Here is a 144179-nt window from a genome sequence, read left to right on the forward strand (position 1 = left end):
TATTATTTTTATTATTTTTTATTTTTTTTGTGAGGAAGATCAGCCCTGAGCTAGCATCTGCCAATCCTCCTCTTTTTGCTGAGGAAGACTGGCCCTGGCCACGCCCATCTTCCTCCACTTTATATGGGATGCCACCACAGCACGGCTTGACAAGTAGTACGTCGGTGCACGCCCAGGATCCGAACCGGTGAACCCCCGGCCGCCACAGCGGAGCGTGCGCACTTAACCACTTGCGCCACTGGGCCCGCCCCCTGTCGTGTGTTCATTTTTGAAAAATTCATCCTTCCTATTTCCTTATTAAAATTTGGCTTTTGTTTTAATTAATTTGTAAGATATCTTTTATTATTAAGATATATTATTGTTATTACTATTCTTAACCTTTTTTTTTGCATCTATGCCACATACATTTTTCTCAGTTCAATTTTTATGATATCTTTTTAGTATATTTTTGTCCTGTATGTTATGGTTTCAGTTTTTACAATTCAAAATTCTCTAAGAGGAATTTTCATTTTATAATTAATTTTAAATATTTATAGCATTCAAAATTAAAGGAGCTCCATGGTGATAAATCAGCATTTTTTAAAAATATAACAGCTTCAGTGAGATATAATTTACATACCATAATAGTCACCCTTTTAAAATGTATAATTCAGTGGGTTTTAGAGTTGTGCAAACATTACCACTATATAATTTGGGAAAATTTTCATCTCTCCACAAAGAAATCCCATCTCTATTAGCAGTCAATCTCCATTCCCCAGTTTTCTCCACCCACCCAGACCCTGGAGGTCACTAATCTACTTTCTGTTACTATGTATTTGTGTTCTAGACATTTCACATAAATGGTATCATACAACACATGTGCTTTGTGACTGGCTTCGTTCATTTAACACAATGTTTTCAGGATTCATCTATGTTGTAGCATATATCAATAATTTATTCCTTTTTATTGTCAAATAATATTCCATTATTTGAACGTGGATATACCACATTTTGTTTATCCATTCATCAATTGATGGATGTTACTACTTTTTGGCTACTAGGAATAATGCTGCTATGAACATCAGTGTACAATTTTTTGTGTGAACAATATGGTTTCAATTCCCTTGAGTAGATACTGAGTAGTGAATTCTTAGATACCTAGTAGGAAGTTCCATACTGTTCTCCAAAGTGGCTGCACCAATTACATTCCTACCAGAAATGTATGAGAATGTATGTATCGCATTTTCTCCAACACGTTATGTTTGTCTTTCTAGTAATAGCTATCTTACTTAACTTGAAATAGTATGTTATTGTGGTTTTAATTTACACTTCCCTAATGACTAATGATGGTGAGCATCTTTTCATATGCTCCTTGACCATTTGTGTATCTTCTTTGGAGAAATATCTATTCAAATCCTTTGCCCATTTTTTAATTGGATTATCTGTCTTTTTATGTAGTTCTTTATATTTTCTGGATAAAAGTTCCTTATTATACATGTGTTTTGCAATATTTTCTCCAAATGTGTGGGTTGCCTTTTCACTTTCTTGGTGGTTTACTTTGTGGTAAGAGTTTATTTCCAGGCTCTCAATTCTATTCCATTGATCTATGTATTTACCCTTATACCTGTACTTCATTTTCTGAATTACTGTAGAGCTTTGTAGTAAGTTTGAAAATGGGATACTTTTCATTCATTAAGGTCTTCTTTAAATTCAACAATGTTTTGTAGTTTTCAGGGTTCAATTCTTGCACTCCTTTCGTTAACTTTATTCTTAAGCATTTTATTCTTTTGATGCTATTAATGGGACTGTTAATTTCGTTTTGGATTGCTCACTGCTAGTGTATAGAAACACATTTTTTAAATATTGGTCTTGTATCCTGCAACCTTGCTGAACGTGTTTATTAGCTGTAATAGTTTTGATATGGATTCCTTAGGATTCTCTCTATACAAGATCATGTCCTTTGCAAATAGAAATAGTTTTACTACTTCCTTTCCAATCTGGATGCCTTTTATTTCATTTTCTTACCTAATTTCTCTGGTTAGAACCTCCAACACAATGTTGAATGGAAATGGCAAGAGTGGACATCTTGTCTTTTCCTGATCTTAGGAGGAAAATTCTCAGTCTTTCACCACTAAGTATGATGTTAGCTGAGGCTTTTCATAGATGCCCCCTATTGGGTTGAGGAAGTCCCCTCCTATTCCTAGTTTGTTGAATATTTTTATCATGAAAGGATTTTGGATCTACTTGCTTTTAAAGCCAAGATTTAGCAGCCAGTATAAAAGACCAATAAACAAAATATGTAATCAAATTACACTATTATTATTTAGATTTCAAAAAATGGTGTTATCTTGAAGTTCTCTGGTTTTCCCGGCAGCTTGTGAATTGATTTTGAAGTTGTCGGGGGAAGAGGGAGAATCCCCCTCTGCCCTTTTCCTTAAGGTTCTTATGGCTGGCCAAATAATTAACAAGACAGGTTAGCAGCAGAAAATAATGCCAAGTTTAATAACATGTATACATGGGAGAAACTCAGAAATGAGCAACTCGTCCCTCTGTCTAAGCTGCTTGCTTAAGTATTGCAGCTAAAGGCGAGGAGCGTGTTGGGGGTGGGTGTGGCCTGGGACTTCAGAGGGCAGGAGGACAATTCTTTTCAGGGTCATCTATAGATAATGTGGTCAGGGAGAGACAGAGTTTTTGATAAAAGAGGCTTGGTGCCTTTGCTATTGTAACCTCTATCCTACATTATCTTTATAGCCATCATGATAGAAGATCTGTTCCAGGAAGGAGCCACCATGTCAAATTCTTTAGGCAGTTAGTGGGGGAGGTCAAATGTCCCTCAGAGAAAACAATCAAGGTAAAGAGATATATTTCAGGGTGGCCAAATCTTGATCTCCCACAAAGTCAATTCCAAAAGAAGCAATCCCAAAAATATTTCAAGCAAATGTAGCATTGTGGAATTAGTGGTAATCCTATAAAAACAACTATTTGGAAAAACAATATACTCTTTATTTTATATGTACATTCTATGTTCTAGCACTTACTCTTTAATGTTTGGAGTTACATTAAAGAGTTACAAACATTATAAATGCTTCTAAAGAAAACTTCCTCAACAAATTAAAGTTGAAATATTAAAAGAATAGTAATCATCATCAGAAAGCTGTTTCTCATATTTAGTCCAAATTGCCTTCCTGGAATTTACACCATTTCCCTGGTTCTGCCTTCAAGAGTAGACACAACAACTTTACCATCTCTTCTGATTGGAAAAATGTACTTGATATTAAGAGAATTGGTTCTAGTTTGTCAAGTTAGAATTGCTCTTTTTTTAGGCTAGCTTTCTTCCAAGAACATGACTCAGAATAAAAAAGTTGCTGAAACTTACATACTGTTTATTGTATCATATATAAATTCCATGAATATTTGTTTGATAAATGAATAAGTTGTAACCATAATGATTTACAAAGAATTTGATCAATACATCCTCCCTATGGAACTTCTGAAAATAACCAGTAATGTTTAAATTTTCTGATGTTTAAAAATTGGCATAGCACATTCTAAGCTCCTATTTCAAACTTGTCAGTCCCAGATTAAACCTCTTTATAAGCTATTACATAGTTCCATGTAGTCACTAAAAAGCTGAACTGTTTCATTCCTACTCTGTGCCCATCATCGTTCTCAGTTCTGGGGATGCAAAAGGTGGAAAAGTCAGAGAGATCCAGCTCTCATGGAGTTTGTCCTCTAGTATGGGGAAGATAGATTATAAATCCATAAACAAGCAAGATAATTTCAGAGAGGGGCTAGTGCTATAGAGATAATAGAATATTCTAATATGATTTAGATGATTTAGAACGACTGGAATCTCCTCAATGAGTGGAAATTAGAGAACATTGTCTAAAGAGGAATTTTAGGGAGGTTAATGATATGCTATGTGAGGTAATTCATCACTTGTCTCTTGAGAAAGGTGGATTGATACTTTTTAAGGCTTTTATGGGTCTCTGTTGGTTTACCTGTGAATGAGATGTCAATTTGAGAAAAGCCTTGACATGAGGAGTAATAAAGCTAAATTGTAACTGGTTTACGTATCAAATAATCCTAACCCAAAGAACGGTGATGATCATTTGTATTTGTATAGTGTTTGATAGGATTTTTAGCCCTTTCATATTCATTGACTCTTTTGAACCTCAGGACAATCTTTTGATGAAAGTAAAACATAATATTATTCTAACGCTATAAAAGGAAAACTAGGTTCGAAGAGTTTGAATAAGTCATATATCACACAGCTGCCAAATGATGGAATTTAGACCAGAACTAAAGTTTCCTACCTAATTTAACGCCCTCAATCTTTTGTTATTTTAGATTGGTTACTTGAATTGACCAGGTATGAATGTTGGGGAATTTACTTTTGACGTCAATTTTTAGTAATAGTCCTTGATTTTAAAGAGGCGACATAGAACGGAAGCTCTAAAATATGGTCCCTGGACCAGCAGCATCGTCACCTGGGAACTTGCAAACTCTCAGACCTCACCTCAGACCTACTGAATCAGAAACTCTGATCCCTCTAGGTGATTCTGACACACACTAAAGTTTGAGATCACTAATTTAAAATATAAGTAATGGCTACCCCCATATTCTTTGCTTTTTTATTAAAAATAAATATGTTTAAACTTTCATTTTAACTTCATTTATACACGTACACATTATATAGGTAAAAATATACAAAAATGTATAAATATGATGATATCATTCACGGTTTTATAGTGCAGACTTTGAAAAAATGCACTCAATATAATGGTAAGAATTTAAAAGTAGTAACATCTATTTTTGTAAGCAGGGGATGAAAAGAAAATTATATTCTTATACATTTCTGGTAGAAATGTGAATTTAAATACGATTTCATATAGCAGAATTGTCTTCCTTGGGAATCTAGATCATATAAATAAAATTCTCAGTATGTTAGTAAATATTACAAGGAGGTTTACTGTAACACGCACTATTCACTATTACAACATGTTCTACTGCACTACAGAGGGATCTGCAGTGATGAATAACTAAAACTAAAGTGAATTCTCATCAATAGGGAAATAGTTGAATAAATTATGGTATATAATCACACTGAAAAATTTGTAGTCATTTAAAATAATTAGTTAAAGCTATCCAGTTGAACTGGAGAGATTTTCATTAATTACAGTTGGGTAAGAACTGCATCTTTCTGGACAATGACAGAACAACACCTTTTTATACACATGTTTATCCATATACTTATTTAATTATGTGAGAGAAGAATATGACAAGATGTATGCTAAGTTCTTAAATGGCATAACTATTGGAGGAAAGGATTGGTTGCTAATGTGAATGGAGAAGTAGATAAAGGCCAAACTTTTATCATTATATGCTTTTATCAATTATAGCTGCCTGGCTAAACAGCCTTTTAATCTCCTTCTGCCTACTCAATAAGCATCTCATAAGAAGAGATGAGAAGCAGCAGCTTGCTGCAATAGTTAAGAACCTAAATTCTACAACCTTAAGACCTTAGTCCAAATCCAGGCTCTACTACCAATGGCTGTATGGCCTAAAAAAGGCTACTTCACCTCTCTGTGGCTCCATTTTCTCACCTGTAAAATGGGAAAATAATAGTACCTGTCTCACAAGTTTGTTGTGCGAATTAAGTGAGTTAATATTTGTAAAAAGCTTAGAACTACGCCTATCACTGTTCTAAACGAGTTAATAAACGTGTTACTATAACAATTAGCTTACGAAGTAGTTAGTTTTGTATAGCAAATAGAATTTATCATTATTAAATTATATATATAAAATATATAACGGACCTGACACAAAGCAGGTGCTCAAAAGTTGGTGTCTGTTCCTAAGACACCAATGACCACCTTCTTCCTTCTCAAAGGACATTTTCCATTATTATCACTTCCTCTTCCTTCTAATCCCCCTTCTCTTAACTTCCCCGGAATAGAAGAGTTTATCAGTTTCTACTATGTGCTGGGGTTTCTAAAACAACTAAGTAAAGGCTTTTATTGCTGACAACTAGAGGGGAAAAGATAGGGTTAACAGATGACGTACATTAATTTATTTATTCAGCAAATATTTCCCGACTGACTGTTACTGCTGGCACAGTGCCAGGCATCTGGGGAAGAGCAGTGACAAAGGAAGAAAGGTTTTCTACCCACCGGAGTCTACATCAAATGAATTATTTGATTTAAATCATATGTGCTACAAAAGAGAAATAGAGACTGGAAAGAAAGCACCAAGTCGAAGAATTCAGAAAAGCACATAGAAAATAGGCAGAGCCCAGGGCAGGTAGGGCTTTACAGGCCACATTCACAGTATTCGATGTCTCTAAAGGGATTAACACAATCAGAACTGCCTTTTTAAACATTTAAACACGATGGATGGAAGACGTGCGTGTTCCTGCCTCTCCTGAAATGACACTGAAATGACAACAAAGCAAGAAAAAGCTATAAACCCAAAAGGACAAAAAGAATAGGAGAGGACACAGAAGATGACAAAGTACAAAGATGTCAACAGGTTTATAAGATGGAAGCAGGTAAAGGAGCAGTAACGGCCTTGCTGAGCACAGAGAACTTAAACCTGGCAGATAGCAATGAGAAGCGAGGGCTTCACCTCACAGAGCCTCATAAAAAAAAAGAGAAATGGAGGTACTTTGTACTGATTCTTTTGTACTGATTCTGCAGAAGATGGCGGTAGGGTGAGAGGCTAAAAAAGGCAAGGTGGGGAGTTAGTGTAATTCTTAAGGTTTCTTGGGGCTCAAGTCTCCACCCACACAACTCTTTGTGGTCAGATGATTACCCTTTCCCAAACTTGCAAATAAAAGAGTTTTTCCCTGGAAATATTAAACTAGAAGAGCTCCAGACCAAAACACCAGATCTACAAGAGGGCAGAAGGAGGCCCCAGATTGAAAAAAGAGGGTTAAGTAAAAGCAGGCAGACTTTAATTATTACCCCACATCCCTAATGAAAGATTAGATAGTCCTTCTCTGATATTTGGAGGTGCTCCAATTCAAAATACCCTGAATCACCCTTTAGGGAAGCCCACTGGTCATAAGCCTTACTTATGCACTTGGGGTTTCAGTTGCAAAGATAAATGGAGAGCATTTCTATTTAGTCGTTTATATCAGCAGACACCTGAGAAAATCCTACAGCATGAGGAACAACAACTAAACAAACAAAAAAAGAACATCATTAATATCATCAGAGAAATAAGCATGAACTATGTATCCATGAAATAAGAAACAAAATCAGTAAACAAAAAAATGTGCATATCTTAAAACTATAATAGCTAAAATTGTAGTAATTTAATGGAAGGCTCAGAAGAGAAAGTCAAAGAAATCTCCCAAAAATTAGAGTACAAGGAGTAAGGGGTGGTAGAGGTAGAAAATACAAGAGAAACAAAAATTGGAGATTCAATCCTGGTGGTGAAAAATCCAACATAATGTAGTCCCACGGAGGGACTACATGGGAAAATAGAAGGCAGAGGAATTATTGAAGGAATAAATCAATAGAATTTCTCAAAATTGAAGGACTCAAAACTGAGTCTCTGTTTGAAATGCTGAGTATCTGTCAGGAAGAATGAACAAAGTGAACAAAATGGAAAAAGAGAAGACACCAAACCTTCCAGAGTGATGAATCAAGTTGATTAAAAGGATCTGGAGTCAGACAGAACTGGACTTCTCAATAGCAATACCCACCCTTGGGAACCAGAAGTCTGGCCATCATCATCCCCATTGGGAGTGAGTGGTGATGCCATTCTCTGACTTAAGGAATGCAGGAGCAGGCCCAAGGCTGTACAAGAAGTTAGAACTGAGCTCTTATGAGTCTGAGCTACCTGTAGAACACAGAAAAGGAAGGTAGGAAAGCTTTAAGTAAGTTAAAATTTAATATTTGTCTCTGATCTTCATTCAAACTGACCTCAGCTACTCTGAGATTCCCTCGTTGACCCACTTTCTTAATTCCTGTCTTAGGGGTCAAGTAATATTTGAAATCCGAGTCTCAGGAATTATTCCCAAATTCCCCTTACCTTAGGGAGATCTATACCTAAAAAGATAACTCCCTCCCCCCTGGATTTTGAAAGGGGCATGGGAAAAGGAAAAGAAAGAATTGGAAGAGAGTTGAGCAAACAAGAAAATCACAGTGTTGAAGGTTCAAAATTACCACTCAAGAGGCTGGCTTAGCTCACACGGGAATTGTCAGGCTCTTCACCTCCAAACCAATTCCTCCTCTACTTAATGCAGAGGTCATCAGAAGGAAGCTGTGACACAGACCCTTACAGCCTCTATTCTACTATCAATGCCTCATATAGCACTTTGCATAGCAAATGGTGCTCAGTAAATATCAGTCTAACCTGCTCTCCCCTCCTTTACCATTTTAGCAACTCCTTCAGAATGTGGGTGGGGAAAGATATGCAAATCTGTACTGTGTGGTTTACTTGTTAGGCTCTTGTTAGTTGAAATAGTTGGAAAAAAATTTTAAACATTGTGCATTAAAAATCTTGTCATCTTATCCTTCAGCACTGAAAAAAAATGACCTTGAATGCATTTTCTACTTTTCCTAAGACTCTTACCAGAGCTGTTAATAAGTGACAAGAAAAACTGGTTTGATTCACCTGCTAATGAGCTGTGAGATGGTCTAAAGAACAAAGAAAAAAAAATCAAAACCTTATGGTATTAATTTTAGATGAAAGCAAAAATATTTCAGACAAATGGATTCAGAAAAAGGAATATCCAAGTGAAATTAACTCTGCTTGTTGTGGAAACACAGCAGTAAGAGGGCCAGCAAGGGGCCAGGAACAGCATAAATAAATACCAGGAAAGTTATTTTCAGAATTTGTTTACTTAATAATATTTAACACCGAAATCAAACCTGAGGGGGTCATTAGAGAGACCTTCTGCATTACTCCACTTAAGCAATTAGAGTTGGTAAGTAGTATAAGGATAAATTACTCATTTGGCCCTCCCACACAAGTTTATTCCTACAGCAAATATAAAAGCACAGTATTGCATTGCAGGTTGTTTTATATGGGTCTGTCTCTCTCGATTGTGGAGGACTGGAGGGCAAGGACAATTGAAAAGGGCTTTATTAAAGTGTGTTACTTCACTGCGAACATACAGTATTCAATATTTTTTAATTGATAGTGAAATTATTTCCTTAGTCAATCTGATCTAAAAACCACTCAAATCAATGTGCATAAAAACAAAAAGCAAATGAAGCCTGCAGATTTTAGTTTGTCTTAATTCATGATAAAAATAGTCCTAGTGATACCAATTATCCGATGAATCAGGTCAAAATGATTCAACTAATGAATGCTTACCTACTGAGATGCCATGCCTAATATTTATAGTAAGCTTTACCATAGTGTCCTTACAGAGGAAGTAATTTATCATAAACTGTCTGGCAGTTTAAAACAAGACTATCTATTCTAGTAGTACAAATATGCTAACAAGTTCAGGATATTCCACTCCAAAAATAAAGAATCCTTACCTAATAAATGTTAAATCAATCCTCAGGTTATAATATGGGATCAAACTCTGCCTGAAAACGATTTAAAAACAATGTAAACACATTTATTGTAACCTTGTGACACTTGTTTATTAGCATTATTTTGCAGCTTTAGTTCCATCAGAGATTTGCACCCAGAGAATTATAACAACAGGAGAGTTCAAGCCCCTCATTTTACAGACTGAAATAGAAGACCTGAAAGCCATTTCTTCAAGGTCAAGAAGAGGTGTGTGTGACAGATTTGAACTTAACCCTCCTGCTCTTTAATACTTATGCCTTCCTTGTCTTTTTCAGTATTTAAGTCACTTGCAAAAGTCAAGTTGCACATTCTCAATTGCCAATTACGGATTAATCGACAGAATACTAACTGAATATTAATACAATAACATATTTCGTTTTGTGATCTCCTAAGAAGGTTAAAAAAGAAAAAAAAGCAATACATTTAAATTTGCCTATTCGCAGTATTTATAAATAAATATAGAAAGAAAGAAAAACTGAACTGGATAAACAGTACCTTACGGTGAATTTCACTACTAGTAATAAAAAGATCTGGGGTTAAATATTCCGTCTCTAAACCATCATCGTTAGAAATTATTTTTAAAATGCTTTCCAGGGACGTCCTTCTTCTTCCTATAGATGTCTGGTTATATTATTCATCTATTCATTTTTTAAATTTAACTTTTTCGGTTTGTCTTCAGCTGGAATGACTTTTCTGAAAAGTGGAACCGGATAGAACACGGAGAGTAGCACATATCTGTAGTCAAGTTGGAGAGACAAGGGGGTTGGGTGGGGGAATTGAGGCTGGGAAAAGTACAGAGAAAAAGATTTCTCCGCTTCCCTGCGCGCCAAGATGAGCACCCCGGCCTCACCAGGGGTCCCCAGCAAAGGTGCCGGGCCGCCCCTCCTCCGATGCCGACCCCTTCCCCAGCCGACTGGGGAGCGGGGGCTGCGCGTTCGGCCGCGGGTCGTCCGGGCCCGCGCCGGGCTGCGATTGGACGCGCCGCCGCCAGGCACCCGCCAGAAACACAAACGCTCTGGGAAGAGGAGGGGGGCGTTCTTGCGAGTCGAGGGCTTCGGCTTTTTTACGTCTCCCCCCTCCCCTGCGCACTCCATGCCGGGTCTCTCTCGCCAGCTCGCCTCGGCTCGCTCGAGCGGCGGGAGAGTTGGCACAAACCTCGCCGCCACTGCCGCGCGCAGGTTCCCGCCCCAGCCTCTCCGCCTTTCCCTGCGCCCTCCGCTCCCACCATGGGGCCAATTTGGGGCTCCTAAGAGTTGCCGCGTCTTAGCAGCGCGCTCTCCGGCCAAAGTCCCCACGGGCGGGCTATGGCTTAGGGCGCAAGAAGGGCCAGCCTAGAGGTAAAGGGAAGGGGAAAGGACGGCTAACGGGAAAAAGAGGCCAAACGATGAGTTTCCAGGAGGACGGAGTGAGCAGCCTGTGCCAGAAGGCGCTGCACATTGTCACCGAGCTGTGCTTCGCGGGCCAGGTGGAGTGGGAGAAGTGCTCGGGCATCTTCCCCCCGGACAGGGGCAGCCAGGGCGGAGGCAGCACAGGTAACCGGGGGAGGGCTCCGCTCGCGTCCTCGCGCGCTCAGCTCCAAGCTCCCGGTTCTGCGCCTGCCGCGCGGCAGCAGGGGCATTTTTGGGACGCCGCGCCTTCCTACCTCGCTCCTTCCTTCCGTTCGGCTTCTGGTGACTTGGAGCGTGGGCTGTCCGCGTTTTGTCTCCTCGTTTGCAGCTGCCCGGTTTCTCCCACTTCTCTGGTCTGCTCCTCGCCCGCCGGCGCCGACTCTCGCTCCCTGGCGCCCGCACCCCCTCTCTCCGCGCTCTCCCACGCCTCCGGTCTCCCTCCCGGAGGGGAGAGGCGAGCGCGGGCGCCCGGTCCGCTTGCCGAGCGCTGCCCGTGAGCCGAGACGCTCGCCTGCGGGACTCGGGCTGCCCTCGCTCGTCCCGCGGGTGGCGGGTTGCGGGCTTGGGGAAGGGGCTGGGGCAGAGAATCCATGCTTGAACGCAAATGGGGCTGCCTTAGCCTCCGAGAGCAGAAAGGATCCCGATAGCGGCGACCCGCGATGCAACCTGTCGAGCATTTTACAGTGTAGAAAGCCCTTTAATAGGTATGGTTTTCTAGGGCTTCATGACAACGTTGGCAAAACAGCAGGGATTATAGATCCCATTTTTGGAGGCGACAACTAAGGCTCAGGGCACGTATAGAGTAAGTGGAAGAGAGGGAAAAGGTTATAGATCCCTTCCACACGCGCGCTCTCAGGCGCATCCCGTCACACAGGCATCCTCCCTACCTCTTCAGGAAACTTGGAAAGAAATGGGGTGGGATGGAGGAGGACATCGACCGTCAGAAATCTGGAGCTGGAAAAAAGTCTCAGGTGACAGATTTTTCTGGGGGGTTGGGGGGACGCGTATCAGAGCGGCTGTTTTGCCCACTCTTGGGGGAAAGGGTTTTAACACCTGCGCAATGGTTGTTTTGTGCAGCCTGTGGTGCTGTGCACACGAACCAGATGGACTCCGGGAGTTGCGGGCCGCGTGGTTTCAAGCGTGCCTTGTGAGGGTCACTTGTTGCTTTGGGAGAGAAACAAGCACTGGTTTCGGGATTTGGGGCATCGAGCTGGAAGGAAGGTTGCCATTTCTTCTCTAGGGTCTTGTTTCTTACCCTTTGCTTCCCGGTCATTTTAGTCTCTTGACCCGGCTTCCTGGGTTGAGGGTAGCCAGGGCAACAGAAGCTGGACCGCTAAGCTCGGAGCCGAGCACGACCACACAAAGCCCTGCGAGCTGGGAAGGAGCCAAGGAGGGCACACTTAGTGAACTCCCCCACCCCCACCAAAGACAAAGGGATGGGGGTGGGAATAGATGTGGTTTAGCTTTTCCATACCATTATGTAAATGGAATATCGGCAGGGTTTTGGAATTCTCTGATCATGGCAACAGGAGCCAAGAGAGGCTTCTGTCTGCACTTGCAGAACCTGAGGAGATGCTGCTCCTTGGACCCTGGAGCGGAATGATACATAATTGCTGCTGTCCACATGCTGGAAACTTAGACATTTTGTGACTGTATAAACACAACAGAGTCTTTTGCATTTGTTCAGGAGGTATTAAACTCCTAGGAATGTATGAAACGCAACTATTAGTGGATGGGACTGGATGAACGTCGTGTATATATGCCTGTCATGGGTATGGTTGCTAAGCATGCGATGAACACTCAAAATAGTGTGACCAAGTCCTCTGTGGTGATATTGGATAAGCTCTTCTGAAATGTCTTTAATGAGACACATGCTAAAGAAAAGACTCAGGGAAGGGGGTACAGTGGAAGAAATGAGAGTATTTAAGTTTAAAGACCTATATTTTGGTCATTTAACAGTTCATGCTGAGGATAAAACTAATTTCCCGACTCCCTCCCCCACCTTTGCGATCATATGCCAAGTAGTGGTTTTCCACGTCTCAGAATGGCTGGTAATGAGGAAAATTTAGGAAGATTGGAAACAACTGCTAGCTTCTAAATCTTTCTAAATACACAATTATATCAGCTTCAGGTAAAACAGTATATGAATTGTAGAACAGGTTCTGAGCTTGTCTTGAGCACTATGAGAAGTAGTGGTAGTCCTAATTCCTTTTGGACTTTCCCTTGGGAACAAAAAGTCAGGAAAAATTAATCTGAAAGATTTACATGGATATTTTTCGTCCCTTAAGAGAAAATATATACTATTCAAATAGGGTATTTGATTTAATATATGAATGTATATTGAATGGCTATCACTAAAGAAGACATTCTACTAGGTTGTGTATGAGATATAAAGAGGCATAGGATTCCTTTACATTTTCCATTTGTAGATCTATGTAACAGTTACAAGTAAAATGCTTTAATCTGCAAATAAACTCCTAATATGTATAGATATCTATGAAGTGGATTCAAAGATTATTTATCTAATCTTTATATTAATTAGCCACTCAGCTTCACATTGTTCTTTAAAGTAGATTCTCTTATAACTTAGGCACTTGTGCCCTTTATTATAGGTCCCTAAGTAAAAGCACTTCCAGTAGGTCATCCTTCTACTCACTGTTTGTCTAATGAGAAGCACATTATTGGTAGGAGGACATCCACATTGAATGGTACAATGGTTATTTACTTTGAATGTTAATCAGCACTGCCCAGATGGTGTCAGTTATTCTCAGGTTGCAGTGAAAATTACAAGCTTCCAGACTGTGTATATTTTTAGATTCTTTCACATAGGGGTGGAGGGAGAGAAATTCAGGTAATCCCCATTATAGTCATTCTGCATTGAAGTTATGAACCACATATGTAAATAAGATATTATCCTTTTGGTTTTTTTAAATGCCAATAAAGAGCAAGCTTTACTGTCCTCTTTACCATAACAGCAGTAGCAGAAGCAACAGCAGTGTTATTGACATTGAGAATCTACCAATCAAGTTGACTAATACCCCATTTGCATAAAATTTGTGGAAACTTAAACTGCAGCGGCCAATGCTAGTTAATTTACTTTTTTGGAATAGTTTATTAGAGACATTATTGATGTCAACAATACTAGTACTTTAGAAAGTTCATCATGTGCAATTTTTAGAAAATCAAATTTCTGGAGTCTTTTTACCACTGATTCTGCCCCTCCCCCTAAATAGATATGTCACCCACTAAATTCATCTGAATGCACACTATGATTTAATACTAGAATGCTAATACATAGAATCACACTATGATTTAATACTAGAATGCTAGTACATAGAATACTAGAATACAAAATACAAAACAGTATATTGGCCTCAAATGTTATTTTTCACATATACTGTGACTAAATATACATGATAGTTTTTGAACTGGATTTGGGGTCATTTCTGGTCAGTCTTTAATTGCTGCTCTATATCCAAATGCTGGTAAGGTTTTCGGAAACTATGTTGCTTGAAAGGCAGACCTCATAAATCATAGCTAATTAAACCCACATAAGCTCACAGTGAGATCACAATTGTATAGCCCCAACTTTGATTTAAATGTTTTAAATAAACATTTAACTCATCAATGTTTTAATTTTGAGCTTTTACACTTTTATTTTGGGACTGAAAATTCTAAAATAATTTTAAACCAATTCTTCTAAATTCATACACACGTTCTTCAATTTCTTAGATGTGGGGGCAAGTAGGTATATGGCAAAGAATTTCACTGAAGTTACTTGACTAATAAGAAAAGAGATGGCTAAGTAAAATTTTTAAAAATTACATCATGATTTTCCTCTAAGATTAAGGCACTTTAAGTCTATCATTAGGGCTTAAAATGAGTAGGGGGATTTCATAGATTTTCTCTACAAAGCAAATGATTACTCAGCTAATTTAGGTATAATTTTTGTATCACTATACTGCTGAGTTTTATGTTCTAATGATTATGTCAAGAATTACAATCTAGAAACATAGTTGAAATTTTTCTTGAGACTTTTAGGTCTGAAAAAGAGTTATTGAACCACAATGAATTCAGAACTATAGCTCACTTAAAGAAGGATGTATCAGAGGATTGTTTTTCTTTCTTCACATTGTTACTCCACTGAAGAATGGCCAGCTTCTACTATTTCTAGTCTCATTTTTACATGATCATCAATACATATTATGCTTAATCTCATTTGCTCCAAAGGGAAATGGACCTTCAAAGGCCAAGCAGATCTCAGCAAGCATCTATTTTTCTTAATTCTGAGACATCAATATTTTGGCAATATTGACAGTGTTTTTTTTTTTTTTTTTACTTTTTTTTTTCTTGAGACAAATTAAGATCTGTATTTCCTCTTTATACGAGCTGTGAATCTCTGAAATCTGATTCTTACAAGAGTGATTTTATACAAAAAGTATATAGCTACTTTATACTTTATAGTCTATACAAAATTTTTTTTGTGTGTGTGAGGAAGATCAGCCTTGTGCTAACATCTGCCAATCCTCCTCTTTTTTTTTGCTGAGGAAGACTGGCCCTGGGCCAACATCCGTGCCCATCCTCCTCCACTCTATTTGGGATGCCGCCACAGCATGGCTTGCCAAGCGGTGCAGCGCTGCGCACCTGGGATCCAAACCGGCAAACCCTGGGCCACCACAGCGGAGCATGCGCACTTAACTGCTTGCGCCACCGAGCTGGCCCTATACAAACTTTATATACAAAGCATGTAGTGATTTTCATTCAAATCACATTTTCTTTAAAACCTAATTGTCATTGTAATTTTGTTTTATGGGAAAAAAAATGGTCATTATTTGGGATGCATCTGCATTCATTTACAAGCTTTTTTTTTGTACAAAATTCTGGCAGAAGATAAACATTATCGTGAATGTTTAATGGAATTTCTAATGCCAATTAAAATGATCTGTTTTTTTTTCTTGGTGAGGAAGATTGGTCCTGAGCTAACATCTGTGCCAGTCTTCCTCTACTTTGTATGTGGAACGCCACCAGAGCATGACTTGATGAGCCATGTGTAGGTCGGCGCCCAGGATCCAAACCAGCGAACCCCGGGCCGCCAAAATGGAGTGCGTGAACTTAACCACTATGCCGCCGGGCTGGATCCAAAATGATCTACATTTTGAAAATGTAATTGTGTACTTCCTGGTCTATATTTTATTCTACTAATGACATACGTATTAAGTCAATAGAATATAAGGTCTTCAAGGGCAGTGGTTTGTTTACTGTTTTATCCTCAGTGTCTAGAAAAATCTGTGGCTCCTACTAGAGTCTTAATAAATATTTGTTGAATGAATGAAAGAATGAATAGTTGAATTAATGAATATATTCTCAAGAAACCTCAGTTTCCTTATGTGTAAAATGATGGGTGCTATTTAATAATCTCCAAATACCTTCTGAAACTAAATTGTATATATTTGTGTCTTTCTGTCTCCAATGCCCAATACAGTATCTTATGTAGATAGGCATACAAAATATTTAGTTTATGATAATGACAGACGTTAGAGCACTTGAAGCATTTAAAAGCTCGCATATAATGAGCCACATACATACTCATGAAAAAGCAACTGAACATCATATGGATGTCCATTGACTTTCCTCAGAGTATGTTCAGGTAGAGTTATGATCCAATGGCTAAATTCGTAAGTGTTGCATAATAAATGTATTGAGTTTATTGAAGTTCTAGAAAGTGGGAATGTCTGTTTAATATGTCCATTTACGATAGTAAAGGGAAAGCCTGTTTGCTTAAGTAGAAAGTAGCATGAGAAGAATAATCATATCAGTATTCAAATTGCTATTAGTAATTTCAGTTAGAACTAGAAATCATCATTTCGCAATTGTGAAAACTAAAGCAGGAAAAGTTAGCAGCTTGCCCTCAAATCGCTAGTTAGTGATGGAGCTAGGATAAGAACCCAGGGCTCCTTAGATCTGATCTTAGCTTCAACAAACAGTAGGAATAAGAAGAGATCTTGGGGCATCCTTGGTGTTAAAGGGCACTAAACCAATGTTTGTAAAGATAGGCTCTTAGCTATTATTATACTATTGGCTATAATTAGTGGCATGTTGGAAGGTATCAATAAGATTTCTCAGTGTGTGATTATGACTCAAATCTCAAACTTTCTTTTTATTAGATTTGCTGTCATCCAAATATGAGACACAATATTCTTCATTTTTCTTACTTGAGTATATGCATGCATGTGCAATTAAGTGTGCCAAGTGTTTACTCATATGCTTGCCCAAATATAATTGATTTGTTTCAACAGTAAAATCATGTAAAAGATTTTAGTGTTTGAAATGCACAACCGTGAACTCACACAATTATAAATATAATTCCTTTTATATGTTCATAAATAATTCTATAATGAAACAGATATTATATTACCAGTTAAATTGTTTTAAAAGTCAGTACCGTGGGGCACTGGAGACAAAATATTACAGTGGAAAAGAGCTGAGTGTCATCCATTCAAAGATCCTAAAGTATAATTACTATGAATGTGTTAAAGAAAACTAGACTTCCTAATAGGGAATGTTATTATTAAAGGTCAGTAAATTATTTTGCTTGTTTCTAATTTGTACAATACCAATTTCTTCTGTCGGTGGGATACCCAACACTAGCTAAGTTTGGAAACAGAGTCCCTTAACTGAAGAGATGGCTCCTTGTTATTAGCTAATAAGGTAGTTTTCTTTATCCTCCTGATGTTAAATATCCTAAATGTCTACTGTCTATGCTACATGTCCATACATGTATACATATATCTATACATACAAAATATGTATATGCTACTTGTATATGTATATGCTACGGGGGAGAAGAGAAAAAAGAACTGATATTAACTTTTTTTTCTTATTCAGGTAGATCCTGAAGTGTGTTATGATCTACTGTTTAATTTTACATTCCCTTATTGAATAGAGAATATGACAGTCAATTTAAAAAACCTTGTGAATGTCAATTTGTTCATATTGCAGAATTATTCTAATCAAACAGCAAGGACTGTTGTTTTCCCTTCCGTCTTCATTATTCCTTTAGTTCTGTTTCAGTAGTCACAGATTTACAGGAATAATGGACAAAACAATATTAAGAAGCTTATTATCATTTCTAATATGTTACAGCCTGAGTTGTTATTATATCTGAGGTGGTTTTAGCATTATGCTTTTATTCAACAAATATTTATTGAGCACTGTACTATATGAAAGCTATTGTGCCAGACATTAAAATGTACTGGTACCATTAATTAAATGCTGTGCATAATTCAAGTTAATGTAAATGTAGAATTAATATACAATCACGATAAATTACTTACTCAATTATGAACATATGTAAAGTTTTTTTTATAAATTTGGATATTTTAATAGCATGTTTAGTACCATATTTGGTTGAATCTAAGAGACTATCATAGGATGCACCATTATTTTATGTGGTACCAAAACAGGAAAAAGAATGTTGCTAATTAAATTATGACTATGCTTTCTTATCACATAGAATTTTTATTTCATACTTATGGAAATACTTCTTTTAAAACTTAGACATAGCTTTTTAAATAATATATCACTTTTGTACAAACATAAGGAAAATATAAAAGACATAAATGGGTTAAAATAATTTTAAAATTAAAATTCTGAGTCTGACTTTTCTGAATGGCTTTAATTCAGAATTGGTGATGCCTTTGTTTTTCCAGTCATTATTGGACTTGATGCCATCAAGAATGCTGTCAAGAGTGTTAATGATGCATTCTCTTTTCTTAACAGAATTGATAAAAGATGTAAAGGGCATTGGTGTTGTGCTCTAAAGCTATCTGTACAGTTATGTGGAGTGTTTGCAATGTTGCCAAACTCATCTGACTCACTGTCTTCCCCACCTATTCCCAACAAAAGTTTAGCTTTAAGGGTTAAGGGTGTGCTTCACTGTTTACTCCAGTATTTTCTTCCAAGCCACTTCGACTCATTCTAGGACTTCCAGTGTTGATGCTTTTGCTTTAGCACATACACAAACAGAGAAAACTATGACACAATTACATCTTAGCTACCAGTGATTGTAACAAGCCATCGATACTAATCTACATTCTGATTTCAGAAAACGAAAATGTTTAAAAATATGCATTTTATAATCAATTAAATATGGTGTTAGTATAAAGTTTTTTATCATTTACTGAAATTCAAGAGAAAGGCAAAAGTCAATACAATTAAAATGGAAATTATAAGAGGCATTGTTGCAAAGGTAAGTACATTGAATGATTATATATTGGATTTATAGATGAAGAAGAGACTGCTAGTTGTTTCCCAGTATTCATTTCCCCCTTCTGTTTCACAGTATTAGAATCCTTTATTTTTAGTTGGGTATGTGGTAGGATTAAAATTTTTTTAAAAGAAATTGGAAAAGGACAACTTTTCTCAGCCTCCCTTGTAGTTTGGTGCAGCCACATGACTAGTTCTGACCATTGCAATGTTGGCAGCAGTGATGCGCACTATGTCCAGGTTGTGCCCTTAAATTGAAAGGACATACCCTCACCTTCCCTTTTCCCTTGTTATTCTTCTTCCGTCAAGCTGTCTGGAATGTGGACATGGTAACTTGCCATCTTGGACTTTAAGGAGAAGGCAAAAACCTTTGAATAACAAAGCAAAAATACAGAAGAAGCCAGGCTTCCAGATACCTTGAAGTTGCTGTATCTGCCCTGGCCTGCTTATGCTGGGACAATCGATTACATGAGAGAGAAATAAACTTCTGTCTTATTTAAGCCACTATTAATTTGATTTCTTCTCACAGAAATCATAATTATGCCCTGTTATAATAGTTATACCACATCAATAGTATAAATACATTAACTTCAAAGATAATTCCCAATTTTCATCTCAGAAGTAGCTTTCCTGAGGAAGTTGCCTCAACTTTCTTTGAATAAGAGTTCCTGATTTGAGTTTTATTCCTCTTCTCTTTCTACAGAATGATGCCATAAACGTGGTCTGTGGTCAGGCAACAAAGGGAAGCAACCAAAGAAACAAAAGACTTATATCTGTGAACTGAATTATAATTAGTGATTATGAGAAATCACTTTTTTGTACATTTTGAAAATTAAAGAACTAGAATTTTAAAATTAAAAAAAATATATGATACAGAAAGACACAGATAAGAATATCAACTAAGATAATGGTAATTGGAGTTGAGAGCATGCCGGTTGGTCTATGCCTTTCTGCACGATCATAGCCATCTGCATGGGTAGTAGGTAATTAGACCTAACAGTATTCACAAGCCACAATGAATAGGACCATGCAAATGTTATGGTCTGGTTATATAGACTTTAGCAAAGTTCTGCTTTACTAAAAGTTTCTGAGGAATTAGCATTTTTTGGCTTACTCTATTTTCTCATGGTCGTTGTCTTTTCTCGGTTTTTTAGAACGATGTCACTTTTTTTGAGATATTAAGACATGATAAAAGAGTAAGATCTTTCTAGCAAAAATGAGTCAGAGATATACAGTCAGACAGACAGATAAGTAGTGGTGGAGCAATGGTCATGGATATGTATGTAATCAAACCAGAGTTTGAGCAGTGTTAAACCTGATGATCTCAGAACGTAATCTAACTTCTATAAATTTCATTAACTCTTAGTCTTATCAAGATATAATAGGATGAATGTCATATAATGGATTCTGTTCAGTTATCCAGAGACATTGAAGATTTAAGCTAGAGAGATCCTATCCTACTCATCAAGTTGGCCCATTGCAATGGGTTACATCAAAGTCTGTGTGGAGAAGACAAGCCATTCATATTCGTCACCTTGGCCTCCCAATGGTTGGCCCCTTTCCCTCAGTGATCTCCTCTTCTCCACCTTACCTCCCCAATCCCCAACCAAAAGCTCCTATGCTTTCATCTTTCTCATTTGGAAACTCCAATTCATTCACCTTTCTACTTCTCTGTGAATTTCCTGTCAATAAATATGGCATCATACTTATGATACATCATTTCATCATTGCAATTATTTTCTCCTTTGAGGTTTATCACATCCTTCTGGGTGGCAGGGGGCAGGTGAGGTGGGTGACCTCATTCATAGATAAATTCATCTGCTTCTCTGTCCCTACACCAAAGCTACTGAATATTTAGGAGATTTTAAAACCAGGCAGACTAGTATCACTCTATTAGTATCCAATTTCAAAAGAACCCTCAATTCTGACCAGACATGTTTTCCTATTCAATTTTCTCTTCTTTACAAATGTTTCCCACTCTATTTAAATATTCCAAACTGTGCCCAAATATCCCAAAATAACTGGCAGTTGACCTAACTCCTACTTTGGAGAGAAAATAGTATTTATAAACAAGAATTCAGTTGACTTCTTATGCAGAGACCTATGAACTTACCTGATTCCAGAACCATCCTCTTTTTCTTACAAAGGAAAGAGTGATCCAATCCTCTTTGCTTCAGACCCCATCCATTGTCATCTTTTATGGGACTTTGCTATTAATTATTTATTCTGCTTAACTTTCTATCTCTTCTGTCTACTGATTCCTTCCTACAAGTTTTAAAACATGCTTCCTACAAGTTTTAAAACATCCTAATAAAAACACCTTCATCAACTTTATGTGCTAGTCTAGTTATTGCTCTCTCTCTCCTCCTGGCCTAAATCCAGCTTCCTGATGGAATTATCTACTCTCATAGGATCTACTTCTTCACTTCCATTAATTTATTAAACCATATTAATCTAGTTGACATGCCTTTGCTTCACTAATCTCGTCGAATTCACTAAAGACTTACTTGTTAAAGTTAATGGTTATTTGTCAACCCTTGTTTTAACTGAACTTATTGTAACTTTTTACATTCTTAGCCACTTTTTAAAACATTCTTCTCCAAACTTCTATGAAAACACGTTGACCTGATTGTTTTTTTTCATACTTCTACTCTTTCTTAGTCTTCTATGCATGCAGGCTCTTTGTTCCTTAAAATTGTCTTTCTTTAAATATTAGTGTACTCAGGATTCTGTTGAAGAGCTTTTATCTTCTCTTTCATGGATTCAGATTCCACAATCTAAGTCCTTCAGGTTAATCTTGAGTTGCAGTCATGCATGACCAACAGCTTACTACTTGCATGACCACAAGTACTTCAAACTCAATATGGCCAAGGCTGAAGTCATGGTTTCCTTACTTCATCACCCTATTAGTCTCCCAATGTGTCGCATTTTTTTAAATTAATTTTTTATTGAGGTAACATTGGTTTATAATATTATATAAATTTCTCATGCACATCATTATATTTTGGCTTCTGTGTAGACTACATTGTGTTCACTACACCAAAATTCTAGTTGACGTTCTTGTCCTTGAATCTTCATACTCCACTAGAGTTTTAACTTCCCAAGTAACTCCTGAATCTGCTTTTTTCCCGCTTCAGCAACTGTCATTCAGAACCATTATAATCTCTCATGTGGATGACTATTGTAATCTGTTAACTAGCTTTTCCTCTTCTATTCTGGCCTCCACTTTTATCTTCTCCCTAGCCAGAATGTTATATCTGAAATGCATATCCAAGCTTATCAATACCTTGACTTAAAAATGTTTCTGGGGCTACTTATTTTTCTTTGAAGTAAATTCAGACTCGTATCCATCATATCATGGTTAAATGTTGAATTACAATCATAAAGAATCATTTAAAACATTTTGATGACTTTGTAAGTTCTCCCAGATCCTCCCTTAATCTTTTGATAGTCAGATTCTTTTTTGCTTTGTTAAATTTTATTGAAAAAAAAGTCATAAAGACCTAAGTATGAATCACTTGATTTTATTTTTTAATACTTTTAGTAATTAGTCATAATTCCAGTAGCAAACAATGTAAAAATATATAAAATACAATAAGCTTGTTTTTATAATTTTAGTTTCATTTTTCAGGATAAAATTCTAATTAATCCAACTTCTTTCACTTTTTGCTGTTCAGGGGAAATCCCTTTCGCCCTTGCTTTATGTCTCTTAATGGAAGGAGATACAAGGTAGGAATAATCATGGAATTGTGACTCACCCCCATCCCTGAGAAATGACTTACTTGTTTCCCCCTTCTTTGAGGTGTAAGCCTCATATCCTCAGGAAACAAATATTCTCTACTCCTCCATGTAGTAAAGTTTTTACAGGGTCAAGTCCCCATGGGGAACATCTGTGATTGTCCAGCCAGGCCTGTGACTGTATGGGCAAGTCTGATTAATTCAAGGTGATATATTAGCAAGTCCACTTTCTGATAGACCTAAGCTGATATTCCCTAGTATTTTAATTGCTACCTGCTTGAACACTGTGTCTGCCTCTTAGTTGTTCTGAGCATAAATGGGTAGTAAAATGGAATGTTATTTATTAGCTTCCTGAAATGTTAATATTTACTTAGAAATTTTGGTCTCCATTATAAACAAATTCACTCCTTTCAGTACCGAATATCATCAGAAGAGAAATTTCTCCTCTTCTTATTAATCTGTGAATCACCATTCAATCCACACCAAATCCATACCCATGCCTTTTCCCCTAGGTACTCTCGTTTAAAGAAAAATAAATAGTTGGTAATAATAGCAACCCATTGTTGCACTTATTATGCAAATTACAATGCTAAACACTTTACATTCATTTCCTTATTTAAACCTCACAGCGTTCCTATGAGATAAATATCAATACCTGTATTTCGCAGAGGTTCTTAAAGCCTAAACAACTTGTACAAAGTCACACAGTGGTGGAGTTGACATTTGAACCCAAGTCTAAATGGTTCCACAGTAAAACTATCTTATACTTTCTTCATCGTAGAAGGTTTTCTGCATATTCTCGCCAAATCTCTCAACATTTAGTCATCCAGCCACCTTGAAATTCACAGATATTTGAGTACCTTTTCAGATAACTTCCAAAATATGTATTCAGTAGCTCCATAAACCTTTTTTGACCATGTGATGTAGCCTAGACACTAAAAATAAAAAGGTGAATAAATTTGGTTTCTGCTTTGAAGGATCAGGGAGTGAGTATATTGGTCGGATAGGAACATTTGGAGAAGCAAAATAAGTACAGATCCACAATCCCTTATCCACCGTTAAGAAACCTCAGAACCTCTGAAAACTGAAAATTATTTCGTAAATTGTGGTAATTGGCATCAACACCTTACCTGATTTGGCATTAAGCTGCTTACGGTCTTCCATAATCCCACTCAGTGTGACTAATTCATACATTTCATTACAGATGTATTAATGTGTTTGGTTACTGGATGTTATCCTAGATAATATGTACCATTTTACCTTTCTAATATCCAAAAGAAAATAATAAAAATTTTTGGAACACATCATGTCCCAAGAGTTTGGGACAGAGGATTATAGGCCAATCAGTTATTACAATAGCAGTGTTACAGTGGTGGGTGTGCCTTAAAAGCCCTTAGGCAGAGAGAGCTTCCAGGAAGAGGTACTATTGAATCTGATTATTGAAGGATGAATACAAATTTGCTAGGCAGCCAAATGGGAGGAGAAAATGCATTGGAGCTACATGAAACAGCCTGAACAAAATCTTGAGAGAGTTATGTGTGGTCAGGGGAAGGAGTATAGGTTGGAGAGTGGCTGAAGAATGAAGTGGGATCAATAGCGAGAGGTCAAATCACAAAGATGCTATGGAACGCCTTGCAAATTTTGAATTTGCCCCAGATGGCCAAGAGGTGACCTGGAGGGATGTTAGGATGAGAGGGGGAGGGTGACCATACATCTCAGTTGCCAGGACATGACTTGGTTTCCTCCTGCTACCCTGGCATTATTGATAATACAACCTTTCACTTTCAAAAGTGACTTGGTCTGGGTGAAATGTTTTATGGTCCCCTAAATGATAGAACCAGATATTGATTTTAAAAAGAAAATTGTTAGCAGTAAGGAAAATGGAACTAGGGTCAAAGATTTCCACAGGGCTTTTTCCTAAGATGAGAACAACCTTACGAATGCCAAAGCTCATCACTTAGGAACAGTGGCATAAAAGAATTTCATAAAATCCTTGTGGGGAGAGTATAAAAAGTTCTCTAATGCCTAACCTACATTATTACAAAGGGAGGTGTTTTCAGCTATAAATTGAAAACTACTTCCATCCTTTCCCCACCTCACATTGTCTTGCAATTTCTTTGTATCTTGGCTTTGGGCTCCAGCTGGATAGAAATCAGCCTATTGAAGAAGTTAATTGAGTTAATATCAAGAAAAATATAATGTAAATAGAGCTGAAAATGCATGAAGATTATGAAGCCATAATTGTAGTATTTATTCTTCCAATTTAAAACCGTAGTTACCAATCAGGAAACACATTAATTTTATACTTTTTCTCTTTTCCTCAAGTTATGATGCTAATGAGCAATAAAAAAGTAAAAATAAACTACAAAATATAAAATATGATCACACTTCCTCACCAATGGAATATAAATGAGAAATATATTCAATGGTTGCTTTAGTAAGCAACTGGAATAGGAAGGAAAATATTAATGTCTACATATCACAGCATGTCAAAATTAATTTTTATTCTTATAATTAAGTAGCAATAAAAGTTTGGAATTATGTCAATTTCTGAATGGATTTCCATTAGTTACAAATTGAGAGTTTAAATAGAAGCATTTTGGCTTACTAATCAGGGAAATGTAAATTAAAACAAGGTATCATTTCCCCACCAGATCAGTGAAAATGCAAGTACAATATTTCTCTGAGATTGTAGGACCTGGTAAACTCATATGATGTTTTTGTTACAGCCACTTTGGGATTCATTTTGGAAATATCTGGTAAAACTAAATATGTGCATGACTCTGCATATCTATTTCTAGATATTTATCTTGGAGAAACATTCACAGATATGCACAAGGAGAAAGGTGCAAGGATACTCATTGTAGCTATGTTGTAATACCAAAACATTGGACATAATCTAAATATCCATCGTGATGAGGTGTTATGGAATGCTATGTGACATGAAGTTAGATCTCGAGTATTATTGAATTAAAAAATAAGGCAAATTGAAGAAAGAAATATACAGTAAGCCATTTATATAAACAAAGTGTATTATTTTGTATTATTAATTATATTACGAAAATTTATATAAACAAATTGTATTATTTGGTATTATTAATTGTATTATAAACAATTCGACATTTTTGTGGGTTTTTTAAGAGATATTTTTGTTTATTAGTGCATGGACTGGACAGATACACACCAAACTGGGATCAGTTGTTGCTTCTGGGGAAGGATGGGACCTCCAGGATTTACAGTGGTGGTTAAAGGAAATTAGATTTATTCTTATTATTTGCTAGGGCTGCCATAACAAAGTGTCACAGACTGGGTGGCTTAAACCACAGAAACTTATTTCCTCACTGTTGTGGAAGCTAGAAGTCTGAGATCAAGGTGTCAGGAGGGTTGATTTCTTCTGAGGCCTCTTCCCTTTGGCTTATAGATGGCCGCCTTCTCCCCATGTCTTTACATGGTTTTCCCTTTGTGAGTGTCTTCGCCTAATCTCCTCTTCTTATAAGGACACCAGTCATACTGGATTAGGGCCCATCCATATGCCTCACTTGCCTTAATTACTGACTTAAAGGGCTTGTCTCCAAATACAGTCACATTCTGAGGTACTGAGGGTTAGGACATCAACACATGGATTTGGAGAGGGTGGAGGGACAGGCACAAATCAGTCTATAAAATGTTTCTAACATTTTTATTTAAAACAAACAAAAGAAATTGGATGACATATTTGACATCAACAAACAAGTATTAAAAGAAAATTACAAGGTTATTTAAATCTAGAAAAATTTCCCTTCACAGGAAGTCTATTTGCTTTTCAAAACTTTAAGAGTGCTATAACACCAGATTGCTAACATTGGTTATCTTAGGAAGGTGAAAATAGAAGTGGATAAGGGATATTATTAACTTTTTTTAATAGACTTTCCTATTTAGAACAGTTTTAGATTTACATAAAAATTGGGAAGATAGTAGAGGTCCCAGATACCCCACACCTAGTTTCTGCTATTATTAACATTAATATGGGACATTTATTATAATTATTGTTACATTGTTAACTAAAGTCAATACTTTATTCAGATTTCCTTGGTTCTTACCTAATATCCTTGTTCTATTCCAGGATTCCATCTAGGCTACCACATTGCATTTAGTTGTCTGTCTCCTTAGGCTCCTCTTGGCTGTGACAGTTTCTCAGACTTTCTTTTTTTTGATCACCTTGACAGTTTTGAAGAGTACTGGTCAGGTACTTTGTAGAATGCCCTTCTCCTGGAATTTGTCTTATAGTTTTCTCATGTTTAGACTTGGGTTATGGGTTTGGGGGAGGAAGACCACAGGGGTAAAGTGACATTTTCTTCACATCATATCAAGGGTACATACTTTCAACACGATTCATCACTGTGAGTGAGGTGATGGGGTGAGCTTTCTCCACTGTCAAGTTACCCATTTTTTCCCCCTTTCTGTACTGTACTCTTTGGAGGGAAGTCACTATGTGTAGCCCACACTTAAGGAATGGGGAGCTGTGCTCCATCTCCTTGAGGGTGTAACATCTACATAAATTGTTTGGAATTCTTCTGTATGGGAGATTTGTCGCATCTCTCCCATTTATTTATTTATTCAATAATCTTAATTTTTTTTACTGTATTTTTTAATTATTCTACATAATGAGTATATATTAGTTTTGTAATTATTTTGAAATAGGAATATTTTAGAGATGCTTAGATAACTTATTAACTGATTTTGGACTTTAGACATTAGGAGCATGCAAGGTTATCAGAAAGGACCTACAGAGTTTGAAAATACAGTTAATAGTGTTCATTCTCTTAGTAATGAGTTATTCTCATTTAGACTATAGAAAGTGGTTTATAGAAGTATTTAACATTATTTCCTGTTCAGAGAGTTAGAAGGTTGCATTTTTAGATCAAAGATGAAGCAAGCAGGAGCCTTTCCTGTATGTGCAGTTTCTTAGTTTCTTAAGCTTCATGACGTCATGGCAGGTTGCAAGTTGCCAACCTTCCATTTGCAAAGTCTTGGACTCCTTGTAGTGTCCTTGGAAATGATATGCATATATCATGCTTTTCTTGTATACAGCTGGAAACTTTTCCTGGGGTGGAATTTTTCACATATCTCCTTTGGGAATTTCCAGTCATAATTATTAGTCTTTCCTCCCTACAAAGATAACTTAAAAATAAATTTTTAAAACCTTAAATCAGGAAGCTATTAATAATAATCAACGTAAAATTATCTCACCATTTCTGCTCTTTTATGTATTTTATGCACTTCGTATATTATGTATATTATGTATTACAAAATTTTATGAATTAATATTTCTTTACATTGTAATTTTTTCCAGATATTTCAGTCAGCTTGTTAGCAGTGGTTGTCAGCTTTTGTGGCCTGGCCTTGCTGGTTGTCTCACTTTTTGTCTTCTGGAAGTTGTGCTGGCCTTGCTGGAAGAGTAAACCCGTGACTTCCAACGTCAGTACCATTCCACAGAGCACTTCAAATGCTCCTACTGAAGTTTTTGAGACTGAAGAGAAAAAAGAGGTTAAAGAAAATGAAAAGCCAGCACTAAAAGCTCTTGAGCCTGCAATAAAAATCAGCCACACTTCTCCTGATATCCCAGCAGAAGTGCAGACTGCTTTAAAAGAACATTTAATTAAACATGCACGTGTGCAGAGACAAACTACTGAGCCTACGTCTTCATCTCGGTAAGGAAAGATCAAATAAATAAAACTCTGTCTGTGTGTGTGTATAGTGTGTGTTGTGCGTGATTTCGTAAGGGAAAAAAACTGACGTGGGAAAACAGAAAAGACAAACAGGAGAAATGAGAAAGACCTAGGAAACAGGTAACTGAATAAGGAGGAACTGAGGAGGGCAGAGTAAGTAGGAGCAAAGGAACAGAAATTGGGGACAAAAAAGCCAAATAGGAAGCAGTACCATGAAAGGGGCCGAGTGGGATTTGAGGTCTCAGTAAAATCATCTAACTACACATTGTTATGTATTGACTCTTTCCCTTGAAATATCACTGGTTGATAGCTACTACTTGCAGTGTTTCAATTTAGTTTAATTCTACCAATAAATATCAAGAAAACAGCCATTTGCAACGCATAGCATGAAATCATCTAGAAGTTCACAATCAAAACCAAGTAACAGAGACTAGTGTTTAGTCTGCAATTGTTTAGCACCTACACCATAAACATGGAACTGCTGGAGAATTTCATTGCCTATTTGAACTCTCATAGACTAAACTCTTATACTGGGCAGAGTATGGTAAGTTCCAGAAGAGCTTTGGTGAATATCATGAGCATATCAGGGAGTGTACATGAAAGGAAGGAAGAGGGAGACCTCCTTAAGGATATACGTTTTAACTCAGCCTGGAAAAACTGGCAAAAATTTGCATGAATGAAAATAATTTGCTATAGTGCATTTCAAATTGTGTTAACTGTCAAGGAAAAAGATTCTTGTGAAGAGTCATTTTTTCTACTAAGTATGGTCTTCAATCCTTAAAATGAGTGACAACCTGACAGTAGCAGTTTTCCTCTGGTTCCCAGAAGTAGCAACTAGTTTTACCCGAGGGCAGGGTAAAATCAATGGTACTAGGAGGTAAGTGTTGTTTCCTGCTAACTAACTGACTTCCTAATCTTACCTGCCCACTTCTCTGAATCAACGGTGCCTCTGTGCTTTCTGACATGATGAACTTTTGTGGCTTTAGAAATCTCTCAAATTGAAAAACTGTGTATGGGTCACGTTTGCTACTAGGACTGAAAGAATAGTCAGTATATGTTTTATGATATAAAAAAGGATTGTATCCATAAATAAATCCTCTTCTTTCTGAAATAAATTCCAGAGGGATAAGTAAAAATTGTTACTTTGGGCATAAGGAATGTAGGATAAGGAGGATGGATGGAGGTCTTTTTACATGTTGTACTTTTCTGTACTATTAAAATTTTATAACCAAGGTATGCCTCATATTTAGTTATTATTTTGATATGTTTTCCTGAGCAGTAGCATTTGGGGTCATTTTTAATTTTTTATGATTTTTAGATAATATGACCCCATATATGTTAATTTACATTTATTTATTATGGATATTTGACTATAAAATAATTATCCCATGTGCTACTTTCTTTTTATAGCTACAGGAAAAATTATCTCTATTTAAGTTATATCTATTTAAAATTATCTCATGTAGTTACTTGATTATCACCCCGATCATCACCGCAAACTGTGGCCTAATATGATACTTAATAAAGCCTTAAGACACTCAGAAATTTAAGGGTAAAAATGTTCCATTAATCTACAAAACATTTTTAAGATATTAACAACAGCTATGAAAATATATTAGTTTAGCATTCAGAATTTTTCAACTCTTTTATTTGATAAGTGTACCCTACATAAGGACACTCAATTAATGAAGGCAGGTTGAGGTAAGCTATGAAAATAGCTTGATTTTCTCTGCCCAAATGTTTTCTGGAAACATCAGCAAAACAAAATACTATCTCCAAAATATTATCTGTTGAATGCAAAGAGACAGCTTATCTGATTATCCCTAGCGAGAAGAGAATGAAAGAATGTACCCTGAGAACACATGTGTGAAGACTTGGTTTTAGATGCAGAATTGGTTTCTAGAAATAATAGGAATGAATACTGTATTTCTCGGTATTTATGTGAAATTGAATAAATCAGAAAAAATCTTTTTCTCTCAATCTTAAAAAACAAAAAAATTGGATTGTACGTATCTCATATTTTCTAAGAGAAAAAGTGGGATACAAATTCAAAGTTTTGCCAGAACTTTGATATCATTTCATCTCCCTCTTTGAATTTCCTTGTTTACATGAGTGGTTGGGGAAGGAGGAAAAAAGTATTTTTTGAGCACTTGAAATTTAGTCACTATGCCAGGCACCCTTCCTGCTAATCCTCTGCCAACCTGCATGAAGTAAGTATTATTAATTATCCCCATTATTTGTGGGTTAACTGAAGCCCAGAGAGATTAAAAAATTTGCCTGAAGTTGTGCAGCTGGCAAGTTAGAATTCGAATTTATCCAGATTGATGGAACACATTTTAAGCATTAAAGCCAAGGAGATATAGTTTTACATAATCAAAGATGTTAGTTACACGTCTGCCGAGGACAAGTAGTTTTGATGTTGGAGAATGGGAGCATCTTCCTGCTCATTCTGCTCAGTTAGAAATCTGGAATTGTGTGTGGTTCTTGTGAATTACTAGAGTCATGATTGTAATCTCTTTGGTCTTGGAATGAATTCCTTGCAGAAAACTTGATTGTTCCTAGTTCTCAAAAACCCTCATCTACGTTAATTACTTTATCATACTAGCAATTACCTTTATGCTAAGAGGAAGAGGAAATTGCTGAGTTTCTTATGCAGTCCACTTGGACACAGAGATCGAAGGTACATTATTATAAATCGTATTATTCTGCTCAAATGCTAACTTTTCACTGAGATGGAGCAAAATCGAACCACATACACACAATAATTTACCTTGAATGCTTGGTTTCCTCACCTTGTTAGGATATCCCAGCTCCAGTCTCCTGTTGGGACTCCCTTTTATTTGGCTCAGACAATAGATGGCAAACATCATACTCTTCTCAGTTTTATTTGTCTCTATCCTTAAATAACATCCTGATTGGTCTAGAAGTTAACAGCATTGCTGGAAACTGCCACATTTCCCAAGTTCTCACCTCCCTTTTTGAATACCTGGACATTTGGCCCCACCATCCTGCCTGGCAACCAAGCAAGCCAGCAGGCATCTGTATTTCTTCATTACTAACATGCTAGCATCTATCTTGATTGATTGTTCATTCGTCCAGCAGCCTTATTCAGTAGATATTTACTTATGCCTATAGTCAGTGTATTTTGCACACTCTATTTAATCTGCAAACTCTAGGGAGCTAGAAAAAAATTTACAACATAATGCAGAAATAGGACATGTACTACCAACTGCAATATAAGGAATTACAAGTACAAACTGTGTAGTGGAGAATGCAGAATTCAGAGAAGAGAAAAATTATTTCCAGCTGAGGCGTGGAGAAGGACCATTAAGCCGAGGGTAAAGGAAACTAGGAATTCACATAAATGGTAATTGGGAGAGGGTGTGCATCCCAGATGGAAACATTTTATGTGAAGAGACAGAGAACAGGAAATCTTGCTATGAATCCAGCAGGTAAGTTACCTTGATCAGAAAATAGAGTTCAGTGGAGGAATAATGGAAGACATAGTCAGCTGGAATTAAAGTATGAGAAGGGCTTGAAATCATGGCCAAGATGTTCTAGGTCTGTCCTGTCGAAAATATTTACAGCAGCAGAGTCCTTTGAATAAAGAGCTATGCTGTATGAACAACAAATTAATTTGCAACATTAATTTGGCAACAGTTTATAGGACAGACGGTAGCAAAAGACATCTATTTTGAAACTAATATAGTAGTTCAGGCATGATAAAAATCAGAAAGTAGCAAACAACAGCAAAAAGCCCGAAACCTGAGAAAAGTTGTAAAGGAAGAATCTAAGATCCCTTATAAAAAACATTAGGTGACACTTCAAGCATTCTAAGTCTAGTCCAAACTTGTTAAAAGCCTGAAATTCAAACTGTTACAATCTGATATACCAAGGTACCATTAAAGCGTTTTGGTTCCATACTCCCCCCCGCCCCCCCACATATAGCTCTACGCTGCTTTCTTAGGCAGAAAATCTGCCAAATTCACTTCTGTATTACTCTTGACACCTAGACAAAGCACTATAAGAACTCAGGGTATATTTGTTGAATAAAAAAAGTCAAAAACTGAATTCAGTGACCTCATCTTATCTATCCAAATGGATATTTCATGGATGCCCACTAGAAGGGTGCCTGGTCTTTTTATCACCCTCCTGTAGACCTCAACTCTCTGCCTCTGTGCTTTTGCTCATGCTGTTTCCCTTGTGTGGAAGGATGATCTCTTTTATATCTACTATAAGATCTTTAAGGAAAATGCATCTAAGGATCTACTTTCTCTGCCCAATTATAAACTATTATCCTTTATTATTTACAGCCATAGTTACAGTCTAGCAATTAGTTATTTATTATCTTAATATTGAGCTCGAGCTGTTTGCCAAGCTAGAAGCTACGTTCTCAGAGAACAAGGCTGTGTAACCTACTTTTGTGTGCTCCTAGTTTCCATCTGTGGAAATTTTATGCACTGTGTAGGTGCATAATAAGCATCAAGTGAATACTTTTGATTTATTTGTCATCTCTCCACTTCACTTTGCTGTTTTAAAGAAGCCTCAGGTGGTGAGATAAACTGTACTCATATTAGAAAGAGGTTAATGATGGTATCCTCCTAGGCATGAGTATGAGGACCAATTTTCTGTGCATTCATTAATGGTGTAAAAATGAAGTGAATCATAAGTGGCAAAATAATTTATTGAGGATGAGTAATTGTATAGGTTAGCCACTGTTAGAGAGGATTCTAAGTACTTACTGAAAAATAATTGGGAAATCTAATGGCAGATCCAATTGAACATGAAAAAAAGCAGGAAAATGTACATGAGAAGAAATCATTGACTCATGTGCTGATGGATTTACAATTAGCTATGGTTGCTTAGAAAAGTAACTCAAAATCATCACAGAAAATGTCAGAAAGAACACTCACTGTATATTGTTATAGGAGAAATGAAGAATTATGTAAAAATACCTAAAATTGGATTGCATAGTTTTTTTTAAGAGATTTTTTTATTTAATTAAGTTCTTCTCAAAAGATAGCAAAAATTGGGGGCCAGCCCGGTGGTGCAAGTGGTTAAGTGCGCACGTTCCGCTGCAGCGGCCCGGGGTTCGCCGGTTTGGATCCCGGGTGCGCACCGACGCACCGCTTGTTAAGCCATGCTGTGGCGGCGTCCCATATAAAGTGGAGGAAGATGGGCATGGATGTTAGCCCAGGGCCAGTCTTCCTCAGCAAAAAATAGGAGGATTGGCATTGGATGTTAGCTCAGGGCTGGTCCTCCTCACAAAAAAAAAAAAAAAAAGATAGCAAAAATTGCAATTATCCATTCCAAAACACTGTAAGGAATGGAAAGCAAGATGTTACACAAAGGGAGAGTTTAAAAAATATATAGCTAGCTAGTAAAAAGCAGTGCTTGCCCAGAACAATAGGAGGAACTGAGATCTATCTCCTTGAAATAAAAGTTCATAGAACATACTGTACAAGTGTTTGAGGTGGTTAAATAACCCCCTTCCTGAAACATGTATTTGGTATGTACACTAAGTTCTTTTCTGAAATGGGATGAATCTTTGAACTAAGGTCAGAGACAAAACCTTGCAAAATAGTTTCACACTTGCAGAGTTTGTTTTCTGGCACTGATAAATATCATCTCTTCTTTACAAGCACTAATTATAAATTGATTGAGCCTTCCTTCTTCATAATGCAAATAATGCTTGGGAAGTTTGATTCTACTAGTCACAGGAATCTTAGGATAAATTGTTTTCCTACAAACTCCAACAGACATTTCTTGAATCCCAGGATATGTTTATTATGAAATTCATGAAAAAATGAGTAATACTTAATCTCTGCCTTTGTAAAGACCACAATCTAGTAAAAGGGTTGAGGAATGGAGGACAGATGTAAAAACAGTTCATTTCAGTACACTCTTTGCAGTATGAACAAGGAGATGTGGAGATGCAGAAGGGTCACTCAGGGTAGTAGGTAAACTCAGTTGGAGGGCTATGACATTTTTCTCCAAAACTTAGCTGAGCTCACCAGGAGATGGGCTCATGATAGCCAGCAACATACTTCTAGGTAAAGAAAGGCCTAAATGACACACTGAGCTTAGAAATTTAGAGCTAGAATGCATAACTAAGGTCAAAAGGCCTTGTACGGATCTAGTAAAACTAAACAGAATGTTCTCGGATTTATTATTTTGACAAGTTGTTATTGAGAGATTTTTTTTAATGTTTACTTCATTCCGTGTTACTTCTTTTCTTGTAATATGACATATTATGTTCTCAGAACTTTATTTGTAGATCAAAAACACCAAGAAATATTTTCCAACCTAATTACTTCATATGCATTCCTTAAATATATGCTAGATCAAAAGCAATTGCTTATCATCCCTTGTCATGATTTTTTTTAAACGTGGAGAAAAGTCGGGAGCAAGTATTTTCAGAATAGCTGAATATTTACTTCATTATTATTAAAGAACAAGTTGCCTATAAATTCTTGAACAGATTAAAGATGTTACTTAAATGAATTTTAACCATTACATTATATAATTGAGAAAAGAACCAGTTTTTTCTCCAAACAGCTTTTTTTATTATTGGATTGTTAGTTAATCATATAGCTAAATTTTTCAGGGAAAAATTTTTAATTAATTTATTTATTCAACAGTATTTATTGAACACTTTGTATGTGCCAGTCATTCTTCTAGATATTTGATACACGTTAGGAAGCAAAACTGTCAAATCCCCACCTGCATTCTTGTGGAGAGGAGCCAGACAACATAACTAAGTGAATTACATGATGTATTAGAAGGTAATAAGTTCTATAGAAAATAATAGTGCAAAATAAAGGGATTGGTGGGTCTGAATGGGGGGCAGGGTTGGAATTTTAAATATGATACTTATGATAGAGCTTGCTGAGAGGGTAAAGTTTGAGCAAAAACTTAAAGAGGTGGAAAGGTGGGCCACGAGGGTGTCTAGAGAGAGCTTTCCGTGTAGAGGAGGCAGCCATTGCAAATGCCCTGAAGCTAGAACCTGTTTTTGTGTTCCAGCTGCAGCAAAGAGGCCAGTGTGACGGTAGCAGAGAGAGCAAAGTGGAGAATACTAGGAGAAAAATCTGAGAGGTAGCAGGGGCTAACCCATTTTTGGCTTTTTCTTTGAGTAAGATAGGAAGCCACTGGAGGGTTTTTTGGTTTGGTTTTGTTTTGTTTTGTTTTGTTTTTGTTGAGGAAGATTGGCCCTGAGCTAACATCTGTTGCCAAGCCTCCTCTTTTTGCTTGAGGAAGATTGTCGCTGAGCTAACATCTGTGCCAGTCTTCCTCTACTTTATATATGGGATGCCACCACAGCATAGCTGGATGAACTGTGTGTAGGTCCGTGCCTGGGATCCGAATCCGTGAACCCCAGGCCACCAAAGTGGATCATGCAAACTTAACCACTATGCCACCGGCTGGCCCCCACTGGAGGGTTTTTAATCCTAGGAGTGGCATGATCTGACTTGTTTTGAAAAGATTACTCTATCTGTTGTTTTGAGAATGAACATTGAGGGAGGCACAAGGATAGAAGCAGAAAGACCACTAAGGAGGTTATAATCCAGGCCAGAGGTGATGGTAGTTCAGACCCAGGAGATGGTGGTTAATGATGGGGAGAACTGGCTGGATTCGGGATATGTTTTGAAGGTAGAACTAACAGAATATCCTGATAGATTAGCTGGAGAATATGAGTAAAAAGAGAAGAATCAAGCATGACTCCAAAGTTTTGGCCTAAGCATCTGGAAAGATCAAGTTGAGATAGACGAGACTGTGAATGGAGTGAGTTTGAGAGGCAAAAACAGGAGATCTAGACCTGTCTTTTTTTTTTTTGGAGAGGAAGATCAGCCCTGAGCTAACATCCATTGCCAATCCTCCTCTTTTTGCTGAGGAAGGTTGGCCCTGAGCTAACATCTGTGCCCATCTTCCTCTGTTTTATGTGGGACACCTGCCATAGCATGGCTTGATAAGTGGTGTGCGGGTCCGCACCTGGGATCCGAACCTATGAACCCTGGGCCACCGAAGCAAAGCGTGCAAACTTAACTACTATGCCACCGGGCCAGCCCCTGGACCTGTTGTTTTTGAGGTTTCTACTAGAAATCTAATTGGAGAAGTCGAGTAGGCAACTGGATAATGACTCTGGATTTCTGGAGAGAATCTGTGATACATTTATAAACTTGGGTTCCACATGTAGGTGGTGTCCAAAGCCAGGAGATGATATCATCAAAGAGGTGAGTGTAGATAGGAAAGAAAAAACCAGAGATGAATCCCTGAGATACTCTAGTATTAAGACATCAGGAACAGCATAGTAGATGGAGAAGTGGAGACTAGTAAAATAGGAGGAAAGCCAGGAGGGTATAACCTGGAAGCCAAGCGAAGAGAGTATGTAAACAACCAGGAGTGATTAACTGTTAGGTGACTCTGATGGCGTCAGGTGGGATGAGGATCATGGATTGACCTGTGAGTTTAGCAATGTAGGGGAGACATTGTTGACATTTTCAAGAGAGGTTATGCTGGAGTTGGGTATGTGAAAAGCTAGTTAGAGTGGGCTTAAATAAAATGAGAGGAGATAAATTGGATAGTAAACATACCGTCCTCAACTCTTCCAAGGAGTTTTGCTGCAAATGTGTTAGAGAAACAGAGCAGTACAGAGACAGGAACTGGGATGAATAGAAGGTTCCTTTAAGATAGGAGAAATACCAGTATATTCTTACACTGATGGTAATGATCCAGCAAAGAAGGAGAATTAATAATGCAGGAATCAGAGAGAAGCGTACTTGAAGATGACATGAGAGAAAATGGGATTTAGTATATAAGTGGAAGGATTGGCTTTAGATAGGAGCTTGGGTAGTTAATCTAATATCAATCAGAAAGGCAAAATATATGGGTATAGATGCTGACAAGATGGTTGTTGAGGTGTCGGGAGCCTATGGAAGGTTTCTGCTCTTTGCTTCAATTTTCTTAGTGAGATGGGAAGTCAAGTCATTAACTGAGACTGGGAATGAGGAAGAAGGTGATAGACGTTTGAAGAAAGGTGAGAAGGTGTGAAATAGTCTTGTGAATCTAGGCGATTGAGAGGGAGAATGGATTGCTGTGCAGTATTGGGGAATGTGGTCATGAATTGGGTATGAGGAATGTGGTCATGAATTTAAAGTGGAACAGTGAGAGTTGTTTTATGTTTTTCTCCAGTTGTATTCACTTGCACATGTGCAGATGTAGAGATGGTGGAGAGTTGAATTCAACGAGGGCTGTAGTTGGAGTTGGGGATGTATGCATGAGAGTGGCTTTAATGACTAACCATGGAATTGAAACTGGGTAAAGAGGGAAAAATGATAGCAAGAAATTAGGCTTTATGAAATGGTGATAGAGTCTATGGATTGGAGGTTCTGGGGAGTTGGAAAGGTTGTCTGAGTTGCAATATAAGAGAGTCTGAGCTAGAAAGATAAGAGATGTTGATCAGAGAGAGGCATGCATGAAATTGAGGTTGTGGAGAGTTTGAAATTAATGATAATGACAAAATCTGGCTATGTGCACGGTAGTGTCTGAGGTAAGTAGAGAACATCATTGGAGGAGAAGAGTTCAAGGAATTTAGAGACCGATTGGTTGAAAGAAATATGTGCATTGCTAGAATTAGAACAAAAATGTCAAAGAGAATCTTAGTGAACCAAGAGACTAAAATAATGAAGACTTTAAAGGAAGTGATTTGGGTATCAGTAGATGCCTAACAATAGGTAGTAATGGGGATATGATACGTTGATTTGAGCTTCAGAGCTGGGAGTGTTGGATTAAGGGTGAATGTTGTCAAATTGGTCATGGGCGACAGAAGAAATGGACAACTACTCCACCGCCAGGCCCAGCAGAACAAGGACTATGGGGAAAATATCAGCCACCACATGAGAGGGGCCCAGAGGAAACAGTGTCCTTGGGGAAGAGCCGGGTTTTCACTGAGCCATAAGGTGAGAAGAACGTTCAAAAAAGAGATTCAGGATATAGAGGATTTTGCTGACATTAGACAATGAATTATTTTTAAAAATTCACTGTGATATATTATACAACTTAGTCTGCCTTCAGTTATATACTGCCTTGCATGGTATATGCTCAGATATTTGTGTACTGATAAATCACTCTTGTCCTTGTCTCAAACAAGAAATGGAAGAAAATAGGAAACAAATAAAGATGAAAACTTTGTTTACCAGAAAATTGATTTAGTCTTACTAATTGAACCTCCTTAACTATAAAACGGGGCTATAACTTTTAATATAGGGTGCTTATTTCTGATATAAATTTCAATATTAAAACAAGGAGAGATGAATTCCTTTTAAAAATATTGAATAAATCAATAAAACTCTGCTAAATATATTGTTGCTGTTCCTATCTGAGTTCTCAAGCAATATCTAAGGTAAACTTAATAGATGGTAAAGATGGTAGTAGGAGGATATAGTTTCCCACCAAAGCAACAGAGAACTGCTGGGTGCTGAGAAATGAGTTTCTTGGAGGGTCTCTGTTGTCCAGGGTGGTGGTCCAGGACATGCTCGCACAGGAATGACTTGGTGTCATCTGTGCATCCCCAAAACAGCAAACCCGGCTTTGAGACTGTCAGAATCAGAGAGCTCATTAGGCATTTGCACTTCAGCTCCTTGTGTCCGGAATTCTAACGATAATAACTAACATCAGGGTGAAAAATTGTAGGTTTCAAAGTCATCTTATCCGAAATGTCTCCTTTGATCTTCACAACTATGAAAGGACTGTTTTATAGATGAGGAAAACAAAGCAAAACTCAAACAACTTAAGTAACTTGCCCAAAGTTGCCCTCCATGTGCAGGGAAGCTGGGACCAAACTGCAGGCTGATTCCAGTCCAGCACTTTTTCCACCTCATCGCAATGTCATGATCTTCAAACACTTTCTTCTGAGTAGTGGGAAAAATTTGGCTCGGTTTCCAGTGAGATTCCAGGACTCTACCCACACATCAACCATAGCAGATTTCTCTTCACATGTTCAACTTCTAGCCTCTGATTTTGCTTGCAAGAAAGGATTTGTTGGTAATAAATATTTGAAAATCACCCTATGAATACATTTTATTCCTGTGGCATCAAGTAATATGGACTATATCTAGCTACCCTCAGATGTTCCAGGTAAGGTGGGGAAACTTTTTCCTTCTCCATCTGGAAGAGTACTTGGGTGGTGCCCTCCTAGGTTTGAAGGATAAGAATGGGATCAGTAATAGTCAAATGGCCTGTACTTTGACTAGTTGGATATTTGTGTGAGACTAAGTAGCCATTTATCACTGTCATTCCAAGAGAGAAAAAGAAGAAGGGGGAAAAAAGCAGAAGAAAAAGAAGATTGGTGTTGTCATGGCAATAGTTTAACATTGTAATAATTAAAGCTTCTCTTAACTGACGAGCTAAACTGTGACTTAGAATATGCACTATTTACCCTATAATTAGGGCATTGACTTACTCGAACAAAACGTTACTGCTCTTTGATTTCTCATAGAAGGGGCTTTACAGCTGCACAATTATATTCAGAAGCATAAGAAAGAAATAACTGATTTTCAGGAGGACGATAGAAGATTTAAAATTTTATTATATTGTAAAGCATAAGAGTGTGAAATTATGGAATCAATCTATAAAAAATAAGAAATTAACTTTTGGGGGGATTTTGCTCAAAAAACTAAAAAATCATTGCATAAGTGAAAGTAATTTTGGCAGAAATATTAGATGATTTAATAAAATATTCTAAATCTCTTAGAAACTTTGAATATATAAACTGGATTATACTAGACCCCTTTAATAATTCACAACAATGTATACTACTTGTATTCCCTTTTTTGTTCTTCTCATTTTCATAAATGTTCTCTGACAGTTCACTGACCCTAATTTAAGCACCTGATCCTGTATATCTGGGGTAAAGTCAGGGTCAAAATACCTTTCAGAGCATTCCCAATGCATTAAAATGGAATTGATCTAGGAAACAGATCACTTCAAGCTTTAAGTTAATATAGACTTTACATATATATATAATATAGGACATCCGTTTAGAAGTCTTCCTTGGAGATAGATATAAAAATATGGGACTAGAAGTTTATGTATCTGAGATATATCTAGGGGACCATCAGATTCAAGATAATAATTACAGTCCAAGAATTGATGATTAGTCTGATGGAGAGACTGAGGAGAGGAAAGAAAAAAAGAGCTGGTACTAAGCCTTGAGGGGACACATAAGTTGACACAGCTTACCCCAGAAATCACGGAGGAAGTGTAAGAGAAGCAGATCTTAATGCAAGTCACATTTATAAGACACTAGTAAGCTGACATATCTAATGTTCTGGAAATGCTGACTAAGTGAATAGTAACAGTGACTTCAGGAAATTCAGTTTGAATTTTAAAAACTATTATTTTGGCCCCAAATTCTAAAATTCTACATTTTTTTATCCTTTAGTTTTCTGAGCCCACTCCATGTTGAAAAAAGGAAAATGTACTCATTTTGGCTGTCACAACTATATGTTCTTTTTAAAAGTAAATATTCATTTAGTTATCTTAAGTATTGGAAATAATTAACACAGTATAAGAACATGTGGACTTACGTTTTTTATTTTAATGCTGTAGTCACTAAAACATGAAATTCATGAGACCTAAATATCCAGATGGAAAGAAACCAGCCATCTAAATGATTTGTCTACATAATGCTTACATCCAGATATATCCAGATGATTGATAACATTCATAATATGTTGTAGAATATTGAACTTTGTTGGTAATCGTACTTCTTTATAATTGTATTTAATTATGTGCTTAAAATTGAGCGTACAAAATTTCAAAAGCTCATAGAAATGTGCTTCTGTGTGTTTCAAGCGTTTTTGTAATTTTAGGAGACTTTTCCTTTGAATATTGCATTTCTGGTTTTTCAAACCTAGCTCTTTGATTGTGTATGTGTGTGTGTATGTCTGTGTGTGTGTTTTTCTACTGATATATTGCTTTCATTATCCTGGGGGGAGGGCCAGCCACTGTATGTATAACATTGTCATCAATATGATCTACCTAAATGATTTTGTGTGTGTATGTGTGTGTACAGCCACAATTCCTTCAGGAGACACCTACCAAGGCAAATGCAGATTTCCAGTGTTGATTTCAGCACGGGCACAGAACCCGTTTTACAAAGAGGAGAAACAACAACCAGCATTGGGAGGATAAAACCAGAGCTCTACAAACAGAAATCAGTTGACTCTGAGGGCAACATGAAAGAAGAGGTCAAAACCTGTGGGAAACTTAACTTTACCCTCCAGTATGATTATGAAAATGAACTTCTAGTTGTGAAAATTATCAAAGCCTTAGATCTCCCTGCTAAAGACTTCACAGGAACTTCAGACCCTTACGTGAAGATGTATCTCCTTCCAGATAGGAAAAAGAAATTTCAGACCCGCGTGCACAGAAAGACTTTAAATCCTCTATTCGATGAAACTTTTCAGTTTCCTGTAGCATATGATCAACTAAGCAACCGAAAACTACATTTCAGTGTGTATGATTTTGACAGATTTTCTAGACATGACATGATTGGAGAAGTGATTCTTGATAATTTGTTTGAAGTCTCCGATCTCTCCAGGGAAGCCACAGTATGGAAAGATATTCATTGTGCTACCACAGTAAGTAATAATTCCGCCAGTATATTGCTTTTTCTTTGACCTGCAGTGACATGTGAAACTAATTATTACCCAGCTTAATGGAGTAAGTTCTACAAAGTTAGGAAATTTATGTCCTAAGAGCCTGCAAATGTAGAATTTGATTACATACATAATAATAATTCAGACATGTAAGAATGTAGAGGTAGCACTAGTGATTGTGAAATAAAAAGCTAGCTCTTCAAGTTACCAAAAATAGACTTTTCTCTTGTAAAATATTTGTCTGTAACCTATTCTCAACACTCAATTTTCTCACAGTTAATTTTGACTTTCATTATTTAAAATGATTTCATTCCTCAGATCAAACCTAAAATGTATTTTGATGCTATTTGGTAAAGTCCTTGGTTTGGTTTAAAACAGCCCATTCCTTCAGACAGTTTCATGGAATGGACACAATTACAGTATTTGAAATGCTGAATGATCAAGAAGTGACTGTTGACATCAGAACTTTTCATTTTTATTACAAAATGCTTTTTCCGATTATAAAATAACTTTAATAGTGAAAATTTGGAAAACAGAGTAAAAAACAACACAAAATTAAAATAATGTGCAATATCTCAGCATAGTGCTTTCTAATTTTTTTCTATGCATATTTTAAAATAATTAACATCATACTAAGTTTAAAATTTTTTCGCATTGACTTTCTTTCATGCTATATTTGTTTTAGTGTATGATATAATATTTAAATATATGATCCATCTATCTAACCATTCCTTATTGTTGGACAATTTAGTTAGGCATAAATTTTGTTATACTAAAAATTATGTTATTTTTTATTATTCAAGATTATTTGTCCAGGATAGAATTACAGAAGTGGAATTAGAGAACTGGTCTCTTAGGTTAGATTGCTCAATTGTTTTGATTTATTAGTTTTTAAATGGAGGCATTTAATTTTTTATCACCAGGTTGTCTTTATGTATTTACCATCTCTTGTCTAAGTTTTATCAAAATTTATAAGCTTAAAATGTTGAAGTTTTGAATAGAGACAAGGGATTATTTAAAAAATAAGAAAATTATTTTTAAATTCAAAATAGCTTATTTTGTATTTTTCCCCATATCAGTGTTTCACTGATTACAATCAGTTTTGGGGAAATATAAATCAGTTTATATTTTCATTATAAATTGTGTCGGTAAGTTAACTCAAAAATTTATACCACCAGTTTATTGCATTGCATCATCACAGTATTTTTCAGTTGTTGCATTTTTATTTCATGGTCTCCATTGTGATATATCTATTAGGGAACAAAGAAGAAATTTTGCAACTGGATTGTGTTTCAAAGGCACATTGGGGCTCTTTTGATTTCACATTGTTTTTCAACTTATTACTTATATTCCTACAGGGAAAATAATGGTGAGGAATGAGTTCTACTGTTTTAAAAAATACAGCATCTTCTATCTTCCACCTTCTACCTTCCACCTTATAGAATTCTACAAATGCAGATAATAATTAATTGTTAGATCATTTCTCTTGATTTCTCAATCTTATATTATTCCTTCTTTTATTCATTCAACAAATATTAGCTGAGTGCCTACTGTGTGTTTTGCATGCTCTAAGTACTAGGGATGCACAAACATTACTGTAAAAAAATGGTTTCGAAGCATGTTCTGTTCATATATTTGGGTTCAGAGGTAAGAACCCCCGAATGAAGTCTAACAACTAGTATAATTTTCTAGGAGATTGACAATGTAGTTTTTTTATACTCATAAATTTTTGTGTTCCAAATTGATCCTTAAAAAAAATAGAAATTTCTTGTGGAAACTTCAATTTTTGACTGCTGAAAGTAGATACTTGATTTTTGGTAGATATTAATAAATTCTTCAGTTTTATTTTCAGTTCTTCCATGTGCCTGAAGTATTAATTTTCTATTTCTGCTGTAAAAATTACCACAAATTTAGTGTCTTAAAACCACACAAATGTGTCACCTTACAGTTCTATAGGTTAGAAGTCCAGCATCGTTCTTATTGGACTAAAATCAAGGTGTTGGCAGGTCTGTGTTCCTTCCTGGAGGCTCTAGGGGAGATCCATTTCCTTGTCTTTTCCATATTCTAGAGACCACAGCATTCCTTGGTTTACACTGGGCCTATGTGGGTAATCTAGGATAATCTCCCGATCTCAAGGTTCGTAATCTTAATCACATCTGCAAAGTCCCTTTTGCTATGTAAGTAACATATTCACAGATTCTGGAAATTAGGACGTGGCCATCTTTGAGGGTACCTTTATTCTGTCTACCACACCTGTAGACATTTTCATTTCAGTATTCTGAATATAAAAAGAAGTAGACAGATAATAAAATGTATTATTAAATTATCTAGTCAAATGACATTTCTCTTTAACTGGAACAATGAGCTACCACTGTTCAAGATACTGCTTATGGTTTTTTTGGAAGGAAGATGAAACCTAAATTTCTTGACTCTAGGACCAGAGTTCATAGTATACACTAGTATCATTTTTATGGTTAGTGTGGTATTTAATTAAAACTTCTCTCCAGCTTTTGAAAAATCATGAAGCAATTTTATATTTTCAGATTAATAAAAATGAAAAGAAATGATGTAGGTTGAAATTTTCTTAAGAAGCTTTCTTTTCCTACTCACCCGTCTTTAATTTTAAATAATTTCTTACAGAAATTATAGAGTTTTCTAGAAATAAGGAGGAAAAAAGGAAAGAAATGTAGTCATATGCCCTCACTCACCCAAATCCTGTAGAAGCCTGCAAAGGTGATCTAGCTATGCAGACATAGATGTAAAAGAGTTTATGTAACAGATAAAACATATATATTAGCCATCTTTATATTAGGAGATACTGGTGACAAGTACAGATAAATAACTACCTAGTTAGGCATAGACATTGAAAACCATTCTTATAAAGTTCTCATTTGAAATAATTATTTATGAGTTTTAAAGAGTGCCTTCCTATAACTGCAAGTCTCCAACTTAATTCAATCCAAAATTTAGTGGAAAAAAGAACATTATATCAGTTTGAAAAGCAGTAGTTGATATGTCTTTAATTTTTAATGAATCTCTTTAGCGTCATTAAGTTTACTTTACTATCATCTTGATATAAATTCCATGGAACTCTTTTTCCTTCTTCAGGCCAGTTATATCTTAAAATTGTTGATTTTTGTGGAAATCAGAGTTGCTGCTTTTTTGTGATTGTTGTCTTTAATTGTTTTAAGTGTCTCATTCCAACAAATTTTCATCATAGAGTCTCTGTCACATTTTTTTCCATATGTCCAAAGGCCTGTCGAAGGCCTTACTCAAAAAATCTTCCTAGGCCAGTTCATTCAATGAAATTGATTTTTTTCCTATTATTTATTTCTATCATTTGATTTCTATCATTTTTTTTCTAGCATCTGCTTCAAATAACTTCAGTTTGATTACATAAATATTTCCTGAGAACCTTCTAAGTACAAAGTTTATACTTCGTGCTAAAGTGGAAAGAAAGACTCGTAAGACACAAATTTTAGTCAAGAACTTTAGTCTAACGGAAGAAACAAGTAAACAAAGAAATAAAGAATATGCCAGCATATAAATAATACTATATAATATTTTCCTGATAACCTCTGCAAATGTGGTCTTGTCTTCACATACACATACTTCTTCACACTTTTTGGTACAAATTATATCTCATATAAATATAGTATTTAAGATCACCTTTGGTTGGTGATAGAATTCTGAAAAGAGGATTTGGATGTTTCTTAAAGAGAAAACAGCATGAGGAAAAAGATAAATCAAGACTAAAATGTTTTCAGGGGAAAAAAAGTAGACTTGTGAGTGGGAATATGACATGAAGAAAGGACTAAAGGGAACCCAAAGGAGAATGTTCTATTTAAACTACAATCAATAGGACCTTTAATGCTATGGGGGTTTGTATTTATTTTGTTTTTATCAGGAGAGTGAAACTACTGGCCTCTTATCTCACATGGCAACTTAGTGTGTGCAGCGGATAAGAGTGGGGGATCGGAAATTGTAGGAGGCCAGGTAGGAGTCTAACACAGCAGTCTAGATGAGTTGAAATAAAATCTGATTGAGGCTGGTAGCAATGGGAATGAAAAGGAGCTATCTATGCTAGTGGAAGCATTGTCTGTTGCACTTATTTAAACATTCCTCAAGTGTATGTCTTATGTCTGCCACTCACCTCTGAGCTTCTGGAAGAAAGAAATCATTTTGTACATCTCTTGTATCCCTCACAGTATATGAGTGGTTAATCAATAAATCTTTGTTGGATAGATAACTTAGCAAATTTTCATGTAAGGTCAAGTGTAAGCATGTCTGTAAGTACAAATCTACCACTACCAGAAAAGAAAGCAAATCGATGATGTACCCTATTGATTACAAATCAGTGTGTATGCTTGGTTATATTTGTTAATATTAACTACTTTCTGTAGACAAAAAATAAAATTGTTCAGTGTATAGAACAAGATAAAATGTAAAAGAAACTGGGAATATTTAAAATTTATTGTCAAAAATCTTATCAGGTTGAAACAAGAATCGCATATTTTGCATTCATAATTTTATTATTAATAAATTATATCTATGCAAGAAGGATTAATATTTTTATCAGGAATTAGCAGGGTTTTTTAAAAATTTGAGATTGAATGACAAAGGAAACAATAAAAGTGGGTCTTCATTCTGTGCAAAAAATTAGTTTTCCCTTGAGCAATCATCCCACTATATATCACAAATATTGCAAGCCAGTCACCTCTTGCACTAACGTAGAAATATCTCCAACGTAGGGAGAAATCACGCTGAAGAGCACTGTGTACTCTATGCTACTATTTCTGTAATAGGAAGGAGAAATATATGTTCATGTTCAGTTATACATACCAAAAAAGTCTATGTAAGGACACACAAGACTTTAATATTAGCAGTTACCTATTGGCAACAATGGTAGTAACTGGATGAATATGGAAGAGGAATGATTTGCAACATATTGCTTTATATACATTTTATTTATAAACTGTGCAAGTATAATATTATTCACATTTTTAATTAATTTTTTTAAAAAATCAATTATTATAAAGACTAATGTATTTTCAATATTTAAGTGTGGATTTCTCATGCACATTCAAGAAGCCATTGAAAGTCTAAGTAGATAAGGAAAGGCTTTCCTTTTTTTGAGCAGAGCCAACTTCATTTTGCATATTTACTTATTTACTCATCTGTTCAATGAACATTTTTTCAGTACCAACTATGTTCTAGACACTTAGGAATTCTCACACGAAAAGGTGGGGGCGTCTACATAACCACATTGACCTGGTTTATAACTCTAAAGTGCTTGAATCTATTATTTTCTAACTAAGGATCTGTCCAGTATTTGAAAGAGTAAGCCTTGACATGACAAATACAAAGAAACTGTTGTGTTCGTTGTAGCAACCATTCAGAATGGTTGTGTACTTGTACTAAATGTACTATCTGAGCTTTGGTTTGAAGTAATGTATTTTATGACACATTGTTAAAATTTCTTTGAATGTTTAAAAGAATTTTAAATTTGTTTTCTTATTTCTAGTAATATGTTTTTAATTCTACCCCCAACCATCCTGGATCTATCCCAAGATCAGAAAAATACTGTATTTATTTGCATTTAGCTATCAATGTATTCTCTTCTGAAGTTTGTTAACTATGGAATAACGTGTTAGACAATAACATATTAACAAGTGGCAAAATTCCAGTCTCAGTATAAGGAAAAAGATGTGGTGGAAGGCAGGGCAGTAGGGAATAAACCTTTTTGGACAAAGGCTGTCTCGCTAGATCTCCTGGGGTGCAGCAGGCAATACTGTAGCTGGGACAGTGAACCCACATCTGCTTTTCTTTGAGCCTTACTCATTTTCTGTTTCGTCTCTTCAGTAAACTTGACCCTGGAGCATCACAGACATCGCATCTGCTAATGGGCTGCCACTAATTGAGTAACTCAAATGATGCACATAAATTCCATGAACCTACCTATAAGATCTTCTAGTCACTTTGCAAGAATTGATAGGCAACATCTATGCTGCAATACAAAATTAAATTAAAATTAAGTTGAAAATAATAGTGTCTATCATAGAGTATCTCAAGACTATGAAAGTTGCCAAAGCATAATGCTCCATGTCCTTAACACCTGCTCAACTTTTAACAGCAGTCTGTTAAAAGGGACTTTTTCTCATAAATGTTTGTTATTCAATAAATCACCATGGTTTATTATATTATTTTTATAGTTAAATCACATCTAAGTACATTTAGAGGACAAAGCTTCAGTGTGAATCACCTGTGCATTTGATGTGAAAGATTGCAGGTAAATTGGCTTTAAAATAGCCCACAACAATGATTGTATTAGCCTTTTATTTGCAGTTCCTGTAGTAGATTCCTATAATATTGCATACAGCATTCTGTTTCACAAAACAAAAAATCAAGGTTAATACATATCTAAAATTTAAATGTATGCCACCAGTTTTAGACTTAATTCAACACAGATGCCACACTTTTTTAATAAACATAGAATTGCTGTATAAGCATAGTATGATGTTTTGATTCATTGAAAGAAGATCAATCAAAAATTGTTAGCCAAAGCAGCCACTTGAGGAATGTCTACCAACCATATTTTAATATTGGGGTTAACCAATATTAAACCAATAATATTAATAATATTTGGGGTTGTTTAAAACGCAAGATGATTTTTTTGCCTAAATTCATTGATTCATTGTATCTACATAATTTCCAATTTAAATTCCTACACTGTTCTACTTGTAAAGATTATAATTGGCATCTAGCTTCTCTATCGTCCATGGGTCTCTCTCTCTCTCTCTCTCTCTCTCTCTCTCTCACTCTCTCTCTCTCTCCCTCTCCCTCTTTCTCTCTCTCTGGCTATAGTTAGAGACAGTGTAGCCTACTCACCAAAGAACTTAGGCTCAGGAACAAACTGACATGTCTTTGCATTCTTCCTGTGTCACTTATCTGTATAGCTTTCAGCAAGTTACTAAATCTCTCTAAGCCTTAATTATCTTATCTATAAAATGTAAAATGGGGATTATGAGAAGGCAGACTATAGTTTGTTGAATAGACTAAGATAAGTGCATAGCACAGAAACAGGCTTTTGTAAATGCTCAATATATATTAGCTGCCAAGAAGTATTAGGGGAATGATATCCCCAGGAAATGGTTTTGGTTGTTGTTGATGTAGCTTACATATTAAATAGGAATAAAGATGTTGGTGTTAAAAATGGCTATGTCTTGTTATTATGGTAAGAGATAGTTTATGTGGTATGTTTTTCTATTTAGGTTGGAAAGTTTTGTGTGATAGATAATTTAGATTTTTTTAGTTACTGTATGCTATGATTCTGTGAGTAGATACTATTTTTTCTTTTTATGATGTATGTACTCATAACGTTACCTAGCATGCCTCTCATCTCCCACCTAACTTGACTCTTCCCTTTCCACTGGACATATCTTCCTCTTTGTTCCCTCACCAACCTGTGCATATACTTATGAAGTGCATCTCATAAAACCTCAGGAGCTAAAGGTGCTAGATATCTTTTGCGTGTCCCTTTAGGCTCACTCTCCACTATTCCCCACCCTGTTCGATGCCTCAAGAGGCTGGCCTATTTGTTCACAGACTGTTGCACTCTGAGTTCTGGCAAGAGATGTTAGGGCTGGAGGAGAATGATATTTGGATGTGTATTCTCTTTAGATCTTTCTGTGCAAGATTGCCTCAGGCTGACTGTGTCCTTCACCTGAGGGTTCAGGTCCTCTCAGAGCAGCATTTTCATCTTACCACTTTCCTTCTGAATCCAGGTAACTGTCCCCTCCCTTGCCTTTTCAGACCTAGAGGTCGTTACAGCCTCTGCTGTTACCCACGCCAGGCACTGCTCCATCTCTTGTGGTTTTCCTACTCCCTGCTCACATCTCTGTAGATAGTTCCTGCATTAAGCCCTCTGGAGTTACTGTAATTTGTGTGCACCATCTGTTTTCTCCTGGATCCCTGACTGCTATCCTAAAGAAAGAAATGATTTCTGATTATAAACAGGTTAATTTCCTGTAACCTTCTTGGACAATGCCATGTGTCTGAGATGTTCTGTGTGTTCATTAGCTTTGGAGGAGTCAAATTCGTCCTTTCAAAGCTGGATAACAAGACAAGGCCTTCAACCACAGAAAGTGAGAAAGAACCATGACCATTGCTAACATCTTCTAATCTTTATACACAGAGAATTTCAAAGGAACTCCTTAAATTGGAATTTCACGTTTCATCACAAGTGAAAAAAATCAGAATTTCTGCCTCTTAAAAATCAAGATTTCAAACAGGAATAATGCATCATTTATTTAGAATAACCTGGAAAAACAACTCTTTGTTTATGTTAATTTTATAGGTTTCAAAACACATATGTATGTGCCCAATTTCTTACGTGAGAAATTTAAAATAGAAACACTTATAAAGTACTATACATGTCCCTGCTTTTTAAGTAGACTCTATTGAATATAAGTTAACCTTTTTTAAATAGTGGAGATCTTTATGACCATTAATTATGATAACAAATTTAAAAAGCAAATTTTTATTTCTGTCTATTGCTCCTCTGTTACACCACTTCGTCTCCATTATAAGTAGACATGCTTTCTGCATTCGTTACCTCCAATTTGTTGCTTTTAGGTTGTATAATAAAATACCTAAGTTGGGAGAATTCTACATAAAAAAAAATGAGTCACTCTTGAATAATGAGCTGAGATCTTATTCTCAGAGTAAAGTGCATGAGACTTGTAGTAGGTCAGAGGTTTTCATATTGACTTAAAAGTTCATGAGTATGTTTTGAGTAGGATTTTGAGAGCTCTCATGTCTGGATCATATGATCATATTATTTTAGAAGCAGTAGAGAGTTCAAGTGTGATCCTTTCATTTTATAGTTTAGAAAATAGAGGCCTGGGGATGCCAGGAAAATCACTGAAGTTCACACAGCTGATTAATAGAAGATGCAGAACTAGATGTTAAATCTTGAATTAACTCTTAGTTGTGTTGTTTTCCTTGAATTATGTTAGGTGTTACCAAGCTTGGAATATACTAAAAAAAAAGGAAAAGAATTGAAATTTTTTTTTTTTTTTGTGAGGAAGATCAGCCCTGAGCTAACATCCATGCTAATCCTCCTCTTTTTGCTGAGGAAGACCGGCTCTGAGCTAACATCTATTGCCAGTCCTCCTCCTTTTTTCCCCCAAAGCCCCAGTGGATAGTTGTACGTCATAGTTGCACATCCTGCTAGTTGCTGTATGCAGGACGTGGCCTCAGCATGGCTGGACAAGCGGTGCATCAGTGCGCGCCCGGGATCCGAACCTGGGCCGCCAGTAGCAGAGCACACGCACTTAACCGCTAAGCCACGGGGCCGGCCCCAAGAATTGAATTTTTTTAACGAGTGTTCAATTTTTGGCCTACGGAATTGAAATCTCAAAATACTTATATAGTTTGAATTAAAGAAATGTTTAATATGATACTTATGACAAAAATATATGTATAAATCCTTTAAAACTTACAATCCTGTCAAATTTATCTTGTTAACAACTTTTGTAAAAATGTATGAAGAACTAATCAATGACTCTTTTGGCCTAATTCAAAAGGGTAGTCAAAATCAATGTTATTTCAGAAAATTTTTAGGCAATTTTTCTCTCTTAGATGTAATTGGTGAAAAATCCATATTTGAGGTATAGTTTAATTGTATCCTTGTATTTTAATTGTCTCTGTATTTAATTTGGAGGTTGTAGGAGATAAGGAGAAGCTTTTTAACCCCATGATGTTCTAGCAGCACAGCTGGGTTTGTTGCAAGTTTTAGGAATTTAGTATAGTTCTAAAGGTACTGTTGAGTTAAAGTTGTTCCTTTCTTTCTTGCATTTAACTAGTTAAATTATTAATTATTAACATGCTCTTATATAGTGAAAAGAATATGAGGTTGATTTTTAAATGGGAGTGTTCAAAATATTCTCCTCCTCCTCTATAATGGACTGTGTTCAACAGTTTCCTATAAATCAGGTAACTGATGTTTTAATTTCTAAAATATTTTTTCAAAGTATATGGTACTCCATCTGCTAGCTTTGAAATTTAAGACCATGAAAACAATTTTAAGTTTCTTTTTCTGGCTAGTAAAATGTGAAGCACTATTTCTACTGGGGAAAGTCATAGAAGAAATCAGAAAACTATAGGAACTGAAGTGATTGTCCTGCAATTAGAATCCTGGCTTTACTACCTTGCAGGTCTATCACTTTGAGTAAGTTGGTTAACATTACTGAACTTGTTTCCTCATTCATAAAAGGAGTTTTATGATAACATCGACCCCATAGGAATATTTTCAAAATAAAATGAGAGGGACTGGCCCCGTGGCATGGTGGTTAAGTTTGCGTGCTCTGCTTTGGCACCCTGGAGTTCACAGGTTTGGATCCTGGGTGCAGACCTAGGCATCGCTTAGCAGGCCATGCTGTGGCAGGCGTCCCACATATAAAGTAAAGGAAGATGGGCACAGATGTTAGCCCAGGGCCAATGTTTCTCAGCAAAAAGAGGAGGATTAGCAACAGACGTTAGCTCAGGGCTAGTCTTCCTCACCAAAAAAAAAGAAAAGAGAGAGATAATAAATATGATGTTCTTATAAAATTTAAAGTTGCCAAGTGTCAATTATCCCTACCAAACCATAATCTTGCACACAAAGAAAACAGCTGTTATTCACTTGATTACAAATATCCTATTTTCTTTCATGTCTTAAACTTCTTACCCTATTATTTAAATTCCTTGAATTTATTACCCTCATATTTTTAAAACAATGAATGAGAAGTACTTATTCTTTATCCTTTTCCTTTGTCTTGAAATTGAATAAAATATGACAATGCTATAAAATACTATGCCATGGCATATATTGCATTGTCTTTCCATAAATTTACTCCCTAAACCAGAGATCTTACTGACTGAATATCAATTTTATTCATGTTTTTGGAGTGCTTCTAAATTTTTAAATACTCTGCACAATCTCACACTCCATGGAAGTAAAGGGATGCTTTACAAGTGCAGGCAGCTATCAAATACCAGTCTACAGAAGAGCTAAGAGAACCAGAAGCAGAAAATTATGCCCAAACAGGCTGTTATCATCCCAAAGAGACTACACGTGTTTTTTAATTTATAATCTGTTATTTATAGAAAAGCAAGTGTGATATATTGCCCATCCAGAGAAAAATAATAGCTAGGAGAAAATTTTGTAATAAAGGCTGGTTACCTGCTGTGCCTACTTGTAGACCAAGGATCTTAAATCTATCAATTCAACCAACTTCTATTTAGTTCTTCTATTTGCCAGACACTCTTCTAGATGTTTTAGGACATAAAATGTCCCCATTCTATAAGGCCCACTGTGTAGAAAAGGGAGACAGGTAACAACAAGGGAAATATGTAGTATATCCAATAAAGGGAAGTGCTATGTGAAACATGAGGCAGCGTAAGGGATAGAAGTGGCAGTGAGGTGGGGCCACTCTAGATGGGGTGGTCAGATAAAGCCTCTCTGATGAGAGTGATAGGAGATAAGATCAGAGAGACGGCTGAGGGTCAGATCATCTAGAACCTTTAGGCCATGGAAAGAGCTTTGAGTTTTATTCTGAGTGACATGTGAGACCATTGATGGCTTTTGATCAGAAGTGAGCCGTGGTCTCACATATTATCAATAAGATCTCTGGGTACTATGTGGAGAATAGACTTTGGGGGGCAGGGGTGAAACCATGTAAACCAATTTCAAGTAGACTCTAAAATAGTGAAGCCAAGTTCATCCCATCCACGTGTCTACCTACAGCAATACTGAGAGAGATTCTTTTTTTTTTTTTTTCCCTTTTTCTTCCCAAAGCCCCAGCAGATAGTTGTATGTCATAGTTGCACATCCTTCTAGCTGCTGTATGTGGGATGCGCCTCAGCATGGCCAGATAAGCAGTGCATCGGTGCGCACCGGGGATCCGAACCCGGGCCGCCAGTAGTGGAGCGCGCACACTTAACCACTAAGCCATGGGGCCGGCCCCTGAGAGGGATTCTTTTAGTTAGGAAATTTTTAAAGGTATTTAAAAGCATCAAACACTCTAAGGAGAGCGGTATACAGCTTATTACACAAGTTTCTAGACCCTAGCTATAAATAACGATTAAGGTTTGAGGATAAGTCTCCAGTTCCTCTCACCAAGAACCTTAAGATATCTCTTAACCACTATGATAAAGGGAAGAGTTCTAATCAAATTTGTACCCATTCTTATGTCCCAAGTTACTCCTGTCCCGGTGTCTATAAGGGGCTATCCCCTCTTTGCATCAGGGTCCTTACTACACAGGTAGTTATGAGATCTGATTTGTTAAATCCAGGAAGGGTTGTTTTAAGGCCTCAGCTCTGCCTCTATAAAGTGAGCACTTCATGGCTCCTGGTCGCTAAGTCTACGGCTGTGTTGGATGGGATAAGAGCTAAACCCTTTTGGCAGGCAGAGTTATTTCCCACTTGGGTTGGGAGCTGAAAATGGTTCTCCAACTGAGCAGAAACATGGCACTATTAAATAGCATCCCTGGCAATAGTAGCTCTGGGTTGTGACTGTTAATCACCTAATGCTCAGTGGGGTTTGTAATTATCCCATCTCTAACACTGCCATGTTCTCTGCCCGTTTCTGCCCTGATTTCTGCAAAGTTTCACCTGGACTTTTTGTGGCCAAGCACAATGCTTGATATGATATGCTTGATACCAAGTACATTCCTTGCTTCTTGCATAAAAATGAGCAGGTCCTACTAAAAGGCACCTGGTGAGCATTTTCTCTGTCTGCAAGTGGAGATGGTGGGAAAGAATCAACAATGAAGATGTGATGTAAAAATCCAGCAATCTAACTAGGTTTTGTGATAGAACCCTCTTTTTCCCATTCCCTCCCCCACCCTCATTGAACATGATGAAATCTGATTTAATCGGAATTACTAGGTGAAAGAGGAAGGGCAGGGAGGAAGTGCTATGTGAAAATTGTGGTTCTTTGAAAGAGAAGGAGGGAAGTGTGCTAAGAAACTGGAGAAAGGTTATAATGTTAATTACATTTCCTAATTGTATTCTATCAAACAGCTCCCTCCTCCTTCTTGTTTGCCTCCCAGAGCCACTAGACTACTTATGCTGGCAGATTTAAAAAGATGGCCAGATGGGTAAAGAAAAAAAGCAATTTATACACCTTAGAGATACATTTGATTATGCAATTCCAGTGTACTACAGAATTATAGCAAACATAATCCCAGATTACACTCAACTAGAGGGATCTATAGAGAAATAAAGTTCAATAAAACTAATAGATAAGTATCTTCTAACTTTAGCTCCCCAAACCCTTAGTGTGTCTTTAAATGGCTCAAAACTGTATGACTATTAGTTTATTGTGTTCTCAGGGCCACCATATATGGACATGCCCTTGCACAGTTCTAGAAGGTTCCACCCATAAAGCCCACAACACCAAAAAAAGTATTGCAATTTGCTCATATATTCTCTGGTTACTGAATAGTCTTCACTCCTTCAAACAGCAGATGTCCCTGCTGCCACTGAAGTCATGACCTGGCCTCGTGCTTTTATGATTATTCATTCAGTGAGTTTTTTACTGAGCACAAACCTTATGTCAGTTGACTGACCCCAGAAAAATTATTGTGAACAAGAAAAAAAAATAGTATATTTTTGAGCATCTACTATGTGTCAGGCTGCAAACTGGGCCCCTGACATATATTATCTTTGCATTTCCCTTTTAAATCTAAATGCAACCCTTCCAGGTAATTGTTATTAGCCGGGAAAACTGATCTCATCCTGACTGCAGAGAAAATCAGGGTTGATCTGAGTAAGTACTCCTGAGGAGGGATCATTCAGAATAAGGCCAGTGTGTTGAATTTAAATTATCCTGTGGTGTTACCAGAACCTGTGGTCTCTGTTTACCTGCTGGTCATAATTGGGCACTCCAAGCCTCGCCTCACAGCCTCTTTACATGCGACTCTCTCTGTTTTTAGTTCCTTTCGCCTTTACTCGTTCTTCAACGTTCAAATTAAATATCCCGCACCTCTGAACCTCCTAAATCCTCATGGGAAGAATCAGGTACTTTTTGTCTCTATTCCTATAATTAAAACCGAAGAATCCCTCTAAAAAAGCACTTACAACACTGGATTAAAAAAAAAAATCACGTACTTTAAAATCATGCAGACCTGTGTTTTTATTCCAGCTTGTCCCCTAATTAATAATGTGATGTTCTGAGAGGTTATGTCACTTGTCCAAAATCACGTATAAGCCCTATGAGAAGAAAAATTTTGTCTTGGTCATCAGAGTTCCCTCAATGACTAGAAGAGGGCCCAGCCTTTGGGATGTTTTCAGTAAGCATAAGCATGCTAATGAATGAATGAATATTTAGAGATTGACAAGGCATTTAATATAGCTGCAGTGCAGACCTTTGGCTTATGGGAGCATGATAAGAAATTTGTAAGATGGAAGTAGAAAAAAACTTAGAGACCAGATTGTTAGAGACCATATGCATCATGTCAAGGAGAATGGACTCAATATTGCAGGCTTTGTGTGCCCAATGCATATCAGAGAGTCAAACACAATCACCTCGAGATTTTTAGCAGAGCCAGGGGACAATATAAATGACAATGCACATTCTTTATCCTGTACGGTCTTTCCTCGTGAATCCCCAACCAGATCAACCCTGATGTGCTCTGCGTTAAGGATTGCATACTTCCTCATCTAGCACATTGTTTGGAAATTTAAGTGATAGCCATTTTTTATGATCACTTGTTCTTCAACCTGAAATCAAGCTATTAGCAACTATTGCTCTTTTGTGGTCTTTCCGATGAAGCCCTGCCAGCTCAATGGCCTAAAAGGGCTGCCCATACATTCTTGAACATGCCCAAACTATACATACTATTTAGTCCTCATTTTACTGGTGCTTAGAATTACAGAATTTTAGAGCTGGGAAATAAACTAGTTCATCTCTTTGAATACCCTCACGTTATATCAAAGAAACTGAGGTCAAGTGATTTTAAGTGGATTGCTCAAGGTTAAATTCCATGATTTTCTCAGGTGAATGGGAGGTGTGTGTTAGAGAGAAATAAATATTTTACAGTAGTTTGAATCCAGTAGACCCAGTCTGGGTCTGCATTTCACTGTAGCTCCATTTTGTGAACAGAAGGGTGAAGGACTAGTAACTTGATGAAGAAGCTCATTTAATCTAGTAACACATCTTTTAACAGTGTGAGAAGAATCATCAGTTTTCTTACCAACCAGGAAATGTGGAAGGCAGGCTGCATTTAGGGTGCTAAGCAGATGTGATGACTGCTGTCACCATGGCAACCAATTGTTTGTTTAAAGTTTTTTTTCAATAAATCTTAATGATTCTTACTTCCTAGTATATCTCTGAATCCGAACCTCTCTTCTGCCAACACCTTCCCACACCTGTTTACTTCAATGGTCTCTCTCTTCTTTTTTTTCCATGATAATCTAGCCTACTCAAAATAAAGAAATGTTTTTCAAATATTATTTTCATTATCATCATTATCATTTTTTAAATATCTGATTTTGCCAGGCACTTTACATGCATGATACTTACCTTGCAAGGTAGATGTTATTATCTCCATTTTACTTGTGTTTAACCTGAAGTTCAAGGAGATTACGTATCTTTGCCATGTATTTGGGAACCAGTACCTGGAAAATTTAGGATTTTAACTCTGATTTTTCTAATCCAGAAACCTATACCCTTTCCACTCTGCCAAGCTTCCACTCTTTCCTGTCACCAACACCCTTGGATCCCTATTGGCCATAGAAGCCACCGAACAAACTACATCTGGCCTTAAACCTCCTCCAACGGTCACCAAACTCCATCTTTATCAACATAAACTGCTCATTCTTATTTTTGAGTATTAATCATAGTACTCACATACAATATCATTCTTCTTCCCTGTGAAATCCCATCTCTTTAATCCTTCAAGCCCCGATGTAATGATTATTTCGTCCAGGAGTCGTTCCCTTGGGTATTCCACCTTCCTCTCTGCCTCCTCTCCATCTCTTACACTCAGTTGCTACAGCTGGATTTTACTATTAGTTCAGTTAGTCTTGAAATAGGATGTGCAGTGCAACTAATATACATCAATTTATCTTTCTAGTGACCATTAATTTTGTTTTGAAGAGACGGTACATGGAAAAAACTTTATAACTGTGACTGTATTTGTGAGGTTGACAATAGCCCAGTCATCAGAAAATGATCTTTATCTACCCAGCTCTGTGTCGGTGGAGCCAGGATGAAGACATCAAATACGCAGGCCCTCACCCAGCCTCAGTGTTAGCCTTTCTTCAGAAGCCGTTTTTCCCCAACATGGAGTCAGAGGATTGTCATTGTGAATATTCCACTACATGCATTAGTGTGTGTGAGAATGAAGCAAAGGTCTTCTTACCTGAAAGAAATTTTATGGAATACTATATCCCAAACTGTAGAGTAGGCTTTCAAACGAGTTTTCAAGTGAGTTTTTCAAGGTTAATATAGGAAGCTCATGTTTATATAGAATTGCAGTAAATGAGATAAATAAATGTAGTAAATGAGATAAATAAAATTTTCAAAAACTCAAAGCCTTTCTCATTTTAAACCAAAATTACGACTTCAAATGTTTTAAGTATTTTGGATAAAAGTAACTCTAAAAATAGTGTACGCTTCTCTTCTCTACCTTCTTAAACAGAACAGATAGGATATTTTTCCTTATCTTGATGACCAGAGGCATCATTTTAAATAGTAATTACTGTTCAAGTCTGTAATGAAATGTTAAGTTTTTAAGTTACTGAGACATTATTAGTGTTAGTTCCTCTTAATACAAAATGATTCTAGACTGCTATCCTTTTTAGAATACTTACTTATTTTTTAATCGTATTGTGTCTTTGCAGCTATCATTTATTGCAGCCTTCACTTAGACCTACTGCTGTTAGTTTCCCCATCTCCACATTTGATGTGTGAGTTTTGACCTGCTTTAGATTGGTATACCAAGTAAATACTCTTGTTAGAATTTTGCCTAAAATAATAGTAAATGGGTGTTGAATAAGAAATGGTGTAGTCTCCTTATATAAAAGAATTTTACTGCATAACTTTGTTATATTTATTCTGTAGGTTCAGAGACCTTTCACCTTATTTCCTGCTTCTTTCCTGGGCACTACAGGGTTCGGGTCATTGAGGCTGAGTGTGGTCTTATAAACCTCAGTGGTCTGGACAGAGAAGAGGCAGCAATTAAAACTCAACCTGCTCCCTGGAGTTGAGCCATCAACACAGGGACAGACTCAGTGGTGGGTAATGAGAGTTAGTGCACACTGTAGCACAGAGCATTGAAGCCAAAATCTAGAGTTCTGCTATTACATCTGTTATAGGACATTTTTTAAGGTCATACAGCCATTTACCTTCAAGTTCATCTCATGATTCTCTCTAAGATTGCTTCCAGATTTAAAAAATTGAAGAATATTGGTATTTACCTTAGAGAGTATCCTGCCCTTTTCAGTGTGTAGACAATTGTAGTTCTTTCACATTTGTACTTCCTGAAGGAAAAATTAGTCTAATGAAGAATCAAACCTTTGTGCAGTTATTATGCATGCATACTATACATTAATTTTTACCACCTAGTTCATTCCAGTTTCCTTAAAATTCCTGACTAGCTAGAGTGTGAATATTTAAGTAGATTTTTTGCTACTGCAGTAGGCAAAAAGCCCACTAGTTTGTCGTACAGAGCTGCTCGGAGGTGTCCTTTAATCATGTTCTTTGCTTTCAGTTTATTTGGGCTAGTACTTTAGTCAGCTCCTCAGTTTACCCTCTTTATATTTACCAATACCTATGAATAACAGATGATCAAAATTATGTTGCAACTGAATCCACAGAAAGGGTCTTTGAGAGATGGGAACAAACACAGTGAACTTTCTTTGTTCCAGCCGGTAAGCATGTGATATGTCTAGAGAAGGAGAAAAATTACTTCCACAGATTGCCTAATGTGTAAAGTAAAACTATATCAGTCAGACACATGAAAATATATTTTATTCACTAATCTCTTTAAATGTCTCTGTTTGTGTACTTTTTTCTGTTTGCTGTTTGCATGTGGTGCATTTCCCATTGGATTCTAAGCATTTCATGCATGAGATCCTGTCTCCTGTTTCTTTCCTAGCTTCTCCACACCACCCCCACCATGTTTCTTGGTGGAACGTGGTATCTTGTTCTACATTCATAAAGGGATTTCTTTTTTTTTTTTCTTTTTAAATATCAAAACTTATTGAGATATTATATACAAACAATAAATGGACCTTTGAAGTGTACAGTTTGACAAGTTTTGGCAAATACAGATTTCCATGTAACCATGACTCCAAAATATAGAACATTTCCATCACCCCAGAAAGGACATTGCTTTGAGGGGGGATTTATTTTCTACATTTTTTTAATTTGTTTTTAATAGTTTTTAACATTGTGAAATTTTGGGTTGTACATTTATGTTTGTCCATCACCATATATATGACTCCCTTCACCCCTTTTGCCCACCCCCCACCCCCATTGCCCCTGGTAACCACAATACAGTTTTCTCTGTCCATGTGTTGGTTTATATTCCACATATGAGTGAGATCATACAGTGTTTGTCTTTCTCCTTCTGGCTTACTTCACTTAACATAATACCCTCCAGGCCCACCCATGTTGTTGCAAATGGGACAATTTTGTCTTTTTTATGGCTGAGTAGTATTCCATTGTATATATATATATACCACATTTTCTTAATCCAATCATCAGTCAAGGGACACTTAGGTTGCTTCCACTTCTTGGCTATGGTGAATAATGCTGCAATGAACATAGGGGTGCATAAGCCTCTTTTGATTGTTGATTTCAGGTTCGTTGGATAGATTCCCAGTAGTGGGATGGCTGGGTCATAGGGCATCTCTATTTTTAGTTCTTTGAGGAATCTCCATACCGTTTTCCATAGAGGCTGTACCAGTTTGCATTCCCACCAGCTGTGTATGAGGGTTCCTGTTTCTCCACATCCTCTCCAACATTTGTTGTTTTTTGTCTTGGTGATTATAGCCATTCTAACGGGCGTGAGGTGATATCTTAGTGTTGTTTTGATTTGCATTTCCATAAAGGGATTTCTTAATTTTTATCAGCTAGCATCAAAATATGCCTACTCTTATTGATAGTTCCTGGAAGGAGAAATATCCTGTGAGGGAAAGGGAGATGGCTGCCAGACAGAAAACTTCAGCCCATAGACTGAACCTAAAGAAGCATGTGGAAAAGGAGATAGAAAGAGGAACAAGGAGAAAATCACCAGTAAATATGGGATTCAGACTTATTTTCTTAGCCCTTTACAGCCTACTCTCTTCCTTCTCAACTGAGATCTTCAAGGGCAGAATCATGCCGTGTCTACCTTGGTGTCTGCAGCACTGCCATTGTGCCTAGCAAGTAATACTCAATAATTTTTAGGTAGTGAAAAGAATGAATCCCTAGTAGGAGGTCGTGCCTTCCTGTTTTACCTCAGGCCTCTCCTATTGAATCTTGCTCACTATTTTGGATCTGCAACAATCCAATAACCCAGAGGAGACCCAGTTGGATATACCTTTGTTTTAAAATATTTATTTTTGCTGAATTTTCTTGAAAAATAATAATTGCTTCACTTATCTTTTTTCATTTATCCAGTGCTTACTGAGCACCTGATATGTGTAAGCCACTGCTCCATGTGTTAGCAATGCAGCAATGAACAAAACAGCATCCCTTATCATATGCCAGACACTGTGTTAAGTGCCTTGGGATTTATTTACATTATCTCATTTGATGCTTACTTACAACCCCTGTGAAGTGGGTATTTTCCTGAATTTGAACATAAAGTTTCAGAGATTCAAAGCTTAATTAAATTTCCTAGGATCTTATAGCTAAGAAGTAGAAAACAGGAGTCAAACCCAAGCTTAACTGACTCTACAGTTTATACTCTTAATCACTAAGCTCTACTACTTCTAGACCATAAATAAAGAAGTGGGAATTACATAACTGGAACCTGAATTTTAAGAGCAAGTCCAATAAATTATTCGTCATGAAGAATTTTTGAGAGTCTAGTTCTACAGACCTCGGTGCATAGCAACTTATTTCTCCCCAAATTAAATCTATCACAAATTGTCTTACCAGAAATGATTTGATTGAATCTTGTAAACAACTCTTTGAGAAGTGTTTTCTATCTGCATTGTTCACACTTACTTTCATCCGTCCACCACCTATGCAGCCAATGACGGCAAGTACATCTATGTCAGGGTTCTGTGAACAGTTCAACTTTGTAAATGAATCAAAGCAGGTCAGTTTTTATCCAGATTAATTAATAATATTTTCATTCCCTCAAAAAAAATGCACTGAGAGCCAGCTGTGTACTAGACACTTCAATAGGATATAAAAATAACACAGACAAAAAGCCTGCTCCTCTGGACCTCAGGGAAACAAAAACTGAATTTAAAAGATAATTTCTGACAATGATAACTTCTATGAAAAAAGTATGAAGGATCTGTAAGTGGTCTGTGTATAGGACAGGAAGGGGGAAGGCCTCACTGAAGAGATCCTGTTTGAGCTGAGTCCTGCATGGTGAGAAGGAGTCAGCCAGGTAAAGATATAAGAGAAAAAAGAAAATGCAAAGGCCAAAAGCAGAGCCAACTTCTTTTGTTCAAATAACAGAAAAAAACGCTTTTGTGTCTGCATCCGAGTGAGCTGAGGGGGAGAGGCAAGAGATAAACTTAGAGAGATAGGTGGGGTCAAGATCATGCAGGGTCTTATTTGTACAACCCTGTAATGCGTTGTCCAAAAGATATATTTAAGAATGGAAGGGGATCTTTTTTTTAAGACTACATTTCCCATAGGACTCGGTATCCACTTTTTTTTTTTTTTTTTGAGGAAGATTGACCCTGAGCTAACATCTGTTGCCCATCTTCCTCTTTTTCTTTTTTTTTCTCCTCGAAGCCCCAGTACATAGCTGTATATCCTAGTTGTAGGTCCTTCTAGTTCTTCTGTGCAGGACACCGCCTCAGCATGGCTTGATGAGCGGTGAGCGGGTCCGTGCCCAGCATCCGAACCAGCGAATCCCTGGCCGCCTAAGCGAAATGCACTAACTTAATCGCTATGCCACTGGGCCGGCCCCGGGGGTGTTTTTAATAATTCACCAGGACAATAGGTATAAATCTGGAATTTTCGAGATACACCAGAATTTATAGTTACTCCACTTAAATGCCAGGGTAAAAAGTTTGAATTTTATTCCAATATAATTGTGAACCCTTAGATGGTTTTAAGCAGGAGAATGAAATAATTTGATTTGCATTTCACAGACTATCACTTTGGCTGCTTCTGAGATGGGAGATCATTTTTAGAGGCTAATGAAGAAATCTTGGCAAGATGGGGTAGTGGCTTGAATGGTAGTAATAAAGCTGAAGAGAAAGTCACCAAATTGGCATATATTTTGTAGAGAGCGTAGACAAGATGTGGGTCGGATGTAGGGGTGAGGGAAAGAGAAGATAAAAGTCACTGCTAGGTTTTTGCTCCAATCAGTGGATGAATTATGATACCATTTGCTGATTTTGGAAAGACTGACAAAGGAATTGGTTTTGGAAGATGACGGGGAATGAGTGGAATCAGCAGTCTGGTTCTGACGGTATTAAGTTTGCGTTTCCTGTTAGAAGTGCAAGTGGGGCTGTCAAAGAGGCAGCTGGGGTATATTCCTTTTTCTTACTCTGTTTAAAACAGTTTTCTTGCAATATTATCTGTGTCCTCAATGAAACAATTTAAAAATGACATTCACATATTCTGTTGAAGTGATTTTTCACTCAACATCTTCAATTATATTTTGTTTTCACTATCTGATACTTGAAATTACTAAATTATTGATTGCCTTTCTAGGAAAGCATAGACCTGGGTGAAATCATGTTTTCCCTTTGTTATTTGCCAACTGCTGGGCGTATGACATTGACAGTCATCAAGTGCAGAAATCTGAAGGCTATGGATGTTACTGGCTCATCAGGTATGTACACAATGAGCTAGAGGGTCAAGGGTACATCCCCAAATAAAATGTTCCATGTATCCAAAATTATATATGGCTATTGAATTATTGAGTTCATTTGTCTGTAGTGGGGTACAATAAAAGTAGAAAAAGAGATTATCAAATAAAGTTCTCTAGATCACGTCTTTTATTTACATTATCATGTAATGTGTCAAAAGTGTTATCAAGTAGATTGACTTTAAACTTGCGTTTTTATTTTTCTTTCTTTCCGTACAGGTTTAGTTCTTTCTCAAAAATATATAATTTACCATCTATTTTGCTATTTCCAGCTAGTCTGTTGCTTATAAAGGAAGATTTTTGGACTTTAAGCCATTCACTTCAGACTTGCTTTACTCTATGAGTGAGGGCTGTATGAAGATATATTTAGACTGAATTTATTTTTCTCACCTGATCTGCAGAGAAACATCCATGTTCTAAGATCACCATTTGCATTTACATTCTTGCCACCTTTCTAACTAAAAACTGGGGCAACTCTATGGACTGAAAGAAGTAATAAAGTAAATGAATGCTTTCCAAGTTTCTTAAAGACACTCTTGTAGGAAATTTCTCTTGTGCTAACTTTGATAAAGAGATAAAGCCACATCATGCTCTTTTATTCCTTCATTTAAATCACTACCGTTCTGAAGGATTATTTATAACTTAATATGTGCACTTTGGCATAGCTCTGTGGAAGAAAAAATGATAAGGGCACAGTAGAGAGGTCAGTAAGCATTTGTTGAATTAAACAGAAATAAGAAAGAGTAGTGGAGATATAATAAAGGATGACATGGGGGCAATCTGTAACTTTGTAGTTCTTTGTAGTTCTTCAGAACAAAAACAAATAATAAACTAAATTTGTATTACAAAAAGCATGAGAGAACTCGAAGTTCTAGTATGCAAAGAGCTCCAGGATATACTAAATGAACAAAAAACCAAGGTGCAAAAATAAATATGGAAATCACGCTCCCTTCTGTGTAAGAATGGGGATTTTTAGAATATATATTTATGTTGCTAATACTTGCATAAAGAAATACTGGAGTGATACACAAAAACTAAGGAATGGAGAGGTATGGGGACAGATGGGAGGGAGACTTCTCATTGTACGTCTTTCTCTATCATCTTGATTCTTGAACTATGTCATGTTTTACCTATTCATTTTTTAAAATTTGCAATACATAGTTGATATATAAAGGTGGAAAGAAAGCAAGTAAATTCCACATTTATTTTGGTGAAAAAGTCTTGGGTCAATAATGTTGAAGAACTTAAGATAAACAGTGTACTCTGCAAATTATTGTTTATTCTACTCTTTCTACCATATACCAAAAGAGATCAAGTTTTGAGACAAGCAAACAGCATCAAAGTTGTAATTAAGTGCAAGATTACTTTTTATTTATATGAAGCTTTTCATCAGAGGAATGCATGCTTTGAGAATACCACCTCATTAATTCTCACAACAGGCTTGTGAATCAACTAAGGAGCCAGTAAACTATCCTTGTCACAAGTAGAGAAGTGTCGTCAGAGACAAGATGGGGGCAGCAAAGGATAAACCAGGCCTTCTTCCCATAGTTCATGAGTGACCTAGACATGGGGGCTCATACACAAAAGTGAGCTTCTTCCTTAGAACATACTCCCTATTATTAAAAAGTAGAAAAATGAGAAAAAGCCATTGAACATTGCCTTTTTACCTTGTTTTCCTCTCTGCACCCTATTTCTAGCCACAAAATAGGTTTTTGCCCCTTGGTGGAAATGCTTATGAAATATACAGATACGTTTGTCTAGAGCTTAAAAAGCGTTCATTTGCTCGAATAAATTAATATTGCTGTGATTTGGGCTTATTCTAAGGAAACAAGATTTATTACTACATCAATGGAAAGAGAGAAAAAGAGGTTGTGATGCTACAGTTGGAGGGTGACCAGGATGAAAAAAATAATGAATGAGGATAGAGCAGACACTGATTGTTTGCACCACCTACCATACTCACCCCAATGCTAACATCCCCTCCCAAAGCCATGCCTGCTTTTTATAAAAAGCTACAAAAAGTAAGGCTTTTTAAGAGACTTTTGTATAATACTGTATAATTTTCTATAATACTTGAACAGTTTTTCTACTTAAGGTGGCAGGAATAAGAGGGTAGAGATCGGTCAGGTGTGGCAGAACTTGTAAACAATTATTTGATCCCTTTGGCCCATAAAAATATAACCCAACTAGATTTTTCTCTTTCCAGTTGGCACCATATAGACAATGTCATATCGGGAATCTTCCTGTGTACATCTGCAGGTCAAATATTGATTTTTTTATTGCATACTATTGAACATTTAATAAATTATTTGTGGTGATCATTTCTTCAATCCAAGCTCCTTATCAAGCACCAACGCTGTGACTGTAAAATGAAACCCCTAATTTTTGTACCTTTCCAACGACTGAAGAAAATTCTAGCTAATGTAGTTTTTGCTTTCTAATTTCTACTCATTGTGATTATTTATACTTGTCTAGATACAATGTTGCTCTTTCACAAGTTTTAGTCTTCTTATTCTAAATCATTTTGAAAGAAATTAACTTTAATACAATTATTCTGACTTGTTAGGATTACATTCTCTGGAAATCACTTCGAACAAAATGTGTTCCCAAATAGCTGTGACTAAAAGACACATTATAGTTTTGGACTGGCTCTTGATAAACTAGTGAGTTTTCTCTGTTGTATTAAAAACAGTGAGATTGGGCCGGCCCCGTGGCTTAGCGGTTAAGTGCGTGCACTCCACTACTGGCGGCCCGGGTTCAGATCCCGGGCACACACCAACGCACCGCTTCTCTTGCCATGCTGAGGCCAAGTCCCACATACAGCAACTAGAAGGATGTGCAACTATGACATACAACTATCTACTGGGGCTTTGGGGGAAAAAAAAAGGAGGAGGATTGGCAATAGATGTTAGCTCAGAGCCGGTCTTCCTCAGCAAAAAGAGGAGGATTAGCATGGATGTTAGCTCAGGGCTGATCTTCCTCACAAAAAAATAAATAAAAAAAATAAAAAATAAAAAGAGTGAGATCAAGTTAATTCTCTTCTAGTTCATTCAAGATAAGTTTTTCCATTTAAAGTAAGTCTTAGAGAGTCTATTCCCTCAGTTAAGTCATTTGAATTTAAAACTGGTAATACTAAAGGGCTTAATATACCACTTTTCATATTTAGTAGCATTTAACCACAGTTTTATTTATGCTTTGTACTATTACTTTCATTTTAATAAAATTCACTTCCCACTCCTAGATCCTTATGTCAAAGTGTCTCTGATGTGTGAGGGTCGAAGATTAAAAAAGAGGAAAACGACTACAAAGAAAAACACTCTCAACCCTGTGTACAATGAGGCCATTATTTTCGACATCCCTCCGGAGAACGTGGACCAGGTCAGCCTCTCCATTGCGGTCATGGATTATGATAGGTACGTGTATCTCTGCTAACCGTGGAACAGCCTCGTTCAGTCATATGCAGACCGAATTCAGCTTTGCAGGTTATTTACTGCTATAACAGTTTTAATTTAAATTGGAAGAGGGAAGAATTATTCATTCAAAATTTATTTTTTTTTCTGTGGTGATAATATTTCTTATTTCTTTTCCAAAAGAAGTCATTCTTAAGTTGAAGGACAGGACACCTGGGGGTGGGGAAAGAATGGAGGCAGAAGAAGCATGGAATTTATTAGAGAAAGCACTACTGTGAAGTCTTTACAGTAACAACAGAAATTACAATCAATGGAGTTTGTTTTCCCAACTGGGCTGGAGTATAAATATCATGATTCTTATCCGAGCTCTGTCATTAACTAGCTGTGTGAAAGGGCAAGGTGTGTAATCTCTTTGGGATTCACTTTTCCCATTGGTAAAATATTAGCATAATATGGAACAGTGAGTATTAAGAGGAAGGCGAATGATGGCTGTAGGGATACAGCCTTGATACTTTCACATCAATCTTAAAACATTGCTTTTGGATAGTTCTTCCTGCACACACACTTGGAATCACTTCTCCTTTCATAAAATAAATTGCAAACTCTCAAGTGCGGCTCAGAAGATTCTTCCTGCTGCAGCTCCTATGTGTACCCTCCCTCTGCCCTCTTCTGAAATGACACTCTGTTCTGTGTATCTCGTCCCAACCAGGCTTTACAGCGCTGTCCAAGTCATCACTTCTGTGTCTTTCTCAGCTAACCAATCTCTTCTTCCTCTGAACTCTTGTCCCACGAAAGGTTCATATCTCTTATTTGGTCCTTGCTAAACACTTCTTTTTATTGTTTTCGCTTTTTATATTTATAAACCTTATGAAAAGGAGTACTGTATGTTTAACCTGCAAAATTATCAACACGTAAACAGTGCCTTACCACATTTATTTTGTTCTAATGATAACACAAGTGGTACAGAACACACGTATACAAATATTCAAAGAGTGTCCATTTTATAGTATCATAAAAATGGAGTAAACAGGATTGTATAACCTAGAGAAATTAATGTTATCCTCTGGCTCAGAACTGGCAAAATGAAGCACTGAAAAATAAAATGATTTGTACTATCCATTTGAAATTAGTGTATGTCACAGTTTACCAAAAATCTATCACTGTTTAGAGAGAGAGAAATCTTAAATTAGTTGAAGTTTCAAACTCTGTAAACGTTGTGATGTTTTCATCAGAAGCCCTGTTTTCTTTACCAAAACATTACTCCTATTGATTTCTCTCAGCAGTTTTCACAGGCAGATACAATTGAGCATTTGTCACCCAGACAATTTTAGGGAAATAGATCCTGACAATATATAAAACAGAAAGGTAAAAAAACAAAACAATAACAACAACTTGTTTCTAAAAATATGCTTGTCTGGGAAATTTCATATTAATGAAAATGATACTAAACATACATATCTACATCAGTGACAGGAAACAAGTAATGAAATATCCTAAAATCATCTCAAAAGTCTCCTTAGAGATGTCTGTCAAAATAACGGTATAGAATTGCCTTTAAATAACATTCCATTCTTGAGAAGCAGCTTCCCACATGCGCTCTTGAATCAACTCTCTTGATTCAAATCCTGCCTCTGCCTCTTACTAAGTGTGTAAAGGCAGGCCAGTCTCTTAACTTTTGGGTGTTTAGTTTCTTTATCTGTAAAATGAGATGATAATAGTGATACCCATGGGCATGATGTGAGGATTAAGTAAGTCAGTACATTTAAATTACTTAGAACAGTGTCTGGCAGATAATTAGCTCTCAGAAATATTAACTATCATTATTATTTTGATTTGCTGCTGTGAAAACAGGACATGAGGAGAAAATGAGAATGTCGTTCGATGTACTCTGGTGCCATGTGATAATAAATCAGATGCCATGGTACTGATCATAGCCCTGCCCTATTTAATTGTAGTACAAGCAATAACGTTCACTGACATAATGTTGAGAGTCAATTAAATCTGGTCGTTTATACAAGAAAGTGGGTATTGAGCTCTTGGTGAGAAATCGGAGCATCATTATAAAACATTAAGCCCCGTGGAAAGAACAAGATTTGATTTACCTCACTTAAATTTAATAAGACTGCTTCCAAAACGAAACTCATCATATAGGTCATTTCTCATTCACACTATTCCTATTATTGTGAAATGTGCTCAAGTGACAGAGCACTGAAATGGTTTGTGTGTGCTCCTTTTATAAATTCATTTTTGAATGCTGATCTCATTTAGTAAATCTTAGTTTGCTCAAGGTTTCTCATTTGACCTGAAGTAGTTGAATCTACAAAATCATCTAGAACCTGTCACAAAGTCTAATGTTTTAATCATATGTTTAAAGTTCCTCTAAGATGTGTGAAACTCCATTTTTCGTTGAGTGTTGGAATGAAAGTGTGATATTCTCCGAATCGTAGGGTAGGACACAATGAGGTCATCGGAGTGTGTAGAACGGGACTGGACGCTGAGGGTCTTGGGCGAGACCACTGGAACGAAATGCTGGCCTACCACCGAAAGCCAATAACGCATTGGCACCCCTTGCTGGAGGTGAGCTCTGTGTTCCCTGGCATCTACTCTTTTTTTAATCTCTTTTGTTTAACGATTATTTATCTTCTAATGTTTCTCTGGCATTTTATATATGCACCTATTTTTTTAAAAACAGACGTTGCTCTTGTGTTTGTTCCACAGACTCTATCACCCAGTATTCAAAGTTCTGTGTGCCTTGGATTTTAAAAACCACTAAACTTTCTGGGTTTGATATTACTTTGGACAATGAGCCCATAAAAACTGCAAGTCTGTTATTTTCTTTGCATAGCCTGAAAACTTACATAAATGAGTCGGGGAACAATCAAGTAAATTTATTACTAACTGGAAACTAAATTTTGGTGCTTCCCTTTTGTGAAAACAGCCATATCACCTGAAGTTCCCCAGAATACCTAAAGAGGTATTATCACCTAAGGTAACTCATCCATGTAAGGGGACAGGTGACTCTCCCCCAACTCTGGTCAGGAAGTAAAAGGGCTCAGAGATTTTTAACATAGGGAGGCATCAGCTTGCCCGAGTTCAAATCCTGACTCTGCTGTGTGACTACATATTGGAGAACCTGGGGCAGGTTACTTAACCCTCTCTAAGTTTCTGCTATTACTCTGTAATAGTAATAAACTCTTAGAGTAAAACTAAAGTAAAATACTGAATATAAAGTGCTTAGCAGAGAGTATGGCACAATGTTATCTCTAATTAAACTAATATTAATAATTATATTAACCAGAAGAGGTATCAATACCAGTTTCTGTCAGGATTTTTAGCCGTGAAGTCAGTTGTCAGTCTACTCAATACACTGAATGTTGCTAGATAGAATGACTTTCCTTCCCAAAGATAATTGCTGGAGCCTCTTAAAGAGTCACAAAGTAGATCACTTATATGACCTGATTAATTGAGAGGTAATGTTGACAAAACAGTGTGTAGTAGAGGATGGAACTTATGCAATTCAATAAAAAGAATATCTATGATAACCACGTAATAAGTGAATGATACATTGCCGTCTCTCCGTGGATAAGATTCTGCTTCTCATTCTCGCACTAGGCACTGCATTGAATGGGAGAGGCAGTGCAGTGTAATTAACTAAATGTTAGTGGGCCCAGGTTCTCATGTTAGCTTAGTCATGAAAATGTGACCTTAGCTGTATTACTCAGGACATTATAGGGAAAATTTGGTGAACATCATATGAATATTGCATGCTCAGACAACAGAGGCGAACTGTCATGAGAGATAAGATATCTGCTTATATATATATTAATGTTCCAAATCTTTACCGCACTTCATCATTTACTGTAAATCATAAAACACACACACACACAAATGCACATGCACACAGCGCTTCCCCCTAGAGTGCTTCAGAAATACGGACAGATGTATTCTATAAACAGCTCCACGAGCCTTGGGAAGTTTGCTTTTCATTTCAACAGGTTTGTTGTCTAAAGTATACTCTACTGCTTATTATACAATTACTATCCTTTTCCTAGTTCTCATCTTTGTTTTTATTTAGACTTTGAAAAGTGAATATTAATTCTGAGAATATAGACATGAGAGTAAAATTTGCTGGGCAGAGAATCACACTGAAGGCAGATGTGGGTTCTAATCCTTGCTCCTCTGGCTGTCAAATCTTGGGCAGACCTCTTACTCTGTCTGCAGCTCCATTTCTCCATACTTAATGAAAATAGAAATGGATGCTGCTACAGACTTCACAGGAATGCTGTAGGAAGAAATGAGATAATGTGAGCAAGAACTTTTAACTAATGAAAGGACAGGAGTTGTATGAACCAAGACATATTATAATTACTTATGACCCTGTAATAAGTAGTTATACGTTTATCTGATGAAAGGAAGCAATGGAATAGCCATGTGTTTTTGTCTGAGAATGGCCGAACACTTTTCAGTCATTGTAGTATATACAGTAAGAATAAGCTACCATAGGGGCATCAGAAGAAGAATCCAGATATTTGTCTAGCAGCTGAGTATCAGGGGACAAGTGAGACTAAAAGATTATGTACATGTACTTTCTCTAGCAAATAGCTCCTTTTTTCCAACACCTGCACCTACATTCATTGGTCACACAGAACATTAAGGACCGGAGACCTAAGAACTGGCTGGATTTTGCATTGTGGGAAAATGATGAGTGTGTAATTATGTGTTTTGTTGCCAGAGAAGGGATTCAAATGAGAAGGGAACAATTATTCGAGAGCTGGGCAAGTTGGTGGGACAGAGACTGAAGCATCATTTAGAAAATCTGATAACTTCTACCTAGATAATCAAAAGTTTATTCTGTTGTAATTAAACTTTTTAAATACATAGAATATTTAGGGACCATGAGAAATTACTCTTCATCATTTGTTGCTCCCATTTGCCAAACTCAGCCCCTCCCATCTCATGAATTGCCCCTATAAAATCACCTCCTGTCTTAGAGCAAGTGGAATGCATTCTGTTGTGTCTAGAACCTCTCATTGCCTTCACCGAGCAATTGCCCCCACTATACTAAACCATTAATTACTTTACAATAAGAACTAAAAGCCTGTTATAGAATGTGACATGAATCTGCAGTCGTGAATAGTTGTCTATACAGCGCTGCTCTGCATGCCATCTGTGTACCACGCTCTGCCTACATCTCTGTGAGATATTTGTGCCCCGTCCTGCTACCTGAGAAGGTGCACTCTGAAGGGCAGCAGGAGGTACATGTATCTTCTCTTCAGAGACTTACATTTTGTGGGTGAATATTCACTATTAAAAAGTGGCAACAATTATCCTCTTTATTACTTTTTACACTATGAAATTATTGTCTTTCAGTTACCTGGCCGGGCGACCAGTTTTGATAGTCAAGGATCCTGTCCATCTCCCAAACCACCTTCCACACCATAATGCCTCCAAAATAAGACCATTCTAATCAGGACCCAGGATCACGTGCTCATCAGATCAGAAAAAAAGTGGAAGGTTTGATTTCCTCATTTAAAATATATCCTGATAATGAACAAATGATGTGCAGTTTTTCATTTGCTTTTTTTGTCTGTTTATTAACTTTGGACATCTTGATATATTTTACTTGAATACAAATAGTCCCAACTTACATAAGGCATTTTATTCTTCATGTCATATGCCTATTAGCACAAAGAGTGTTTTAATAAGTTGTAATTCTTTGCATAAGCAAAGAAATGCGTTTTTTTAAAAGAATCCGTGCTTATCTAAAATGGAATATAGCTTATGCTGCTAGTGTATACAGTAGCATATGTCACGTATGTATGGTTTTGATTTTGTCACAAGTATGTTTATTTCTAGTTGTGCACATGGTTCTACATAAACTCTAATGAAAATTTTGAACTTAGCATTAAATCCTTGCACAATCAAATTAATGTTACTTATCTGATAATATATTCTTTCATTCTCAGCAATTTCTTTTCTTGGTGAGGTTTGGCTCTGCCAAACTCGAAACTTTGTCTCTCAAGCTTGTTCTTTAAAATATACAGGTAAAGCTATAATTTAAAGAACCATTTTGAATATAAATTTAAGAAGTAATATTTAGCAGCTGGAAAATGGAAGTTGAGCCATTTGGGCTACCATTTTATACTGTCTTAATGTTACATTAGTTCAAACGTGTTGCACTGTTTAACTGAACATTTTTAAAATTCTAATAATCTTAATCTCAAATGTAGCATTAGTGTTCCTAAGTGAATAGAACCAGAAGTCATTCATTTTTTGTGTTTGTAAAGTTCTCAAGTACTGTGACATGTATATTTTGTGACATGAAGCTATCACATAGATCTTGTATTTCTGATAGACGATACTAACAGACACCAAAGCTACAATAAATGTCTGTGCTCATTGTCATTTAGATTGTACACAGTAATGATGACTTTTAAACCCATTCAGAAGCTAATCATTAGAATTGGGTATTTTCTTAAAGAAAGGATGACTTATTTTTCAGCAAATTACAGAAATATACCATAAATAATATAACTTCAACATTTAATAAAAATAAACGAATAATTCTAAAGGCCCAGACCCACAGTCCTTTCATGAAAGGCATTTACCTTCATAAGGATCAAGGAGCAGGCCACTAGTCGTAAAAACTATGCAAATGTTTTTACATGACGGAACTTTCTTTTAAATCAGGTCAACTTTTTATTGTCTCATTTCCAGGCCCTATATCTATATCTATAATCTATATTGAATGACCCCAACCTTGCTTTTGAGATGTGTATTATGGATAGTGCATATTTCAAGCTTATCCCAAGATAAGAGGTTAAAAAAAATCAAAAAAAGGCAAGAAAATATGAAATTAGAATATAAAAACACGTTCATCAGAATGGGAAAATTTTATCAACAGTTATAAAATTTTGATTTTAGTAAAATCTCTTGTTTCTAAATATTAAAAAGTTTTAAAAGCCTTGACATTTTGTTTGTTGGCCTCTCATAATGATGGCATTACTGTTAATTAAGATGTAAATATTTTACACATTAACGTTTTAAAGGCAAACACCATTCCTTAAAACTTTTCAAAAATACTTGTACCATCCTAATGAAAACAAGTATTTATAGCTAACATTTTCTAATTGAAAATAATAAAAGAAATCCGTTTGAAAATACCTGGCAACCTTATCAAGCCTAAAAGAAGCATTTTGCTGTAGACAGAATGACTGAAGATAACACTTCCATTTTAGAATTCTTTGTTTTACTGGGAAGTAAAAATTGTCAAATGGGAAGACAAAAGTTATACTCCTAATAAAATGGCATTGTTGGAGACAATTGTTTTATTAGTAGATATAGCTGCAGCTTGTATTTCATTAGCAACTATATTTCCTGAGTGAGTGTAGTAATTATTTTCATCTGAAACCATCTTTTAAAGACTTTTGATTAATTCTTAGAAGCTCGTGTTTTCTTTGCCTCCTATGGAGAAAAAGCCAATGTTTGTGATGAAAAAATGCAAACAACCAGGCAGCCAGGAGACTTTAATATGGGGATTGGAGATTAAAGTAAGTTTTTAAGATAATTTTTTAAAAATGTTTCCTAGAGATTAGAATAAACTCATCACGTGAGAGTATTTGTTAATCCTGTGAGAGAGATCAAGGAGAGAAAATTCATCACCGCTTATCTTTCACGCAAACCATGAGGGAGTTTACCCTCACGTTGATAAAGCATGATCATTTAAAATGATGGTTCGTATTATAAAAGTGTAATCCTACCACTTTCAATACAATACACCCTCACTCTATACAGCCACACGTCCATACAAACATAATTTATCCTCTTTCTACTTGTGATTGAAGATAGAATGTTTTTCTTTCAGTGTTTAAAATCAGATTTGATGTTACAGATAGCATCCTCATTTGTGTGGCACACCACATTTTAATGACAGCACAGACACATTATGAAGTTGCGGCTTAGGTATATAATGAATACCTAATTTCAGGGACTTATTCAGGGACTTGCCACACCTAAGTCTAGGAAAAAGGAGTTAGTGTTGATTCATTGGCACTGATGTTCTTTTGAGGTTTTATTTATTTTATTTATTTATTTATTTATTTATTTATTTATTTAATGTGACTCACTAAGTAATCGGGGATAAGGAAATTGAATATGAAAAGAACATTAATATTTGTGAAATATATAATCTCACAAAAATCTGAACAGTTACTGCTTTTTTTACACTGGTTTCTTGATAATATTTTTCTTGACCATTTTAATTTTCTTTGTCAGGCCAGCCCTGTTTCTGGCACTTTATTTTACATGTAACACTCGTGATATTAATACATTCACTGATCCGTAAAAAATATCATGAGGACTAGTGTCAGGGAACTCGAGATGGGAACACAGAGCCAAGTGCCCACTTTCTTATGCAGCTTTGGGGAGTGTGTGCATGTTCTAGTTACTGCAGGGAGATCAGAACTGATCAATACTGACTCAGGTTTTCCATAAAAGCAAATATATTTGAACCTATTTGGTTGTGATATTTAGTTGACATTTCCACCTGTGTTTATTCTCCTATAATATTTATTATTTTAAAATTTTGCAGACTCAGTAAAGAACTATCAATGTCTTAAGGCTTTTACTTAATGATTAATTGCTTCAAAAATGAAAAAGCCAAACTTCCACTCCTTTCTCAACTTTTACTATTCATAACAAAATATAACTTATTTCAGAACGAGTTAGCCAAAGAGCCAAAGACTACTACTAAGTAAAAGGACACAAAATCTTCACATTGAACATGTGACCATTTCTTTACCTCTTTAAAAAGAGTACTTGATATTATCTCAGAACGTGTGTTTTCAGGGAATGGAGTTCCATCTGATGTTTTTTGCCACCTTAGTTGCAATTATGACCAGGTAATTTAATTACTTGGTTATTAAAAAAAAAAAAAGCTAGAGTCAATAAAGATATAAGAAAGTCATTCAATCTTTACTAAATCTAAAGAAAATGTGGACACCTGTTTTCTTACAACTTGGTCTTGAAGCAACTCTGGTTGTTCTGATGTACTTAAATTTATCTAAACTTCTATTGGTTTTAGGCTAAGAATTTATTGCTGCCAACAAAAAATGATACAAAAGCATGGAAGAATCTACAAAATTAAATGGTAGTTTAATGGAGATGTTAAAACATGTGGAAATACAAATATTGAATGCAAAATCTAAAAATTCCTTTGTATTTTAACTTTTAGTGGAAACTAAATTCTATAACACAGTTCAAAACAACCCATGACACAGCATTTTAATAGTTACTCAGTGACATAGCTCAGGATAAGATTCATCTGAACCTGTTAAGACCCATTATTTAAAAGAAAATAATGAGTTTATATTTTACATGGGAAATAGAGCTAATTAAACTAAATGCTTTTTCTGATGTGTTATTCAGTGATACTCTTTAAGGTAAGAATTTTCTATTTCATTAAAAGACTTTTCCCATATTTGCTCAATCTTGTGTTAATTAAAGTGAATGGTAATTCAGTGAAAGAAGCATTGGTAATACTTGTCATCTGCCGTTAACAGTTAACCAAAAAGATGTATATTTGAACAGTGGCAGTTAATTAATATTCAGTTCAGGTGTTTTCTCATCAAAGTAAAAACTTGTTTTCATTTTTACCCTGTTCATCATGAAGATAGGTAACCAGGGTTTGACTTGGCATATCAAGTCTCTATCATCCTATAGAGACTTAGAAAGCACTAAATTAAGGGCTGAGGTGGGACTTAAGGATTTATTGAATGCAGACATTTTGAATACTAGAAATGGTGATTGAAAAAGCAAGTAGAAGATGTTTAAGAGAAAAGATAAGCTTCTTCAGGCCTGAAATGATTTAAATGTACTTCTACAAGGAGGAATTGATTAGAATAATCCTATTTTTATCTATACTGAGACACTGAAAATGACTCTCTATTGATAGATCTAGAGATGCAGATAGCATTTATATGGAAATGTTTCCATCTCAGACTGATGATAATTTTTTCTGAGCTCACATAGGTCATGAGAACCCTCTCCAAAGAGCAAACTATGCCTGATCTTGTCATGAAAGGGTAAAAATTGGCCATTTTCTTTGGAAATTTTGTTGTGATTTGCATCTGCTGTGCACAGAATTCTTATTTACTGTACAGGGTGGTGGATTTCAATTATTAAATTTCATGATTTTGTTCCCTTAAAAGCAATTTATTGGATAGCAATGCATATTATAGAAATGAGTCAAAATTGTTAAGAAAAGTAAGTCTCAATGTTGGAAGGTTAATGCATTGGATTTTTGTTTTTGTTATCTCTTTCAAAATTGTTTTTTTATTTTCCCAGTCTGAACATCAATACAAGGAATTATGTCTGGCTATGATTTTGCTGTAGAATAAAGTTTGTGAATGAAAAATCAGCTATAATCTCTAAGGCTGTGTACAAACTGGCCACAGAATCATTCTCTATAAAAAATGCATGGTTTATTCTATTCATATCTATATAGATCATTTTGTGGGTTTTATTTTTTTTTCTTTAAAAAGATCCTTTAAGCTTCTCATTTGAAAACACAGTAATCTCCAGTGTGAGTAGCTTCATAAATTCTACTGCTGTATAAGAAAGAAGCAGGTAGACCAACTCTAATATACAAAATATTTGCATCTATATTTTTTATAAACAAAAAGTCCAACCCAAGTTCACGCCATTCACATTAACTTTTTATTGACCCTTCCAACTGAGAGAAGTGATTGGGTTCATCTGCAAAATATGAATAAATTCTGGAACACATTGAAGTGAGATCTTCATTTCAGAATGAAGAACGAAGAAATAAAAATAGAAAACAACTGCCTCGTATTGTAAATGTGGTGATTCCACTAATGAATAGTCCAAGATATTTGCCAGTTGTTCTAAACTGGCAGAAACCACCAAAATTTTTCATTTTGTACATGACATCGAATAATTTGGATCCATCATATTTGATCTTCTTTTTGTATCCTTCAGTCATTGTTCATAAGGTGACTTTTTAACTGAAGTTTGTGATGTAATATGTAGCCATTGTTCAAATCGATATCTTTGACTTCCGTATTATATAACAAAAATTTTACAATCTTTTGAAATTCGTGTTTCTGGCTTTTGTACATGGTAACCAGCCATTTGTGAAACTTGACAGCATATAATTGTATTACTTAGAACAAATGTTTTGCAGCCACCTTTAAAAGATGTTACACATTGCAGTATTTTTACAATGTCTTCTTTAGAATGTGTGAACATATTTGTCAGGTTCAGATGAATTATGTAACAATGAAACCTCAAAGCTGTTATGAAGTGTACAGTTTATGATTACTTTTGTAAAAGAAAATGGAAAAGCACTTGAAATATAATTTTACTGTTTCATATGTATTTTGAAAAATAAATAAAGTGATTATAAATTATTTTTGTCTCTTTGAAGACAATAGCTTTTCCAGATTTACTTTTGAGACCTTACGTCTTTGAGTTTTTCTTTAACAGTCATTATTTATCGCACTCATTAGAGAGCAATTTATTTATCAACAATTCAGTAATTCAAGCAACTGAATATATCTTAAAAACCTCATTTAATACATAACTTTCTTTCACAAAATTATTAATTTAAGGTCCTGGATTACTTCCCTTAAGGAAACAATCATTATTCAAGCGTTAAAAGAGGAAAATACTACTTATACGTATTAGCTACATTTGTTTCATCTGCAAAAAGTCCCTAATAAATACCTTAGCAAGTGATCCAGTAGTTGGGGTATACCAGTTATTTTGTTGTTTGTTTTTGTTTTGCCTCAAATTTTCAAAAAGATTTTCATGAGGAATGTAGGTGTAGCAACTAGTTTTAGGCAGTCAACACAGCACTGACTCAAAGGAAATCATAATCGTTGACAAACCAGATGTTCTGTACCTAGAGTCATTGTTTAAAAAAAAATACAACTCATCAGAAGAAGCAAGTAAATAAGTCTATGCCTCTGCATAGAATGCAGGATAAAGAAGAGTCAATGATTTTACTTGTTTGGCCTTTTTTAAGTCCCCATATCCAAAAAGGGTGAGAAGCCTGAATGAAATCTAAGTTGCTTCTGAAAACAGCAGTCAAATGGCACTTTTAAAAATTTTTTATTTTTATTTCCAAAAATCTCCCCAGAAAGTGTTTTTTTTTTTAATTTTTTGTTTATTGCAGTAACATTGGTTTATAACATTGTAAAAATTTCAGGTGTACATCATTGTACTTCTATTTCTGCATAGATTACATCATGTTCACCACCAAAATACTAATTACAACCCATCACCACACACATGTACCGAATTATCCCTTTCACCCTCCTCCCTCCCCCCTTCCCCTCTGGCAACCACCAATCCAATCTCTGTCCCTATGTGTTTGTTTATTGTTGTTGTTATCTACTACTTAATGAAGGAAATCATGCGGTATTTGACCTTCTCCCTCTGACTTATTTCACTTTGCATTATACCCTCAATGTCCATCCATGATGTCACAAATGGCTGGATTTCATCGTTTCTTATGGCTGAGTAGTATTCCATTGTGTATATATACCACAGCTTCTTTATCCATTCGTCCCTTGATGGGCACTTAGGTTGCTTCCAAGTCTTGGCTATTGTGAATAACACTGCAATGAACACATGGGTGCATGTACCTTTACAAATTGGTGTTTTCAAGTTCTTTGGATAAATACCCAGCAGTGGGATGGCTGGATCATATGGTAGTTCTATCCTTGATTTTTTGAGGAATCTCCATACTGTTTTCCATAGTGGCTGCACCAGTTTGCACTCCCACCAGCAGTGTATGAGAGTTCCCTTCTCTCCACATCCTCTCCAACACATGTTGTTTCCTGTCTTGTTAATTATAGCCATTCTGACGGGCGTGAGGTGATATATCATTGTAGTTTTGATTTGCATTTCCCTGATAGTTAATGATTTTGAACATCTTTTCATGTGTCTGTTGGCCATCTGTATATCTTCTTTGGAGAAATGTCTGTTCAGGTCCTTTGCCCATTTTTTAATTGGGTTGGTAGTTTTTTTGTTGGTAAGATGCATGAGTTCTTTATATATTTTGGAGATTAAGCCCTTATCAGAAGTATGGTTTGCAAATATCTTCTCCCAATTGTTAGGTTGTCTTTTCGTTTTGTTGATGGTTTCCTTTGCTGTGCAGAAGGTTTTTAGTTTGATGTAGTCCCATTTGTTTATTTTTTTCTATTGTTTCTCTTGCCCGGTCAGACGTGGTGTTTGAGAAGATGTTGCTAAGACTGATGTCGAAGAGCGTACTGCCTATGTTTTCTTCTAGAAGTTTCACAGTTTCAGGTCTTACATTCAAGTCTTTAATCCATTTGGAGTTAATTTTTGTGTATGGTGTAAGGTAAGGGTCTACTTTCATTTTTTTGCATATGGCTATCCAGTTTTCCCAACACCATTTGTTGAAGAGACTTTCTTTTCCCCATTGTATGTTCTTGGCTCCTTTGTCAAAGATTAGCTGTCCATAGATGTGTGGGTTTCTTTCTGGGCTTTCGATTCTATTCCATTGATCTGTGTGTCTGTTTTTGTGCCAGTACCATGCTGTTTTGGTTACTACAGCTTTGTAGTATATTTTGAAATCAGGGAATGTGATACCTCCAGCTTTGTTCTTTTTTCTCAGAATTCCTTTAGCTATTCGGGGTCTTTTGTTGTTCCATATAAATTTTAGGATTCTTTGTTCTATTTCTGTGAAAAATGTTGTTGGAACTTTGATAGGGATTGCTTTGAATCTATAGATGGCTTTAGGAAGTATGGACATCTTAACTATGTTAATTCTTCCAATCCAAGAGCACGGAATATCTTTCCATTTCTTTGTGTCTTCTTCAGTTTCTTTCAGAAATGTTTTATAGTTTTCGGTGTACAGATCTTTCACCTCTTTGGTTAAGTTTATTCCTAGGTATTTTATTCTTTTTGTTGCAATTGTAAATGGGATGGTATTCTTAATTTCTCTTTCTGCTACTTCGTTGTTAGTGTACAGAAATGCAACTGATTTTTGTATGTTGATTTTGTATCCCGAAACTTTACCATATTCGTTTATTACTTCTAAAAGTTTTCTGGTGGATTCTTTAGGGTTTTCTATATATAAAATCATGTCATCTGCAAATAGTGACAGTTTCACTTCTTCCTTTCCAATTTGGATCCCTTTTATTTCTTTCTCTTGCCTGATTGCTCTGGCTAGGACTTCCAGTACTATGTTAAATAGGAGTGGTGACAGTGGGCATCCTTGTCTGGTTCCTGTTCTTAGAGGGATGGCTTTCAGTTTTTCACCATTGAGGATGATATTAGCTGTGGGTTTCTCATATATGGTCTTTATTATGTTGAGGTACTTTCCTTCTATACCCATTTTATTCAGAGTTTTTATCATAAATGGATGCTGAATCTTGTCAAATGCTTTCTCTGCATCTATTGAGATGATCATGTGATTTTTATTCTTCATTTTATTAATGTGGTGTATTACGTTGATTGATTTGCGAATGTTAAACCATCCCTGCATCCCTGGAATAAATCCCACTTGATCATGGTGTATAATCTTTTTAACGTATTGTTGTATGCGATTTGCTAGTATTTTGTTGAGGATTTTTGCATCGATGTTCATCAGTGATATTGGCCTGTAATTTTCTTTTTTTGTGTTGTCCTTGTCTGGTTTTGGTATCAGGGTAATGTCAGCTTCGTTAGGGAGCTTCCCCCCCTCCTCAATTTTTTGGAAGAGTTTGAGAAGGATAGGTATTAAGTCTTCTTTGAATGTTTGGTAGAATTCACCAGGGAAGCCGTCTGGTCCTGGACTTTTATTTTTGGGGAGGTTTATGATTACTGTTTCGATCTCCTTACTGGTGATTGGTCTATTGAAATTCTCTACTTCTTCTTGATCCAGTTTTGGAAGGTTGTATGATTCTAAGAATTTATCCATTTCTTCCAGATTGTCGAATTGGTTGGCATATAGCTTTTCATAGTATTCTCTTATAATCTTTTGTATTTCTGAGGTGTCTGTTGTAACCTCTCCTCTTTCATTTCTGATTTTACTTATTTGTGCCTTCTCTCTTTTTTTCTTGGTGAGTCTTGCTAAAGGTTTGTCAATTTTGTTGATCTTTTCAATGAACCAGCTCTTGGTTTTATTAATTTTTTCTATTGTTTTTTTGGTCTCTATTTCATTTATTTCTGCTCTGATTTTTATTATTTCCCTTCTTCTACTGATTTTGGGCTTTGTTTGTTCTTCTTTTTCCAATTCCTTCAGGTGCATTGTTAGATTGTTTATTTGAGATTTTTCTTGTTTGTTGAGATAGGCCTGTATCGCTATAAACTTCCCTCTTAGAACTGCTTTTGCTGTATCCCATAAATTCTGGCATGTCGTATTTTCATTTTCATTTGTCTCCAGGTATTTTTTGATTTCTTCTTTGATTTCTTCGTTAATCCAGTCGTTGTTCAGTAGCATTTTGTTCAATCTCCACGTATTTGTGGCTTTTCTGATTTTCTTCCTATAGTTGATTTCTAGTTTCATACCGTTGTGATCAGAAAAGATGCTTGGTATTATTTCAATCTTCTTAAATTTATGGAGACTTGTTTTGTGGCCTAATATGTGATCAATCCTGGAGAATGTTCCATGCGCCTTTGAAAAGAACGTGTATGCTTCGGTTTTTGGATGGAATGCTCTGTATATATCTACTAGGTCCATCTGTTGTAGTGTATCGTTTAAGGCCAATGTTTCCTTATTGATCTTCTGTTTGGATGATCTATCCGTTGGTGTAAGTGGAGTGTTAAAGTCCCCTACTATTATTGTGTTACTGTCTATTTCTGTTTTTATGTCTGTTAATAATTGCTTTATATATTTAGGTGCACCTACATTGGGTGCGTAGATATTTACAAGTGTTATATCCTCTTGTTGGATTGTTCCCTTGATCATTATGTAATGCCCTTCTTTGTCTCTTTTTACAGTTTTTGTTTTAAAGTCTATTTTGTCTGATATGAGTACTGCTACCCCAGCTTTCTTTTCATTGCCATTTGCGTGGAGTATCTTTTTCCATCCCTTCACTTTCAGTTTGTGAGTGTCTTTAGGTCTGAAGTGTGTCTCTTGTATGCAGCATATATATGGGTCTTGTTTTTTTATCCAGTCCGCCACCCTATGCCTTTTAATTGGAGCATTTAGTCCATTGACGTTTAAAGTAGCTATTGATAAGTATGTACTTACTGCCATTTTTTAACTTTTTTTTTTTCCTCAGTGTTTTAGTAGTCCTTCTCTGTTCCTTTCTTCTTCTATACAGAATTGATGGTCACTTTAGTTTGACCTCTGTCTGAAAGCTGTACTCTTTAACTCCCCTCCTCCCTCATGTTTTTGATATCATATCTAACCTCTTTGTTGTGCATTTGTATCCATTACGTTCTAATCATTGAAATAGATAATTTTTCCTATTTGTGGTCTTTTCTTTTCCCCTTAAATCAGTCCCTTTAACATTTCTTGTAGCACTGGTTTCTTGGTGACAAACTCCTTTAATTTTTGCTTATCTCGGAAAATTTTGATCTCTCCTTCCATTTTGAATGATCACCTTGCTGGGTAGAGTATTCTTGGCTGTAAGTTTTTTCCTTTTAGCACTTTAAATATATCGTGCCATTCTCTTCTAGCCTGTAAGGTTTCTGCAGAGAAGTCAGCTGATAGCCTTATGAGGTTTCCTTTGTACGTAACTTGACATTCTCTTGTGGCTTTTAGGATTCTCTCTTTATCTTTAATTCTGTACATTTTGATTATGATGTGTCTTGGTGTGGGCCTCTTTGGGTTTATCTTGTTTTGGGCTCTCTGTGCTTCCTGTACCTGGATGTCTGTTTCCTTCCTTAGGTTAGGGAAGTTTTCATCTATTATTTCTTGAAATAGATTCTCTGACCCCTTGTCTCGCTCTTCTCCTTCCGGGACACCTATAACACGGATATTAGTGCACTTGATGTTGTCCCAGAGGTCCCTTAGACTGTCCTCACTCCTTTTAATTCTTTTCTCTTTTACCTGTTCACCTGGGGTAATTTCTTCTAGTCTTTCGTCCAGCTCACAGATCCGTTCTTCTGTATCCTGTACTCTGCTTTTTAGTCCCTCTAATGAATTTTTCATTTCCAGTATTGTATTCTTCATTTCTGATTGGTTCTTTTTTATATCTTCCATTTCTTTGTTGACATTCTCACTGAGTCCATCTATTCTTCTCCCCAGATCAGTGAGCATCCTTAACACTCTTAGTTTGAACTCTCTGTCGGGTAGGTTGCTCATTTCTGTTTCACTTAGTTCCTTTTCTGGGGTTTTGTCCTGTTCCCTTACTTGGAATGTATTCTTTTGCCTCTTTCCCTGTGCTTGTGTCTATGTATTAGGTAGGTCAGCTACGTCTCCTGCTCTTGGATAGGTGACCTTATGTAAGTGATGGCTTAGGAGGCTTCCAGTATGCTTCCCTCAGTTCTCAATGTTCCAGGGGTGACCCCTATGTGGGCTACGTGTATCCTTCTGCTGTGGCCTGTTTGCTCTCCCTGTAGGCGCCCAGGGAGGCTGAGTTATGCTCCTGGCCAGCTGTTGTAATGCTCAGCTGCTTGTAGTTGTTGTGGGCCCTTCAGTCTCTTTATCAGGTGTGGGGAGCCCCAGCACAGTTGGCTGCAAGTTCTAATACCACATTTGTGTTGCAATATTTCTTTTAAGTGAGTAGGCCCCCAGTGTGGCAGGTTGTTAGGCTCAGGGCCTTAGAATTGCTGTAAGCCTCTAGCCTATTAGGTCTCTTGTCAGCTCTCTGAGGATTGCAGCTGGGTGGGCCTGGCCTCAGGCACAGGAGCACCCAATTGTTTCAGGTTTTGGAAGGTGGAGCAAATCTCCTATGTGGGTCTTTGAGAAGCACAAGTCTTCTGCGGCTGAGAAGCCCTGCCGCCCACAGGTCCACACACACAGTCAACACAGTCCTGCCCCGTGTGAGCGCCCCGACCTCCCCAAGCGGACCCAGTCTCTCCACGGCGGGAGCCCCACACACTCTGCCACCGCCCCACACTCTCCACCCACTCCTTGTGCACACCCTGCCCTGCTCAAGTCGGCTCAGTTGCCAGGCTGCAGAGAATCCAGTCACCAATCTATGCAAGCCCACAAGTTGCCTGAGGGCTTGTTGTTGGGTGGAGCCAGTCTCTAGGGTGGGCTGCCTGCCCTGGCTGAGCTGGCTTAAATCGGTGCTCTAGCCGGTGTTGCAGACCCTGGGCTAGCAGGCCTCAGGGAGAACTCCAATGGCGTCTGTGTCAGCACGCCCACACCAGGCCACAACAATGGCCGCCGCCAATGTCCCAGTCCCTGGAGAGGTCTCACCCCTCACCGAGATGCACTCAGGGCCTATTAGGTGAGTCTCTTGTCACCAAAGCACTGTACACCTTTCTTTCTGGTGATTTTAGGATGCTTTCTGAAACGGGTGAGTTTGCGCGCGGGCCCTTTAAGAGCCGGTTTTAGTTTCTTTGTGAACCAGGTTTTCTGGGGGTGCTCCCCAGTGTTTCAGTAGCAGGCAAAGTCAGATATTATGCCGCTGGTGTCGATTGTGCTGGGTCCACAAAATGCCCACAGCGGGGGCGCTCCCCGGCTCAGGGTCCCGCGCCTCCAGGGAGGCTGCGTACCTGTGAGCTGCTCCCGGCGGCCGTGAAGCTGGCGGCTTGTGAAGGCGGCGTTTTTCCTCTCCAGAAGGGAGTCTCTGCCTCTTCCGCCTCAGTTAGGATTGTCCGTTGTTGCAGGAGTTCCTCTCATCCAGTTTTCAGTTCTGTCTCAGGGGTAATTTTTCCACGAGTAGTTGTAAATTGGCTGTGTCCACGGGAGGAGGTGAGTTCAGAGTCTTCTTACGCCGCCATCTTGACTCCAAACCCAGAAAGTGTTTATATTTATATTCACACTAGTTTAAAACTTCTTATTCCCACTAACTACATATGAGAGTTTCCAAGTACCCTAGTCAACCCTTGGCATAGTTATTATTTGAATCTTGGCCAATTTGAACATTACAAAGATGCTATCTTATGAATGTTTAAATTGTTTTGTCTAGTGGTATTGATCATTTTTCATATATTGATTGGCAATTTGGATTTTATTGTTTAAGTCTTTTCCCATTCTTCTGTTGGAATTTTCTTCCATATTGATTTTTAGAGGTTTTTATTCCATTTTTTTTTAATGCAGACAAATTCTTTGTATGACCACATCTCGAATTGATGTCCATTCTGTGAAGCTGAAGGCCTGATATTACATTATAATCTGTAAAAGCAATTTATACAACATATATGAATGAAACATAGATATTGAAATGTGTAAGTGAGAAATATAAAGCAAAGAGCAATCAAAAGTAATCATCTCTTGAAAAGCGTGAGTTGTTACCTTGACAATTTTCTAGATAATTTTGGGCTGTCACCACTGATTTATCTGAGAGAATTTGAAAACATCCTCTTCGTGGATAAGCCACTATTTATGCTATTGTTTAAAATTCTTTTTAGTGCAAAATTTAAACAGTTTTGATTCTGACCATTCTCGTAAAATAAAACATAACAAATGAAAGCTATATCCATTAATGTTGACAGAGAACAAAACCCAAAATCTAAACAGTAACCACAAATAGGACACTTGACAAAAAAACAGTTTCCATTTTCATGCTGCAGTTGTACATGCTTTTTTAAATCCACTTTTCTTCCAAATGAAAAAAATCATCCAAATTTCCAAATATGAGTATAAATTATGTGAACGAAATCAATTCCCACTGTGAATGCGCTTAGTGAGGCTAATGGTTTAGCTTGTGTGTATTATCATGAGCAAGTTTGTTTTTATTTTTTAAGTAAATTTTAGGACATACATGACCGAAAATTTTTCCTTAAATGGGAAGCTAGACCTGAGTCAGTGAAAGGAACTCAAACGAGAAAGTGAAGGAGCTAATAGATAAGAATCACATTGAGAGGGCCGGCCCCCTGGCTTAGCAGTTAAGTGCGCGCGCTCCGCTACTGGCGGCCCAGGTTCGGATCCCAGGCGAGTACCGACACACGGCTTCTCCGGCCATGCTGAGGCCACGTCCCACATACAGCAACTAGAAGGCTGTACAACTATGACATACAACTATCCACTGGGGCTTTGGGGAAAAAAAAAAAAAAAGAATCACATTGAGAACACAAGATACAAACAGGCCACCAAATTGCACATCTCCAGGAGGCATTGATCACACTGTAGTCTATGTAAATGGTGCCTCCGGGAGCACACAAATCTAACCCCCTTAAATTAGTGCCTAACAAGGGAGAAGCAGTACTGAAAGCTACAGTTACCTCAACCAGAAGCTGTAATTCAAAGCTGGAGTCAAGAATTGAAGGAGAGATTTTTTTTAATTGGACATAATGCCTAAAACATACAAAAAATGTACTGTGCACCAAGCAGTGTGCTCGTTACATACCTTATCCTTAATCTGTACAAAATCTCTGTAATTTATTATTATGACAATTTTAAAGATGGAGAAATTGAGGCTCAGATGGATTAAGTGGACATACACAGAGTTCATGGTAGAGCACAGTTTTGAACACATGGTTAAGTCATTCCAAATTATGCACTTTAATTCTCTACATGTCATAAAACATAAAAACTAATATTTATACAATTCTAAAATATTTTCACATATGCTGTTACTTAATTCTTACCACAAGGCTTGAGGGTTTTATCACTCCCATTTTACAGAGATGGTGACTGTGGTTAAAAGAGGTTAAATGAAAGCCCAAGGTCGTGTAGAGATGGTGGGACTGGGCTCAAATCTAGGTCTTTGGTCCTCAAACCATATGCTCAATTTATTCCCTGATGCTTTTTAGTAGAACACACTCAACGTGCTATGAAACATAGGAGGACTTAACAGCTTTTTTGTCTCTTTAGATAAATCACCAACATGAAAGATATGTAAACTTCAATGACCTTTATTTTACTCATCTACAAATTCAGATTAGTTGTATCTGCCTGACCTACCAATTACTTAATGCATGTGCCATTTTCGTAATATGTAAACCACTATGCAAATAGTAGGTACTAGTTTTTGTAACCAACATCGTTCCCATCATTAACAGCTGAAAGTCATGGATGAGATAAATATTTTTAAAAGCCATAAGATAAGTATTTGTGCAGATCAAGTTGCTAAGAAGAAAGGAGTTAGATACCAAATTGACCCTGATCTGACAAAAAAAAGCAAAGAAAGGAAAAAAAGGAATATGATACATAGGCTCAAGTCCTGTAGACTCCTGCTAATCATATCTCATTTTTAAATTAATTTTCCATTGCCACTACCCTAGTTCAGGCCATGAAACCTCCTGTGTGCATTTTATAAATCTTGCTAATTGGTTTAAAAGTCTCTAGATTCTTGTAGAAGCCACTCTCTACTACACAGTGCTGTTAGATCCACTTTTAGAAAATGCATCTTTGTACATCCCATGTCCTTATACAATAACCCTAAATGAATCCTAAAGGGGAAAATAATGGTACTAGAATAACGGGAAATCCATAAGAAAAAAATAATAATTTAACCCATACCTCATGTCATACACAAAAATTAATTTCAGATACATCAGGCTTAAATGTAAATCTTAAACTTATAAAGCTTCTGGAAGACCAAGCAGGCTATCTTCATGATCTTAGGGTAGGCACACCTGGCCAAGACTTTCTAGTTTCTTAGAAATAGCCCACAACAATTATAGAAAGTCTTAAAAATGTAAAAATTTAGATTTCCTCCAAATTGATCTAAAGCATCTCAAAGTTACAAAGCAACTCCAATCAAAACCACAATTTGTTTTTTATTTTTGTTTTAATGGAAATTGACAAGCTGATTCTTAAATGTGTATAGAAAAGTAAAGGTCTTTTTTCAGCCATTCTGCTGAAAAAGAAGGAGGGAGAGGAAGAGGTGAGACTTACTCTAAAAATATCGTGGCTTATTCTGAAGCTATAGTAATTAAGACAGTGTGATACTAGTGGGAGGATAGACAAATTGGCAAAATAGTATAAAAATATGTCAAGTAGATAAGGAAATTAGATATGTGACAGAGGAGAGATGCTAAGCTTGGGGAAAAAATGCAGCTATTTAATAATTGCAGCTATAAGAATGGTTATTCATAGGGAAAAATATAAATAAGGATCCCCTTTTCAGTCCATATAATAAATTCAACTTCAAATGACATTAAATGTCAAAGAAAAACTTTCAAAATTCTATTATAAGGTATAAATGATTTAGAGAGAAGAGATGGTTTCTTAAGACATAAAATATACTCCACATTTAAAAAAAAGAGCAATAAATTGTATTACATTAAATAACTTGTCATTATCAAAAAACATCTTTAAAAAGTGAAAAGGCAAGCTAAAAATTAGGGATAAGATATTTACAACACATGACTAACAAAGGGTTAGTAGCAAGTTATATAAATAAATCTTATAAATCAATAAGAAGAGCTTAAATAACCCAATTTAAAATGGGCAAAAACATGAAAAAAAATGAAAGGTATTTTAGGGAGCAGGAAATACATATGGGCAATAAATATATAAAGAGATGCACCACCCCATTAATCAAGGAAATACAAATCAAGCCTGTAATGAGATAATCATATCTTATATAGCATTAACTGACAAACTCACAAAGTCTCACAACACCAACTCTGAAAAGATGATGGCTAACACACTTCTGATAGGAATGTAATATTAAGAAAACTATATGGAAATATCTATTAAACACTCACATACCCAGGATGGAGCAATTCCACCCCTAAGTATATACCCACAGAAACCTTCATCCAATGTGGATTAAGAGATAGGTACAAGAATTTTCATAGAAACACTATACATAGTATAAAGGAATTGTCTCTAAGAAATAAAACTATTGAAATAAAAAAACTGAAGAAATTTTAAGTTGTTATAAAAATTTAATACAATATAAAAATATGTTGAAAGACAAGGTATGATATAAAAAATATGAAATAGACAAATTTCAAATTTTAGTAACAAAAATTGAAAATGAAATGGAGAAGAGATGGAATAAAAAAGGCAAGTTGAATTTATGATAATACATAGTGGTGGTTCATATGTGCTTAGACACAAATATTCAAGGAAAATAATAGTTATGCTATAGTGACCGAAAAACAGATATTACTAAAATGAAAGCAGTATATGCCTCTACATTAATAGAATGAAAAAACAAATAAAGTAGTCAATATAGCAAAAGACCAAAAAGAGAAGGAAAACAATAAGAAACCATTAAAAAATAATAAATTATATAACAAGATAATATAAGATCAAATATTAGTTATAATCAAAGCAAATAGGAAACCTCACATATTTATATTAGACATCGTCACAGTTAAGTAAACAGCATAAATGTCCAACAACAGGAGTTTGGCAAAATCAGTTATGTCACACACTGCATAAAAAAAAATTAGTATTTCAGAAGAATATTTAATGATATCAGAAAATTATTTTTATGAATTTTTAAAGAGAAATTGCGAGTGAAAGATTTGGTGTATGAGATCAGCTGCCTTCTGAAGACAATGGGCCCTTTAATGAAAGTGTCTTTTGTTTCACTGATCTTTTCCTTGGATTTTCATATATCAGCTTCAACATAAAAAATAGGACAGACCTGAATTGCTTTGCAAAATTAAGGAAAGAAGAATTTGAACTTAACTGGAGGTAAGTGATTGGAGCCAACAAGACTGAGTACTATAGAAAAGTGTCAAAGAGAAACTTCTGGGAACAGTGAAGCTTGGAAGGAGTGTCAGAGAACAGACGTGTCTAAAGAGATTTGAAGATTCTGTTGTGACTCCCTTAGCATTCTTCCTTCTATAAAGCCTTCATTGTTCACACTGACATTTGTGTGAGCAGATCCTTTGGGGACTTGTAAAGGTGCTGAGTTCCATATCAGAGTGATGCTGTGGGGAAGAGAGAGAGCACACAGCAGAGAAAGAGAGGAAAGGTGGACTGGTCTCAACTGCCATCTCCATTCCATCTAGATGCATAGAAAGAAGTTTAAAAGCAGATAAAACTGTGACTGTTTCAGGACCATGCATTTTGGTATGATTGGTTTTGGTTTTTTTCTTTACATATATTCTAATACGTTTCAAAGGTAGGGAACACATTTAACTATAAAGGCCAATGATTTTCTAACAAGGAAGAAAAACAATCCTTCAGTCATTAGTTCATTCAATAAATATTGAGCAGCTACTCTATGTCAGCCGTTCTTCAAGAAACTTAAAATTCATCACTGATCAAAAATACAAAAATAATCAAAATCTGTGGTGTTATGGTGATTAAATTCTAGTCAGAGAGTCAGACAATAAACTATACTAAGTAAACAGATAAAATATGTATGGCAGAATCTGAGAACAGTATAAATAAAGAGAGCAGATTAAGAGGAACTGTCACCGACTACTGCCCTGAGGAATTTAATGGTGGGTTTGGAAGCATTTAACTGTTTTCCAAGTGGGTTTTTTTGTGTTAAGGAGACACAACCAGCAACCACCCTGAAGCTAACCAAGCCTCCCCACAAGAGCTGTGCCCATGACCTTGCCTTATTTTTAACGCAAAGATCTCTTCAAGAGGTGATTAAGCCTCATTGCCATAGTCTGCAGTGTACCAGCCTCTCCCTTTTGAATATTCATTCCCCAACCAAATAAAAGTTCCTCTTTCCCTTTGTTCGGGGACGCCATGACTTTGGAAATGATTCCTCATGGCCTCCTATTTGCTGTAAATACACTTTACCTTGTGAGGCAACTTCCACTGGTGTAGTCTTATTTAACTCACCAGGAGGCGAGCCCACTTGGTTCAGTAAAAGAACCGCTGATGCTAGGAAAAGTGGATTGTAATTTTAAATAAGGTGATAAAATAAAAAATTAAATAGGGTAAGCCAGTGGAAGGTCGCATTTAAGCAAAGACTTGAAGCGAAGAAGGAGTTAAACATGCAGCTATCTGGAGAGAAGAATGTCCCAGGCAAAGGGAATAGCCAGTGAAAGACTCTAAAATGGAGCATCCTTAGATGCTCAGAGAAAACCAAGCTGGTCACTGGGCTGCAATGGAGTGAGTGAGGAAGAGAGTAGCCAGAGACAAGGTCAGGGTATTAGTGGAGGCAGATCATATAGGACTTTGTGGGCTATTGTAAGGACTTTGGCTTCCTTCTAAGTAAGTTATGGAACCATTACAGGGGTTTCAGAAGACAACTGACAAAATCTAATTGTTTCACCAAAAATCACTCAGCTATTGTGTCAGGTATAGACTTTGTATTATAGGGAGGCAGAGACACCAGTGAAAACACTATAGCAACGACCTAGGTGAAGGATGATGGCCACTCACACCAAGATAATAGCAGTTAGAGATGGAAAGAATTAAGTGTTTCTAATATATTTTAAAGTTGGAACCAAGATTTCTGGCAGATTCAAGAATGACTAAAAGTCTGTTGGTCTAAACAGCTGGAAGCACTAAGCTGCCCTCAACTGAAATGGGAAAGCATGTAGAAAGAGTGCATTTGGAAGCAAAAGGACAGGTCAGTTTTGGACAAGTTTAAGTTTGGAGTATCATGTTGCTGTTGAGAGAGCAGTTGTATATATGAGAGAAGTCCAGACTGATGATATAAATTTGAAAGTCAACTGCATATAATTGAAATTTAAGGCAATGGGATCATCAAAGGAGTGAATATAGGTATAAAAGTAAAAAAAAAAAAAAAAAAAAGGACTGAACCCCAGAGCATTCCAGCCACAAGAGGCATGAATCAGGTATCGGAAGCAGTTAAAGAGACTAAGAAGGAGCATGGGGACAGTGGAGGAAAATCAGGAAGGTGCAGATTTCTGTAAGTCAGATGAGCAAAGTGTATTAAGGAGAAGGATGTCATCAACTGAGTCAAATGTTGCAGAAAGATCAAGTAAGACGAGGACTGAGAATTGACCAATAGATTTAGTAACATGGAATTGACTTGTGACTTTAATAAGCACAGTTTCAGTGGTAGGATGGGGCCAAAGTCTGGCTGGGAGAGGGACAGCAGGGTAGGTAAGAAATAATTAGAGGTGAGGAATTTGAGAGAGTGAACACAATAGCTGCAAAGAGCAGAAGAATGAGACTATATATGGTGAGGAAAGTAGGGTCAAGAAAAGTTTTAATTTTTTTTAAGATGGGAAAAATAACATTATGCTGTGTATTGTTGGGAATAATAGTGTAAACAAGGAATATATGATAATATAAGAGAGGAGGCAGAATTTCTTGAGCAATGTTTTTACGAGAATGGGAGGAACTGAGGTCTAATGCACCAGTGGAAGGATTGGCTTGAATCCGGTGCACAGGCAGTTCATGTATCAGTGTATTGTCAGAGCTTGTAGGTACAGTGTATTGTTGGTAGGTTGGTAGATGTGGTAGTAGTGTTACCGAACCAAGTGGGCTTGCCTCCTGGTGAGTTAAATAAGACTTTACACCAGTGGAAGTTGTCTCACAAAGTAAAGTGTATTTGCAGCAAATAGAAGGCCATGAGGAATCATTTCTAAAGTTATGGCGTCCCCGAACAAAGGAAAGCAGGAACTTTTATTTGGTTGGGGAAGGAAAATTCAAAAGGGAGAGCCGGGTATTCACTTGCACAGGCTCAGTTGGAGAACATGCTTCCACATAATGAGGCCTAAGTTCCTCCTGGAGAGATCTTTGCATTAAAAATGAGGCAAAGGTCATGGGAATAGCTCTTGGGTGAGGCTTGGTTAGTTTCAGGATGGCTGGTGGTTACATTTCCCTTGAGCGCCTCACTTAGTCAGTTTCAGGATGGCTGGCGGTTACATCTCCTTAACATACAAAAGGAAATGAAACAACTTGGAAAAACAGTTACTTGCATCCAGACCCACCTTTGAGTTTATCAAGGCGCCTAGTCGGTGACAGTAGGATCTGGGGAAGTTCTCTTTTTAATTCTTCAGTGTTCTCAGTGGAGAAGGATGAAAGGGTGTCAGCTGAGAGAGAAGGCCACAGGGGAAATATTCAAAGTCTGAAAAAGGAAGAGGTGAGAAAACCTTCCAGGAGAGTGGAGAGTGAGCAGCCTAGGGAAATGTACTATGATTGCTGGGCAGAATTAAGTGTCTGCTTTGAGGTTTGTTGCTCTGAATTTAAAGTAGGAACAATCGGTGCTTTTCTCCAGTCCCGTTCAGGGGTACAGGCACAAAATTTTGAGGGAATGGGAATAATAGAGGGAGTGAGCGGGAAAGAGGAGATAGTGATCCAAGAGCAGAGTGCATGAAATTGAGATAATAGAAGGGTTGCGTTATTTATGTCTTCTCTGAGGAAAGAAAATCCTACCGCTGTAAGTCACAATAAAGATGGAATAATTACAGTTTGTAAAATGTAGCGAACTGACAGATTTAAAGTCATTCATTCACTTTTTTCCATGGATATTACTGAGAATCTATATGAGTGAACAAAACAGACCCAGACCCTACCATTATGGAGCTTAGTTTGAGAGTAGGAAAGAGATGTTAATCAATCTTTCTAATTGAGACGTGCAACTTTTTTATACTGTGTAACAGGAAGACGTAACCTAGTCTGTTGGAGAGCATGGTCAGTGGAGACTTCCATTGGATGTTTTAGTTGAGACATCAAGAATGAAAAGGTGTGAGGTAGTTGTGATGGAAAACAGAAAAAACTACCAGTGCAAAGACCCAGAGCACATTAGAAGTAATGAAAGATGCTGATTATGGGTGGAACAAAAAGATTGGCAGAGTGAGGAGTAGTACAAGATGAGGCTGGAGAGACAGCTAGGGAGGAGGCAGCCCATGCAGTAGAATGACTACTAATCGTTTGGACTTTCTAATAGGGGAATTGGATCCCCATAGACAGGAGAGTTTCAGGTTTACATTTTTTAAATATTGAGAGCATAAAATGGAGGTGTACAAGAGTGAAACAGAGATAGAGAACACTGAAGAAGGGGCATTTTTAATGAAGGAAGGGGGTTCAAAAATATTTTCCACATACTGAGTTTGAGATGACTGAAACATCTAAATGTCGATTTCAAGTCCACATCATTTGCTGAGAGTAAGAAGGAAGAAAGGTCTTTAAGGATAGAGAGGAAAATTCTGAAATAGTTATTGAAGAGCATGACAAAGCTGTATGAGTTAATGTTGATGCTGAAGGGCTGCAGCATAAAAATAAAACAATTATGCCACAGCATGGATGGACCTTGAGGGCATTATGCTAAGTGAACTAAGTCAGACAGAGAAAGACAAATAGGTATGACCTCACTTGTGAGGTTGTGGCCTTATAGTGGAATGTCTGAATTGGGAAATTTAAGGTGGAAAGTTTTAGGGGCAAAAGGTACAGGGTGCACACATGGAAGTGAGAATCTCAGGTGGACCGGAGACCACTGTTTCAGGCAGGTGGTCAAGGCAGTAGTAGCCTAAGTGTTTTGTATGCTCTGACCGGGAGATGAGTAGGGTGTGGGCTGGCAAGCAACCACTGCTTGAGAGACGCTGCAGGAGGAGGTTAGGTCACGGCAAACCTGTGGAAGACGCTGAGGTGATATAAGAGTTTGCTGATCATGGATCAGGAATAGCAAATGGCACGGTGAAAGGATTTAGGGAAGTGCAAAATGGATAAGAGACCGGAACAGGGGAGAGAAGCCCCAGGGCATTAGGAGAATGTGAACCTGGGAGTGGTTGGATGACTAGAGTGTCTGAGGAGAGCAGGAATGCCAAGCAGCAGAGTTCACTTCAGTAGTGCCTGGAGGATGGTGGTCTCTCAGCTTCCCAGGATTGCTGAAGTCTGGAAAAGATCCCCATTGTCTTGTGATGGCGCAGGGAGAAAGCTTTCTTTCTTTTTTTTTTTTTTTCTTCTCCCCAAAGCCCCAGTACATAGTTGTATATTCTAGTTGTAGGTCCTTCTAGTTCTTCTATGTGAGCCTCCGCCACAGCACAGCTACTGACAGACGAGTGGTGTGGTTCCACGCCCAGAAACCGAACCCTGAGTGTCCACTGAAGCAGAGTGCGCTGGACTTGAACCATTAGGCCATCAGGGCTGGCTCAAGCTTTCTTGATCTCTTTGGGTGACAGCTGTGGGAAGCTCCTAGGGAATGTTTCTTTTATTCAATTGCATTATCTAACAGCTCAATAGTACTTCAATTCTCTGAAAAAATGTTTAATTCTCTGAAAAGTTAATGGCTTTCCCCAAAAGAAGAAAGATTAATAGCTTTTAGTGAGGGTTGGGAACATGAGTCACTTCATCCCCAAGGACCACCCCCATGCCCTGTGGGCTGATCTAGAAAGCAAGCTCTCTAATGTAAAGTATCTGTATTTTCTGCTGCTTGATGGCACTTAACTTTGGATAAAGTGGTGACTCTACCCTAAATGGAGACTCTTCAGCTAAGGTATCATACAGTCTTCAATTAACTGATTCTCTTATTCTAAGTTGTTTTTGATATAAGTCAATTTATGCAACCCATTTTGGCTAAATGAATCATTTGCATATTCTTGTAAGTTGTATCTATATCATGAAAGTAATGACTAAAGCTCTTCAAAATCTCTACATAATGTGATTTGTTCACTCTGGGTAAAAAAGGTTTTATGAGTTCAGGCTCTTCGTTAACTGCTGTGTGTGTGGCAGGTGCCATACACAGGCTCTATTCTGAGCTTCTCAAGGGAAGCAGCACCTAAAGAAAGCTTCAGCCAGATGTTTACCACTTGAACTGCTGCCCTGAATCTCTGCCTCATGCATGCCTTAGCGAATAGTTTTGGACAATTTAAGAATAAAAAAGAAGTTTGCTTTAAGCTCTTTCTTTTTGAACCAAAAGCACTGAGAAGCCCTCAGGAGACAAATGATACTTCTCCATCCTGGTTCCTCGTTCCCCAGAATTCAAAACTCATCTCAAATAAGAGCAGGTATTCCCTTCATTAATTTGGAGAAATACTAAGGGCAACGGCCCTCCAAAACCCCAACCTGAAAGGGCATGACATCCAAAACTTCAAATGACCATGAACCTTCCCTTGCTTTCTGAACCCGGCAATCTCATTTCCTTTCTTAAGAAAGCTGATAATATTAGTAATCCTAAAAGACATTGAGGACTTACTAAGAACTATATATCAGTCACTAGCTATGTTCTTGGTAGGGGCATTTACAACCCAAGTTTACTAACATGAAGAAACTGAGTCTTGGAACTTTTCAGTAGCCTCCCCTGAATCACACCATTTGTAAATAATGGTAGGGCCAGGCTTTTATTCAGGAAGCCTAACTCCAAAGATTTACATCTTGAAAATTGTACTCTGCTACCTTAAGGAGGCTGGAAGAAGGAGTGGACTGAAATAGCAGTCAGCTACCTTTCCTCTCAGAGCATAAGATTTTGTTCTATTACCTCCAATCTCTTTCTATGTTTAATACAGTGTTTCTAAACCCTAGCACACCCAATGTTTTTTTAATAACAAAAATTTTGTAAAACTCCCTTTCATATTCTGAAATAAAATTCATAGTGTGCAATAAAGGATTAAATCAGCAGGCCTGGGTTGTCCAAACTCTGCACATTTCAAAGGTTTGGCCCTTGATCAATTTCCGGAAGATAATCTCTAAATCCTTGGAATATCATGCCTGGAAAGAGCGTCTTTGTTTATCTGGGGCCTTGGGCCATGTCAGATAGTTTATGCTAACAAAGTGATTTATGGTGGGGACTTTGGGCCGCATAATATCAATTTGATCTCTGGAGGAGCTGGCGACTAAGTAAGTAAGGTCAGCCACATGGACGTTCCGTACCTATATGACTGATCTCCAGGAAAAATCCTGGGCGCAGGGCTTAAGTGAGCTTCCCTGGTTGCCACTACTTCACACATGTTGTCACGAACTGTTGCTGGGAGAATTAAGCACTGTCTATGTGACTCCACCGGTAGAGGACAGCTGAGAACTCGTGCCTGATAAGTTTGAACTCTGCCCTATACATACAAGATCTTTACTACAATATAAAAGAACATATGAAAGGAAAGTTATTTGTAACAAAATAATAGATGTTTAAATATGGAATTGTTTGGGCATAACTATAATATATAATGTAGTCAGATGCTTGGACTTAGGCCTAAAGCCAACTGGCAGCATTTATCATTGGAGGCCTGATTTTTCCAAACGATTAACAACTCTTGGTAAATTTCCAGAGAAATAAAGTATAATCGTCCCTTAATAGCACTATTCCTGGAAAATCAAACATATTTATACACAATGCAAAAAATACTTTGTGTTTGCATGTAAAACAGAGGTAAGTTCTAGACTCAGATAATTAGGAATAGATTTTGATCTACATGGATGTTCTGTGGATCAATTAAAAATCATACAGAATGATGGACAGTTCTTCCTTGGGAAAGCTGCCCTGAATATTCAGGACATCTAGCATTTCTGGTTCTTTCTCATTGAATGAGACAGGACTGTGACACCCAAAAACACCTCCCTGGGGTCAGTGTCATTCCTGTTGATAACTACTGATCTAATGATATTACTTCTTTCTCCATGGTTTAGGTCTGTGTGACATTTCTAAACTTGCTCCTATTGGTCACTAGTTTCCTAAATTCCTTTTTAAGGAACTAGAACTTAGAGCTTGTAGCAGTTTATATGCATGCATGCATGCATACAGCTAGTGGCATAACAAGCATGGCAGGATATTTTTAGATGTTTACCAGTGTTGTTGCTTTGTCTTCCTTCTTCCTTGGAGTTGACTTTTTTCGGCTCTTCCTTCTTCCCCTTTCCAGTCAAAGCAGCTAGATTTTTCCAGGATCATTTTTGCAGGGGAAAAATATGACAGAGGGAAAAAAAAATTTCTTCCCAGCTTTTTTGTTTTAAAAGCCAATGCTTGTTGGGGCATGGAGATGACTTAGTCAAACTGAAGCACAGCCTTCCTCTGCTTTAACTCCTGTGAGACTAGAAGGAGTTTCTACAGGCTGGGTGGTGTGGTGCTGAGCCAGGGTGAGAAAGCCTTACATGAATGAATCATATTGACAGGAATGAGGGATTTTAAAGCAAAAGATCACTCTTGGCGAGTGTTTTATTCAAGGACCTGGCAGCTAGAGGAAAGCTGACCTTCCCTAGTCCTGTTAGAGGGCTTCCTGTGGACCATAGCCAAATCTAAACCAAATGCCACCTAGCAGGGAGCGATGTCTCATGCTGTAATGCTGCTTGAACTCTTTCCGATGTTTTCCAACTACTACTGACTCACTTGGACCTCTTGCTATATCCCAGGATGGAAGAAGGGGTAGAGATTAGATTTGTAATAGAACTGAATTTAGGGAAAGTCACTGTAACTGTTTTGGGTGGGGATGCTGCTCAAGATCTGCCTGAGCTGATGGATGGCCTAATATGTATTCATGATGCTAGCAAAATTGGAGCCAACTCAAGTGTGGTGTCACCTTAAACTCAGGTACAAACAATGACGCTCACCTCACTTCTCATTATAGCAGAGAAAGTGGTTTGGCTGTTCAAGGATGAGATTTTGTTTGTTTGGTGTGAGGAGGCAAGGGGTAGAGGAAGAAGTTTGGGTTTTTTTCTTTTGATTCTGTATTTCTTTTAGTTTGGCTTTGGAAGCACACAAATATTGACATCAGAGAACTCAGCTCATTTCTATAGATCTGCGTGCTCTGTGGGGACTTCCTTGGATGTGCAAAACTGAGCTCCTGTTGGCCACTGATCCATTGTCTTTTGAAGGACAACAGATTGGGTATGGGCAGATATGGCTGTTTGTCCCACTTAGTCCAGATAACTCTTCCTGTTCTTCACTTTCTCATCTTTCCCAATCTTCATCTTTGAGAATTTTCTGGCATTCTAAAAAGTACAAGATAAGAAGTGGCTGCTGTGGCTCTTGCTCTAGGTGGAACTTGTTTTGACGTAAGTTTGCCAGGAGAGACTTACCCTGAACACAGCAGTGTGGGTACCTCTCAAGGACCTCAAAGTCCCCATGTCAGAACACAAGGGGCGTATGCTGAGTGAACCACTGCACAGAGCCTTCTGCCCAGTAATCTCTTGAAGAGGCAACTTGTAAACATTACACTGGGCAGCTGGATTACACCAGTGTAACAGAACAAGATTGGAATAACTGAATATGTATTGAATAACTTAACTGGAATAACTTAACATGTAACTTTTAATTAATGATATATTTGTGATTTTAAAATTCTTCTAAGTCCTGGTCATAGTGACCTGTCTAATGCAATGATAGTATCACATTAAGGAAAACAAACAAGACTTTTGTAGGTAGATCAACACTTGGGAGCTGGCAAGCCTGGCTGCTGGCCCCCACGCTGCTGGCTCACCACGCCAGGTGGACATTGGTGCTGTCTCATCTCAGGTTAGTATTATGGTCTGTGTTTTTCAGCCCCATGACTCAGATAGGGTATACCCAAAGAACCCAGAATTCATAGTCACGTGTCCATATTCATGAAGGGTTTTTGATTTGGAGTTTTGTTTTGGGGAGAGGGGTAGACGGCGATGTTTTGTGTTTGAATTTTATGCTCACCCAGCAGGCACAAGCCAAAGTGTGTAAATGTAATGGAGGAGCACATCCCAGCTCCTTCTGGGCTTTGCTTCCCAAACTGACACTCCCAGATATGCCTGCCGAGTACAATATAGGGAACAGAAAAGGGGTGCAACTGCCAATCTCCAGGCTATACCCTCATCCTCTCTTCCTAACTACCTCCTGCCCTTTTGTGCCTCTCATTATGTACTTCCCATTATGGACATGGCTCCCAATTCTGTCAAGCACACTGTTTCTTTACTGGCATGCTGAGTGTACTACTCAGCTTAGGCTGCCATAATGAAATACGACACACTGAGTGGCTTAAACAACAGACATTTATTTTCTCCTAGTTCTGAAGGCTGGAAGTCCATGATGAAGGTGCCAGCAGGGTTGGTTTCTGATTAGGCTTCTCTTCCTGGCTTGCAGAAGGCCACCTTCTCATTGTGTCCTTATATGGCCTTTCCTTTGTGCACACAGAGAGAGAGAGAGAGATGTATGGTGTCTCTTCTCTTCCTATAAACATACTAGTCCCTAGTCCTATTGGGTTAAGGCCCAACCCTGTGACCTCATTTAATCTTAATTACCTCCTTAAAGGTCCTGTCTCCAAATACAGCCACATTGGGGGAGTTAGGGCTTCAACATAGGAATTTGCAGGGTGAATACAATTCAGTCCATAACAATGAGTATCAGGTTAAAGGAGGGAGCCAATAACCCATATTCCATTCATCATCCAGTCTCTCTCTTTCCCTCTGCCTTATTCTCTCCCAGTTTCTCTCTGTCTTTAGGCATGTCTCTTTCTCTCTTTAGCTGCCTCCTCTTTGTACCTCTCCATTTCTGCTTTTCAATTTCTTTCTCATCTGCACTATAGAAGGATCTATAGCTTCTGAGTTTTGGTAAATAGAGAACACATTGTAAGTTGAGTAGGGTCTGAAACAATTTTTCCTAACTGTGCAGAAGTCACTGGATCTTTAATATTTCCATTCAAGATTAAGAATTCCCTCTTCTTTGCAGCTACTTGAAATCTGATGCCTGCTGTATGCAGATAACATTATCACACGTTAATTCTTGTCCATGATATAGTTCATCAAATTATGTTGCTGTTTTTTCTCCTGCATAAAAATATGTCTCAGATGCCAGTACCTGAGAACAATTTTGGTCACATGTCCAGCTATGTTTTATTATCTGGCTCAGAACATTTTGTCTTTCTACTCTGAATCACAAAGTGACCTTACCAGTTAACCTCCTATTATTGAAATAAAACCTAAATAGCTTCCAGAGCTAAGGCTGTGTCTAAACACACGTGGCAAAATTGAACATCACTGAACTTGTTCTAACTCACTTGGTGTAAACCATCTCAGCAAGCCTGCCCATTTCTATGAATAGCAAGAAATCTGAAAATCCTGAAGTTCTAAAGAAAACACAATACATATTGTGGAGAGTTGGTCCAATGAAATTTTGGGGTTAGACAAAAATTTACAGCCTCAGAGAGTTTACCCACTCTTTGGTGGAAACTGATCTCTCTTCAATGTCCTCTCCTCTTTCCTCCTCACCCAGCCATTAAATTAATTCCTAAACTCCCTTTAAGGGTAAGCAAAATCCCACACTCCTCAATTAGTGTCCCCTTAAGATTCCAATATGCAGATTTTTTTAATATCTCAGCTTTTATGCTATAAAAACTAAAACTTGATGACATATGTATTGGATTGATCTTTCTAATTGTTTCCTTGTCAAGATTATAAAATTTGCAGCAACAAAGGCCATGTATTCCTTTAAGGTAACAATATATAACTAGGCACATATCAGAGTTATAAGAAATGTTTTTTGCTTGATTTAATATAGTCAATTCTTAATTCAATTAAGACCTCCCCCCCAACCGAATCCTTAATTGCATTAAAAAAATCCTTGGCTTATTAAGAAAAAAACATGCTGAGGAACATGATTAGCAGAATCAATAAACCATAAAGGAACTGGAAATAGCATAATGTAAGACCAAGATTTTCATATAGTATATTCTTGTTTTAATTGTCTCAATTGTCGTATATTCTATTTGGTTTTGAAAATAAAAATCTAGGTGAAAAAAATCATCCTGAATATATCAAAGATATTATTATTTTATTATTACAAACATAAATTGTCAACCTGGATTCTTGCTATGCAGCTTATTACCATTACTTTATTTCTCTTGGAGAGAACTAATGGAAGGGCACTCCCTAGAATGTGTAATGGTAAATTTCTGCAACAAAAAGTTGTTATGCTGTATTTTTTTCTTTCCTCTAGAGAATACTCAATGTTCTGTCTAGCAAAAAATTTGGTTGTAAGAAACCATGAAATTTTAATCAAAGAAATAACCCTCTCAGCTTGATAGTCAGCCCTCTCACAGGGAACAGAGATTTGCTAAGACTAGAAATCAAAAGTAACTAGTAATGAAGTGAAGGAAAATAGATAGTTTGAGATAGGATATCACTACTGTTTGGTCTGATTTTAGATTAGACCCCCTATGAAACTTGCATTGGACAATGCTGTGAGTTTAAATAACGACAGTAGTGACATTTCTGTGGACCTCAGAAAATTAGAAACTAGAGGGTAAGTCAATAAGAGATGAGATGACTATGGAGTAACTCATCAAGAGAACCATAATCAAAATAAGGACGCCTGAAAACTTCAGTGCTCTAATTCTAAATGAGACCCAAAAATCAAAGTGAATGATATAAATGTAATGATATCTAGTATTTTTCATTTGGGGTTATTTGTGAGAGAAATTCGAAGCATGATGTAGTGACTAAAATCATGTGAAATGCAATAAAAGCAGATCAATGTAGAAAACCAATCTTTCTTATATACATGGCTTCACGTTGAAATGGGGATAGAATAAATTGAATATTAATATAAACTGGAGTAAAAGCCAAGATCTAGAACAATGAGGGGGAAGGAAATTGATGGAGGGTCGAAAAAGGTGGACAGACAGCCAAGAAGGGAACTGATTGACTGTGGATGTTGAGTTCTACGGCCTTAGGGCAGCAAATCTCAAAATACAGTTTGGAGGTTTCAGCTTAAATGTGCCACCTTCTAGGGGCGGGCCTTGTGGTATAGTGGTAAGTTCCCATTCTCTACTTCAGAGGCCTGGGGTTCGCAGGTTCAGAACCCAGGTGCAGACCTACACACCGCTCATCAAGCCATGCTGTAGTGGCATCCCATATACAAAATAGAGGAGGACTGGCACAGATGTTAGTTCAGGGACAATCTTCCTCACCAAAAATAAAATAAATTTGATATTTGAGAATTATAGAATACAAAATGCCAGTGAAAACAGGAAAATAAAGCACTGGCTGTTATGATCTTAGAGTCCGTTGACTTAAAATAATTTTAGTTACATATTAAAACCTATTTGATAATCACACTGTTCATGTGACTAGGACAGTAATCATACCTCTCAAATAAATGTGCTTTGAATTAAATTACCTTGACACAGTCTCATCCACAAAGTTTACTCTCACGTTTTTAAACTTATCACCTCCAAAAGGAATTATGGGAGAAGATGATTAGAAATAGACGTGTATGGAACTGCTGATTCATATTTTAAGAAAATTAAATCAATATTTAATCAGAGTAAATTATACTCTTCTTCAGTACTTTCGCACTCTCAGGTTAGTTTATATGTATAGTGAGAATAATTAATATAGTGTCTCCAATAATATAATTTGTTTCTAGAAACTGGAGGCAGAAATTATGAAGTAACAAGAGACTCATCATGTGGTACACATTAGTTATTCTGTTATCTTTGTCAAAATGACTGCTCTGAGCCGGACACTGTTTTGGTGCTAGGAATATATCAGTAAGAAAATACACAAAGTTGCTGAGGTCAGAGAGTTTGTATACATGTCTGAGGTAGAGAGAGAGACAATAAAAAGAAATAAATAAAAAGATAATGCCTAATTGTGATAAATGCTAAGATAAAAATAAATAAGTGATATGATAACGAGTAAATGAGTGGGCCTACTTTGAATAAGATAACCAAAGGCCTTTTAGAAAATGGCTTTTTTTTTTGTGAGGAAGATTGTCCCTGAGCTAACATCTGTGCGAATCTTCCTCTATTGTGTATATGGGATGCTGCCGTGACATGGTTTGATGAGCAACATGTAGGTCCTCACATGGGATCTGAACCTGCAAACCCAGGACAGTGAACTTAACCACTACACACCGGGCCGGCCCCTAGAAGACGGCACATTTAAGCTGAGGCCTAAAAGATGAGAAGAGAACAAGTCAAGAGACAGCTAAGATGAAAGCAGACAGAGGGCAAAAGCCAATCCCCCAGGTGACAAAGAGACTGATGTGCTGGAGGAACCTGAAGGAGATGCTCTGGGTTCTCCTTTCAGGGCAAATTATTACCTTGAAATGGCCCTGATCTCCACCTCCTGAAAGGGGCTGCTTCCATACTTTTAATACAGACATCCAAAACGAGAAGGAGAACTACAGCTGTTCCTGAAGCAAAGTGAATGGAATAAAGTAATAAAAGATTATACCGCAGTTACAATAAGGGATGGCAAGGGGCAGTGAGAGTACCTGGTAAGGTGTTTAGGTATTACTCAAGTGCAACAGGAAACCTGAGAAGGTTATTAAACAAGATCATGACATAAAGCCATTCATACTTTTGTTCAGTCACAGTGGCTCCTATGTTTCTTCCTTACCTCTGATAAATAAATGACAAGCAATAGGATACATTGGAGTATACAGGGATGCCATTTGATGTAAAACTAATTCGGCCTGAACTTGTTTTTTCCAAAAGGGCCTGATGTGGCTGTTGAGCATGCATTGTATATCTGCTTTAAGTATTTACTATGTCCCAAAGACAAGAACAATGCCCTTAAAGATAAGGATGTAATTTCCCCCACATTGGCATTTCCTTAAAGATAAGCATCTCTCCCTAAACTAAGGATTGATTGCTGGCCTGCTGTGCTCACCCTGTGACCACCCAGTTCAAGACCACACACCTGCTACCTGCTGTGTTCATCAATTGCTATGTGAATTGCTGTGCCAGCAAGGCAATCTCATGACTATTGTAAAAGAGACATTCCAATCTATGTGATACATGCTCTTTGACGGTATATAGCCACTCTGTACACCCCTACTTCTTTGGAGTGCTCTATTCCTTTGTGAAAGGACTCTCCGAGCTATATGGTCCTCAGATCTGGATAATAATAAACTCACCCCAATTTTGATTTATAGATTGATTATGGATTATTTGCATTAACACTTCTAGTAGCCCCGCTCTTAGGAAATGGCCAATCCAATAGTGGTGAGAAGATAGAAGCATTGCCAATTGAAGACACAACGTAAGCTCCATGAGTCTCCTCTTGGCCCTGACCTCATGCGTGAATACTGTGCCTAAGTGAGAGCACTGCCTCCTTCATCCCAACTGTTAATCCATAGGGCTGGAAGGATTGCAAATGCCACACTAGCCCCGCTGAGTTTTCAGAGGTTTATAAAATTAAAGTATCACAATGATTCTGGAGAAGTTCAATCATTCAGTCCTTTTTCAACAAAATATCACCACACAGCAGGGAACAAGGCAAAGGAGTCACAGAGGAAACACTCTGTGTTCCACGTGTCCTTTGAGGGCAGTTATCACCTAGACATGACCCTACTTCCAAGCCTTTAATATAGACGTCAAAAACTCAAGTGCCTACAGGGGCCGGCTCTGTGGCGTAGCGGTTAAGTGCTCATGCTCCGCTGCTGGCAGCCCGGGTTCAGATCCCGGGTGCCCACCAATGCACGTCTTTTCAGGCCATGCTGTGGCGGCATCCCATATAGAATGGAAGAAGATGGACACAGATGTTAGCCCAGGGCCAGTCTTCCTCAGCAAAAAGAGGAGGATTGGCATGGATGTCAGCTCAGGGCTGATCTTCCTTACACACAAAAAAAACTCAAATGCCTACAGGAGCCAGGCAGGGAATATAAATGATTGAAACGGGTGTGGTGGGAACTCTGGTAAACTCCAAAACATATACCCCATCTCAAGAAGTCAGCAGCTCCTTAGCTACCACAGCTTGTTGCCTTATAAATCCATATTTTAAAGAGAATCTTCCATATTTTAAAGAGAAGCCAAAATCTCTATGTTAAATGCTGGTAACTAATTGCAAATTGTTTAAGTCACTAAACTGTCAAAATATTTTAAAAAGAAATTGCAGTCTTGCAGCTTGGATCTAACCTGTCAGTAACAAGTTTGCAAATCATCCCTTCAGGCACTTTTGGAAGCTCAAACCAGTTTAAATCTATCCAGACCTCCTACTGTTTCCTGAACCACTAACAGAGTCTACTAAGATTTAGACAAACTTCTCAGAAAATCCAGCAAACAATACATTGGTGAACCCAGGAATATTCATGTTGAGCATTTTTCTTGAAGACTGCAGTAAGAATAACAAAAGAAAAATACAAGAGAATGAAAGAGAGTCAAGATTAGAACTGAAATGAAAAATAAAGTGGGAGACTAAGCAATAAGATCATGGAAGGTAGAAAAGTAGAAACTAAAAAATATGTGATTAAATTAATACATGAGAAATGTAGGGAGAAGAGAACTCACAGAATATCCTCACAACTCGTGTAGAAGAGAGAAGAGGGAAGTGGAAATAGAATGTCCATTGGTGCAGTGATTTTATATGTGAAAGTGAAGAGCAGGCTCATGGGAATACAATAGGGGGAGGGGGTCCTGATGGGAGGGAGTGGCAGGTGTGATAAACTGAATATGGTGGTAATAGACTTGTTGAGAGTAGCTAAATAAGAGTATATGTCTGCTAGAAGGACTTGAGATTTGAAGAGAACAGTGTTATTGTTGATATTGTACTAGAAAAAAATTTTTGTGAACTGTGTTCATGGTCGACTCTCACAAGTAGCACATTTGAGAGAATGTGATGAACGTGAGGACTTGCACTCTTGAAAACTGTGACTGCGGGAGAGAGAATGAAAGGGCTCACAGGTGCTCGCCCAGTGTTTGGTTCTGCAATAATAACCAGGAGTCATATCCGTGTGAGAAAGACGTGATTAATAACAACCCTCAGGAGAAGAATAGCAACTGTCTGATTCCAAATCTCCCCATACCCTCTCTAAAGCCCATAAAATTGAGAGAGCATATAAAATCTCAGGATTTCCTATTGTAACAAAATATACACTAAAATATTTAGGGGTACGGGGCCATGATGCCTGCAACCTGCCCTGAAATTGTTCAGAGGAGGAAAACTTTCTGATCTGCCACGTGTGGTCATTCATTCATGCATTCATTGTCCATTCATTCAACAAGCATCATCTGTTATATATGCCTTCTTCAACATTACCTCTCCAAATAGAATGCTGTAATTTGATACACACTTAATAGATATAACACACATAAAACTAGGGTATCTTATTAAATTCAAAAGATATAGAAGCCCAGCTGCATAAAACATTGAGAATATTGCTGGCCTTTATTGCTGTTTGCTTGAAGATATGTTGGAATTACTTTCCACAATAGACAGTAAAACTTTCCAAACTCCCCCTAAGTTTCACTTTAAATAGCAGCCACTCACATCTCTTAAATCATTCCTATTGGCAAAATTTAACAACGCTCCTGACTTTCTTTTTACTTTCCTTTCCCCCATTTGACCACTCTCTTCCAATCTCTAAGTTTCTTTCTACCATTCTCTGTATCAGTGATATCAGTTCCTCTCAGTTTCTTCCACTCTCCCTACTCCTGTACCCAGCACATTCAGGGTCTTTTAGGCGCAACAAAGACTTTTAGCTGAGAAAGCTACAAGGCATTCTTCCTCCTTAGAAACCTGGGCAGAGGAGAGAGGGAGTTTGGAGAGGGGCTGAAAGTGAAAAGGAGAGGGAAAGACTTCAAACAATTATATATTTTTCCTTTATTCCTGTCATATCAATGTATGTGGAATAAAGAAAACAGACCATTCTGCTATTTCTTCAAAATGAAATAAAGATAGTCTCTTTACCTGAGAAACTGTCAATCTGTTATCCAGTCTAAACTCTAAACAAGAAAACAAGCAAATAAAAAAAAATCTGATTCATGTAGTAATAGAACCAAGTATAACATAATTATTTCTATTGGCGTGGTGACCGTGTACGCCCAGAGACAGTACTGTTTATGACTGAGATCCCTATGTGTTTATTAACAGGGTGCCCTTCACTCTTACTTGTCTCAATTTGGATTAGAAATTATGTTTGCCACACCCATCCACAAAGTAGAGTGAGGTATAACTTTAATATTAGAGAAGTGCCTTTTCAAAGACAGAGTTGACCTGTATCCATTGGAACTCATAATAACTAGATTTTCACTGGAGAAATTCTTCAGGAGAGATGTCTGCTACCCTCAGCCTGCTACTTTAAAAGGAACTTCCTTTAAATTGTAAGACTAGTTAGGGTCTTGGGGAAACTGCATGCACCCTAACCTGTTCAAACACCTAAATCCTCCACTATTCTGAGTTTACAGCCATCAGTTGTGGAGGGTGTTCTGTGCTGTGCCTTTCTTGACGCTCAGGAGACTAGCTAGTCTTTAGATGAGACAATGTCATTCGTTGTCAACTCCAAGGGCTAATTTCGATAATTCCGATGATGTCAAATAATCTTAATAGAATGGTCAAACAAGCCAATGATCAATTCTGAAGTGAAATTAAGAAAGGCTTCATAGATGTCTAGAGATTGACTGGTACAGATTGAGCCTTTTGAAAGCAAAGCTTCCAAATCAGAAAAAAGCATACCCTATACATGTGAACTCATTTTATATAACGGGTAGGCATTTCACAAAGTCTTTATAGAACTGAATATTGGCACTTTTTAGAAATGGAAGTCAAAGAATAAAAAATAAGTAATTCTTAGGAATTCTTTCATTGTCTTTCCACCTTTGGCTGACAGGTTTCCTGCCTCAGACATCAGCTATAGGCAAACAATTAAATGAATCAATATTTCTCTTTTAGAATTCAAAAAGTTCATTAATTTGAGTGATTGAAATGTCTAGCTTAGCTTCTTAACTATTCTTTTCTGTTGAATGGTACAAATTTAAGTTACCGACTGTCAAAACTGGTGTACAAAGAATATGAGCCTTTTAAAGACATATGGCCTTTAGGGCCTCTTTGCCCCAGTTTTTGCAAGGCCCCCCAAAAGTGGTGCCTTACCCTCTCACAGCAAACACAATCCGAAGATGACTAGGTGCCAAATGGCATCTGTACATTTTGCCATATCATGCTGATCCTGTTAAATACCTAATGAAGTTTGAAGCAGTACTTTACAGTTTTGCATGTCTTCCAGCTTAATTCACAATCGCTTTAATTTTCAAAATAAATCATTCTGACAAAATAAGTCCCATCCAAGTGTGAATGTCTTGTAAATTAAATTACCCAGAGGAGATATCAATCAAATTCAACAAACAATTTTTGAGCACTTATTATGTACGAAGCAGTGTTAGGTGCCGCAAGGGACACAAAGATGAAGATGACACAACTTAGTCCTCCAGGAACTCATAATCTAGTGGAGGAGAAGAAACATAAACAAACCACGCAAGACGGACTCCATAAGTCACGCAATAAGGTACAATCATGGAGTTGTGGGATAACAAAATGAAGCCTCACCCCGAAAGAGTTTACCATTTCCTGGCAGAGACAAACATTCTACCAGTGCTAATACTAAGTAGGATGTCCTAGGAGGTTTATTAGAAGTACAACGTGCAATCATTTCAGGTACAAACATTTTAAAAGCTTCCACTATTTACCAGTCTCTCTGTATGACCCTGGCATGTTCTAGCTACTTTAAAGAAAGGGGACATTAATTCTGAGGGGAAATTAAGGAAAGTTTGATGACTATCTAGAGACTGACTGGTACAGATTGAGCAAAAGCAAGAGTTTATAATTCTGGCCACCCAGCCTGGGTTGGCAGAGGCTGCCTTCTGCTCTCCGGCACCAATGCATCTTTTTGTAATGCAACAGCCATCATCAAGTACACTGTTGACTATCTCAACCTATCAACCTGAAAAAGATGGGAATCTGATTACTGAGAAGGGATAGCCAAGCAAAAATTTGGTGATCTCAAAGATATTTTCCAGTTCTAAAAATTTAATTATTCTATGTTTTGTTTTGCATAAGAGAAGATTCATAGCAAATGTCTTAATATTTTTTATTTTAATTGGTCATACTTGTTTCTTCTTTATCTCTTTGTGAAATATAAAACAATGCAAAATATATACCTGGGTAACTAAGGATAAGAAGGGCTAAGAGCAAAGGGGAGATATATTTTAGAAACTTCTGACTCCTATCATTGTAGTATTAATGTTCTGTCAGTAAAATTTAGTTACCAAGAAAATATAGTGCTTGAATTCTAATGATTTCTAATTTGTGACTTATTGTGTAGGATATTGACTTCTCTTTATACCCATGCCATGTAGCCAAAATTTACTATGCCAAGCATAGTTTATGTATCACTCATTTATTCATCTGTGGAATAAATTTCCCAGCAAAGAATGAGTTAATTCTCTGTGATTTTTTAATGAATGAAAACTTGGAGAATAATGCTCGTATTATACTGATTGTTGAATATTTTGAATATTGTTTAAAATTTTTAATTAAAAAAACTATAAATGTCACTATAGTAGGAAGACAGGTCATATAATTGAACAATCTTTATTTAATTATGGTAAAGTATGTATTGTTCTAAGACCAGCTGTCAAAAACCAAGGCTGGCTGTATGTAAGTGGTGATAACAGAATCAGAACATAACCAAAGTTGGTCTGGTTCATTGAAAATTGATGAATCGTGTGTGTGTGTATAAAACTATATGAATACATAAATATATATGGTGTACAATCCCTACAAATTGATAGGAATGAATTTGTCAGTGTATGGGAGGAAAAACAATTTTTTCCATGTATTCTTATAAGTTCTTGTCTGGGGCCCCTGTAACAAAAGATAGATTAACAAGAGAAAAACAAACAGAAGTTTATTAACATGTGTATCTCATATATACAATCCTTATGCCAAAGAGGCATATTTTAGAGTGGTGTATTCTGGTCTCCTACAACAGGCTGGCATTCAATTTTCGGTAGGAAAGCATGTCTGTAGTCCTTTCAACAGAGCAAATTATTCATAGACCTTAAAATGTATATTTTACTTATTTGAAGATGACCATGATGGTGATCCTGATATAGGGGATGAAAAAATTCTTTTTCATACTACCTTCCTAGGTTGTCCAGCTGGGGCCCTATAAATTAGACTATAAAAAGGCAGATTAACAAGATAAAAACAAAGAGAAGTTTATTAGCATATGCCTTGCACTTACAGATGAGAACACCCAGAGACGGATAACTCCAAAGGATGGTTAGAACTTGGGCTTATAAACCATCTTTATGGTTTCAGACTAAAACAAAGGAAAAGGAGTTTTGGGCTTCTGGGTGGAGGAGACAAATGATGGGAAGGTGATCAGAAAAAGTGTGGTAAACAAGGATTGTTTAGTAAGGTTTATTATGCAGAATTACATTCATGCCTTTTCCATTGCTAAGAGTTGTTAAGAGGCCTCCTCTTCCTGGTATGAGAGGGAGGCATCTCTACAAATGGAAATTTCCTTTATAAATGTAAGTTTCCTTTACAAAAGGAAAACTTATGCCCTATTTTTAGAGCTCTTCTTGCATCTGCTGGTTCTCAGTGGCCTTTGACTCAAAATAATCCATATGCCAAAGAGATGCATTTTGGGGTGACATATTCTGGCACTCTTCACTGTTCTTTAACTATATACTCCAATGACTTGTAGCTTCTTGCTTTTCATGTAATGTCAGAGTGATCTGTGTACTAAAGTTGATGGCTACCTTATTGCTTCCTCAATTTTTCCCGTTTACAGGCGCCACAGATGACTTTTATGAAGAAGAAAATTACAAAATGTACTTATCATGAATTTCATTGAAGATATATTCATATAGTTTTATTAGGTTTAGGGATATTCCTCAGATTCCTGCCTCAGCCTATTAGCACTTTGAGTTTAACTGTCTAATATAACAGTAGTCTTATCGTCTTCTAAAGGGATTTTTTTAAAAGAAGAAAAAATGCTCCAACTGTCAAAGATTTATATTCTCAAATTTGTTAACCCAAAAATTGTTACCATATAATTAAATATAATTACAGCTAATGTTGCCTTCAACGTTCTTAATTCCATGTTCTTAAATATATTTAGCTTCCCCAATCTGCATTTTGGTATTTCAAAAACAATTTGTTTTCTTCCTGGCATTAATTCATTATCATTTATCTGACACAATATCAATTGTTTCGAAGATATAAGACTACTGGAAAAAATATTGATTTATATTGTGGAATGCCTTTATATAAATTTTTTTTTAATTTTTAATAAATCCCTTTTGTATCAACCTTTATATAGGTTTAGCACAATGTGTATTCAGAGTTCAATTAGTCATGGTAGGCTAGGTTATACTTTAATAAAAGGAAAAAAAAAGAAACCTGAAATCTTAATGGTTTAACCCAATAAAGATTATTTCTTGCTCACATTAAGTCCAGACTGAGTTGGCCACCCCTCCTCCATCTTGCAGCTATCTCTGTAACATATGGTTTCCAAAGTCCCCACCTCAGCAGAAGAGAGAAGAGAAGAATTATTTCAAGAACTGTTTTTAAAGGACTGGTTTGGGTGTGACTTACCTTGGCAATTGGCCAGGACCCAGTTATTTGGCCCCAATTTAACTGCAAGGAAGCTTAGAAAATGTTGTATTCCTGTTTGCCCAGGAAGAGGAAAATGAAACGGGATTTGATAAACATATAGCATTGTCCTTGCCATGCAAAGTCTTCAAGAAGAGAGGCGGGAGGGCTGGAGAAAACAGGAAGAATTTTCCTCAAAAAAAAAGTATAATTTGGGTTAGTTTCATGATAGAGTGAATTGCCATTTTAAGTCATGGAGACAATGAACCTCATTGTGAAAGTATGAACTAAAAATTAACCTCTTGATTTTAAAACAAATCAAAAGCACCATATGCCTTTTTGTGGAAGATACAGATGACTATTTGAAATGTGACACTAAACTCCTACAACTCAAAAGCAAAAAACCAAATAACCTGATTTATAATGGTAAAGGACTTGAATAGACATTTCTCCAAAGAAAACATACAAATGGCCAACAGATATATAAAAAGATGTTCAATCTTGCTAATCATTAGGGAAATGTAAATCAAAACCACAATGAGATGTCACTTCATACCAGTTAAGAAGGCTATTATCAAAAAAACAAAAGATAACAAATGTTGGCAGGGATGTGGAGAAATTGAAAACTTTGTACACTATTGGTGGGAATGCAAAATGGTGTAGCTGCTAGGGAAAACAATATGGAGGCACCTCAAAGAATTAAAGCTAGAACTATCATATTATAGGGGAGGAAAAATAATTTTCCATCTAACCTGAGTTCTTGGCTAAGATTCCTGTAATAAAAGACAGAAAAATAAGAGAAAAACAAACAGAAGTTCATTAACATGTATTCCTCATGTATACATGGGAGAAATCCAGGAAAAGCTGAATAATTCAAAGAGGTGGCTTAGAATTCCAGCTTAAATACCACCTTCAACTAAGGACAAAAGAAGAAAGGTGTGTGTTGGGGGCAGTTGTGGGGAAGTTACCAGAAAAAGCATGGTAATCAAAGGTAAAGTTTGTTATGCAGATTTAAGCTGTTTCTTTCTCCATTGATAAGATTCTCTTGGTGCCAGCCCAGCAGCATAGCTGTTATGTTTGCACACTCCTCTTCAGTGGCCCCGGGGTCTGCCAGTTTGGATCCTGGGCACAGACCCACACACTGCTCATCAAGCCATGCTGAGGTGGCGTCCCACATACAGCAACTGGAAGGACAGTTGTACAGCTATGACATACAGCTATCTACTGGGGCTTTAGGGAGAAAAAAGGAAAAAAGGAGGAAGATTGGCAACAGATGTTAGCTCAGGGCCAATCTTCCTCAAAAGAAAAAAGGCAATCATGACTATTGGCTACCCTTCTTAAAAAGAAAAGATTCTCTTGTGATTTAGTCATGCTTCTCTTCCTGGCACAGAGAAGGAGACACTTACAAATGGATATTTCTTTCTTTCTCTTTTTTTTTGTGAGGAGATCAGCCCTGTGCTAACATCTGCCAATTCTCCTCTTTTTTTGCTGAGGAAGATTGGCCCTGGGCTAACATCCGTACCCATCTTCCTCCACTTTATATGGGACGCCGCCACAGCATGGCCTGACAAGCGGTGCGACGGTGCCCACCCAAGATCTGAACCTGCGAACCCCGGGCCACCGCAGCGGAGCGCGCACACCTAACCGCTTGCGCCGCCGGGCCGACCCCAAGATTTCTTTTATAAATACAAATTCCCCTTACAAAAGGGTCACTTCCACCCTATTTCCAGAGTTTCTCCAGTATCTGCTGTTTCTCAAAATAATCCTTACACCGAAGAGGCATATTTTGGGGTAGCATATTCTGCTACTCTTCACCTACATAATAGGAGAAAGAGTAGGGAAAGGTTCATTGCTTTACACATTTACTGGTAGTTTGATTTTTTCCAACCAATCATCTAAGCACTATGAACCTATTATTAATATCAAAAAGCAATTTTCTTGTGAATGTAAGTTCTCCTTTCCTTGATATTCCTGTTGTAAGCAGTCTAATTTATTAAGAAAATTTAAAAATGAGAGACCAAATTTAACAGAATTTATAAACATATGCTTTATTTTCTGTGGAGGTTAAAACTGTGGCCCTCAAAACTTGACGTATACATCTTGTAGGGGAGAGAAAATATATTTTCCTCCACCCTTCTAAGTTCTCAGCTGGGTCTCTGTAACAAAGGACAGATTAACAAGAGAAAGCATACAACATTATTTAGTATAAGTTTTATGTGACATGGGAGCATTCACAAGGAAATAAAGATCTGAAGTAAAGGTTAGACCTGAGCATTTTTATACTAGGCTTGATGAAGCGTAGAAAGTTGGGGGGAAATATGATAGAACAAAGGGTATGAATCAAGTGCAGTAAACTTAGCAACAGCTGTTTGTTCAGATTCCTCTTGGTGTCCCTTCATCTTTGGAGATAATGATGCTTCTTTCTTGGGGGTATAGGGAAGACATCTCTCACATGAGGGTCTTATGACCTGCTTCAGGGGAGAGTCAGAAAGTCCTTCTTGTACCTGCCATTTCTCAAATTTCTTCCATTTAAAATATTCAGTATGCCAAGTTATCATATTTTGGGGCGGTGTGTTCTGAGCACCATCAATCTTATCTGTCTGCAGATAAATCAGTGGGTTATCTAAGGTAGTAATAAATCTATGGGCTTAAGACAATGACTTTTTCCAATGGATTTTACCTGATATTTGTATTGTTACCACATGAGTACAAGACAATGTCTGAAACTCCATTGCCTCCACTGAATAAATTGTTATTGAAAAAATAAATGAATGGCTGTAGGTATAGGTTCTGTTTCTCCCATATGACATGGAAAATATTTTTTTATGCTTCATTTTAGGCCGATATGTGTTATTTTATTAATAATTTTGCTCTTTGTTGTAGACACGACAGTAACCATCGGAATAGAATACTAAAAGCTCAAAATTCAGCAAAAGTAACAGGTAAGGGAGAGAGGGCCCATATTTCTTTAAATGTACATGACCTAGAAATCAGGGTCCTTGCTTCTTGGGATATGAATAAAATTGGCTCAAACTGCCAATATATGACATGTGGGAGCCCAGAACTCTTTCCAAGATTCCTGCAGTTTTTTGGAGGGCTTATATTCCCCAAGTTACATCTTCCCTAAGTCCTTCTTCCATTTACTCAGTTCAGGTTATGAATTATTTCACTGCCCACATGAACAATGCTTTTCCCACATCCTTTCTACCAAGTCATGAAACTCAGTCTATGCCTCAAGTTGCACACTTACAAAAGGTGTCAATATGTATAGAAGACACTTTTTTGCTTGAGGGAAATGAAGAAGGGTATATGTTATAGCATCCATGGATCCTCAAATTGAAGAGTAGATATCTCTACTCAAAATATCTTTAATTCACCGGTCTACTGCAGCAGATATTTTTCACTGATGACTTACTCCATGGAGTACTCCAGTCTTACATCATATTTTTCCTTTCCTTTGTCTCTAATCCCCACATGACCCTTTCTCTCTTGGATCTCTTGAGAATTTTTACTGTTTCTCACTCTTTTTTTTTTTACATAGTAATTCAGTTCTCTCAGGCCCACCTTCCCATATCTAAAACTCATCGGGGTGGGCAGCACAGCAAAGAGTTTTTTATTTAACATGACTCATCTCTCTTAGCAGGCAGTGGTCATTTTATTCTCCATTATGGATGAGCATAGAAAACCTCTTCTAGATATTTTGTAGCAATATATGATCATAATTCAGGCAGAGATTAGCAATATTTAAAACTCTTAAATTCCTCTAATAATTCTTTGTTCATAAAAGATCTGCAAAGATAAGGCAATTTAAAAAATACTCTAATTGAATCCAACAATACTGCATTTATTAAGCATGTTGTATTTTGTCATCATCTGTGCTATATTAGAATCCAAAGAAGCATTAATTATGATCCCTCTCATCAAAATAGTTTAAGACTTTGTTGAATAAACAGTATGAAAACACATTCCCATTAACGCCAAGATGTGTAACACAGATAAATTCTTTTGACGTTCAAAGGAAGGATCAATATGAATTGGAGTATATTATCTGTGAGTAATAATATCCTGATGTACTAAGGAGTTTAATTTTAATTAGTGGAGCTTTCTTTGAAATACATGCCTTTAACATTTCTGGTCCCTGGTCTGATATAAAAAAAAAAAAAAGACAACTCTAAGGATTATCCAAATTACAAGACCTAAAAAAATATGGGAAATGTAAGGAATATGGCTCAATTCCTAGATAATGAGAGGAAGGATATAATAAGACTGGTCCAAAAAATCTATTGGGGGTGCAGGAAAGATCTCCTTTTCACCTGCCAGCCTCCAAACATGCTGCTAGGTTAACCACAAGACTGAGAATATGACATTGGTCCAGAGAACAAATGGAACTGGACAAAAAGGAGGTTTGACTCTCATGGTGCCACGGAACATTCAGGTTTCCAGTCTTCTTATTAGCAGGACAGAAGACATCCACCTTGCTTAGGTTTCAGAGTGTGTACAGGACCAGATGCAGAAGGTTGGAGACAGTATAAGCAGCTTTTCAAGACTAAATCCAGAATAGAAGCTGATAATATTGGGGAAAAGATCATGCCTAAGAGAGTTGCAACTATTCACTTGCAGTCAAATCGATTAAGTGAAGTCAGGATACATGATGACTGCTTCAGTTCACATACATGCAGATCACCTGTGATCAAGGACAATTCTGAAACCAAACATGAAAAAGGATGAAGCGTCCTGTATTAGTCAGAATTCTCCAGAGAAACAGAACCAATAGGATGATACATAAAGAAAATTATAATCAGGAATTGACTCATGCAGTTTTGGAGATTGGCAAGTCGCAAGATCTGCAGCATGAGTTGAGAAGTTAGAGACCCAGGAGAGCCAATGGTATAGTTCCATCTGAAGACCATTAGGCTTGAGACTCAGGAAGAGCCAATGTTTCAGTTTGAGTCCAAAGGCAGGGAAAAAAGCAGATGTCCCAACTCAAAGGCCAAACTTCCAATCAGGGAGGAAAGATTCTCTCTTTCTTGGGGAAGGGTCAGCCTTTTTCTTCTATTTAGGCCTTCAACTGACTGGATGAGGCCCACTGCATTAGGGAGGGCAATCTGCTTTACTCAGTCTACCAATTTAAATGCTAATCTCATCCAAAAACACCTTCACAGAAACACCCAGAATGTCTGACCAAGTATCTGGGCACCCCCTGGCATAGTCAGGTTGACACATGAAACTAACCATCACATGCCCCTTTTCCAAAGCCTCTCACAGCAAAGTTGCCTTAAGAAAGTTTTTAAATATTTTAAACTCAAGACTTTTAAAATTTAAGATCATCTTTTATGATGATAAGAGAACCTACGTCTTTTAATTACTCTGCTGACACATTTCTAAAATAAGGCATTGCACATATTTATTCAAATTGAGTCAATCACAGGCTGCCGAAACAAGGTGAGCAATGGCATGTCATCCAGAAAAATACAAAGACTTAAAAAGAAGACTAAGTTTTACTGAAGACAGACTTTTTTGGTAGATTGATTTTATTGCTACTTTTCTGTACGATCTGTTTTATCCTCCAAATATTTTATAGAAGTTTGTCATAAACTTTCTCAAATATTAATAACAACCAGCATTTATTGAGCCTTACTGTGTGCCAAGCACTATGCAAAGTGTTTTGGGGGGGGGCATTGAGACAGGTACTATTATTACATCCATTTGCCAGATGAGAAAACAGAGGCTTAGGGAAGTTACATACAAGAGGTTACAAGCTAGTAAATTACAGGGCCAGGGCTCAAGCCCAGTTTTGTTTGTTGAAATTCAGTGCTCTAAACCACCATGCTGTGCAACACAACAATTTGAAGTTTGCCGAGTTAATTGGGAAAGTCAGATCTTTCCAGACAGATGGAAAAGCACCTGTCAAGGCTCAAAGTATTGAAAAGGCCTGGCTTATCCAAGGAATGCTGAGAAGTCCAGCATCATGATAATCAATTCCCTACTTCCGTTTGTTTCATATATATATATATTTTTTTTAGTTGGTTACTCTACATTTACTTGGTTTGCAATTACTAAACCAAGGTGTCTTAAATGATACACCCAGAATATCAGAAAGGGGTAACCTAAAACCAAATATTCTTGGCCACTCCCAGATTTCCTTTCTCATACTTAATCTTTGTTATGCCCTTAGCTTAAGTTGAGGAATGGTACTAGGACTGCTGTGTGAAACAGACAATTCTATTTACTGTTAGATTATTTTTGAGTATGAAATGAATGACATCACTGAATGCGATTCACATGACTATTCCCAAAGCAAACTTATTTTCAGTTCTTAAGGCAAGAAAACATTTTGCTTCTCCTGAAATATTAGCATCCTCCTTTTACAGACAATTCAAATTATGTAACTGAATCTGGGTTTTTTTGCTTTGGCAACTGGAAAGATCAGAGTTATACTGTAATAAAAATCATTCTTACTTCCCCCTCAACCCTGCTGTCTCATCTCTACTCTCCGATTTTACTTTTTAAAAATTTTTAATTTTTATAGTACTTCTATTTTTGAGAACCACTTCAAATCCTTTGTGCAGCAAAGCAGAGAATGAATGAATGAATATGTGAGAGAATAAAATAATGAGCAAGTGAAAGAATGAATGTATAAATAAATAAAGTAGCTTCCCCTGGCTCAGGTCTTGGCAGAAAATTCAGGGAAATTTCATCCCCAAATTCCACCCTCTGGTTCAAGAGTTGCTATGTTCATGAACATGGGTTCATGAAGACCTATGATTGCCTTTTCCTACATTTTCTGTTAATCTTGATTTATAACAACCCCGTTGCTGTCTTGACTTATGGTAGTAACTTCTGCTTTAGTCACATCTCTTACATTGCTGATATCTTAGGTTCCTCATGCAAATAAAATCTCAGTAGCCCTATTTTGCTGGCTCTTTTAACATTTTTTGTAAATATCTGAAATCTCAGTGGATTCGTGGCTTAGGTCCTAATTATAAGATCTGCCTGTCATTCTCTCTCTCTTTCTCTCTTCCCCTCCTCTTCCTTCTTCTCTCTCTCTTTCTCTTTATATTATATATTATTTAATATATATATATACATACTCTATGTTGTTGTATGGATCAACCACAGTTTTTTTTTTTTTTTAACTATTCACCAGTTGAACATTTGGGTTGCTTCTAGTTTGGGGCAATTATGAATAGTGTCACTATAAATTCTCACAGGTTATTGCAGGAATATAAGTTTTCATTTTGGGGGCGATAAATACCTAGGAATGGGATTGCCAAGCTATAAGGTAAGTGAATATTTAACTTGATGAGAAATTGTCAAACTGTTTTTTAAACTGGCTCTACCATTTTACATTTTCATCAGCAATATATGAGAGTTCCAGTTGCTCCCTATCCTCTCTAGCACTTGATATTGTCAGTTTTATTATTATGTTTAAATGTTTAGCCATTTTAATAGGTGTGCAGTAATAGCCCACTCCATTTTTAATTTGCTTTTCCCTGATGGCTGATAATATTGGGCATCTTTTCATATTCTTATTTATTATCTAGTCAAAAATTTAAAAAGGTAAAGAGAACTAAGACCAGTTACTTCAAAATTTGGAGATAACATTTCTATATTGTTAGAGCTGTGATGGAGCTAAGACACGAGTGAGAAGAATTGGTAAAACCAGACTAAAATATTCTTCAATGTTCTGAAAGACACTGGCATGGATTTTAATCAATAACCTATTAAAACTTGTTTTTGGGGAGAGATTTTAGGAATTACTCCTGAGTACATGGGAGTATTCTACCTCAGTTAAATTGAGCTAAGTGGTCAAATTTAAAGTAATTCAAACTCTTGCAATTCTTCTGTCTCTCTAAGACAAGTTAAAAGAATCTCTCGATGCTACAACATGATGGGATTATCCATATCTTTTCAAAGATGGTAAAAATTTGTGAAAACATGTGCTTTTGTCTATATTGTGGTTCCTTAGATCACTGAATTTTCTTGGGTTGTATGGGTTTAGTTCTCTCTCTAGCAATAAAAAAGTAGGCACAAGTGCCCAGGAAATTTGATACTCATTAAAAAAAATATGACTTACAGTAAAGGAGCATTTGCAAGACATGAGTTATATAGACCAAGCATCCTTCTCAGAGAATAAAAACTGTTAGCATCTTCATTGAAATGTCCTTTTTTATAACCTTTATTGGGCTCTGATCCTATAAAGATACTCATATGGAAGCATGAGAAACAGTTAACCTGCCAATAAAGGTGGCTGCTTCTGCACCCCAGATGTGTCAGCTGAAGTTCGGGCTTCTGGTGCCTATCTACACTCCTCAAGGTGCATGAAACTTAAGAGAGAGGTCACAAAATGCTTAAATCTTCACTCTCTCCAAAGCAGCATTCATTACAGTGTTAATTTTGAGATGTGTTTATATTTTCATTCTTTTCAGACACGGAGGTCTAAGACTGCAGACTATCTGAGCTGAGTAAGCTCTACATTACAGCTATTTCCAGTGACTAATATCTCACTGCCCATCACCTAGCTATTACATGTCAGATGCTGCCTCTAATCTGTGGTACGTGATGTGCTCTGTCTGAGCAGGCACTCTTTAGTCAAATATGGTGTGCACATGTGTTCTTTGCCTCTTTGCTTTTGGCAGCTTAATTGCAACACTGTCAAAAAAATCACAGCAAAAAATCTATTCATTTCTCATCATTCTCATTCAAATCTGTCTTGCAGTAGTTTCAATTTGTTAAGTAAGAAAAAGATTATATAAAACGTATATTTTTATAATGTGAATGAGTAATCTGTGTAATATTTGTGTTTATTACAGTCAAAATCAAGAGCACTGTGTGGACAGAATAGAACACTAAAACTTTCATAAATACTGAGACTATTTTAATGACTAACAAAATACCCATTGTAAAGTCAGATGGCAACATATACCCTTCCCCAAAATGGGTTCTGAATAAGTACATATTTCTTTTCCATTTACCTCTTAAAAATATTTTTCTATTGAATGTAACTTCTGACAGGAATCCAAACAGTTATTTAAAGTTAAATTGAGGTTATGTTATGAAACACATTATACACTAGATAACTCCCAGTCCACACAGAGATTCCTTAGACCTCCTTTACTTACAATTGTTTTATTGTCTCTCTTCTTCAAATAGGTCACCAGCAAGAAGCAGTAACACCTAAATTAAGTTGGACCATTTTAGCAGCTGTGGGAAGAGATGGTAACTATGGCAAAATGAGGCATTATGTATCTAAGTGATCTGCCCCATAAATCTAGCCAGGGCTGTGGTTAAGTAGTAGATAGAATAGTCTCTCATTTTCTGTAACAAGATCTTATTTAATAGACAATATCATTTATAGGTATAGGCCATATATCTTCAGACCATTTTAGTCAGAGCCTAGAAATAGAGTCAAAATGACAGCAATATTATCTATCAGTGAGAATGAGGTATAACTGCACGTAACAGAAAGAATAGAATCCAACAATAATCCTGGCTAGACATATGCAGGATTATTTTTCCTCTCAGTTAAAAGAAGTCCTGAAACAGAGAGGCCAGGGCTAGTATTGCTGTTTCTTGGTCATCAGCGTTTATGTTTCTATTCAGCCATCCTAAAAGCATGACTTTCATCTTCAAGGTTGCCTCATGTTCCAACATGGATGTTGGAGCACTGGTCATGACTTAAGTATTCTTAAATCCCTATTTAAATCATATAAAATATTTATAATTATTCCATTGCCACTTAGAAAAGGTTATATTCTCTGTCTATAAATTACAAAAGTTTATTCTGTATAGATTTCAAATAAACTATCATTTTGCTTCTCTGTTTTCTGTAATTATTTTTGATTGATTTATCTTTAAAGCTCAAAAAAGTATTCCATATAATTGCATTTCTGAAATACTTCCTTGTATCTTTAATATTCCCCATATTTTTTCTTTCATATATATGAGTGTGATACTATTCAGTGACTATAGTCATAGTCCCTTCTGTGTCATTTTTAACCTTTCTATGTGTCCTTTTCCTTATCTACAGAATAATGATAATATCAATACCTATCTCATAGAGATGTTGTAAGAAAAATGACATAATATATGGAAATATTTAGCAGAATGCTTGTCATATATTAAGTGCCAAATTAAAGTTACCCATCATTTCCATCATAAGTAAGAAAGTAAACAAGCAAAATACGGCATGAGTTTAGGCAATTGATGGAATGTAATTAAAAGAAATTTTGCAGACTTTCATGTTAGAAACAGTCTCCCTCAAGTAGACAAGTGACAGTGAAATTGGCTCCACAGAGTAGAAAATTCAACAAAACACAAGCATTCTAAGGGCATAGAATTTTTGCCTGTTCTGTTTACTGTTGTATCTCCAGTGCCTAAAACAGTACCTGACACTTGGTAAATATTGGATAAACACTGTATACTTCATGGTGTGGCTGTAAACCATATCTAGTGTCATAATAAAGTAAATTCTGTTTATCAGCTTTCAACATCTAAACTCAACCTGTGGACAATGCACAAACCCTTGGTTAGGGTTGCAGAACAGAATATAAATATTGGGAGCCTTTTCAACACAAAAATAAAAGTATAGCTGACAGGAAGGTAGGAGGTAAAACCAGAGAAGAAAGATGTCATGAAGCATAGAATTGATAATTCTCATTTTATAGAGTTGAGGCAAAATATTGAGAAATGTTGATTAAACACAAAATAGGGGTACATTTATTATTTAAAATTACAGAAGTAACCAAAAGAAGAACCCGAACAATAATATAACAAACATTTGAGGGAGGGAAAGAGAGATCATGTAGGTGAGATAAATTCTCCTCTCCTCTCTCTCTTGTCTAGAGTTGGTAAGTAAATAGAGATATGAGCATATTATTTCAGTTTAGCACTTGGAGCTATTATACAACTAAGTATACAGGAGTCCACTGTCATATGTTATGATCCATGTGGTTTTTGTAGGGATCAGTCCAGGAAATTAAAAGGAGATATGATGGAGACCACCATTCCTCATCCCTCAAGTTTTTGATAATGTCACTTAAAACTCTCTGCCACTTCTTCCAGGATGTTTTTGATTTATGTTGACCTGGGGAAGTGGGTTGAGTTTCAAAGGCTTCTACTTGGCCTTTCCTATTATAACAGCTCTTACTCTACAGGTTAAAAAATCAATGTGAGGGTTCTGCTAACTTCTAAGTATATCTACTCCAATTTTAAGTTTGGGAATCGTGGAAATGACCATGTATATCTGGTATATCTGTGCACCCACTGAACTCACTGTGAAGTGGATCTCATCTATAACCTGACTCCTTAAGCCTCTGCTCTAACAGAGGAGGTCATAATGGCAATTTGTTTCCCAGGAATCGGCATTAATTTGGGCCACCTGGTGTCTAGTTCACCAGCAGGCATTGGCGGGGATAACTCACCTTGATCGTCATGACCAAAGGCTGCTACTACATACAAGGGTAGGCAGAAATATATTTAGCTCAAGTAATCTACTAGGTCATTTCTTATATTACTTATATTACAGTTTTAACTGTAAATGGGTAATTTCTGTAACCACAGACTAATATATTTATAGAAACCAGGACACAGAACACTCAGGAATGAGCACAAAATAAAGTCAGTCACCTAGGCCTACAGAAATATTAGGATGAAGGGGAAGAAAACCCCTCTTGCCCTGGAGGTTACATTTCAACTCACCCTAAGCGCATCTGAAGTACAGAAGTCTGGCCCCCTTGTCTCAAAGTGGGACCGACTCAGTGGTGCACTCCATCCTCCAGAGCTCCCCATTGGCTCCAGCTGAAGTTAGTCTCTGGCTGGGCTAATCCTTGATCCACTCTTTTTCTCACGTTATGTATGTAATATCCAGCATTCTTCATTCCCTGTCTCCCGAAAGCACTCTCTCAACAACCACCTGCCCCTGATTCACCATCTCAGGATCTGCTTCTAGGGATTCTAATCTAAAATGAACATTTTCTTGCCTCTTATTTGGAGGTTTTTTGTTTTGTGTGTGTGTGTGTGTGTGCTGAGGAAGATTCACCATGATCTAACATCTGTGCCAATTTTCTTCTATTTTGTATGTGAGTTGCCACCACAGCATGGCCACCAACAAGTGGTATAGGTCCATGCCTGGGAACCAAACCTGGGTTGCTGAAGTGGAGCACACCGAACTTAACCACTAGGCCACGGGCCAGCCCCTGGAGTTTTTTTTTCTTTTCATGAAAGAAAGTCAGGATATTATAAACTAAATTTTGGATGGAAGTCTTTATTCGTTTATTATTGAGGATTCTCTTTCCTTTGTTCATTTTTACTCTGAGAATTTGGGAGAGACTATAGTGGAGACTACACATACAATATATACATATAAATTGGAATACAAATTTGTAGTTAAATTTTAGTGTGTCTACATAATGAACTATTAGGGAAATGTTACTTTCATCACAAAAAGTTTTAATAACATTGGTACTTTCTTATAGAAAAATATAAAAATATAGAAAGAATAAAATCTATAAAAATTTTGAAGTCAAAAATTTTTAAATATGGGCAGAAATAACAATGGCTCTTTGGACAATAGATGAGATTTGATGCTATTTTCTAAGCCATCACAGCATATATTTTTATGATAAATAATTTAAAAAATAATTTTTCTGCATATTTTATATATTCTGTGTTTAGTCATTCTGCCCAGTTCTTCTTACAACTTTTTAATACATAAAAATAATTCAGAATTTTTGCTGTATATAAGAATGTTAATTCTAAAGATTATGATTCTTTTTGTAAAATATGTAGAACTTTATACATTGGAGTTTTTATTTCACCTACTCTTTCCCCCATCAATTTCTCTGCTATATTTTAATACTTAAAGGCCAAATATTACAACATCTTCTCCTCATTGAAGTCATTTTCTTTCTCTCTGGGTACTGGATTCCCACTGATTTGCAATGATTCATCTCAAATGTTACCTTCTCTGAGAAAAATTTCCTGATCTTTATCTACATCACAATAGTTACATGCTCCGTCTTCCATAGCACGACAGATCTTTGAACAAGCCTCTTCTGCAGCATTGATAAATTACATCATCACTATTTATCATTGTGTTTATCTCCTCCATAGGAGCCGTATTCCAAGATGGCCCCCATGGATTCTTGACTTCGTTATTTAAGTCTTTGTGTAGTCCTCTCCCACACTGAATAGAGTCGACCTATGTGACCAGTAGGATATATTGCAGAAATGACAGAGTGAGATGGTGAGACTAGGTTATAAAAGACACTGTGGCTTCCACCATACTCTCTTACACCACCTCCTCTGTAATAATCCAGCTTCCATTTTGTGAAGACAATCAATTGCACCGCACAGACCATGTGGCAATAAACTAAGGTCTCCCTCTGACAGTCACATGACTTGCCCACCATGTGAGTGGACCTAATTGGATGGAAGTGTATTCTGTAACTCTAGCCAAGCCTTCAGATGACTGTAGCACTAACCAATGTCTTGACTGCAACCTCATCAGAGACCCCAAGCCGGAACAACCACTCCCAAATTCCTGACACACAGGAACTGCCCATTGTTGTTTCAAGTTTTCAGGTAATTTGCTATGCAACAATAGAAAATTAATACAGATTTTGGTACCTAGAGTTAGGGTCCTGTTATAAGAAAAATTTGGGAGTGGTTTTGGGATCAGGCAGTGAGTGGAAGATAGAAGGACTTTGAAGAAAGAGCTGGTGAAAGACTGAAAACCTTTGGAGAAACTGTTAGGACATGTCTACTGGACTTTGAGGAGGCTATGGGTAAGGGCTTAAAGAAATGTGAGGAATCAGTTATTGGAAATTGGAAGAAAGGAAATTTTTGCTGTGGCAAAAAGTTTAGGAACACCATCACTTTATGTCATGTGAAAGGTATAAAATGTGCCCAATGTTATGTGCTGGTTATGAAATTTCCCAGCCTCTCCAGGTGGCAAATGATGATAAGATTTAAAACCAGCTTCCAGGCAATGTTCAAAACCAGGACACTGCCAAGAAAATTTGGTCTAAATGTGAAGCCCAGTCTTCACTGAACTGTGATATAAGCAAGAAATAAATCTTTGTTGTGTTCTGCCTTTGAAATTTGGGGTTTTTAATTGTTATTGCAGAATAGCCTCATGTATTCTGACCCAATATTATGAGCAAAGCCAGCAAAGCAGATTAGAAAGGAACGGATTGTATCTGAGGGTCTCCAACAAGGCCGTGTGTCAGAGTTATCTTCAAGCATGTCGCCAAAATTCTCATATCTGCCTCTCCTCCCTACTCCTACCCTTGAAGAATTTCTTTTTTATATGGGCGGTTCACAGTGAACAGAAAGGCAAAGAATGGGTGACAGTACTTGAAAGAACAAGGAAATAATTGGACAGCTGGAGTTGTAGTGCATCCTGAATTACTTAAGTTCTTCTTGAAGAATTGCTTTACAACTCGGAGGCAGGTGCCTAATGGTTAAAAGAAGCCAGGTGTGTGTGCTTTTAGGCTGCCTAAGTGCACATCCCAGCCTGGTTGTTAGACAATTTACCTCACCCCCTCTGTGGCTCTGAGAAATTGTATATACCTCCTGAGCTTCTTGTAAGATTTAAACCCATTCATACATAAAAAACACTTAGAATAGAGCCAGTAAAGAAAGACTGAGACTACGGTTTCTCTAACATACAAAGTCCCAAAGACAGCGGAGTTTAGTAATTAAGAACATAGACCCCAGGGCCGGCCCCGTGGCTTAGCAGTTAAAAGTGCTCCCGCTCCACTGCTGGCGGCCCGGGTTCGGATCCCGGGCGCGCACCCTCACACTGCTTCTCCGGCCGTGCTGAGGCTGCGTCCCACATAGAGCAACTAGAAGGATGTGCAACTATGACATACAACTATCTACTGGGGCTTTGGCGGGGGGTGGAAAGGAGGAGGATTGGCAATAGATGTTAGCTCAGAGCTGGTCTTCCTCAGCAAAAAGAGGAGGATTAGCATGGATGTTAGCTCAGGGCTGATCTTCCTCACACACACAGAAAAAGAACATAGACCCTGGAGGTTTGAATCTCAGCTCTACTACTTACTTATTCTGTGAACTTCATTTCACTTTTCAATCTCTCAACTTCCTCATTGTAAAATGGACATAATAGGAGTTCTTTCTTCATAGGTTCGTTAGAAGAATTCGGTGAGTTAATATTTGTGAATTAAATGCGTTAATTTGTGATTGAATAAGTTATCTTGTAATTAAATGTGTTGATATTTAGAAATGACTGGCTCATAGTAAGTGTTATAAAACTAATTTTTAAGTAAATTTAAAATCAACATGTAATTAAGGCTTTAAGGAGACTACGGATTTTCATAGTTATTATAGCTTATGTTTTTTTACTTCTTCACGTCTTTTTGGCAAACTGAAGAGTTCTGGTGTTTTTTGCATGCAATTCCTATTAGGTTATCTCAATTTTGTCTGTGTGTGTGTGTGAGAGGAAGATCAGCCCTGGGCTAACTAACATCCAATACCAATCCTCCTCTTTTTTCTGAGGAAGATTGGCCCTGGGCTAACATCCATGCCCATCTTCCTCCACTTTATACGGGACGCCGCTACAGCATGGCTTGACAAGTGGTGCATCAGTGCGCGCCCGGGATCCGAACCTGTGAACCCCAGGCCACCAAAGCAGAGCACGTGTACTTAACTGCTAGCCACCGGGCCGGCCCCAGGTTATCTCAATTTTTTTAACTTCAATTGAAGTATATATCAATGGAAGTTAAACACTTCTCTTGCTAGTCACCCGGATGATTTTGACAGATCGTTGAGGGGCACCTGAGTGATATAGATTTTTATGACACACGAATCAGTCACTCCAACCTCTCCTAGCTTTGAAAAATCCTATGTTCCGTTCTGAGTGATTTGGCAATTTCTTCTATCTTTAAATTACTTGGCTCGTGACAGGTAATCTTCTGTACACAGTGTAACTTTACATTTCAATGCTGCATCACAATGCAGTCTTTTCAAAGACATTTTAAGCAAAAATTAGGAATCCAGAATTAACTTAAAATTCAATTGCCTGTGGAGTTATCAATGTAAGTATCTCTATTGAGGTGACAATCAAAGGAACTTCTGTAAAAAGCTGAGTTCTCACAAGCAAAGGCAATGAAAACTTACTCCTTGCCCAGGTGGCCAGCAAGTTTCTTTTGACCTTTGTAAGATATATCCCACTTTCAGAAAGAAGGTAGAGAAAAATGGGCAGTTTGGAAGAGAGGAAAGAACAGATTCTGTGCTACTTATTTTAAGTATTTTATCTTAAGTATTATATTTTATCTCTACTCTTTATAATCTGAAATATTGTTATTGTTATTTTTCTCTCTATCTGGATGAAAAAAGTATAACCTCAAAAAAATTTAACTAGCTCAACATCACATAGTGACACACTCACATACACCTAAAGTATGGCAGAAGTGGGAGTTGAAGTCAGGCATGTCAAAACACAAAATTGATGCTTATTCCATTATGTTACTTTGTCTATCAAAGTAATATGTGCTATTATATAAAAGATTAATTCATTAAATAAAATCTTCTAATTTTCCATTAACATAACTGGCGTCTTAAAGATATAATCAAAACTTATTAAAACAGAAGCAGTTTAATGATTTAAACATAAGTATTCCCCCCACCTCCTCCTTTGATCCATTTTCCTTAAGTTCCCACGGAAATCATCTAGTTTTGGTCTATTATACATTGCTTGTGGAAAATCAGAGTTGGCCATCTCAAAATATGTCTCTTTACTTGATTATTTTCTGTGAAAGAAACTTTCACCCTCCCCCTCCCCCTCCCCACCCACTCCACTAACTGCCTAAAGGAATTTAACTCTGGGCATGGATAGAGGGTCCTTGCTAAGCCCATTCCAAGTAAAAGTAGAAATTATCCTTTATAAGAGACATTTACATTTGTAACGGTAATCTCCATTTATAAAGGTATCTCCCTCTCTGTAGCTGGAAGAAGGGGGGATGACCTTATCTCTAGAAACTCTTATCACTGTGGAGGGTGAGGACCTAAATCTGCATACTCTTGATTACTGTGCTTTCTGGTAATGTCTCATAGCTGACTCCCCCACCCCGAATATCATCCTTTGTCTACCTGAATATGCTATATAAGGTGAAAACCTCCGCCATTTGTCAAGAAACTCAGTTTCCCTGGTTTCTCCCATGTATACATGTTATAAAGCTTTGTTTGATTTTCTCCTGCTATTCTGTCTCATGTCAATTTAATTTGTAGCCCAGCCAGAGAGGATCCAGAGTGGGTGGAGGATAGTCTTCATCCCCTTCATGCTGTACTTTGGTTGCTCATGATTTGGGCTACTTTTATCTACTTCTACAAAAACATTCTTGAATAAAATTTTGTAATGATATTAATTTTTTAATATCCTCTTTCCCCTTTCTAAGGTATCATTGTTAATTGGTCTTTATTCTTGTTTCATTTTTGTTTTCATGTCAACATTTTTATAGTTTTACCACATTTTAATTGCAGCCAAAAGTTGTCCTAGGCAATCATCAAAGACTGTGTCTATGTGGAAAATATATTGGGTCTTTCTTGATCTGCTGTCTTTTTTCATAACCTTAAACCTATCTACAAAATTACTCTTTTGTACTTTAATTTTGCTATTTTTGTCTCAATCTCTTCACCTTTAATTTTTCAGTCTATAACTTTAATTGATCTGTAGTGAAGAATATCTATTTTTGCTCTTTAAACCTCATGTTTTACCCTTTTTGTCAAGAATTATCATTTGATATTTTTTGTTTCATTACTTTCTGACCTCTTGAAAAGAAAATAAGACTTCCTTCTTGTAATTATATTGATCTACATTTCATTTTTTCCTGTTCCCACAAGAATTTGCTAACTGTCCATATACTCTGCATAATTAATGAATTTTACTTTTTCCAGAGCATCTAAACATACAGTGCACATCACAATGTATGTTAATGTATGTGTGGGTATATCTTGATTCTACTGCCCTACTTCTTTTTTACTTCTCTGGTCTAGACTATTCGTTTGTAAAATCAAACCTACTTAGTGTTTTGCTCTTCACAGCATGTTTAAATGCTATCTTTCAGAGGCTATCTTAACGATTATTTGCACCTATGTTATCCCAAAATAGAGCTAAAATTTCCAGCCCAGAAAGACTCTAAATTCTCAATTTTCCCTTTCACTTCCTCTTTACAGTTGCAGATTTGATTCATTCCATTCCTTAGTTCATTTCCATGATTATACATCTACAACACAGGACTCACGTATTTTGAACATCTGTGCTACATGAACCTAGCATTTTTTGAAATATTAGTTTAACAAATACATACCACTTACCAACAATGTTCCAGACCCTGTGTTGTGTGCTGAGCATAATGAGAGTGCCACTACTCAAAGTACTTCCTATATATTAGCCCATGTCAATGCCCTTCAACCCAAGACCACCAGGAACAAACTCCTGGTCACCATGGAAACATGGAGCTGGCCCCTGCCATGGAGAGAGCAACCCACACTCAGAGGAGGAGGCAGCAGGCTTCTGTTTCCCCTCTCTCTCTTTTTAAGGACTTGTCTTTTCTTTCTGACAATTACAAAAGAAGTCCTGGCATAAATTTTAGGTAGAAGTTACCAGTTCGTTCTTTCTTTTTCCCTTTCTCGAAACAGAGCCAGACGTAGCTGTTCCTTTATGATAAACTATATCCTCCTTTACCACAGAATCTCTTTTATGCAGAAATCTCTGAGTCTTTCTTTTCTGTTTTTCTGATTGCACATTTCACTATATAAATACTGGAGCCACATCTATAGCATATCTGGGCAGCCTCCCTTCTTTGTCCCCAAAGGAAAAGAAATAAAAGAACCTAGTATAGTGTTAGGTTGTGAAATGCTTGTGGGTTAGAAATGATTTAAAAGAAAATACCTAACCTCAGTTGTTAACAGTGTTGTGGAACCATATTTTTCCCAGTGTCAGGGAAAGGTGAGGGAGGTAGTTGGCTATAGAGAAAGAAGAATTCTGGACTCACCATATCTAGACCCCCACAGCAGCCCCTGCTGATGTATTTTTCATGTTATTTCCATTTACTTGGGGCGTATGCCATCATCCCATTCTTTCTTCCCTTCTCTTATTTTCATCAGAAGCTGAGAATGTCTCTGTAGCAAGTAGAATTCTAGTTTTCATAATATTAAGGTATGTTGGGACATAAAATACGCATATACTAAGCTCTCAAATAATGTGACTCTGGACAGGCCCCTAAAAAGAAGGTGAATTAGAAAATCTAATTCTCTGATACATTTTCCAGTTCCTAAATCGTAGTACCCACTTTGCCACGTCAGTTACACGGAAGTCCATGTTATCAGTTGTCCTAGAATGCTCTGCGTTATTGCCTTTTCATAACCGATGGTCCCCAACCAAACCCATATTAGTCATCCCTATAGCAGAAGGATTCTTCACTTGCTGTCACCACAGGAGAAGTATTTCCTAATAGCAACATGCCTCATTTGCTCTGCTATGACTGCCGGAGCAGGGACAGTCTCAGGGTGTGAAGCCTCAGACAGAGGTGGAGCTAAGAGAGGCCTGAAGTCAATAAGGCACCAACCAATTTTTAGATGATAGATTACATGAAATATTAACTCAACTCACATGTGTTATTTGTAAAAATCATAGTGAGTTTCAGCAGTCTCTTGGAGGGTGACTGAGACACTCCTTTCACTCATGTTCCACATCTTTACGTTGGACCCCTATTTTGTAACAATTAACTAAATGAGGAAGTCAGAAAATTATATTCCCTAAGATTTGAACACCACTGTGTTCCTACTGGCCATAACCTTGGAGATGGGAGGGGAGGTAAGTTGCATCCCCACCAGGATGACCCTCCCGGAACTTACTGCAAATACGCACAGGAGCCTACCACATACTGCTTAAATACTAGGTGTGTAGTTCTCTTGGAGGCTACCATCTGAAAGAAATGTGAACATTTGGCATCTGGCTTGCCGTGGCAGCAGCAAAAGACGTTTCCTCTACACTATGTGATAAATGTCAGGTACCAGAGAATGAAAAAAAAGCATTGAGATATTTGGAAGACAGTGTCCCATTCAGGAACATCTTATGCTTAGTGCCAAGGTGAGAATAAAGGAGTTTGGAAAATGTATATATTAAGGACAAGATGTTCTAAAGCCTTTGTAATGCCAAAGGGAGAGATATCAGTAATTAAATGGGTGACTTAAATCACAAGGATAGCAAGATAATAAACCTCTAGGCAAAAATGAGAATTCCCTTGCTTTCAGCTTTCCACTCTGCCAATTCTGTGTTTCACTTCCTCCCCTGAGACGGACAGCCATCTTGTTGCTTAAAGGCCCACAGTGTGGTGGCTCTCCAGCTTGTGGTATTCCTCACTATTTCCAACTCAACTCTCCCTACCTTTCAAAATTTAGAAATACAATGACCCATTCTCTCTCATGGTTCAGCTTTCTGCTGACTGGATATGTGTGGGTAATGCCAATCCCGGGAACTGGATCTACTCCACTACATTCTCAACTCAAAGGTACTACAAACCTGTGCTCAAACCCGACATTCTATCCTCTTCTGGGCACAAGGACCCCACATCTGAATAGACTAGAGCCCCCTGATAAAACATTCTCATAATGTCATAGACAGAACTGCCCGGTACGATATTGTCTTTACTTACATGTCCTAAGCTTTTTTTTCTGAGCTCATCTTTAGTATTTAGATTATAGAGACACCATTGTCAATCAAGTTCTATTGTCCAAAAGAGGAGGCTGTCCAAAGTGGATCAAACTGACAATTGAATATGTAGTTAGATATGGGAAAAATCTTAAATAAGCATCATCCAAAAATATTTAAACTATTTTTAAAAAGGAAATCTTATGAGAATTTTATAGGATACTAAAAGATAGGACAGTGCTTCTGATATGAACAATTTTCTTAATTTTCAGTAGTATAAAATAATATCATCAACGTCCAAAATAAAATCATAAAAATCTGCCATCTACTTTTCTGTGATTGTACTAGTAAATGCAATTTGTCTGTGAAATTCTCAGCTGCTATACTCTTATTTAGAGTCCTTTCAAATTAATTGGGTTATTTAATTGATAGAAAAAATGAATTTAGTAGGAATTATAAATAGTATACAGGTATACTCTGATAACCAAGTCTTTTTTTGAACATACATAGCCAGACTCTCATTCTCACCTCCCAGAGTCAACAACTACTACCAAATTTCTTATGTGAACATATAGAAATATTGTACGCAAATACATATGCCCAGTACTATCCTGATTATCTGACACAGATTTACTCATCAAATCTACATGGCAACCAATGAGTACATATTCTTTTTAAAAAAGAAAAAATCATACTCATTTTTCATAAGGAAATTGAGCTTCAGAAAAGTTAATAACTTGTTCATAGTCCCGTATTCTATAAGCAGTGGAACCATAACTCTACCACAGAAAGCCAAGCCCCAGCACCATGCACTTAACCGCAAAGCTCTACTGCCTCTGAGTAGCCCTTGTCATTTCATATCGGATACCATTATACACATCTCTTCATTTTACATTCAACAAGAGCTACAAATCAGTAACCAAATTAACTTTGCACATTTGCTTGAGAATACTTGCATGTGTTTTTAAAATCTGTTCTCTACGTCTGCAAAAGTACGTTAGGAATATAAGATACCTTTCATGTGTAAGGTTAGATGTTAAGTCTTACGTAAAGTCATATTTTATGCCTTATTTTAGAGGGAGGATATAATATTGGAATTGAGTTCCTTTCTCTGCTAGCTCTCAATTATGCTTTTATCATAACCCTGTAGGGGAGTGTTTGCTCCTAAATGCAATCAAGAATCTCACTAGAAAACAAAGAGTAGCAATGTTATCATCCGTAAACAGAAAATTGATTATATTTGCCTTAGGAAAAAAAGAGAAAGGATAGAAAAAAAGGGAAGGGATTTATTATAATATCACTGCATTAATCTTCTCTTATTTTGAAATTACTGTTATTTGAGATACATATTCCTCGCCTTTCACATGGATTACTAATACGTGGTTCCTATGTCTACTAGGCTCACCAGTTTGAGATACAAATGAAGTAATATTAACTCTAATCCTCTACATGCTGATTGCTTTCAGGCTCCACATATTAGCTTAGCAGCAAATTAGCCCAGACTTTGCCATCCTCTCTCCCCTCTGATATTTTTCAAGGAGTCCACAATGATGGCAGTATCTCACAGATGTTCCAATATCCTGGTGATGAGAGAGAGGGATGGGGTATTATATGAATAATAGCATGGAGGTATAAAATAGCAAGGAACATGCATGGAACTACAAACAGTTTAGAATAGAGAGATAGAGCGTAATTCAATGGGATTGTCGGGTGAATAATAAGACACTAAAGGTACAATCAGAGCATATAAAGTTGCTTTAATAGCAAAGAATATGGAAAGTACAGTGATAGTTAAACAAAGCAAAAAACAAGATAAAGGATTCTCAGAAGGAAGTGCAGACTTCTCAGGCCCTGGGTACTCACAGGGCGGTAGAGCTTTAAGTATTAACACCTGTGTAGAGTGAAGGAGTGATGATTCTACCAGGCGCAAGAGTTCGCTTTGCCGTTCTCATGGGTGCTTCATACTCTCCTACCTGCTCCCATGCCAAATGTTCCATACAACCCCCCACACAACTTCTTTTTTCTTTAAGGTCCCCGAGACTCCAAAATCATGCCTGTCTGCTACCAGGTACAGTTTTCTGGTGACAAATATGTCCACAGCTTTCCTGAATTGTTGTTTGACTAGGTGAAGTCAAGATCAGTTTCCAGGCACACTATCCTTCAGCAGTCCAGAATTCAGACTTTACTCAAGTCTATTCCTAATCCTGCCCTAAACTAAAATTCCATATTCTCACAATAACAACTCAGCAGATAGAACATAATTTACATATCAAGTAAACTTGAACAAATACTGAACTACCCAGAGAGGAGGGGATCATACTAGCCAAATAAAGCAAAGCCTATCACCTTCCTTTCACAACGGAATAATCTGGCTTTCTCAGCCTTGTGGGAAATCATTCACCAACCAATGTACTCACATTTGCAGGTTTGGCATTGTTGCAAGACAATTCTCCATGACATTTTTGCACGTCTTGTACTTTGTTCGGAAGTATCCTGTAATGATGACTGTATTGCAAATAGACTTGGAAAATAGAGATAATGTCTGCCTCTGGGGCAGAGAACAGATTTGTTTCCCGATCAGGATAATAAGATAATGTCTCCCTCTGGGGGGCAAGTTGAACAGGTTCATTAACAGCCCTTTTAAAGGATTAGGGTTTCCTAATCTCAGGGTTCCTCAGCTGTGGCGCAGACACACTGTGTGTGCAGCACCCACTGGGCCTGCCTCTACATTGCTGCCACGGGACTTGGGGGACTATGGGAACTGACGCAAACATGAGAACCATGCTGCCTGCCATGCTGTGAGTAACAAAGGCCTTTGTCTCTGACCCAGGAAGTCTGTGTCTTCTCCCAGCATCTGGGAAACCATGGCAGGCTAACTCGTTAGTTTGCAAAAGGGATAAAATCTCAGAGCCATCGCAGTTCTTGACGGGCTTTCCTCTAAAACTACTAATATTATCTTCTTTAACTATCACCATGGACATCTTATAAACAAAGCAAGTTCTAATTTAATCACTGTTTTCTTTTTGTTGTTCAATTTGTTGCTTATCTACCAGCAGTTTCCCCTCAGACTTGCATTTTTATCCCTTCACATACTACCCAAAAGCAATTATGAAAGCACTTTTACTTTTGACAATGGTAAGATGTTGTAGGCTTAAGTTGAATATTTCTATCCTAAATAGATAATCATCTACTCTCTGAAAAGCTCTGATTCTATTTAAAGAAAAGTATCTACGACCAAAATATGAACACCAAGTGGGCATAATGATGCTGTGGCATAGCAATAAAATTTCACTTTTTTGTCCAAGGCTCATGAATTCATGCTTGCTCTGAAATGAGAGTTTATTAATTCAATTTTTTTCTCTCCCTACTCGCTTTGATGCTATATATTGTCATGTTATACCACGAGTTCAAATTACAATGTGCTCCCCTCCACCTTTTTTGGAAGTTTCTATTTTCCTTTTCCTTTAAGGTCTTTGGATTGGCTTCGGAGTGCACAGATCCAGCTGACACCTCATATTGGTATCTCCAAGAGTAAAAGAAACCCTCAACTTCTCTGTATCATCCAGAGTTCCATTTCAGTCAATAGCAAGTCCCCTGCTATAAAAAGCCAAAAAAAAATAAGTGCTTCCAAAATCCTTTTAAGAGATGGAAGAGAAGATTCTAGGATGGGTTTCCAGGAATAACTACTAGAACCACATCACAAAACAGGTATGTCCAGGAACTGCTGTTAAAGAATAGTAGGGAGCTGAGGAAATGGGAAACCATTATTTCCAACAGTTGCCTTCACAAACACACTACCTTAGCTGTGATCTGGAGAGCAGGAAGCCACGGCCAGGACTGTTTCCTGATGGAAGATATGGCCTTACCTAGAATAAAGGGATCAGGAAGTCACTGCCGTAGCTGATGTCTCCAGAGCAGTGCAGCACCTGCTCAGTCTGCAATGGACACCTGCAGTGACACAGCCTCCCTACATAATACAGTATACAGTTCCAAATTCAATCCTTGCACAAATGCATCTGCTTGGCACAAACGAAACCACAAATGGAGCTATAAGAAAACCTTACTGAGAAAGTGTAGATTTCAGTCTTTTAATACAAAAAGTGCAATAGAATGTGATTGGAAAGATGTTGAGTGAGTCACTCTATGCTACCCATCATGGTCCAGCCTTCTGGCAACATCAATGTGTATCATTCTTCCCATTAATTTTGAACAATAGCAATAAATCCTCTGCTTAAAACTCTCCATTACTCTCCCTCCAATTTAAATCCAAAGTCATCAGAATGACTAACAAGTGGCAACCTGGCTCCCTTTTAATTCTTGAACTAGTTTTCCTGCATCACCAGCACCCCCATTGCCCCATATTTTCCAGCCATGTGGTTCCTCTAGTATGTCAGGCACACTCCCACCTCAGGGCCTTGCTGTTCATCTGCCTGGAGTGTCTTCTTCTGATATTTGCATGGCTTCTTCTATCATGTTCTTCAGCATACGATACTTGAAATGTCACCAAATCAATGCGATCTTTTCTGATCAACTTACTTAAATTGCATCCTCCTTAACCTCCCTCTCTCTAGAATTCCCAATCCTTCTTTTCTACTCTATATGGCACTTAGCGTTATTCTAGCACACTATATATTTTCCATATTTATGGTGTTTATTTATTTATACCTTATTTATGGTGTTTAGAGAGTAGGTTCTCTCCCTACTAAGATGTACAACCATGAGTGTAGAAGTTATATTTTGTTAACTGTGATACCTACAGTGCCTAGAACTATATCTGGCATATAGTAATTGCCCGTAATTGACAATTACAAAATTACAAATTAGTGAACAAGGGAACAAACAATAACCTGCTCCCACATAACAATACACCAACTATCCCTTGTACAAACAAACGTGTAACTATTCTCCTCTCCTTTGGGGAAATGTAGTATCTTGTGAGTCATCATCCTTCTCTGAGAGCTATTCTTTGCTCCTCTATTTCAGTCACAATTTTATCTTGATATATTTTGAGCAACTAACTAAATAATAAGCTTAACTACCACCAAAATACCTTACATAAAATATGGGAAAAGATAATGAAAAAAAGGAAAACTGGTTAATACTAATAAATACATAATAAATCAAGGATAAAATACAAATATCTTATAAGTCTTTGTTTCTGCAACTGGACGCAGATTGTAATCAGCTCTTATAACTTCATTATTCTGCTGCCTATTCGATATTCCCTTTGACCTCAGTCAGCACTTTGCTGATCAAGGTTTGTTACTTGATATCTGATCCCACCCTTCATTCCTGAGATGCTAGACTCCTAAAGGTCCTGTTCCCATGTGGTTGCTGTACCTTTCATTAAATTTTACCACTACGGTACTTGTAGGTTCAGAGAGGATTCCCTGGGTTTTAGACAAACACTTCTATGTTCTTTATGTAGTAGCCTCACTACATCCCCTTGATAATCAGGATTAATCACTCCACCAATAGAGTATCTCTATTTTTTTTAAATTAGATAAGTGCAAGAGGAGGCCTTAACAAGCTAGCGGCAATCTCAACTTCCCAGTTCAGTGGAATCTCTGTTGTTTCCTCTGATGGAAGTATTCTTCCCTTAAGAACTGAGAACCCAAACATGAAAAAGTGGGAGCACATATTTTTCTAGTGAGTAATTCAGCGTAGTAGTGAAAAGTACCACTTTCCCTTCCACTACTTGGCTCCCAGAGCCATCCATTATGGTGTTAGCAAATAAGTACCATATTTGTCTTAGTTCAGAGAATATGTCATACTTCTGAAGGATAACATTTTTAACTTCGTAAAGCATTTTTTTCAATAGATTCAATAGGCTAATCCACCATTTTCTAAGACCATGATTGGTACATGGCAAGATGAATTAATATTATAGAAATCAACCCATTATCTCTCTTTTATTTTTTCCTGTACAATAATCTCCTTACAACAGAAATAAGATTGTGTGGGACACCATAACGGTGAATAAAACATTAAGTTCAACAACGATGTTGCCGGGAGAAACATGACAAGCAGGGAGAGCAAATCCATATCATAAACTATCTTCCTCCATCACATGCCCCTAGGGAATTTTCCTTGGAGTCTCAGATGTGTATTCAGGAGAAGTGGCAGTGCAAGAGAAATGAACTTCTTGAGAGTGTGAACAAGCTTGTCGTACAATTTATTTGCACTTCCAAGACCATCTTAAGCCCAATCTAATTTGTACTGCTACCACTTGGTGATGGAAATTTGTTGGTATCTCCAATTCTGTAGCCTGAAAACCATACAAAATTCAGTCACTTTCAGAAAACTCATATCAGATGGTCATTTAGTATTCTCTACCAGTTATTCAAAGCAAGCCAAATCAGATTCACAAACACAAAGTAATTTGTCAAAGAGATCCTGGCTTTGCTTCAAAACCTTAACTGTCCAGTGATTCTCCTGGACAGTGAATCAAGGACAGAAGTTTGTTAGAAGCTCCATACAGCACCCCATTAGTCACAGACACTTTGAGCACCACTAGATGTGCTGGCTCCTCAGAACCAAGATAATGAGATCAATTTTTGTGTGATGGATCGCCCATCCTCTGACATGTATGTATCTTAATAAGCATCTAGGTACTTATTACTTCCTATTAATTAAGTCCTATAAACATGATGTTATCAGTGAAGTGAACCAGAGGGATGCCCTGTTGAATAGTGAGATGATTGACTAAACTATGGCAAAGAGCCAGAGTTGATGTAGACTTGAATCAAGATAGTAAAGATGTATTGTTATCCCTGCCTGGTGGAAGCATGCTGCTCTGGAATTCTTAGTTTATTGGTAGAGAGAAAAGTAACATACTTCAACTGTTGCATATCAGGTACCAGAGTTTGGGTTTATTTGCTCCAGTACCAAGACCACATCTGGAATTGTAGCTGCAGTTGGAGTTGTCAGTCATTAAACTTTAAATAACCCACTGGATGTGCTAAACTGACAAGCTAAATATGCATGTGATCACTAAATATAAATAAATTACAGAAACTGGAGAAAATGTACTTATGCTGTTATAAGTCAAGATAATGGTTACCCTTAGGAAGATAATGATTAAAAGAGAAGGAGATACTTTTGATGAGCATATTTAAAAATTGCCATCTTCTCATCCCCCACCACTCTCCATGGCATTTCTAGTCCCCTTATTCTGCTTTGTTTACCTCTGTTATTATGTTTATCCTTTATGGTCTCCTCATCCTATTTACCTCAGTGTAAGTTCCACAAGGGCAGAGATCGTAGTGTGTTTGAGCACAAATTATCTAAAGAACCTAGAAAATTCCTAGCCCATAATAAACACTCTATAAGTCTCTATTGAATAAATACCTAATTTTCATTCCTGTAAAAATGATATACCTTTTCTCTATGGAAATTTGTAAGATTTCCTTGTCATTTTTAATGTGCCCAATTATGAATTTTTCTCGTCTATTCTGCTTCACACTCTGATATCTTATGTCTCTCTTTAGTTTTGAAAAATGCTTTGGCATTATTCTTCAAATATTACTTCTCTCCAAATTGTTGTCTTTATTTTTGACAAGTGTATTTTTCATGTCTAATATTTGCAGTTAGTTCTTCTTCATAACTACCCGATCTTATTTTGTATTTGTTACCGTTGCCCTTATTTCTCTGATGAGGTGTTATTGTGTTAGTCTCCCTCACTGTGTCTGTTCCATTAGGGGTACTTCCTCTGGGAGCTCTTGCATAGTGAGCTTTGGGGTCTTGGAGAGGATCCAGTGAATGATACTCCCTGTCCCACCCAAGTGCTGAAGGAATTAAGATATAAAGTAAAAGAATTATCAGTTAAAGAGCCCAACACATCACCTTTATTATTAATAAAACTGATGTTGGAGAATGTGACTTGTCTCTGTGGGCAAATGGCCTCTAATACTGAATCCCAGAATTAGATGGACCTCACTTCCCAAGCACAGGTACAGCCTCTCCTGCGAGGGACATGGAAAACTTTGGACATGAAAGAAGAAGGGCTAACGTGCAATCTGAAGACAGCTTCACTCCCAAAGAGGAAGAGAGGAAGAGCCTAGGCTACACAGCCCTGCTTCTGCTTCCAAAATCCACCAATCACATACGTTATGTCAAGCCTCTAAATAAAATGAGTGAGGAGGTGAATGGAGTCCACAAGCTAATAGGAAGTTGGCTTTCCTTGGAAGGGAGTTGGAAAAAAGCATTTCCCTCACCCCATTCACATATCTCTTCATTGGGTTCAACCTTTAATTCTCTAATGTACAAAGCCTGTGACTTTTTCCTTAGGGGTGAGATCAGCAATCAAACAGGTCTGCTGTATCTAATACCAAGCAACTTTTAGATACTTTCCTAGGACCATGAGCATGCTACACAGGTTTTTCCCAGAAGTCTCTGAAGTGGGTAGGAACAGAAAAATAATTTAACTTCACATTACTCTTTGCCCAAGACCAAGAGCTCACTCTGGGGGGTAGCTCCCATCTCACCTTAAATTATGCACAGCCACATTATTCAACAGAATCTGTTCAAGGTTCTGCAATGAAATCAAAAGATAAATCACTCTAAAAATAAAATTCCAACAGTACAGAGTTGCCCCAAATTTGCAAAAAAAGTGACTCCTACTATGAAATTCTCAAGAAGAATTTAAAGTTCAAACATGAAATCCATTTGCAAGTTAAAGTCCACAGATATCAAAATCCAGAGGAATTAAAGCCACAAAGCAGATTCTCTTAGCCTTGTGAGGTAAGTTCAAATGAATTATATATAGATTTCTCCCTTTTCAGATTTTAATTCTGATCAGTCTCACCCACATACATTTTCATTGTCTCAGGGGAGTTGGAGTTCTTTTGAAAAGCTGTAACTTAGACTGTCTCTGGCTGCAACAGGCCTCTGAAGTTGCATCAATTCAATCCCACATGTTTCATGAAACTCACTTTTACAGAGAGACGTTAATAGGAAACAAGAGATCACCATAGCAGTGACCCATGTGCATGAAATTTAGAAAAACAAAAATTCTTCAAACCATTATGCCAGACTAGATCATGCTCCCCAAACCTATGGTTACCTGGAGTAACCACAGAGTGAGGCAGAGATTCAGTGGTTTCAACCTCAGGAAGGCAGAGAAAATAGTCAATATGTGTCAGTCGTATGGACTCATGACCTACAAACATAAAATGATTTTGGAAAAATCTCTCAGCAAAAGATTATGTTTCACATGATAAATTTGTCATATCTGGAGAAAAACCACCAGTTCATTCTATTTGCTTTCTCAGAGAATGATATTGGAGAAAGTTTAGCAACTTGCAATGGTAGCAGCATGTAGGGTACCTTTCTTTTACATCCACCCAAACATCCTAATTTTCTTTTCTTTTATTAGGTGAGGAAGATTGTCCCTGAGCTAACATCTGTTGCCAATCTTCCTCTTTTTGCTTGAGGAAGATTGTCCCTGTGCTAACATTGGTGCCAATCTTCCTCTGTTTTGTATGTGGGACGCCACCACAGCATGGCCCAATGAGCAGTATGTAGGTCCACGCCCAGGATCCAAACCCGCAAACTCCCGGCCACCAAAGCAGAGCACGCAAACTTAGCCACCGCACCCCCAAGCCTCCTAATTTTCATTCTCTTTGGCAGC

The 144179-nt window shown here is 37.1% G+C and overlaps 1 protein-coding gene across 1 annotated transcript; it reads left to right on the forward strand.

Annotated features, from left to right (window-relative positions):
* Window positions 1–10571: 10571 nt before the first annotated feature.
* On the forward strand, window positions 10572–79145 carry SYT10 (synaptotagmin 10). Its single transcript, XM_058558517.1, has 7 exons — window positions 10572–11048; window positions 28240–28597; window positions 41688–42255; window positions 64158–64278; window positions 67556–67727; window positions 70172–70301; window positions 73095–79145. Exons 1-7 carry the CDS (start codon window positions 10901–10903, stop codon window positions 73164–73166), a joined length of 1569 nt encoding a protein of 522 aa, XP_058414500.1. The 5' UTR covers window positions 10572–10900; the 3' UTR covers window positions 73167–79145.
* The last annotated feature ends 65034 nt before the right edge of the window (window positions 79146–144179 follow it).

The sequence above is a fragment of the Diceros bicornis genome, chromosome 17 (genome assembly GCF_020826845.1).
Source record: "Diceros bicornis minor isolate mBicDic1 chromosome 17, mDicBic1.mat.cur, whole genome shotgun sequence".
NCBI lineage: Eukaryota > Metazoa > Chordata > Mammalia > Perissodactyla > Rhinocerotidae > Diceros > Diceros bicornis.

Excerpts from the sequence above, each read along its gene's own strand:
- SYT10 (XM_058558517.1), top strand. The coding sequence starts at position 10,901 with ATGAGTTTCCAGGAGGACGGAGTGAGCAGCCTGTGCCAGAAGGCGCTG. Across the intron at positions 42,256-64,157 it reads ATATTCATTGTGCTACCACA|GAAAGCATAGACCTGGGTGA; the intron begins GTAAGTAATAAT and ends TTGCCTTTCTAG. Across the intron at positions 70,302-73,094 it reads ATTGGCACCCCTTGCTGGAG|TTACCTGGCCGGGCGACCAG; the intron begins GTGAGCTCTGTG and ends ATTGTCTTTCAG.